This window comes from Lissotriton vulgaris, chromosome 12 (genome assembly GCF_964263255.1).
Source record: "Lissotriton vulgaris chromosome 12, aLisVul1.2, whole genome shotgun sequence".
In the NCBI taxonomy this organism is placed as follows: Eukaryota; Metazoa; Chordata; class Amphibia; order Caudata; family Salamandridae; genus Lissotriton; species Lissotriton vulgaris.
The window spans coordinates 302,545,218-302,689,396 of NC_141700.1; positions in this window are offsets into that span (position 1 = coordinate 302,545,218).

Below are 144,179 nucleotides of genomic sequence, written 5' to 3' on the forward strand. Positions count from 1 at the left end.
ATTCTTTGCCTGGACTCGCAAAAAAAAACTTGTGTCTCTCAAGAACAACATTAACCTTTTCTCCGAAATGTGTTTCAAGTTTTAGCAGGGTTATTTTAAACACATCTAAGTCTAAGTCATCTTCTTCCAATGCAGGGTCTGGAAGGGTGTCAAAAATTTTCCTTCCTTGCACTCCTAAATTATGGAGCAAGACATGTTGCTTCCGCAGGGCCGAAAATTTCTCTCCCCTTATGGCTATGAGGTATGAATCAAATGGAAAGGGGCGACCACTCGGTCCCCCCGAACGTATGGTGGAGTACCCCGATCCCCCCAGGAAGCCATTTTGGGCGGGAGGCGTGTCCCGGCTGGTATGCCCGAAGCGGTGTAGCTGGGGCGCGCCTTTTCCCGCCCAAGAGAGGGTTGTCCTAGACACCGACACCGTTAGCCACGCCCGGGAGGCGGATTGGAGGTGGGTCTACGCCCGCCCGAAGAAGGATAAAAGGAGCGACAAGCCAAGGAAGCATCCTCTTGTTCCTGTGCTCTGAAGCTGCACCTCCCCGTTGCACGTGAGCTCGAGACGGAACGAAGAGCCAATTTGGAAATTTGTAATTTTCTGTTTTCTCTTTTAGCGCTAGAAGCCTTGTCCAGGACCTTTCGGTCACCTATCGTGAGAAAAATGCCGGGCAGAAGGGTCGGAAAGAAGGTTAGCACCGAGCAAATGCTTCGTATGCTGGTGAAAGACATGGCGGAGATGAAGAAGCAGATGGCGGCCAGGGACGGTACGGGCCGGCCTAAGAAAATCATCGGGCCAGCATTGCCGGGGGTGGTCCCTTCCGGGAGAGGAAAAAGGGCCAGGAATAGGGCAACTGGAGACGAGGTACCAGTTCCCGGGGCTCCCCCGGCGAGCCCGCCCAGGCCGGTAGAGGCTCCTGTGCCGATTCCCGACGCAGGGCAGCCGATCCCTGTCGTAGTTACCCCCGTGAACGAAGGGGATATGCCACCGGAGTTGGCCGCCCAGCTGGCGGCATGGTTGGGCAGGAACAACGAGGGCTCTGTTGCTCCGGGAGATACGGCCGAAGAGGCCAAATTAATAATGAAGCAGTTGCGGCAATCTCGAGATGCTGCAAAGGCACCTTGTCCTTTTGTTCCCCCGCAGGCTCCCGTGGGTCAACCAGGATCGGGCGTTGCTTCGGCAGGGTCTACAGTTACGGCGGCAGGTCCAGGTAAGCAACCATTGCCGATGGTGGGGGAGGGATCGGTACTAAGCATGAGCGGATTTTGCGGATTGGCAATCCGCGAATTTTGCGGATTTGCGGATTCGCAATCCGCAAAATCCGCGAATTCCCGCGAATTTGCGGATTTTTTTTTTTTTGTGTTCGCCCGTGTTTCTGCCAGTTCGCGAGGGTTTTTACAATTTCGCAATTTGCGAACTTACCTGTCGGGTCGCAAGTTTTGCGAACTTGTTGTTTCTACGTGTCCAGCCTGTTTGGGACACTCTTCTTCATCACTGCCACTCTCTGTCACCACTGCCACTCTCTGACTACTCATGCCACCCTCTGGCCCACCCATGCCACCCTCTGTTTCATCACTACACCCTCTGGTTGTCCAGTGTACATTATTTTCGGCAAAGCAAAGCACACCTTCCCTGCCTCAAGTGACCTGAATTAATTTGGGGCTGATTAATGTGTCACAGAATATTTTTTTAGCTGGCACCTGCTTCCTTAGTGCGCCCTGATTAGTGATCTTTTGCACTTGCTAAGTGCTTTCATTGTTGCAAAATTAGTTACAACACCTGCCCTGCCCCAACTGACAATAATGAATTAGGGGCTGATTAATGGATTTTAACTTCCAGCCTGGCTCCTGCTTGTCTCCCTTAGCTGTAATTCAGGACCTTTGTGGCATATGTGTAACTATTCTGAGGTTCAGAGCAGGGTCACATAATAGTTTCAACTGGCAACTGAACTCTGGAGGGGCCCCTCAGGAAGCCCTACAGGAAATGGCTACTAATGATGTGCCTGAACTTTTGAACCTGGTAAGTAGTTACTTTCAGTTTTGCCAAGATCGTATTTCTGCAATTTCGCACTTATTCGCGGGGCGCGAACTCACGCTAACAGTGCGAGCAGTGCGAGCAAAATCCGCTGCTCGCGGATTTGCGGATTTTGCGGGAAATTCGCAAATCTCGCGGATTGCGGATTTCCCGAAAATCCGCAAAATCCGCGAGCGGAACGGATTTTCCGCCCACGCCTAATCGGTACCTTCGAGGAGGGAAAAAATTGTTCAGCATATCCCGATCGAGGTGAAAGAGAGGATATGGGCAGACAAATATGTGAACATGTTTTCCTTGTTGACCGATCACTACGAGATTGAGCATGTAAAAAATCAAAAAGAGTTTCTACATCCTAGTGTATGGCGAGCCAGGATGGCCAGTTTCAGAGTCGATGAATCGATAGGCAATTGGGGCAGGGCGTTTGGAATGTTCATTGCAATTATGGGGGAACGTAGGCCCGAATTGTTGGGGGAATTGGCCGTATACCAGACACGTATCATGGAATTTTATGAAACTTACGGGGGTAATCAATGGTTTTCTTATGATAATATATTTCGTAAATCCAAAGAGCACGATTCATCCCTGACGTGGGATTGTTTTGACTCCATTTCATGGCAAAAAATGGAAAAGCCAGGCGTGGGTCGTCGCCATCGTTGGGGGGTGATGTGGTTGAGTATTCCCGCCATTCGTCAGGGGCGCCCTTTCGGGCAGGTTCAAGCAATGACCGGAACTCAAAGAATAGTGGCAGCTCAGGTAAAAAAGGGATCTGCTGGGGCTTTAACAGAGGTAAATGTACCAGGCCACAGGGTTCTTGTAAGTTCAGGCACGAATGTTCGGGGTGTGGGCAGTCCTCGCACCCCGAGAATATGTGCAGAGCCAAGGCTAGTGATACGGGGAGTAGGGGAGGCGCCAAACAGGTCTGAAATAGTCCGAGGGGCGCCTCTACCTACCCCGGTTGATATCATGGCACTGATCCCTTGGCTAAACGAATACCCAGATCATATCTCCAATGGGGTGTTGCGAGATGGTTTCTCATATGGTTTCCGCATCCCGGCGGGGGATTTTCAGGGTGAAGCACAATGTAGGAACCAACTGTCGGTGCAGCAGAATGCGGCGGTGGTACAAGCAAAGATTGGTAAAGAGGTGGCCCGAGGTCGGGTTGCTGGACCATATGACAACCCGCCAGTTGCTAATTTTGTTTGTTCACCCCTGGGTGTGGTCCCCAAAAAAGATCCGGGGGAATTCAGGTTGATACATAATTTGTCAGCTCCAAGGGGTCTTTCGGTGAACGATGCAATTGACCCGGGAGTTTGTTCGGTGCGGTACGCATCTTTCGATGAGGCCGTCGCCATTTTGAATCGCCTGGGGCCCGGAGCGCTGATGGCTAAATCAGATATCGAGTCAGCATTCCGGTTGCTCCCGGTACACCCAGATGATCAGTGTCTCCTTGGTTTCATGTTTCAGGGTCGCTATTACATGGATAAATGTATGCCAATGGGTTGCTCCTTCTCCTGTGCGTATTTTGAGAGATTCAGTTGTTTTTTGCAATGGGCTTTCACAAGGACAACAGGGTTTACACATGTGATGCATTATCTTGATGATTTTCTATTCCTGGGGGCAGCCGGGGACACAGAGTGTGCACAAGCTTTGAATGAATTTTGTGATCTCATGAGACGGTTTGGCGTGCCATTGGCACCCGGTAAGACAGTGGGGCCATCTACTTCGCTCGAGTTTCTTGGAAAAGAGCTCGATTCCGAAGAGGGGTGCTTCCGTTTGCCTAAAGAAAAGGTGACGAAATGTAAGGCATCGCTTGAAACATGTATTAGCGAGACGAAAGTAAGGTTGCATCAGTTGCAGCGAGTTGTGGGTCAACTAAATTTTGCCCTTAGAGTAATGCCGATGGCACGCCCATTTTCCCGCTCTATTGCTCAGGCCATGGTGGGCCTTAAGGAAGGCCACCACCGCACAAGGCTCTCGACAGAGGTTCGCCAGGACATGCGCATATGGTTGGCATTCCTGGCGGATTTCAACAGTCGGGTCGTGTGGAGCAAACCCGCGGTTTCCTCTGAGGAGCTGGGGTTGTGGACGGACTCGGCAGGGAGTGTTGGATTTGGCGCCATTTTTGGTAATCATTGGTCAGCACAAACCTGGCCGGCGTGGTGGCACGAGAATGGGCTCACAGGTAACATTGGGTTTCTCGAGCTGTTCCCTATTCTGGTGGCCTTGAAAACATGGCCTGAAGGGTTTCGTGACCGCTCAGTGGTGTGAGTGTATCAATAGTCAGGCTGCCCGCTGCAGATGGATCTTGAGATTGCTGAAGGAAATTGTTCTGCTGTGTATGAGGCTAAACGTCCACTTTAGGGCAAGACATGTGCCAGGGGTGTTAAATCAGGCAGCTGATGCGCTTTCTCGTTCCCGTATGCAGGCCTTCTGGGGTTTCCTACCCTCAGCGGACCCGGTGGCGGCACCATTTCCCGAAGCTCTCTGGTCTCTCGGTGCCCCGGACTACAAGACCTCGTGGGAGAGAGTCTAGCACCCAGGACAAGGAAGGCGTATGAAGGGGCGTTCCGTTCCTACTGGTCCTTTTTGGGTTCTGCTGGGGGGGAGCTGTGGGGCCAAGAGGAGTATGTCCTGAAATTTCTGTTATCTTTACATCAGGCAGGCAAATCAGTGGCCACGGCCCAGAGGCACCGGGCCGCCATTTCTTTCATGGCACGGGCTCATGGTATCCAGGACCCCACAGCGTCCTTTGTGGTACAGAAAGCGCTGCGTGGGTGGCAACGCCTTGAGGGTCGCAGAATGGACGAAAGGCACCCGATAGGTCTGGAAAGGTTGGCCCTGTTACTGTCCGTACTCCCTGCAACATGTTCATCTCAATCGGAGACAGTACTATTTCGGGCCGCTTTTGCGTTAGCATTCAATGGGGCTATGCGGGTAAGCGAGCTGGTAGCAAGGAACAAGCAGGATACGGGGGGGCTGTGCCGAGAGCACATCCAAATTAAGGGGGAGACAATGGTAGTCTCGTTTGCCAGGTCCAAGACCGATCAGGGAGCGATCGGGGACAGTGTAGTAGTCCAGCGGATTCCTGGATCTCCCATGTGCCCGGTTGCATGCGTTGAGGAATATTTGGCGCAGAGGGCGGCATCATGGGGGGGAAGCTTGCTGAGGCACGCCAACGCCACCCCACTGACGAGGTTTCAGTTCCAACGGGTGCTAACAATGGCAATCGCAGCTGCGGGCTTGAACCCGTGCGAGTTCGGGACTCATTCCTCCCGGATAGGGGCTGCTACAGAGGCTACAGCCAGGGGTCTGAGTGTGGAAAAAGTGAAACTGTTGGGGCGTTGGTCCTCGAATTGTTATAAAAGGTTTGTGCGGTTGCACATGTTGTGAAGCTAATGTCATGCACTCACGCTTCTTGTTTTTGTTTGGTTTACAGTTTCGCGAGCTTACGAGGCGGGGCGGACTGTGCAGTCGACCCGACACCTGGGAACCAGCGGTCAAAGATCACCGGCTGAGGAAAGAGTGGTGTGGGTCGTGGGCCACTCATACGTGAGGCGTGCCGCAGACGTATTCAAAGCAGGTGACATGATTCACATGGCTGGGGAATACGGGTACAGGGTGACCTTCTACGGAAGGGGCGGGCTCTGTATTGACCAGTTTCAAAATTTTATGGAGGGTTTGTTAGGGCGGACGAGGTCACCGCCATCTATAATCATAGTGCATCTTGGGGGCAATGATTTGGTGGCCACTGGTCGACGGGTACTTCTCGAGATGATACTATCCACTGTAAGTTGGTTGGCGAGAAGGGTCCCGGGGTGCACAATTGCATGGTCCCACATGATCCCACGGAAGGTGTGGCGGGGGGCTAATTCTGTGTCTGCTTTAAATCATTCAGTGAAGAAAGTGAATAACAAACTTGGTAGATTGTTTCGTACGAATACATTGCATTCTATTCCTCATGGATGTATCAGGGGGGATCAGATGTATCTAGAAGACGGGGTCCATTTGTCCCGGGTGGGAAATGCTTTACTCATAGGAGACTTCGTAGCTTGGTTGAGGAATTTGCAGCCATGACCTTTAGGTAGGAGTTTTGTGGGGGGTCCGGATAGCCGGTCAACTATCCGGCCTGTGGCGGTAAGGTCATGATCGGTGAGCAGTAATTGGAAGATCCCTAGAGGTTTGGGCGTCACCCATTATGGATGGGAGCGCCCGGGGGGAGGCGGCCATTGGCCCCTCAAACGGGGAGGCGGTCCCCTCTAAGGATGGGGACGCCGAAAGGGAAGGCGGCCATGGGCCCCTCCCTGGGGAGGAGGGGCTACGGACCCCTCCTCGGAATTTCCCGGGGCCCGGACATCTGCGACGGCAGATGTGGTAAGTTGTGTGGGGTGGGAGGGGGGTCTACGCTACCTTTTAGTCACCTCACACGAGTCCTCGGACGACCACTAAGATGGCGTCGAGTTAACAGGGGGCCCCGCTAAGACAAGGGAAATTGGAAGTAGGCACAGAGGTACAGTCCGCTGTGCGACCGCCCCTCACAAGTGAGGGGGGAATTCTGGTATTGGGGATCTGACACCGGTTACGACCTTGCCGTTGGCCCGTAATGTTAGGATGTACAATTTCAATGTTCAGAAATGCATTTGCAGGATGTTTAGTATCGGCTAGGAGAACCTTTGTATTAGAGATGTGTTAAGGTCAGCCAAGAACATCGTAATGTGTAAATGAAATTGTACATGATATGAAACTGTTATTTTAATGTTTTAATTTTGTTTCATATTTTAATAAATACGGCCGGGAGGGTAACTCCCCCCCGCCTTCCAAAAGTTCAGAACCGTTTCCGTTTTCCCATCCTTGGGGATTGTGTCGAGAGGGGGTGGCGGGTATCTCAGCCATATAAATTGTTCCAGTCCTTCCAGTGTATATCTGGATCGCCAATGTCGTTTAAGAAAGAGGGGGGTGGGATCATGGATGATGCCGCCATGGGAAGGGAATACAGAGGAGGCACCACTACAAAAATGAAAAGGGTAGAGAAGATGACAATCACTATTGCTTTAATACAGCTAAACTTGCAACTGTTGGAAAAGCCTACCCGTACCTGCAATGGCGTCCGATGGCACCAGTGACCGTCAAAACGTGTAGATAATAAAGTACACTCAATGCAGCATAAACCCACAGTACTGGGTGACACAGCTGTAAGGCCAGGCCTTATATATAAAAGTACCGTACCGCGTAATTGAAATAGTAAAGCACCTAGGTTCAACACCACCCCTATCCTGACTAAGTAGGATGTACGCAGGGGAACACACCCTTGTTAAACCTGAAACCCTTTCCCTTAATGCTCCCTGACAATATTTGATGCTTGGAGAGGAACACAGAGAGAACAAATGTCAAATCCCCTGATACTACGACTTAAAAGAAAGGCATGCAAACAAAGAGGAAATATGTAAGGAATGTAGACCAAGACTTGTTGTCCCCCCAGTAAATTAGAAATTCCACACAGTACAGAGTAACCATGCACGGAAATAGTATACTGTCCATTCAAACCTAGTATGCTTCATGCAGGCACTGCAGCTCAAGAATTATTGTCCCACCTGTAAATTAGAATCAAACACAGTAAGGAATAAACCATGACAGGATATAGTATACTGCCCCACAGTTCCTGATATTTAGATTATTCTTGGGGGGAAGAAAAACAAAAAAACACTGGGTTGCTGGGGCGCTGGGAGGCAGAATAGGATGAATTTATCCAGGGGAATGCCTTGCAGAGGGCTAAAGGTTTGGAGGGAAGGTGTAGGAAGGAGGATACCTGACGATGGTTACCCCAGATTTTTTTGCCTTGTGTTTAGCTGGTTTTTGACTTAGTTGGCCTGGTTCCCTGCTAATCAGGGCCCCAGGCTATCTGCTCTCTCCTTAAAATGGACTCCATGCACCCTAGGTGCATAACCAAATTGGTACTGGACACCTTGTCAGCCCCTATACAGTGCACCATAGGTGCCAAGGGCATAGATGCATCCAAGGCCTACCAGGGGCTGCAGCATAGCTTTTGCCACCGCTGGCTGGTTCTTAAATTGACACAACTGGCTGATCACTCAGCTGGGGCAAGGTGCTGTAATCACCCCTTGCTTAGATATAGTATACCTATATCTAAACCTATATCTGGACACATATAAACCAACCCTGGGCGTAGTGGGCGTAGTGGGGCTTCGCGGAGCTACGTGAATTGGGTGAGAAACTACGCCCACCTCCGCACTCCGCGTAGCCCCACTACGCACCGCAGGCCTCCCTCCCGCCCTCCCTAAATACTTTAAATTAAATGTATAAAAGAATTAAAAGGCACTTACCTTGCCCGCCACTGCCCGCCGCGTCCCCGGGGCTCGCTCTCTTCATTGCTGCCGTCTTGTGTACTAATGCGCATGCGCGGGCGGCCGCGCATGCGCATTTCTCACGAGAAATGCGCATGCGGCAATGAAGAGCAATGAAGAGAGCGAGCCTCGGGGACGCGGCGGGCAGCGGCGGGCAAGGTAAGTGCCTTTTAATTCTTTTATACATTTAAATTAAAATATTTAGGGAGGGCGGGAGGGAGGCGGGTGGCGGCCAGCTACGCTCCGTCTGCGGAGCGTGCGTAGTGCCAAATTCTACGCCTGCTAAGCAAAATGCGTAGAAGCCGGCACTACGCACACTCTGTGCACGGAGCGTAGCTGCCCGCCCACCCTTAATATAAACCTATAAGTCACTCCTATGGCAGGCCTTATCAATCCTGGAGGCAGTGTGCTTGGTTTTACATGAGATGGTGCTCGAGCATGAGCTGAGCCTGTCTGCAGCTGTCGGGAACAACTCCCTTAGCTGTTCCGGGATAATGCCATACCATATACTCTTAAGTGCATTAAAATCCATCGCGGTTATGTGCTAACTTTGGTTTGGCTTTATCAAAACATGTTGTGTAAGGTGTCATACGATTTGGAATACTATCCCCTCGACAGTCCTGTCGACGGGGACAGCATCCCACCCTTCTAGAGGGAGAAGACATGTTACTTTACTGAAACGCGGTTAATTCTAACCAGAGCCTCAGCATCACAAAATGGATGCTGCTGCCACCGACACAAGTCTGACCTCCTGCTGCTGACCGGAACTTGGCAGAGGAGGCCTGGACAAAGGGTTTCCTGTCGCAGGGAGGTGCTACACCACCCCAGACAGGAGATAGTGTATTGGGGCAGGGAGGGCTGAAAGAAACTAGACAGTGCCTGGGGCGCACAAGGCTTCCCCTTGCATAATCCGGTCAAACCGGTTCTGGGGCACACCAGCCCCAGTCCCAGCGCGACCCTGGACAAAGGGAAAGGGGTGTAACCACCCTCTTCCCGGGTCCCACCCATAGGAGGGACCTAGCAGGTAATCCAGCCCCCTAGATTGGTATAAGAATGGGAGCAGTGCCAATGCACTCAGATTATCCTGACTGAAACGTATGAAATGAATCTCTGGAACCTTCGACATCCTACTCGACGTAGAAGACTGAAGAATCTCCCTTGTGGTCAAGGAGTAACCACCCTGTGCAAACAGGCACCATCCAGCACCTCAACGTTTGCTGTGTTGCAGTTCCCACCAGAACTCGAGCAACAGAGATCAACAAGACCCAGCGTGCCTGCCTTCTAACAGCCAGATCCACAGTCCCTGCAGAGCTGAGACCCGTGGAGGTGACCTGAAGCGTGGGGCTGGCCATCTTGGAAAGACAACGAGGCACTGACCGTTCAGCTCCCGAGGCACCCTTGAAGCTGTGCATTGGGGTTTGAGAAGCCCCAGCCCTGAGCCTCTCTTGCACCGAAGCTCACCCCTCTACACTCACCGAGTGCTGCGTAGGGCCCTTCTGCATCTTTTGGCTCAACGCGTTGGTCCGGTCGCTTGCCCGTTGGCTAGCGGCCCCAGTACCGACGAACCTTTGAATCTAACTTGTGAGTCTGGTTGCTCCACACTTGCCCTCGCTCCCCTGAAAAGGAGCACTTGCTCTGACCCTCCTGGTCCGAGTAAGAAGCGATCTTCGAATCCTGCGTGGGTTGCGCTTGCCAAGGGTCGTATTCTCCGATCCGGAAGCCGACAATGCCGACAGTGAGAGCCTTTGTGGGACAGCTCGTGATCCACTCCTGGACATCCTCGGTGACCCAGAGTCCACGTGGCAGCGGAGAGTAATAGGACTGGGAGGCGTGGCAGTCTTTGGCAGTCTTATATGAAAACCAGCAGTCCCCACGTCACCCAAGCACAGTCTTACAAAGGACCCAAAAAGTAATGGGAGTGAGGTAGTCTAGTGGCAGTCTTACTTTGAAATGAGCAGTCCCCACAGTCTCTTTCCACACAGGAACCGTGCACCTGGTAACACTTGCCCGAACAAAGGAACCTCCACAGGATCACCGTCCAAGCAGGAAGCTATGAAGCCTCATCAAATCTGCATAAAGGCACGGACTTCACAATGGTACACGTCACAGGATGAACAGCTTTCAACTGAAAGAAAGCCTCCACAACTGGACCTGAAAGGCGAGGATCACTTCCAATCAAGCAAGCAAAGATAAAGCTCACCGGTAGCACCGAAAGGCACCAAAATGAAGTTTACACTCGAGCTCTTCAATCACAGCTGCACTGAAGCACAAACATCACCATTTAGGCGGACCGATGCAGGAAAGGCTGGACACACTGCCGGGACTCCACTGTTAGCACTCAGGACACAGGAACTTCAATAATCACCGGGCTCACCAAGGAGTCCCTCGAAGTGCCGGCAAATTCAGTAGGGACACGAGTCGTCTTCTCATCAATTACCTTTTCAATATACTTCAATTGTAACAGCAGATTCACCTCTAACTGCGCAGCAAACGGAGAGAGCACTGAAAGGGGAGGTGACAGAGAGGCCCCCTTCGCCAATATCGTCGACAGTGTTGTAAAGAAACTTCTTGACACCAGGAGAAGGTAAGATCAACCTTTATTCTGTCACCCAACTCTCCGAACTGTCAGGTGAATTCCAACATTCCAAAGCGGCCTCCAGGTGAACATACCAACATGTGGAAGTCCGGAGGGGTGGGCGGAATGTGCCACTAATGATAACTTAACAAAATACTTAGATTACAACACAAATGTTAACATATTTTTATTGAGAAACTCGTGCATTTATATATCTAACAACATATAGCTGCATGGTGTCTCTTTATTAAGGCAAGTGGCAAGTATAGTCCAAGTAATTGTAAACGTAATACAAATCCCATGATCTATTAGTTGCAATTGATATGACATTAAACAATGTTAGTGATGATATGTGATGTAAATAGAAATGTATAGTTTTCTTACAAGATGGCAACTAGTAATTATGGCAGAGTGCAGGGTGCTTTATAAGCCCACAATGCCGGGTCTCAAGGTGGAATTACTTGCCGGTGATTGTGCTTTTTACCTACTTGCCATTGATTACAGAAGCATCATGAGTGGGTATAGGCTGTGTTGTGTAGATAATGCTGCTGAAGACCCTGTGGCACTAGCCGATGCTGTTTTGGGTGCCAGTATGCGACTTCATATCATGTCTGATGGTGTCCTGTACCAATGGAGGCCAGTGTGGAACCCAAGAGACACATGCTACTCTGAAAGCTTTGGATAGTGCTGTGGGAAAAACTATCTGTGGGATTCTTAAGAACTGTTGACAGCCTATCACCAAAGAGATGTTGTGGGTGAACACAGAATTCCTCTGAGCTCTGACTCCAGATGGTGAGCGGGTGTGATCGATTACCCCTCTCTACCAGGTCATCAAGGTCCAAAAGAAAGGAGTGGAGCTAATGAAAGTGCGAGCTGCAGAAGGTGAGGCTTAATTATGTGGTCTGGTCTTCTCCACCTGTGCTACCAAGATGAAGAGGAACGATTCCCCAAATGAGGGGAAAGGGCTTTAAAAGTGGAGCATGGTTTGCTTCTAGTGTCCCCATGGAAAATGATCAACATTCTTGGCCCCAGTACCAAAGACGTGTGGACAAAACGAGACAAAGATTTCACTGAGAGCATGAAGGTTTTTAAAAATATGTATGTTGTTTTGGCAAAGAATAGGCACATCTGAACTATTTGGAAATGTGGTGTTTCTGAAGAACAAGGTCATCTCTGAAATTTGTGAAGACAACGAGCCTAAGCATTGAAGAAAGAAGATGTGGCTTCTTAAAATCTGACTATTTGTTCTAGAAATATCATCACGTTTCCAGGATAACTGTGGCCGAACTGAGGTAGCTGAATCCAACCAAAAATACAGAAACTATTAGAAGTTAGAATTTCTAAATCTAACATGCTTTGTAGATCTGAAAAGATTGCAGCAGCTAATTTATGAGATGACACAGAATGGACAGGAACTTTAGTTCTTCCCTATGCACTGGCTTGATTGTAAGCCAATGCACAGCTCAGTACAACACACTTAAATAAATAAGTAACTAAGTATCACTGGAAGCAATTAATGTATTTCCTCTCTTTATCAGATATAAAACAGCTGTCTGAGAAGAGTGCAGAACAACAGAAATGCAGGGGCAGAATAAACTGAAGAGAGCACGTGTGTTTGGAGGAGAATTACCTTTTTCTCCAATTATTATCATGTATGAACCAATAATTATGAGCGGCTGTTGTGGAATGTTTGTAAGAATCAACAAATGTTGGAGAAAGATACCTAGACTATCCAGGGGGCTGAAGTGTCTAGAAAAGTACAGAAGAGGTGAACATACATATGTCAAACTTTAGCATAATAATTTAGAAAAATACGGGGACCCCTACAAAAACAAATATACTTGCTCTTCGTAGGGAACTAAACATTTTATGGAAAAAGGAAATAGCAAGTTCCAAATTTTAATGCAAAAGATAATCAATTTTTTCAAAGGTTTGATTATGGGTTAAATGATTAAAAGTCATACAAACTAATCACTGCAGATTCATAAATTCATTGATCATTCAATTTTCTGATGTGGGTTCTACCCTTCTTTATACATTTTAAATTCATATATATATACACATTTACTGCTTATAACTAGTGCAATTGTACAGTGATGTTAACATTGATATAACTAGGTCAAGATCAATATCCCTATCAGCAATCTAATAGGGCATATAATAAAAAGGTGGCCTTCGATATTCCCAGTTACCCATTGACCCTGAGGAGGTAGTTGGGTGCGGGCGAGTAAACAGAGTTTTTAGTTCCATGAGGCGGAAAGCCGGGTGACTTTTAGGTTCTCATTTCTACCTCTGTATTTTTGATTCTATCACTCACCCCTCTGCTCGAGGACCAGTAGGCCGGTTCTCAGCTTTGGCGGCCATCTTGTGGGAATGTTGACTCGCCGGTCGGCAGGTCGGCAGACTAGTGGTGCTGACTTGGACCGGTGATGCTATATATTTGAGCAAGCAGAGTGCCCGGGTTAGACCTTCGATATTCCCAGTTACCCATTGACCCTAAGGAGGTAGTTGGGTGCGGATGAGCGAGCGCTGCATTTGCTGAGTAAACAGCGTTTTTAGTTCCATGTGTATTTTCTTATCTTATCTTAAGAGAGACTTGTATAGCGCTCTGTCACCATAGGTTTCCTGGCGCTGGGTGGTACTGAGTATTTGCTGCTGATTACGAGCTGCTTGTACATTTTAATTGTTTTTAGTTGCACTCTGTCACTTTACTGCACTGTCAGCGCCTGAGGCGGAAAGCCGGGCGTCTTTTAGATTCTCATTTCTACCTCTGTATTTTTAATTCTATCACTCACCCCTCTGCTCGAGGACCAGTAGGCCGGTTCTCAGCTTTGGCGGCCATCTTATGGGGAGGTTGGCTCGCCGGTCGGCAGGTCGGCAGACTAGTGGTGCTGACTTGGACCGGTGACGCTATATATTTTGTTGCCCCCAGCTCCGCGCAGCGGACGCGAGCAGAGGGCGCCTTCCTTCGCGCCAAAGGAGTGCCTAAGGAAAGCCCGTCTGCGCCCGTCAGTGTCCCGGAGGCGGACGGGTGCAGTCGGAGAGGCTCCAGGTCCTGGGCCAGTGGGTACCATGTTGAAATACACTGCAGCAGAGCTACTGGCTCTTAAGAAGGAGGTGAGCACCTGCTGCACGGTCTTTCCTGGGCGGCATAGGGGTAAGAGGCGATGCCCGGGTTGTGGCTGGCTTCCGGGCAATGCCTCGGCCTCCGTCTCTGTTACCATCGCTTCCCCCATCAAGCACTCATGTCTGCTCCTTAATACAAGATCTTTGGTCAGACACGTGGCAGACATCTATGAGCTTCTTGTCACTGAGGAACCTTTTTGTCTGTTCCTCACAGAGACGTGGCTGGGGGAGGCCTCGTACCCAGACATAGCCTCTGCAATCCCCCCTGACTATGTAATTTTTAGGCAGGATAGGGTGAAGGGCAGGGGTGGAGGCGTGGCAATTGTGGTGAAGAAGTCTGTTACATGCTCCATTATCCCTACTGACGTTATCCCAGGCTGCGAATCCTTGGCCTTTTCCATATCACTGTCACCACACCAATCATGCAGAGTGCTATTGATCTATAGGCCACCGGTACACATGGGCTCTTTTTATGAAGAGCTGCATGCAGTGGCTTCGACACTGTGTCTGAGGGCAGAGCACTGTATCGTGCTGGGGGATTTTAACATCCATATGAACGACGGGGCGGACGTGGATACTATTAAGATCTGTGACATCACTTCCCCCCTAGGTCTATCCCCCTTCCTGAATACACCCACTCACAGCAAAGGCCATACCCTTGACCAGGTTTTCTCCACCGTTCACATTGACGTCTCTATCCCTTCTCCTGTGCTATGGTCGGAGCATTTTTTGGTTAACTTCCATATCCTAGGCACTGATAAACCACTATATAGTACCCCTGTACGGCCTTGTCAGGCCCCACGGGCTTATCATCTGGCTTCTCCTGAAATGTTGGCTCAGGCGCTTTTACTTCGCCAATGCTCGTTGTCTGGGACTTTAGAGAGGGATTTGGCTTCGATGCAGATATGGCTTATGGATAGGTTAGTTGATCTTGCCCCCGAGATTGCCTCCCACAAATCTGCCAAACGTGCCTCTGCGCCGTGGTTCACGGAGGCCTTGGCCTTGACACGGGGGCATTGTAAGGTTGCGGAGAGGGCCTGGCGTCGCCAGTATGACATCACAACCAAGGTGGCGTATAGGGCATCCATTATAGCCTATCATCAGGATTTCTGCTTGAGAAGAAAGCTTATTTCTAAAAGAGAATTGAGGCGGCCACCAATTCCTGTAAAGAGATATTCACAATTGTAAGGGATTTCACTGCCCCTAAAATGAGTACGCCGTTATGTGCGCACTCGGAATCTTGGGTGTCCTCACTTGCCAATTTTTTTTCCAGCAATATCAAGACCATTCAGGACTCTTTCTTGTTGGCTGGGGTGGTGGTTGATCCCGCCTCCAGTGCCACGGTAGGGTTAGTCTCTAGCTATGAGCCCACGTTTTCGGAATTTCCACCTCTAGCCGTATCTACATCACTGGAGCTCTTAGCTAAACTAAAGTCTGGGTCTCCTCTTGATCCATGCCCAGCCAAATTTTTGTCTAAAATAGCGGAGGTTATAAATCCCCTTGTCAACCCCGTGCTGATCCTTTCCCTCAGCACTGGTGTGGTACAGTCAGTCTGGAAGCAAGCTATGATCATCCCGTTACTGATGCTAACTACAGGCCTATTTCCCTCTTGTCAGCCTTTGCTAAAATCGTGGAGAAGCACGTACATACATCCCTCTCTAGCTTCCTTGAAAGCCATAATCTGTTACATTCCACTCAATCTGGCTTCCGCACTAGCTTGAGCACCGAGACAGCACTGCTGGAAGTTACGGAGGCAATCAAGGAGGTACTGGATGCAGGAGGAAAGGCCATGCTGGTGATGCTCGACCTGTCGGCGGCCTTTGACAGCGTCCCCCATGAGGGTCTCCTCACCAGACTTAGTGAGATCGGTCTACGGGGACGGTGCTCAGCTGGTTTAGATCTTTTTTAGCGGGCCGCTGTCAAATGGTCTGGGCCCCCCCTTATTCTGTGGTAGTGCCACCACTGGAGGTCGGAGTTCCACAGGGCTATGTTCTGAGCCCGACTCTTTTTAATATCTTTATGACTCCTCTGGCGGCACTGGCAGAGTCTTTTGGGGCCCAGATCGTGTCGTATGCCGACGACACACGTGTGGGAAGGGGTCTGAGTTCGACGGTGAGAACATCTGAAGGTGCCATGGGGCTGTTTTTAAATGGTTCCAGCTAAACAGCCTCAAGTGTAACTCAGACAAATCTGAGGTACTCTTTTTCGGCTGTCGTTCTGATCCAAGCTGGCAGGATTGGTGGCCTGTAAATATGTTTCCTCCATCGGCGGTATCTATGATGGCCAAGAATCTTGGAGTTAAAATCGATAATGGCCTAACGCTGAAGTCCCAGATTCTTGGCTTAGCAGGAACATGTTTCGGCCTCCTTAAGATGCTCCATAAGTTCCTTCCCTTGCTCTCGTTGGCACACAGGAAAACTACGGTGCAAGCCCTCATTGGATCGAGGCTTGATTATGCCAATGTCCTGTACTTGGGCCTGCCGGAGTATCTTCTCCAACGTCTACAGGTGGTTCAGAACTCGGCGGCCTACATAGGTGAGCCAGAGCGTCTGACCTCCTGTACACTCTCCACTGGTTGCCTATCCGGAAACGGATAGTTTTCAAGGCACTTTCTTTGGCCCATAAGGCTTTTTATGCTACTGGGGCCAAATACATTCAGAAGCGGCTGGCTCTCTATCAGCCTGCCAGATCTCTGAGGTCAGAGTCGCAGGCTCTGGTTGTGGTCCCAGTTATAAGAAGAGTATGGACTGGTGGCCGGTCTTTCAAATGTCTGGCGCCTAAGCTCTGGAATTCCTTGCCGATTTCTCTTCGCAGGAATACCAAACTGTTGGCCTTTAGGAAGGACCTTGCTCAGTAGGCCCTGCCCCCTCGACGCCTGCCACCCTTTTTCCACTGTAGGTCATTAAAAGCGCCAGGACACACCTCGGAGTAGCCGAGCGCTATACAAAACACCACTTAACATTAACATTAACATAACGTTTTCCGACACCTCGGATTCAGACACCAAAAGCACACCCATGAACTTTGAAAATAGAGGGACTAGATATAACTTGCGCCCTAATCAAGGCTATCGCCAACCTTTTTCAGGGAGGCGCAACAGGTTCAGGCCGAACTGGGGACCTCCTTTCCAACCACAATATCAACAACAGTATCAACCACAACCCCAATATCAATCTCAAGGACAATATCAAACCCAGTTCCAGGGTCATCAGTTACCCAATCAGAATCAATACCTCGTGACACGCAATGCTCGATATTGGAGGAAATAGAGGATATCCCGGCCTTCAATCTGAGCACAATCAATTTAAGTGAGGCAACTAGTTCTTTGTTATCAAAAGGCCTCACATATGTACCACACTCTGGACTGAACAGATTTGAATTGTTTAATGACTTGATGTAATTTTTTTGCAAAATTTGTTTAAAATGCTTCTTTTCTAATATTGACATCAACATCACAGATGTAAATAAATCAGGGTTGGCCCCACAATCTACCTTTACACCAACAATTGATCAGGTATCCCCAGAGGTTAGGATTTTTGAAAAAGTAGTATATAAAAAGTTATTAGCTGCTACCAAATATGTGCCAAATACCCCGTTCAATATCAATATGGAAGAACATAGGACATTGATGACATTAAAAAATTCCCCTGAAATTACAATTAAAAGTTGTGATAAGGGACGAGGCATAGCTATATTAGATACTACTAACTATGAGCATGCTATCGTGCGGCATTGTGAGTGGAAATGAAATAAAGCGCGAAGCTTTCCGAACGCGACCTGAATGCTGCACGTATCTGAAAAGATAAAAATCAAAGCACCGCTTCGCCAATTAGCCCCGAAGGCCAAAGTAAGTATGTAATGCTATCTTTCAAAAAGTTCTAAAGTAATGTTTACGTCTCTGCTCACCTCATGGCATCAGATCCTACAAATGAATTCATGGAGTTACTAGAGTCTATTGTTACATGAACTAATTGGACTATTTATGGACTACAACTCACTCATAATACCGCACGATAGCATACTCACTTTAGAATATGCTTCTCTTTTGCCTCATTTTTAGTGACAAACTTGGAGGTTCCGAACATCACAATTTTATTGCCATTCTTTGATTGCGAAGTACGAGATTCACTTTTTTAATCCACAAGCGTACAATAAGAGACATGACACTTGGTAAGCTTGAATCTCTCTTATATTGGAATTTTTAAACTCAAGTTCGTTGGGGAGGTTTAAAGTGAGAATTCTTTTATTTGTTGCAGCGAGGAGGCTGACGTTCATTTTTTCAACACAGGTATGAGTTGATTTCACTTAGTGGCACCAGGTTTGTTTTCTCACGTTCTCACGTGCATGGTTTTGGACCTAATCACCTTCACATTGGTTGACACTATACTTAGAGTGGTTTTTTTTTCAAGATATGTCGGTAAGAACTGCCTATCTTAGGTAGAGCAGGCTTGGCATGCCGGTTTCTTGTTGTTTTAGTCACTGGGCACTCTGCTATCTCCGCATGTACAATCTTCTTCTCTAGTTTTTGGCAAACTCTCTTCCACTTAGGTCAAATCCTAAAGCTGTTGATTATGTACAATGCTAATACCATGACATGTTGTGATATTTTCAGTTATTCTCCATTTCTGTTGTAGTCCCCTTTGGAAGAAACTGAACTAGAATTATCTAGAATCTCATTTTGAAAGAAATATCCCTGAAGAAGGGTTTTCAACCCGAAATGCATTGGTAACTTTTTCTCTGCACTTTTGATTACATATGCAATTTTGATATGATTTGATGCTTGTTAAGAAGCAGATTAGAAAGCAAAAGAATGTCATATATGTTCACTTTCGAAGTTTACTTGTAATCACTTGTTATCTACAATATAATTATATAAGGCAGCAATAGAAATTCGAGGGGCTGCTAGGCTCGAAGATCAGCCTATCCCCAACAGTTATGATATTGGGGATTGATGGCAGACTAGGGCTGAGTGGAAGGAGAGAGGCAGAGGCCTTAATCTTCTTAGCAGCAGCCGTTCTAAGAATCTTGATATCAGCTGCTTGGAAGGATCCCTCTCCCCCCAATTTCTCGATGTGGATGGCCAGATTCCTCACTATACATAATATTGAATCCTCTCTGTATTCTCATAAAGGTAAAAAATTGCGGGAGTTTGGTCTTGAAATGTGGGCACCTGTGAAGGCATGGAGGGAGGGTATATCTACTAACGGTGCTTTTAGGTAACTTTTTTCTGTAATTTCCTTTTGTATTTAGTCTATCTTGCCAACCTTTTTTTAAAACAGCGGTATATATATGTAAATAGGTATAAACTGATCTTTTTATCTTTTTGTATGGATTAAATATTTTATATACCTTTTATAAAGGTTGGCAATAACAATATCAAATCTAAAGGCTATATTGATGTATTAACGGGATATATGAATTTTTGTGATTTTCTGTCGGTGTATTAAATTTGTATGTCTTTTTATATACTGCCAATTCTCAATAAAAAAAAAAGAAAAAAAAAGGCAGCAATAGAAATTGCTGCCTTACCTCCCTATCTCAGCTGGGAAGACCCTAGTTACTACCCTAGTGTTTTCCAAAATTGACTACGGAAATGCCCTCTTTCTTAACTCTCAGAAACTCGTGTTGTCTAAGCTGCAGTCCATACAGAACGCGGCTGCTAGAATTCTTTTAGACATCCCTCGCCGCCAGCCTACTACTCCCGCCATTCGTCAGCTTCATTGGCTAAGAGTAGAGGGCCGAATTAAATTCAAGGCCCTCTGCATCGCCTATAAGGCAGTGCATGGGGTCGGACCCAAGTTTCTGACTGAAGCATTTCAGTTGTACACCCCTAAAAGGCAGCTGAGATCTGCCAACACCTGCCTCCTACCGGTACCTCGCACAAGAACAGCAACTTGGGGAGACAGACGTTTTCTGGTTGCTACGCCCAAGCTTTGGAACCTTCTGACACTTATTATCAAAAATGCCCCCAATCTGATGAGCTTCTGTAGGCTCCTAAAGACATGGTTGTTCAACCAGTGAGCTTGTTGTTCAGTCCCTCTGGCCCCCACATGCGCCGAGACACCTTCGGGTATTTGTATGCGCAATAAAAATATAACACGGACACTTCATCATGTACAATGTCAACAACAGAAGACACAATATTGTTCAACGTGTAAATTCGGGAAGAACGCGTGTTAATACTGTTATCGACAACTGCAAGCACTTTTTCTAAATTTGCTTGATCAATTGCTCTCAGGCGCTTAGCAGCCTCAATTTGAGAAACTTTCCAAATGTCATTGTAAATTGCATATATCCAACGTTTAGATCTACCTTTAGCTGGGCCTTTTATAAAATTGTTCAAATCCACATTTTCAGTTAAATGTGACAGATGCAGTTTAACTGCAGCTAATGTGGAATGTTGTAACCAATTCTGACACAGCTTCCCCACCGAATAAGTCGCTATTCACTAAAGCAGAGCCATGAGTATTCTGTACTGCGCAGTTACGGCAATGCGAGTTTAAATGCCTATAATCCAAAACCAAACGATATGAGCCGTCCGGCTTGTTTACAGTAAAAAGGGGGCTATTCATTGGTGACACACACGTTTCAATTACACCTTGATATTCCAATTGTTCAAGGATAGCCGCGACTGAAGCTTTGGCTTCACGCCGTATGGGATATTGAGGTTGAGGCTGCGGCTGAGACCACAATGGAATTTCGTGGCTTGGAGACAATTTATCCCAGCCACACTGATTGCGATACACAGCCGGCGCAAGCGCCAGAGCCCACTCTTCTGCAAAATGCAGAGCTTCCACTCTCGATACAGTGTGCGCGAAACTGGGGAGGATCACCTCCTCCCCTCGCGGAGCTGCGAGAACAAAAGGTGGGGGCCAGTCAGCCTCCGAAAGCAAAATGTCATACCTAGACGAGAGATTTTCCCAAAATACCCCTTTTACAGTTCGCTGCATGTCACCTTCTATTAACAGGACAATTTCAAAAAGACGTTCAGGGGGAGCAACATGCGTATCAGCAGTCTCAATCACAACATAAGAGTCAGTCGCTGTCACCTTCAACAGTGAACGGAGGGCCTCTCTCACTATGGTAATCTCTGCTGCGCTGTCCAGCAAGGTCAGAGCCCACGTCAGATTCCTAAGCCGCGTTCTCACTATCTGGGGCATATCGATGCGCTGTCAGGGCGGCGACTTTCTTCGTGGCAAACTATGGTCTCTTGGGCGTAGCGCCTTCCTGCTGATCTCCACCGGCTCGTGGGCGGGGCTGACCACGTCCTTGCTGGCCACCCCCGGCCCCTGCCGCCCCCACCACCACCGGTTGACGGAGCCGATGAGTCCTGAAAGGAACGAGGAGAGCGTTGGTCAGAAGCCTGAAACCTTTCAGGTGACTTAATCATCGCGCAAATCATAAACCCGATCTGACTGCGCAGGCAACGGAGACGCAGGAGCAGAAACCTGTGTTTGTTGTTGTTGTTGCTTACCCTGATTCTGCTTTTTAGGCCAATTTTGTTTTTTGGACTTTTGTTGACCACTAGTATCCGAAGACTGACCCTGGGGCTTTTTCTCCTTATCAGGAAAAACCTTAAGCCCCTTCGCATTGCGGCCAACCGTTTTATAAGCAGCCACAATAATCCTTGCCAACCTACGGGGTCTTTCGGCCTCGGGAACCAACGCCAATGCGTTAGCAACCTGAAAGTTCACTGCATCCCCCTTGACATTCGCAAGGATCAGATCGCAAACTATATCAAAGGTGCCACACAGGCGCATACTCAATTCGATCGCCGACTCCGGTCCGTGTTCGTCCTGAACACTATTAAGGACCGCTCCCAGATTGGTCACAGACGTGGTACCATAGCACCTCGAATAGACCGCTGCAAAAGTCCTACCCCAGGTCTCACAGTCAACAAGTTCAGGTGCCAAATCTTTCGGTAAACTTAGTGTAAGAATCCTGTGCTTATCACCAGGACTCGTGTTGGGAAACACAACTTCCAGCTGGCCGAATTTCTCAGCCAGCCAGAACGGAAAATCATCCTTGTCCTGGGGCTTTTTGCCCATCACGGAATTCACCATGACAGGATTGATTTTCAAACCTGCCTGTTCTGCACGAAGCTGTGCACCCCTAGGGGCTGCGTCTTGAACATTACGGCTAGTGTATTGAACAAGCGCTCTAATCACTGCCACTGCGACTTCATGAAGTTGCCGCAGATCAGCTATGCCACAAGTGGCTCGATTAGGGTGAGGAGTGAATCCAGCCAAAGCGGGCCAAGGGGTGCCCGGGATGGACAAAGGACCCAACCTCGGAGCGGTTAAAGCGTGTGGTAGGGCGCCACCAAACCAAACTCCATGCTGCCAAGCTTCAATAGGAACCTCCAGTGCCCTGTACGGAGCATACGCAGCCGGTACAGCCGTAGCAGTGTAGGAGTGGAAAACACCAGAATTAGCGTTCACCGCCGGAAATGTCACCCACGAATAAAACAGTTCGTATGGGTAAGCATGTTCCGCACTCACCACTAGAACAACAGCCAAGCCTTCCACAGGGACATTATAAGCCCGCAAGTGGTCACGCACCGCAATGCGACTATGCTGCGGGATGTCCACGCCTTGTGCCATGATAGCACTGGAAGATGAAAAAACAACGACTACTTTGTAGCACAACTAGGTAGTAATTCAAAGAAACCGTTTTAGTAAGAATCAAGCTTGAAAAGACCTATTTCAAAAATAGGTAGGTTTGTCCAACACCACCGTTTTCCGGAAACGGGAATGAAGGGGTTAAGGTTTGAATGATATACTACTCGAGTGTCATGATATAAGGCCCCACGAGGGGCGCCATGTAGCAGGGTTTCCGTTCTTCCACAGAACTGTGCACAGAGATCTAGAACCTGGGTGAGTTAGGGTGACCCAAAACTCACCTTAGTTTCAGAAATCCCCTTACCAAGCTAGCTACAGTGTCTCATCGGTAGTAATAACTTACCAATGACTTAGACAATCCAGAACATGAACTTAGGGTACCTCAGGTATCGTGGAACACATGAACACTCTTTCGTTATATAATCATTACAAACCGAAACTTGGAGGCGAAGAACACACGTGCAAGTTTGAAATGTTTATTTTTCAATGCAAAGTTCTCAAACGCAGTATCTTATATAATATCAACATACATGTTATAAAAACAAGAGTTAGCAGCATAGTCACTAGTCCATAATAAGCGAACGGTGATAGCATATTATAATGCAAAATCTATAGAAATCTGTATCACCTATATTTCGCGCATCCTATTTAGAATATTATATTATATCTAAGAAGGTCTCATTTGGATTCTAGCAGGGCGGGCCCATACCTCTAATTCTCAGTAGGAGGAGATCACATCAACAGCTACCAGCTCTCTGCATGCGAAGCATCAAGTGTGTTGATTCATTCCCTGTAACTCTATCTTAAACCCGCGTAGAGCCCAAATGTTGGCAGCAACATTATTTGTGTTATGTCTAATGTAGTGCGAGGATCAGGCTTTCAGCAACCTTGTGTTAGGTTATTCTTAGAGGGTGCAGTTCTCAGTGTGCAGACAGTTGTACCAAACACGACTGATATCAGAGCAATAACATATTATTCTCAAATAAATCACATCTTTCGTCTAGGTTGAAAGCTACAATAACAATTGGGTGTCGTGTGCAAACTGAAGCCGAAGGAAAATATGTCGTTTAAACATTTAATAGACTCATGCTAACTTAACACAATATATAGAAACGCAGTAACCATATGACAGTTTTACGTGAGATGGTGCTTGAGAATGACTGAGCCTGTCTGCAGCTGTCGGAAACAACTCCCTTAGCTGTTCCGGGATAATGCCATACCATATACTCTAAAGTGCATTAAAATCCATTGCGGTTATGTGCTAACTTTGGTTTGGCTTTATCAAAACATGTCGTGTAAGGTGTCATACGATTTGGAATACTATCCCCTCAACAGTCCTGTCAACGGGGATAGCATCCCGCCCTTCTAGAGGGAGAAGACATGTTACTTTACTGAAACGCGGTTAATTCTAACCAGAGCCTCAGCAACACGAAATGGATGCTGCTGCCACCGACACAAGTCTGACCTCCTACTGCTGACTGAAACTTGGCAGAGGAGGCCTGGACAAAGGGTTTCCTGTCACAGGGAGGTTCTACACCACCCCAGACAGGAGATAGTGTATTGGGGCAGGGAGGGCTGAAAGAAACTAGACAGTGCCTGGGCCACACAAGGCTTCCCCTTGCATAATCCGGTCAAACCGGTTCTGGGGCACACCATCCCCAGTCCCAGTGCGACCCTGGACAATGGGAAAGGGGTGTAACCACACCCTTCCTGGGTCCCACCCATACAAGGGACCTAGCAGGTAATCCAGCCCCCTAGATTGGTATAAGAATGGGAGCAGTGCCAACGCACTCAGATTATCCTGACTCAAACTTATGAAATGAAACTCTGGACCCTTCTTCATGCTACTCGACGTAGAAGACTGAAGAATCTCCCTTGTGGTCAAGGAGTGACCACCCTGTGCAAACAGGCACCATCCAGCACCTCGACGTTTGCTTTGTTGCAGTTCCCGCCAGAACTCGAGCAACAGCGATCAACAAGACCCAGCGTGCCTTCCTTCTAACAGCCCGATCTGCAGTCCCTGCAGAGCTGAGACCCGTGGAGGCTACCTGAAGCGTGAGGCCGGCCATCTTGGAAAGACAATGAGGCGCTGACCGTGCAGCTCCCGAGGCACCCTTGAAGCTGTGCATTGGGGTTTTAGAAGCCCTAGCCCTGTGCCTCTCTTGCACTTAAGCTCACCCCTCTACACTCACCGAGTGCTGCGTGGGGCCCTTCTGCATCTTTTGGCTCAACGCGTTGGTCCGGTCGCTTGCCCGTTGGCTAGCGGCCCCAGTACCGACGAACCTTTGAATCTAACTTGTGAGTATGGTTGCTCTACACTTGCCCTCGCTCCCCTGAAAAGGAGCACCCTCTCTGACCCTCCTGGTCCGAGTAAGAAGCGTTCTTCGAATCCTGCGTGGGTTGCGCTTGCCAAGGGTTGTATGCTCCGATCCGGAAGCCGACAATGCCGACAGTGAGAGCCTTTGTGGGACAGCTTGTGATCCACTCCTGGACATCCTCGGTGACCCAGAGTCCACGTGGCAGCGGAGACAAGCTTCACGACATCGACCTGATTGTGCCTGACATTGCCTGGATCCTTCCTGGTTCCACCCTGGTCACTGCTGAGTGACCCAGACTCTGTCCCCTCTGCTTCCAGGTCATCTTCATCTTCGATCCACCCTTGGATCGCACCGAACACTTCTCTTCTGGCCGCCTGCAGCCTCTTTATCTCCAGGCTCCATAGATCTACACGACGAAAGCAGACACTACTTTTCCCTGTGCACCCGCTTCCTGTGGGTGAGGGATCTCATGAACGCCGGTGCTCCTGTACTGGTATACACCTCTTGTGTCTATGTCTAAAGTTTTGTCCTTCTAGGTCAGTCGGAAGACTCTTAAAACAGTAACTCGATAACTTTTACGCACCACTGACTTTCCATTGGTGCATGTGTGTGCTTTAAGCGCTGCACCCGAATCCCGCTGGCTTTTCCCGACTTAAGCATTCCTAGTCCCGATTGCTCCCAGCGATTCCCCAGGCCCTAGGCCTGACCACTGTTTGATTAGTGATACTTATATCACTTTTTTGATATATGGTTTGAGTGGCCACTGGGCCTCATCCATAATTGTGCAACTTTTATATGTTTAACTGTGCTTTTGTTTAAACGCTTGTGCTTCTAGACTCATAAAGAGTATATAGGATTATTCTAGTAATAAATACATATATTTTTATAATATATAACTTGTGTGGTGTCCTTTCATTTGATATTACAGGATTGTGATCGGTAAAACAGCTTGCTTAACACAACCTCTTGAGTTAAGCCTTTAAGGCTGCTTAGTCCATGCTACCCTTAGGATAGCTTGTCTATAAGGTTGACTTACAACCAGACACCATAAGGGATTGTTTGGACTGATACAAGGTTTCCCCAGAATTAGAGACATCATATATCAGGCCAACTTCTCACAGAAGGGCAACCAAGTAATGTCTAACGAGGAGTAATAGGACTGGGAGGCGTGGCAGTCGTTGGCAGTCTTATATGAAAACCAGCAGTCCCCACGTCACCCAAGCACAGTCTTACAAAGGACCCAAAAAGTAATGGGAGTGAGGCAGTCTAGTGGCAGTCTTACTTTGAAATGAGCAGTCCCCACAGTCTCTTTCCACACAGGAACCGTGCACCTGGTAACACTTGCCCGAACAAAGGAACCTCCACAGGATCACAGTCCAAGCAGGAAGCTATGAAGGTGAAAAATACTGTGGCCCTGACGTGGTCGGGGCATCGCAACTCACTCCTCCTCCATCTATTTCAAAGCTCCCTGATAGGAATTACCTTGAACGCTGATGCGCAGGCCCAGCCAGCAACACGCCACAGGAATCTCCTAGAGTAAATTACTGCCCAAAGCAGGAAACGAAGACGAAATGTACGGCGGCCCTGAAGTGGCTGGGGTGCCGTGACTCACTCTCCCTCCGTCGATTACAGGCTCCCTGACAGGATTACGAGTAACAAGGCGCAGGCCTAGCTAGCACACGACACATGAGAGCAGTGTCTCAGCACCGCGCCTGCTCTCCGCTGATCGGAATTCCCTCTGATGTTGCCGTGCTGGTAGAAGGAAGCTGACAGGGAAGTTGGGGAAGAATGGAGCGCGCCTCACCTATGACTCGAAAGGCTGCCAGGCTATCCTTTTTTTTTTATTTATTCCTCCTCAAAGCTGCATAAAGGCACGGACTTCCCAATTATACACGTCACAGGATGAACAGCTTTCAACTGAAAGAAAGCCTCCACAACTGGACCTGAAAGGCGAGGATCACTTCCAATCAAGCAAGCAAAGATAAAGCTCGCCGCTAGCACCGAAAGGCACCAAAATGAAGTTTACACTCGAGCTCTTCAATCACAGCTGCACTGAAGCACGAACATCACCATTTAGGCGGACCGATGCAGGAAAGGCTGGACACACTGCCGGGACTCCGCTGCTAGCACTCAGGACACAGGAACTTCAATAATCACCGGGCTCACCAAGCAGTCCCTCGAAGTGCCGGCGAATTCAGTAGGGACACGAGTCGTCTTCTCATCAATGACCTTTTCAATATACTTCAATTGTAACAGTAGATTCACCTCTAACTGCGCAGCAAACGGAGAGAGCACTGAAAGGGGAGGTGACAGAGAGGCCCCCTTCGCCAATATCGTCGCCAGTGTTGTAAAGAAACTTCTTGACACCAGGAGAAGGTAAGATCAACCTTTATTCTGTCACCCAACTCTCCGAACTGTCAGGTGAATTCCAACATTCCAAAGCTGCCTCCAGGTGAACATACCAACATGTGGAAGTCTGGAGGGGTGGGCGGAATGTGCCACTAATGATAACTTAACCAAAATACTTAGATTACAACAAAAAAGTTAACATATTTTTATTGAGAAACTCGTGCATTTACATATAGCTGCATGGTGTCTCTTTATTAAGGCAAGTGGCAAGTATAGTCCAAGTAATTGTAAACGTGATACAAATCCCATGATCTATTAGTTGCAATTGATATGACATTAAACAATGTTAGTGATGATATGTGATGTAAATAGAAATGTATAGTTTTCTTACAAGATGGCAACTAGTAATTATGGCAGAGTGCAGGGTGCTTTATAAGCCCACAATGCCGGGTCTCAAGGTGGAATTACTTGCCGGTGATTGTGCTTTTTACCTACTTGCCATTGATTACAGAAGCATCATGAGTGGGTACAGGCTGTGTTGTGTAGATAATGCTGCTGAAGACCCTGCGGCACTAGTAGATGCTGCTTTGGGTGCCAGTATGCGACTCCATATCATGTCTGATGGTGTCCTGTACCAATGGAGGCCAGTTTGGAACCCAAGAGACACATGCTACTCTGAAAGCTTTGGATAGTGCTGTGGGAAAAACTATCTGTGGGATTCTTAAGAACTGTTGACAGCCAATCACCAAAGAGATGTTGTGGGTGTACACAGAATTCCTCTGAGCTCTGACTCCAGATGGTGAGCGGGTATGATCGATTACCCCTCTTTACCAGGTCATCAAGGTCCAAAAGAAAGGAGTGGAGCTAATGAAAGTGCAAGCAGTAGAACATGAGGCTTAATTATGTGGTCTGGTCTTCTGCACCTGTGCTACCAAGATGAAGAGGAACGATTCCCCAAATGAGGGGAAAGGGCTTTAAAAGTGGAGCATAGTTTGCTTCTAGTGTCCCCATGGAAAATGATCAACATTCTTGGCCCCAGTACCCAAGACATGTGGACAAAACGAGACAAAGATTTCACTGAGAGCATGAAGGTTTTTAAAAATATGTATGTTGTTTTGGCAAAGAATAGGCACATCTGAACTATTTGGAACTATTTGGAAATGTGGTGTTTCTGAAGAACAAGGTCATCTCTGACATTTGTGAAGACAACGAGCCTAAGCATTGAAGAAAGAAGATGTGGCTTCTTATAATCTGACTATTTGTTCTAGAAATATCATCACGTTTCCAGGATAACTGTGGCCGAACTGAGGTAGCTGAATCCAACCAAAAATACAGAAACTATTAGAAGTTAGAATTTCTAAATCTAACATGCTTCGTAGATCTGAAAAGATTGCTGCAGCTAATTTGTGAGATGACACAGAATGGACAGGAACTTTAGTTCTTCCCTATGCACTGGCTTGACTGTAAGCCAATGCACAGCTCAGTACAACACACTTAAACAAATAAGTAACTAAGTATCACTGGAAACAATTAATGTATTTCCTCTCTTTGTCAGATATAAAACAGCTGTCTGAGAAGAGTGCAGAACAACAGAAATGCAGGGGCAGAATAAACTGAAGACAGCTCGTGTGTTTGGAGGAGAATTACCTTTTTCTCCAATTATTATCATGTATGAACCAATAATTATGAGCGGCTGTTGTGGAATGTTTGTAAGAATCAAAAAATGTTGGAGAAAGATACCTAGACTATCCAGGGGGCTGAAGTGTCTAGAAAAGTATAGAAGAGGTGAACATACATATGTCAAACTTTAGCATAATAATTTAGAAAAATACGGGGACCCCTACAAAAACAAATATACTTGCTCTTCGTAGGGAACTAAACATTTTATGGAAAAAGGAAATAGCAAGTTCCAAATTTTAATGCAAAAGATAATCAATTTTTTCAAAGGTTTGATTATGGGTTAAATGATTAAAAGTCATACAAACTAATCACTGCAGATTCATAAATTCATTGATCATTCAATTTTCTGATGTGGGTTCTACCCTTCTTTATACATTTTAAATTCATATATATACACATTTACTGCTTATAACTAGTGCAATTGTACAGTGATGTTAACATTGATATAACTAGGTCAAGATCAATATCCCTATCAGCAATCAAATAGGGCATATAATAAAAAGGTGGCCTTCGATATTCCCAGTTACCCATTGACCCTGAGGAGGTAGTTGGGTGCGGGCGAGTAAACGGAGTTTTTAGTTCCATGAGGCGGAAAGCCGGGTGACTTTTAGGTTCTCATTTCTACCTCTGTATTTTTGATTATATCACTCACCCCTCTGCTCGAGGACCAGTAGGCCGGTTCTCAGCTTTGGCGGCCATCTTGTGGGGAGGTTGGCTCGCCGGTCGGCAGGTCGGCAGACTAGTGGTGCTGACTTGGACCGGTGATGCTATATATTTGAGCAAGCAGAGTGCCCGGGTTAGACCTTCGATATTCCCAGTTACCCATTGACCCTAAGGAGGTAGTTGGGTGCGGATGAGCGAGCGCTGCATTTGCTGAGTAAACAGCGTTTTTAGTTCCATGTGTATTTTCTTATCTTATCTTAAGAGAGACTTGTATAGCGCTCTGTCACCATAAGTTTCCTGGCGCTGGGTGGTACTGAGTATTTGCTGCTGAGTACGAGCTGCTTGTACATTTTAATTGTTTTTAGTTGCACTCTGTCACTTTACTGCACTGTCAGCGCCTGAGGCGGAAAGCCGGGCGTCTTTTAGATTTTCATTTCTACCTCTGTATTTATAATTCTATCACTCACCCCTCTGCTCGAGGACCAGTAGGCCGGTTTTCAGCTTTGGCGGCCATCTTATGGGGAGGTTGGCTCGCCGGTCGGCAGGTCGGCAGACTAGTGGTGCTGACTTGGACCGGTGACGCTATATATTTTGTTGCCCCCAGCTCCACGCAGCGGACGCGAGCAGCGGGCGCCTTCCTTCGCGCCAAAGGAGTGCCTAAGGAAAGCCCGTCTGCGCCCGTCAGTGTCCCGGAGGCGGATGGGTGCAGTCGGAGAGGCTCCAGGTCCTGGGCCAGTGGGTACCATGTTGAAATACACTGCAGCAGAGCTACTGGCTCTTAAGAATGAGGTGAGCACCTGCTGCACGGTCTTTCCTGGGCGGCATAGGGGTAAGAGGCGATGCCCGGGTTGTGGCTGGCTTCCGGGCAATGCCTCGGCCTCCGTCTCTGTTACCATCGCTTCCCCCATCAAGCACTCATGTCTGCTCCTTAATACAAGATCTTTGGTCAGACACGTGGCAGACATCTATGAGCTTCTTGTCACTGAGGAACCTTTTTGTCTGTTCCTCACAGAGACGTGGCTGGGGGAGGCCTCGTACCCAGACATAGCCTCTGCAATCCCCCCTGACTATGTAATTTTTAGGCAGGATAGGGTGAAGGGCAGGGGTGGAGGCGTGGCAATTGTGGTGAAGAAGTCTGTTACATGCTCCATTATCCCTACTGACGTTATCCCAGGCTGCGAATCCTTGGCCTTTTCCATATCACTGTCACCACACCAATCATGCAGAGTGCTATTGATCTATAGGCCACCGGTACACATGGGCTCTTTTTATGAAGAGCTGCATGCAGTGGCTTCGACACTGTGTCTGAGGGCAGAGCACTGTATCGTGCTGGGGGATTTTAACATCCATATGAACGACGGGGCGGACGTGGATACTATTAAGATCTGTGACATCACTTCCCCCCTAGGTCTATCCCCCTTCCTGAATACACCCACTCACAGCAAAGGCCATACCCTTGACCAGGTTTTCTCCACCGTTCACATTGACGTCTCTATCCCTTCTCCTGTGCTATGGTCGGACCATTTTTTGGTTAACTTCCATATCCTAGGCACTGATAAACCACTATATAGTACCCCTGTTCGGCCTTGTCAGGCCCCACGGGCTTATCATCTGGCTTCTCCTGAAATGTTGGCTCAGGCGCTTTTACTTCGCCAATGCTCGTTGTCTGGGACTTTAGAGAGGGATTTGGCTTCGATGCAGATATGGCTTATGGATAGGTTAGTTGATCTTGCCCCCGAGATTGCCTCCCACAAATCTGCCAAACGTGCCTCTGCGCCGTGGTTCACGGAGGCCTTGGCCTTGACACGGGGGCATTGTAAGGTTGCGGAGAGGGCCTGGCGTCGCCAGTATGACATCACAACGAAGGTGGCGTATAGGGCCTCCATTATAGCCTATCATCAGGATTTCTGCTTGAGAAGAAAGCTTATTTCTAAAAGAGAATTGAGGCGGCCACCAATTCCTGTAAAGAGATATTCACAATTGTGAGGGATTTCACTGCCCCTAAAATGAGTACGCCGTTATGTGCGCACTCGGAATCTTGGGTGTCCTCACTTGCCAATTTTTTTTCCAGCAATATCAAGACCATTCAGGACTCTTTCTTGTTGGCTGGGGTAGTGGTTGATCCCGCCTCCAGTGCCACGGTAGGGTTAGTCTCTAGCTATGAGCCCACGTTTTCGGAATTTCCACCTCTAGCCGTATCTACATCACTGGAGCTCTTAGCTAAACTAAAGTCTGGGTCTCCTCTTGATCCATGCCCAGCCAAATTTTTGTCTAAAATAGCGGAGGTTATAAATCCCCTTGTCAACCCCGTGCTGAACCTTTCCCTCAGCACTGGTGTGGTACAGTCAGTCTGGAAGCAAGCTATGATCATCCCGTTACTGATGCTAACTACAGGCCTATTTCCCTCTTGCCAGCCTTTGCTAAAATCGTGGAGAAGCACGTACATACATCCCTCTCTAGCTTCCTTGAAAGCCATAATCTGTTACATTCCACTCAATCTGGCTTCCGCACTAGCTTGAGCACCGAGACAGCACTGCTGGAAGTTACGGAGGCAATCAAGGAGGTACTGGATGCAGGAGGAAAGGCCATGCTGGTGATGCTCGACCGGTCGGCGGCCTTTGACAGCGTCCCCCATGAGGGTCTCCTCACCAGACTTAGTGAGATCGGTCTACGGGGGACGGTGCTCAGCTGGTTTAGATCTTTTTTAGGGGGCCGCTGTCAAATGGTCTGGGCCCCCCCTTATTCTGCGGTAGTGCCACCACTGGAGGTCGGAGTTCCACAGGGCTATGTTCTGAGCCCGACTCTTTTTAATATCTTTATGACTCCTCTGGCGGCACTGGCAGAGTCTTTTGGGGCCCAGATCGTGTCGTATGCCGATGACACACGTGTGGGAAGGGGTCTGAGTTCGACGGTGAGAACATCTGAAGGTGCCATGGGGCTGTTTTTAAATGGTTCCAGCTAAACAGCCTCAAGTGTAACTCAGACAAATCTGAGGTACTCTTTTTCGGCTGTCGTTCTGATCCAAGCTGGCAGGATTGGTGGCCTGTAAATATGTTTCCTCCATCGGCGGTATCTATGATGGCCAAGAATCTTGGAGTTAAAATCGATAATGGCCTAACGCTGAAGTCCCAGATTCTTGGCTTAGCAGGAACATGTTTCGGCCTCCTAAAGATGCTCCATAAGTTCCTTCCCTTGCTCTCGTTGGCACACAGGAAAACTACGGTGCAAGCCCTCATTGGATCGAGGCTTGATTATGCCAATGTCCTGTACTTGGGCCTGCCGGAGTATCTTCTCCAACGTCTACAGGTGGTTCAGAACTCGGCGGCCTACATAGGTGAGCCAGAGCGTCTGACCTCCTGTACACTCTCCACTGGTTGCCTATCCGGAAACGGATAGTTTTCAAGGCACTTACTTTGGCCCATAAGGATTTTTATGCTACTGGGGCCAAATACATTCAGAAGCGGCTGGCTCTCTATCAGCCTGCCAGATCTCTGAGGTCAGAGTCGCAGGCTCTGGCTGTGGTCCCAGTTATAAGAAGAGTATGGACTGGTGGCCGGTCTTTCAAATGTCTGGCGCCTCAGCTCTGGAATTCCTTGCCGATTTCTCTTCGCAGGAATACCAAACTGTTGGCCTTTAGGAAGGACCTTGCTCAGTAGGCCCTGCCCCCTCGACGCCTGCCACCCTTTTTCCACTGTAGGTCATTAAAAGCGCCAGGACACACCTCGGAGTAGCCGAGCGCTATACAAAACACCACTTAACATTAACATTAACATAACGTTTTCCGACACCTCGGATTCAGACACCAAAAGCACACCCATGAACTTTGAAAATAGAGGGACTAGATATAACTTGCGCCCTAATCAAGGCTATCGCCAACCTTTTTCAGGGAGGCGCAACAGGTTCAGGCCGAACTGGGGACCTCCTTTCCAACCACAATATCAACAACAGTATCAACCACAACCCCAATATCAATCTCAAGGACAATATCAAACCCAGTTCCAGGGTCATCAGTTACCCAATCAGAATCAATACCTCGAGACACGCAATGCTCGATATTGGAGGAAATAGAGGATATCCCGGCCTTCAATCTGAGCACAATCAATTTAAGTGAGGCCACTAGTTCTTTGTTATCAAAAGGCCTCACATATGTACCACACTCTGGACTGAACAGATTTGAATTGTTTAATGACTTGATGTAATTTTTTTGCAAAATTTGTTTAAAATGCTTCTTTTCTAATATTGACATCAACATCACAGATGTAAATAAATCAGGGTTGGCCCCACAATCTACCTTTACACCAACAATTGATCAGGTATCCCCAGAGGTTAGGATTTTTGAAAAAGTAGTATATAAAAGTTATTAGCTGCTACCAAATATGTGCCAAATACCCCGTTCAATATCAATATGGAAGAACATAGGACATTGATGACATTAAAAAATTCCCCTGAAATTACAATTAAAAGTTGTGATAAGGGACGAGGCATAGCTATATTAGATACTACTAACTATGAGCATGCTATCGTGCGGCATTGTGAGTGGAAATGAAATAAAGCGCGAAGCTTTCCGAACGCGACGTGAATGCTGCACGTATCTGAAAAGATAAAAATCAAAGCACCGCTTCGCCAATTAGCCCCGAAGGCCAAAGTAAGTATGTAATGCTATCTTTCAAAAAGTTCTAAAGTAATGTTTACGCCTCTGCTCATCTCATGGCATCAGATCCTACAAATGAATTCATGGAGTTACTAGAGTCTATTGTTACATGAACTAATTGGACTATTTATGGACTACAACTCACTCATAACACCGCACGATAGCATACTCACTTTAGAATATGCTTCTCTTTTGCCTCATTTTTAGTGACAAACTTGGAGGTTCCGAACATCACAATTTTATTGCCATTCTTTGATTGCGAAGTACGAGATTCACTTTTTTAATCCACAAGCGTACAATAAGAGACATGACACTTGGTAAGCTTGAATCTCTCTTATATTGGAATTTTTAAACTCAAGTTCGTTGGGGAGGTTTAAAGTGAGAATTCTTTTATTTGTTGCAGCGAGGAGGCTGACGTTCATTTTTTCAACACAGGTATGAGTTGATTTCACTTAGTGGCACCAGGTTTGTTTTCTCACGTTCTCACGTGCATGGTTTTGGACCTAATCACCTTCACATTGGTTGACACTATACTTAGAGTGTTTTTTTTTTCAAGATATGTTGGTAAGAACTGCCTATCTTAGGTAGAGCAGGCTTGGCATGCCGGTTTCTTGTTGTTTTAGTCACTGGGCACTCTGCTATCTCCGCATGTACAATCTTCTTCTCTAGTTTTTGGCAAACTCTCTTCCACTTAGGTCAAATCCTAAAGCTGTTGATTATGTACAATGCTAATACCATGACATGTTGTGATATTTTCAGTTATTCTCCATTTCTGTTGTAGTCCCCTTTGGAAGAAACTGAACTAGAATTATCTAGAATCTCATTTTGAAAGAAATATCCCTGAAGAAGGGTTTTCAACCCGAAATGCATTGGTAACTTTTTCTCTGCACTTTTGATTACATATGCAATTTTGATATGATTTGATGCTTGTTAAGAAGCAGATTAGAAAGCAAAAGAATGTCATATATGTTCACTTTCGAAGTTTACTTGTAATCACTTGTTATCTACAATATAATTATATAAAGCAGCAATAGAAATTCGAGGGGCTGCTAGGCTCGAAGATCAGCCTATCCCCAACAGTTATGATATTGGGGATTGATGGCAGACTAGGGCTGAGTGGAAGGAGAGAGGCAGAGGCCTTAATCTTCTTAGCAGCAGCCGTTCTAAGAATCTTGATATCAGCTGCTTGGAAGGATCCCTCTCCCCCCAATTTCTCGATGTGGATGGCCAGATTCCTCACTATACATAATATTGAATCCTCTCTGTATTCTCATGAAGGTAAAAAATTGCGGGAGTTTGGTCTTGAAATGTGGGCACCTGTGAAGGCATGGAGGGAGGGTATATCTACTAACGGTGCTGTTAGGTAACTTTTTTCTCTAATTTCCTTTTGTATTTAGTCTATCTTGCCAACCTTTTTTTAAAACAGCGGTATATATATATGTAAATAGGTATAAACTGATCTTTTTATCTTTTTGTATGGATTAAATATTTTATATACCTTTTATAAAGGTTGGCAATAACAATATCAAATCTAAAGGCTATATTGATGTATTAACGGGATATATGAATTTTTGTGATTTTCTGTCGGTGTATTAAATTTGTATGTCTTTTTATATACTGCCAATTCTCAATAAAAAAAAAAAAAAAAGGCAGCAATAGAAATTGCTGCCTTACCTCCCTATCTCAGCTGGGAAGACCCTAGTTACTACCCTAGTGTTTTCCAAAATTGACTACGGAAATGCCCTCTTTCTTAACTCTCAGAAACTCGTGTTGTCTAAGCTGCAGTCCATACAGAACGCGGCTGCTAGAATTCTTTTAGACATCCCTCGCCGCCAGCCTACTACTCCCGCCATTCGTCAGCTTCATTGGCTAAGAGTAGAGGGCCGAATTAAATTCAAGGCCCTCTGCATCGCCTATAAGGCAGTGCATGGGGTCGGACCCAAGTTTCTGACTGAAGCATTTCAGTTGTACACCCCTAAAAGGCAGCTGAGATCTGCCAACACCTGCCTCCTACCGGTACCTCGCACAAGAACAGCAACTTGGGGAGACAGACGTTTTCTGGTTGCTACGCCCAAGCTTTGGAACCTTCTGACACTTATTATCAAAAATGCCCCCAATCTGATGAGCTTCTGTAGGCTCCTAAAGACATGGTTGTTCAACCAGTGAGCTTGTTGTTCAGTCCCTCTGGCCCCCACATGCGCCGAGACACCTTCGGGTATTTGTATGCGCAATAAAAATATCATAAATAAATAAATATAACTTTTTTTAAATCTCTTTGTGTAACACTGGTTTTTATCTTTGAAAAAATTGCAAGACCATTGTAATAAGCCCTTGAAACCACAGGGTCTGAAGCGGTGCATCTCACAGACCTGGGTGATCCCAGACCTTGCAATTGGAAACTTTAGCATAACCCATGCAGAGGAAACACAGCTACCTGTGACCATACGGACTTGAAGAAATAGAGAAATCTGAGCATTTATTACCAAAACTTTATCCTGACAAAGTGGTGTAAAACTATGAATTTGAGTAGCAAAGCCAAGAATGACTGAGGCTAAGCCATGGGCTATAATAAAAATGAGTGGTGTAATCAAGGATGAAAATTATCCCTTGGTTGAATGTATGTGGAAAGACACAAGCCAGTGAAACAATTTATATAACCTGACTGACATATGCAATGTGCAACAAACAAGCAGTACCAGCAATAACAGATTAACCCATCCTTATTAACTAGAACTTCATTGTTACTTCTGCCTCCAAAAAGAGATACACATGAGAAAGAGCTGGCTAGCAATGCAAACTTGTTCAAATAAGGAGTTCTATCAACCTTAGCATAGGATAATTTAATCAGCCTAAATAGGTCATTCAAATGTGATTGTCCAGCAACTGTCACATTTAGGTATGGGAGTGCAAGGCTGCCGATTGATTAGGTAATTATACCTCTTGAGCTGTTTGGATCCATTGAAAAGCTTAAGGTGACTGATGTAGGGCAAAGGGACCACTTGGCTATGGAGAAAGGGCTTTACAGGTTACACAGTAAAAGCAATAAGGCAATTCTTGACATTGAAGTGTTCTATAATCATAGGATAATGGTGTCCATCACTGACGAAAGTCTCAAAGAGTTCTCAAGGGTCAAAACAGATAACAATTCAATTTGACAGATAAGGGTGCCCATGATATAGAGTAGTATAACACATTTATTAAGCAAGTACTGACTCTCCTGAAAGCTAACTATAGACCCACCTAGGAAATGAGTGAAAAAGGGATTCTTCTTTGGGGTGGTTTGATGATGAGACCCAAATATTAACAAATGGAGAAAATGAAATTGTGAGCAGAGAGTTTAGAGCTTTGAGACATAAATACAGTATGATGACTGCTATATTTAAGAATAACGCCTAACATTTTTGGCATCAATTAAATAGTAAAATGTTGATTTCACCTCCAAATCTGGAAGCCCAAGTGACTGAAACTCTGTATATTGAGTTTATTTCACAGCTTTATCATATTAATTGGCCAATTGATATTGAACAAGTCAAGAACCATGTGTTGGATAGTCCTCTAATATTATCCCATGGTGTGGAGTTCATCTCCTAAATAATTAGCAACATGACATCATCACATGTAGGGGGACCCGATAACTTGCCCTCCATTATATTTAATGGTGATCCTCCAGAGTGGACTGCTATGCTTAGCACTTTCTTCAAACGTGTATAGGCAACAGGAGTAATCCCTGAATCATAGAGGGTGTCAGTTATAATCTGATTCATAAAAATGGCCGATGTCATGATCCACCAAATTGTAAACTGATATCCCTTCTGAATATATCCTCTGAAATCTATGCCCAAATGCTGTTGAAACATCTTGAGTCATGGGTGTTTGGGGAGGGAATAATCCTAATAGAGCAAGAGGGATTCACACAAACCTATTCTACAATTGATCACTGTTTTGCCTCTTGAGAAATGGCCAGGATGGTGATGGAAACGATTGGCAAATTGAAAAGGTTCAACATACGATATGGGAGTTATTCATTTGAACCCACTGGGAAAGGCTTCTTGGGTAAGTTCATCCCCTCAGCATTTCTTGGTGTAGAATTACTGATCCTCAACAAGCATGCGGACTGGGAATCCTTAAAGATTCTTAGTATAAAGATATCTTTGTATCTCCCAAAAACTCGATGATCCAGGCAATTGCGTGTGATTTGGCTTTTGACTCCTTGACCCTACATGCTTAATCTACATGCTCATTCACATGCATTTTATTTAGTTTTTTTTGCACTAACTGCCCATGTAGTGAATCAAACCTCTACATCCTAATGTTGCAGAATCTATTGTTGCTGTCTGCACAAAACTTAAATCCTATTCATATATTTATTGCTAATTCAGAGCTGAGAATTGACATCTGAGCAATCGATAACTGTATGTAGCTTCATTAATTGAAGAATGCTCTGAAAGATTAAGAAATTCCGCCATTCTCTTAGATAGATTCTACCTAGAGAAGAGGCACTTAGTAGCTCAAACTATTATTAGCCTCTGTGATCCAGAGACTTTGCCTTACATGTATGAGATCTCAGACAGAGGAGTATAGAATAAAATCCTCCCTGTTTGGATTGGTGTTGACGCTGTCTGGAGTATCACTGGTTTCAGAAGAGAGGTCCCTGAAAACAATGGCTACTGTTTTTGTGAGTGTAAATCGAAATAATCGGTGGTAAATCTCTTGCTAGGCTGTCTTTTATGTGTGAGAGAAAAAAAGATTCTTCATAAATATGGAATAAGAGGGCGCAGTGATGCACCAGTTGCTTTATCTTCCATTCTGATCTATTGTGATTGAATTCGGAAAATATATTAGGTTTATAGAGGCAAAACATTTTTAATATGGTCCTTTCTCTTTTTATTCGTAATTGTGGTCTTGCTTTAAATTTGTGTGCAGGTTTTTATAATTGTCTGTTATTGTATGTAACACTGATTGTTTAGTTTGTAGGCACACACTGCATGCACTTTATAGAAATGTTTTAATTTGTTTATATATAAAACATTTTAAACTTCTGTTGAATGTCATTGTTGTCTTGCTTCGACCATTTGTATTTACATAAGCATTGATTCTTGGAAGTAAAGTGTTTAATCATGAATCAATAAAACAATAGGCAAACTCTTACTCATCTGCCCATATATGCATTCGTAGTGCTTGAACAAATATAGAATATGTTCCAAATACACTCTTATCTCGATAGAGACTTGAGTTCATTCTATAAAATCAACAGGCAATGTACGTAAAGCATAAAAAGCTGACATTTCTTTGCCAGGAGATACTCATTTAGGTTAATCAAAATCAGTAGCCTTAGCTTTATCTGATGGAGATAAAAGTTGGTTAGAGAGCAGTAGTAACAGACATTGGCAAAGCCGATTGATTTCGTGTCTGTAAACCACCTACAAAAAAAGACACACAACTATACATGAAGTATACATGAACAAATAGAGACTGAACATATGTGCAAAGAACAAGCATGATATAGGCATCCAATTTCATAACGCCTAACAGAAATACAATCAATCAGGCACACAAGCAAACTGCTGCCAGTGCAAACAGATCAAAAGTTGTAAAGAAGCCTATACCGTGAGTGACATAGGATCATGTGAATAAGACAGCCAGAGGATGAAATGCTTCATTTGTCATAAGGGAGGTGTATCAAGGGATCAAGGCGATATGGAGTAGGGAAACACCATTTGATTTGCCCCACGAGTGCTATTTAATGATACATGCAAAAACAAAACCTGTGCGTATAATTATCTTTCTGTCTTATAGGTTCCTTATTTTGGCAGATTGCATCTTCACCACCTTATTACCTGAGCTAACTAACTGTTGAATAAAAACATTTTGTTATTGTTCTGAATCATGCAAAACCTTTAGAGGGCTTTACATTTTTGACATACATATCCTTTTTGATACGCCTTTAGACAGTAAATTTCAAACAGGCAAAAGGCAAGAAATCAGGCGCTCACCATGGCTCTGCAGAAAGTATGCCCACAAGACGGTCTTATCTTAGCACAGGTACCCTAAGTAGCCCTTTTTAATTCGCTCTCCTCACAACCCCATTTAACACCCTTCATATCTCTAATAGTTCAAAACTATCTAGCTCCCTATAAACCTGCCCGAGCCCCTGGTAAAATCCTGGCTGCTGAATGAATTCAGGATAAGCCTTCCACCTACCTCAAGACATCATTCTTTGCAGCACTCTGGAAATGTTACCTCTGAGCACGCATCAACACCTCAAACCCGTATTTTTGTTTTTATATACTCAACATTTTTCAGAGTTCTCACCTCTTGAATTTATAACAATTTATCAAGTTCTGGATCAGCATAATATTCACCTCCGACAGAACAATATTGTAAATGTAAATGTACAGGAATTTATATAGCGCAAATCACCAAGCGGTTTCTAAGCGCTTGCTTAGAGAACCCGTCCTGGTATTCCCCTGTGAGATAACCCCAGCAGAGTATCCGCAAGGTGAAAGCCAGGCATCCCACCGCGCGGGGCCGTTGTGGAGATTAAGCAAGCTATTGCCCAGAGTCGCAGAGTGTGAACCCGTGAATCAAGTAGGCACTGGAGCGAGAATTGTCAAGTCCATGGACATTTTAGGACTCAAGACCCCGCCGAGCCAGGAATTGAACCCTGGTCCCAGGCTGACCTCTGCTTCCAGGTCTGCCTCCTCTAACCAGTGAGCCACAGTTCTCCACAACAATAAATATCACACTATTTGGAACAAATGGTGCCGAAATAAAATTATGCAGATAATATAGCAATGCTTGTTCGTATCAAACGTTTACATTAAATTCAGTAAGACGAAGTAGTGTAATGTAAAATGATGGGGCCCCTCTGCTGATTGTGAAGAGGGGCCCCGAGTCTACCACATCTCTGAAATATCTACTGGCCTTGGGTGGAATGGGGCCCCTCTGAAGGGTTTGGGGGACCCTTAAGTGATGGGGCAGCAGGGCCCTGTGTTACAGCCCTGTTAAAATGTTATTGTACTACAGTGGTATTGGTGACAGGGTTACCTGCTACAGCACTGAACAGGACAACAGGGCCAGTTTCATTGAGTGGCGTCAGACCCCTCACTTACAGGACATCACCTCTCACCAGACTAGGCCTCCTTACATCACATTCCGCAAGGCGCTTAGTCACAAAAACTTTGGGAAAGTTATCATTGTTCTTAAATGTTGCTTTTCTGAATTGAAAGCATGCCACACTTTCCTATTTCATAAAGAACATGTTGAGGTTTATACACGTTTTGAAACAAAACAGAAATAACATGTGGTATGCTATCTTGCTTTTCCAATTTGTTACATTTGTATTGAAAGCAACATTTGTTTTAACTATTACATAGAGATATATTATTGTATATAATAAGGTGCAAATAAATGTTAACTACCGAGGATTGTTTGCAACAACGAATAGATATTTAGGACCTCATTTATGAGGCCGTGTGTCACTTTTACAACGCTGGTGCGTCACTTTTTGTGATGCACCAGTGGCATTAAAAATGCGCCTTGTAGCGCCATATTTACAAAGTGACGCATCTAGGTAGATGTGTCACTTTGTAAACCCCTGCGCCACATTATACCTGCGCCAGGTATAATGTATGCAAGGGGGGTGTATTGACACAGGGAAGGGTCGTAGAAGTGACGCAGTGAAATCTATGAGATTTCACTGCGTCACTTTTAGGACGCCGTTGCGTCAAAATCTTGCGCCTGCCTCACAGCAGGCGTAAGACTCACGCAGGCCCTTTCAGATGGGGCTTTTACCATGTGAAAGGACGCATTGCTGGAGGTGCGTCACTTTTGTGACACACTCCAGCAATGCGTCACTTTTGCGCTTACAGATACGTCAGAAATACTGACGTATCTGTAACTCCTTGCGACATGATGCGTCATACATTAAATATGAAGCATCAGGAATGTCGCAAGGAGTGCGCACTGAGAAGTGACGCATCACTGCTTTCACGCAGTGATGCATCATTTCTCATAATATGTGATCTTAATATAAGAATTTACCAGTTTGGCACATTACAGAGTCAATGGTTCTGTCCTTCATAATTAAATATTAAACATCAGATCCTTACAATACACTGTTTTATTACTTTTAATTGCAGGAGGTAGCAAACAGTACAATGACAACATTAGCGAAACCTAATTGTTTCTCTCTTCCTTTTAAAATATGAAAAAATATATATGCATTTTCATCATGAACTTTCGGAAAAACTTGTGTGCGGTCAGTGCCCCGCTTTATAGTGGGAAGTGAGGCCAAGTGCAAAATGCAGCACTCTGTCTGCTGCCCATGTCAGCAACTTTGTCCATTACAGTACTGTACATTCTTTCAAAGGTCATTTGCATTTTTAATGAGGTCGCATATCAGCTGTTAACAAGGGAGGCAATATGAAACTTCACTAAGATGTTTAAGTGCTATGTGCTCTGATGAGTTGGGCCAAAACAGCGGCTTAGCATTTATTGGACTATGGTATAGAACGAATGAAGAATTGCCAGGGAACTTCTCATTGACCTGTCAGACGTCTCAAAATTATAAGGCATATTCTAAAAACCCATAAAATAAAAATGGAGGTATGTCTTGATGTCTTGGTATTACAGAAAATCAGATACAAATTATAGACTACATCATTTGGTTGAACAAACGAAAGTAGACTTTTCATTAAGTGTAACACAAAATTAGGGAGATTCAGATCACTTTCAATATTTCCCAAATTCTGTTTATGAAAAAGGTGCTAAAACGTTTACAGTGTAAACCTCCGGAACTTCAATTTTTTCATATATTTTTGTCATACTCCATTAAGATTTATGAATAAATGTATACAATTTAGTACTCCACTGTAATGGCTAAAAATACACTCGCGATCATAGTTCGTATTGTATAGTCATGTTGTTTTTAGGTTAAATTCTCTAAGTGCATTTTCCATTATTTCTGCTATCACCTCACATGACAATACCAGCTATATGCTGCGCTTTGAGCACCTGCACACAGTCGCCTCGTCTAATAATTCACGGGTTTGGTTTCAGCCGGAAAGTGCATTGATCATTTAGAGTATCAAATATTATTCATCACTGTTTAGTAATTAGAACATGAAAACGAATGTTCATGACACATACAATTAATCCAAATCAAAATAAAAATTCCCAAAATAATCCACGTGGTAATGGAAAGGCCTGTGAATGAGACGCTAAAACGTAAGAAGGCATCATTTTACCCACACTATAACATAAATTAATGAAAGAGCACTCAGCAGTAGTTAATTTCAACATTGTCAAGTTTTGAAAGTGAAACATTACTAGATTGTCATATTATTGTTTTAAATGCATGGCTTCAATTATTATTTTCGAAATTTGTACAACAAATTGCCTTCTGTTACATTTGAAAATATGTGTAGCTTTCTTCTCACAGTCAAATTAAAACAATGTAAAACAAAAAAAAATGTAACCGTTCTTGGTTGAGTCGTGTTTGATGACATTTTGGATTTTTCCGTCTAGCTGGAATTGTTCTTACTGGCTGCCATTACTGACATATTAAGAAGATGTTTGATATAAATCTTGTTCTGGCAGCAAAAGGCTGCTGTAAACATTAGCAAAAATGACTGGGACAAGTGTCATATTACCGTTCTAACTCCAAGGAATTTCACTTGTATTTTATTGCTGGAGAGCAGAAAAATAAGGATTGAGAAAAATATGAATATTTATTGCCCATTTTTTCCTCTCTGCCATCTTAATACCGAATTCTAAATTACCTCATCACATCCTATACTGATAATTGAAAAAACACCAGTTGCATATATATATATATATATATATATATATATATATATATATATATATATATATATATATATATATATATATATATATATATATATAAAAAGATATATTTTTTTAGAAACCGCATAAGTATTTATGTTTATTTACTCCCACCTGCAGTTAAAATATGATTTGTCTTTCCATATGAGTGACTGATTCCCTGAGACCTTGGAGTCAAATCTTGAGCTCTTATCTTGAAATGGAGGTTGTCAAATACAAGATCAATAGCATTTACTATCCAGTGGGTTTGTGTTTGGGACATCCCAACTATTCCAATCATAGCAAATCATTTTAGTGTGTCTGCTATTAATTTTATTGTTACTCATTCAAAAAACAAGCACATATAATAAATGCATTGCAAAATTTTAAATATAGGCAATGCAGAAAGAAGAGGTAGCCATGATTGTTGCATTATTACTTCTAATTTCTCTAAACAGAAATAATGTTTTTATTTGCTGTCTTTTGGGGCCTAATTTAGAGTTAGATATAACTTGCCACAACCTTCAGTGTTCCTTTTTTAAATTCAAAAATAAATTCATCAATGTACGCTGCAATTCTGTTTTGAATTAGATTCCCTTAGGTTGCTTTTTTCAGGGCCAACTGGACACCCATGGTTCTGGAAGAATCCTGGTGGGCTGCAGATAAGAGGGCTAATAGCAATGAGCAGTTAACAAAAGCGTCTCTAGTGTCTAGTTTACAATGCTCATAGGGTATTGACTTTAAGTTTGATGGAGTACAACCTAAAAAGTATTGGATTCGGAAGTTTGAGTTTACAGTAGAATGCAAACGCAGGCACTTTTAGAAACACTGTTCAAATACATGGTAAGCATTTTATTTTGCCCGGAAATGATATCCCTCTGCAGTAACTGAATATAGCTGGGGACGACTCCTAAGGACTTGTGAGGATGACCTTTGGATTGACACACGAGTGAAAGAACCGCAACAAAAGAAGAAGGGCACAATAGTGTTGCATTAGTATGGTTTGTCAAATTGCATAGTTGCATGCATTTTTATTTTTAGAAATTGTACTTGTCATATGTTATTGCCCAGAATAAATTAAGGCATTTAAAGATTGTTTGACATGATCAAGAAATAATGCAATTGAAAGAAATTTCAAAATATTAACATCGGTTTCCTGAGTTTAGTGCCATGCTAAAATTAACATGCTTATTTATTTTGAAGATTGCAGGAGCATTCCTTATTGGCTATAGGAAACCTAGGACACGGTGTTGGTTCACCAATAGTAGTTAGCTTGGATCAGCAGGACATTGTACAAAAGCGCATGAGGTGTTATGTGTAACAGCACAGCCTGACAGCAATTCCATGTAATACAGAATGGCCTTAAAGTTCCACAGTAAGTTTATTAAGAGATAAAAATAATAAGAAAATAGCAAAAAAAAGAAATAGATGTGTCAATATCCTCAAAGGTCATTGTAGAAAGAACACTATCACCACAGGAAATATTTGGACACAAATGTCACAGTTGGTTGAAAGGGAAAGTCAGAAAACCTAGAAAAATACCAAAATACCAGGTTTCATTCGAGTGAATAGGCCCACGTCAGGCTCACTATTCGGGGCCTAAGGTTGCCTAAATTTAGATTCATGATAGGTAGTGAATTTAACTAGTATCTGTTAATCGAGTCAAATAATAAATATGGGTGGAGGTGGCATAGCATTGGAGTGAATCAGATGTGCAGGCAGGTTAGAGACTAGAGTTCCAGCTGCTAACATTGTTCTTCTACATTGAGATTCAGTGTGCTCTTCTCAGAGTCAGATCAAGTGGCTGCTCCAACTGAAAAGGATGAGGGGGCTTTTTCAAATATAATTCAGCTGCAATTCTTCACTACTTATTGTACCCTACTCTTTTCTCTCGGTGCATGCTGTCTCCGGACAGAAGCTCCCTACACCTTCCGCAATGCTAAAATCAAGTTCTGAAAACGTATTTTCATGTCAGAGGATGGGACACTTCCTCACGATGTTCACTGTTCACCTACATGCAGAAATAAGTCTCCTTGTACTAAGTATGCAGTATTCCTTCCTTGTCTGGTTCGGAAGTGATAGCAAGGAAAGCATGGGCCATTAAAAGTAGAAAAATAATGCATTTAATAGGAGCAAATCAATTAACATTTCTCATTCCTATTATTTCTCCTTTCAGTCTGTGTGATGCAGTTTCTGTACTGTGCAACATACATGAAGGTGATGGAAGAAATGTTTGAAATAATCTCAATCACTGGCAATCATTCTGACCACATTGAACTTCATAATAATTCATCCAGTATGCCATTCTAGCTGTCGACTTTCCATATACAGATCAATCTTGTCCTGCTCCAATAGAACCGTCAGACTCAGACTGCCAGTCCAAGTCTTCTCCAGACAGGAACACAAACAACTAAAGACTGGTTTCTGAGTTATACATCACTGAGACCTATTCAGTGAGGTATAACTAACTTTAGCCCTGTGGCACAGAGAACACAGGGACCACTTCTAGTCTGGGTATACCATTTAGAACATCTACTGCAGCAAACATCAAGGTGATGAAATAAATGTATAAGGGAATTTCAGCCACTTGTGTTTACTCTAGATTGCAATTCAGTCCATCGTTTGTTGCCATCATGCCAATAAAGACAAAGACTTGCCTTTTGAAAATCAGCCCTGTGCTGCTCCAAAAGTAACAGCCCAGCTTGAATGGTCAGGCCAGGTCCCCTCCAGATTGGAAAAAGGCAACTGATGACCAGTTTCAACCTGCTTAGACCTACTGAGTTGAGGTATAGCTTGAGTCTGTTGGAACACAGAGGAAAATATCCTCTTACCATCTGGGCATACAGGTCACACATAGGGAATCGAATGTACTAAACAATAAAGCAAAGAAAGGAGTGCATGATTCAATCTCATCCACCCAGGACACCATTTCAGTTTGTATCTTTTACCCACTATGCTACTCTAGCCCTTTCGCTGCCAAGTCTTTAACCATCCCATGCCAAGCCTTTTATTGGCTATCTGGGGCAGTTTGCGCTTAGGGCCCCATAACTTTTTGTCAACATAAGGCATCTATGGAAAATTTGCATACATTTTTTCCAACTTCCTGAGGATTCTAAAGGTACCCAGGGTTTGTGGGTTCCCCTGGACAAAACAGAGAAATTAACAAAAATACATCTACATTTCATTTTGTTTTTGAAAAATGGGAAACAAGTGCTGCAGAAGAAAGCATCTCCCCCACCCCCCTGCAAATGGTATAAACAAAGGGTTTGCAGTGCTTTCAGGAACAGGTAGACATTTGTCAGAAATCCAAACTTTCTACACAGTTTTGGCATATTAGTGAGACACAGCCTTTTTCCCAATTTTATTTGTGCTTTCAACCTCCTTCCAGGTAGTGTGAAACCAATCATGGTTCCCAGAAAGCTATACATTTCTGAAAAGTAGACAACATTCTAGATTTAGCAGGGGGTCATTTGTGTATACCCTTCAAGATTTTCCTATGAAAAGTAACAGTTCAAATAAAAAATATTCAAATTGAGTTGGAAAAAACTGCCATTGGTGCCTACGTTTTCACCTGTAAATTCTTTCAAACTATGACAGATTTATAAAAACAATAAACCGTTATGTCTGCTGGACCTTTCTGGTTGTGGGGATACATAGGGCTTGTAGATTCATCAAGAATCTGAGCCAATAACTGAGCAGCACCTTCCATTGGTTTTATTTGTCTACTGGGTATACAGCAATTCATTTTGTAAAATATAAAGAGTGAAAAAAAGGTATCAAGGGAACCTATGCATTTCCTAAATGAGATTAAGATATTACGTTTAAAGCCAGTGGGTATTTGCACATCTCTGAAAATGTGGGTAGCCATGTTACCATGTGAATTAGAGGGTAATTACTTCTTTTTTACACACTGTGTTATGCTTGGAAGGCAGAAATTCATAGAAATGCCATTGGCAATAACACTTATTCTACTATTCTGTTTACCCTAAGTCTTCCAATAAAATCAGTACCTCTCTTGTGTGGGTAGGCCTAGTGCCTGTGACAAGAAACGGCCCAAAACGCAACGTGGACACATCAATTTTTTCACTGAAACTGACCCTGTTTTGCAATGTGCCTAGCTGTGGATTTTGTACACTAGCTCAGCTAGCAGATAGGGAAACCTAGCAAACCTGTACATTTTTGAAAATTAGACACCCAGGGAATCTAGGATGGGGTGGCATCTGTGGCATTCATCAGGTTCTGTTACCTAGAATCCAGCCGCGGCCGGCAGTGGGAGTACCTGCAGGGCGGTGACGTGGGGAGGGGCAGGGTGGGGGGTAGTAAAGTATGGATTACCGAGCTTCCCAGGTAAGTAAACATTTAAATAAATAAAACAAATTAAGTTGAGTGCACTGTATCCCCAAATGCGATGCAGTGCGCTCAACGAAATTTGTTTTATTTATTTAATGTTTACTTACCTGTAAAACTCCGTAATCCATACATTACCACCCCCCACCCTGCCCCTCCCCACGTCACTGCCCCGCAGGTACTCCCACTGCCAGCCGTGGCTGCTAGAATCCCTTGCAAACCTCAAACATTGTCTAAAAAAACACATTTCTCTCACATTTCTGTGATGGAAAGTTCTAAAATCTGTAGGGAGTGACAAAGATCCAACCACCCAGAATTTCCCCAAGTATCCTGATAAAAATGGCACCTCACTTGTGCGGGTAGGCCTAGTGACCATAACAGGAAAGGGTCCAAACCACAACATGACATCATATTTTTACTGTCAAAACTGACTCTTTTTTTTTTTTGCAAAGTGGTAGCTATGGATTTTGGACCCTATCTCAGACGACACCAAGGGAAAACTAGAAAACCTGCATATATTTTTGTAAACTAGACACCTGGGGTGAACCTGCATGGCGCTCACTAGGTTTTATTTACAGTGAATTCCTTGCAAACCTTTTATGAAAAGTCAAGAAATGTTCAGGGAGCCACACACTTCCTTCCACCGAGGATTCCCCCAAGTCTCCCAATAAAATTGGTACCATAATTGCGTGGGTAGGCCTGGTGCCCTCAAAAGGAAAAGTCTCAAAATGCAATGGGGACACATCACATTTTCCCACTCAAAACTGACCCTTTTTTTAATAGTGGGTAGCTGTGGGTTTTTAGAGCTAGCTCAGTCATCACATAGGGAAAGCTAGTAAACCTGTACATTCCCCCAAGTACCCTGATAAAAATGGTACCTCACTTGTGTGGGTACGCCTGGTGCGGGTACGCCTAGTGCCTGTGACAGGAAAGGTCCCAAAACACAACATGGACACATCACATTCTTACACTCTTACACTCAAAACTGACTCCTTTTTTTGCAAGTTCGTAGCTGTGGATTTTTGGCCCTAGCTCAGCCGACACCTAAGGAAGGGTAGAAAACCTGCACATTTTTTTTTAACGAGACTCCTGGGGCAATCCAGGTGACTTGTGTTGCTCTCACTAGGTTTTTCTTTACCCAGAATCCTTAACAAACCTCTAACTTTGAATAAAATAATTTTGTGTTGGAAAGTTCTAGGATCTGTAGGGAGCCCCACAATTCCTTCCTCTCAGCACTTCCCCATGCCTCCCTAGAAAAAGGGTACCTCACATGTGTGAGTAGGCATTATGCCCATGACAGGGAAGAGAGCAAACCCAACATGGACTAATCACATTTTTCCACTTAAAACAAAGGCTTTATTTGATTTACTGTTGAATGACGCTTTATGTAATTGGGTAGCTCTGGATTTTAGGCCCTAGCTCAGCCAGCACTTAGAGTAATTTAACAAAACTGCATATTTTTTTAATCTGGATATCTGAGAGAAAAACAAGATGGGGTGACTTGTGTGGCTCTTACTGAGTTTTGCACCAATAATCCCTTGCAAAACCTCAAACTTTGACTAAAAAACACATTTTCCTCAAATTTCTTTGTTGGAAAGTTCTGGAATCTGTGGGGAGCTACAAACTTCCTTCCACCTAGCATTCCCCCAAGTCATGTGATAAAAATGGTATCTCACTTGTGTTGGCAGTTATAGTGGCTATGACAGTAAAAGACCCAAACCGCAACATGGACACATTTCATTATTAAACTTAAAACGGACTCTTTTTTTGCCAAGTTAGTAGCTGTGGATTTTGTACCCTAACTCAGATGATACCTAAGGAAACCTAGTACAACTGTATTATTCACCCACAGTCACAAAGATCTTGGTTTAATCCATCAATCTTTTGCTCACAACGCCACCCCAGTTTGGACCCAGCCATATACAAATCAGTCTTGACCCTGTTCCTCATGGGAACAGTCCAGCCTGAACTGACAAGCCAGGCCCGCCCTGGACCAGAAAGAAGCATCTTGGGACCAGTTGAAAGGCATCAACTCTCATCAGTCAGGCTAGTTTGAATCCAGTACAACAGTGAGCACGAGACCCACATCTGGGCATACCCTTCCCACTTATGCAACAAAAGGAACAAATGTTGGACGGAATGCTAACAGTGCAAACATTCACCTCCAGTCACAAACATCTGAGTTTAATCCATTGTTCTTTTGTTCACCATACTACCCCAGTTCAGACCCAGCCACATGCAAATCAGTCTTGACCTTGTACCCTCACGAGAACAGTCCAGCCTAAACTGCCAAGCCAGGTCCTCCATGGACTGGGTACAAGCACAATATTTACAACTCGATATTTTATGAAATCACCACATAATAGAATGTAATATACATTAAGATACAGAAAGAAACTCATCAATGATTCTCTAAACTCTATTTCAGACCCTTTCGGATCAGGTGTTCACAAGTTATTTACTTTTGCACTGTTGCATGTGGGTTTCGGCCCATTTAGTCCACGAGGATTTTTCCCTTTTGTCTACCCTTTTTTCAACCTTTACTGTGGGTGAGTCTCAGTGCATGTGTGTGCTTTGTAAGATAAGTCTTCTGCAGAGCAGCTATTGTGAGGAGCACTATAATACATTGAGTTATTGATGGGGGGTTGATAGACCTACTCAAGCAACACTCACTGATAGTAAGGTCCAGAACCTTGTGCTGCTAGACAGAATCCAAATTTCAACAAGGGGCTAATGTTCCTGAAAAGGATAGAGAGGGAGGCACTGTCTTTTAAAAGGTGGAGAGTGCCTGGGTCAGTGTACTGAATGGGGACAGTCAGTGGGACTGTTTATGGTGCCCTCACACATCCCCCAGGGGATGTCAGGCTTCAACATAGCAAACAAAACAGGTGATGGACCGAATGTGGATCAATGTCACACATTCATCCCAGTCCAAAGATCTGGGCCCAAATCCATTGTTTTTTTGCACTCCACACCACCCTGGGTTAGACAATGGCGATATGCAAATCAGCTCTCCGGGCTGATGAGAGGTGTTACCTCGAAACCGGTCCGGTCCTCGGATGCTTGATTCCGTTCTGGGAAGGACATGGCTTTTGTAGTTCGGACTGGACTGTTCCCATGGGGCACAGGGTCAGAGCTGATTTGCATATCGCCATTGTCTAACCCAGGGTGGTGTGGAGTGCAAAAAAACGATGGATTTGGGCCCAGATCTTTGGACTGGGGTGAGTGTGTGACATTGATCCACATTCGGTCCATCACCTGTTGTGTTTGCATATTCCGCCCTAAGTGCGCTGGGGATGCCCAGACGTTGGTCCCAGGCACTCCACACCACTGGAGTCAAGCTAGCCGGGCTGATGAGAGGTGTTACCTCGAAACCGGTCCGGTCCTCGGATGCTTGATTCCGTTCTGGGAAGGACATGGCTTTTGTAGTTTGGACTGGACTGTTCCCATGGGGCACAGGGTCAGAGCTGATTTGCATATCGCCATTGTCTAACCCAGGGTGGTGTGGAGTGCAAAAAAACAATGGATTTGGGCCCAGATCTTTGGACTGGGGTGAGTGTGTGACATTGATCCACATTCGGTCCATCACCTGTTGTGTTTGCATATTCCGCCCTAAGTGCGCTGGGGATGCCCAGACGTGGGTCCCAGGCACTCCACACCACTGGAGTCAAGCTAGCCGGGCTGATGAGAGGTGTTACCTCGAAACCGGTCCGGTCCTCGGATGCTTGATTCCGTTTTGGGAAGGACATGGCTTTTGTAGTTCGGACTGGACTGTTCCCATGGAGCACAGGGCCAGAGCTGATTTGTATATCGCCATTGTCTAACCCAGGGTGGTGTGGAGTGCAAAAAAACGATGGATTTGGGCCCAGATCTTTGGACTGGGGTGAGTGTGTGACATTGATCCACATTCGGTCCATCACCTGTTGTGTTTGCATATTCCGCCCTAAGTGCGCTGGGGATGCCCAGACGTGGGTCCCAGGCACTCCACACCACTGGAGTCAAGCTAGCCGTGCTGATGAGAGGTGTTACCTTGAAACCGGTCCGGTCCTCGGATGCTTGATTCCGTTCTGGGAAGGACATGGCTTTTGTAGTTCGGACTGGACTGTTCCCATGGGGCACAGGGTCAGAGCTGATTTGCATATCACCATTGTCTAACCCAGGGTGGTGTGGAGTGCAAAAAAACGATGGATTTGGGCCCAGATCTTTGGACTGGGGTGAGTGTGTGACATTGATCCACATTCGGTCCATCACCTGTTGTGTTTGCATATTCCGCCCTAAGTGCGCTGGGGATGCCCAGACGTGGGTCCCAGGCACTCCACACCACTGGAGTCAAGCTAGCCGGGCTGATGAGAGGTGTTACCTCGATACCGGTCCGGTCCTCGGATGCTTGATTCCGTTCTGGGAAGGACATGGCTTTTGTAGTTCAGACTGGACTGTTCCCATGGGGCACAGGGTCAGAGCTGATTTGCATATCGCCATTGTCTAACCCAGGGTGGTGTGGAGTGCAAAAAAACGATGGATTTGGGCCCAGATCTTTGGACTGGGGTGAGTGTGTGACATTGATCCACATTCGGTCCATCACCTGTTGTGTTTGCATATTCCGCCCTAAGTGCGCTGGGGATGCCCAGACGTGGGTCCCAGGCACTCCACACCACTGGAGTCAAGCTAGCCGGGCTGATGAGGTGTTACCTCGAAACCGGTCCGGTCCTCGGATGCTTGATTCTGTTCTGGGAAGGACATGGCTTTTGTAGTTCGGACTGGACTGTTCCCATGGGGCACAGGGTCAGAGCTGATTTGCATATCGCCATTGTCTAACCCAGGGTGGTGTGGAGTGCAAAAAAACGATGGATTTGGGCCCAGATCTTTGGACTGGGGTGAGTGTGTGACATTGATCCACATTCGGTCCATCACCTGTTGTGTTTGCATATTCCGCCCTAAGTGCGCTGGGGATGCCCAGACGTGGGTCCCAGGCACTCCACACCACTGGAGTCAAGCTAGCCGGGCTGATGAGAGGTGTTACCTCGAAACTGGTCCGGTCCTCGGATGCTTGATTCCGTTCTGGGAAGGACATGGCTTTTGTAGTTCGGACTGGACTGTTCCCATGGGGCACAGGGTCAGAGCTGATTTGCATATCGCCATTGTCTAACCCAGGGTGGTGTGGAGTGCAAAAAAACGATGGATTTGGGCCCAGATCTTTGGACTGGGGTGAGTGTGTGACATTGATCCACATTCGGTCCATCACCTGTTGTATTTGCATATTCCGCCCTAAGTGTGCTGGGGATGCCCAGACGTGGGTCCCAGGCACTCCACACCACTGGAGTCAAGCTATCCGGGCTGATGAGAGGTGTTACCTCGAAACGGTCCGGTCCTCGGATGCTTGATTCCGTTCTGGGAAGGACATGGCTTTTGTAGTCCGGACTGGACTGTTCCCATGGGGCACAGGATCAGAGCTGATTTGCATATCACCATTGTCTAACCCAGGGTGGTGTGGAGTGCAAAAAAACGATGGATTTGGGCCCAGATCTTTGGACTGGGGTGAGTGTGTGACATTGATCCACATTCGGTCCATCACCTGTTGTGTTTGCAGGCTTCAACATAGGACGGTGCTCCTCGTCGGGCCGACGCTGCAATGCCTTGAAGGGTCACTTTGGGGGAGATCTTTTAGGAGGCTGCAGTACGATGAATGTGAGTGAGGTGGCACGTGACGTGAAGTGGTGTGGTGTGAACCGAAGGATTAAAACTGGTAGGGAGATCCTGCACTATACTACAATGAAGGGATTACCCTTCCAGGGATAAAAAACTATGGCAGGTGGGTGTTACCTTAGGGTTTGAAAGGAACCCTTGTAGTCAGATTGTGGAGACTGGATAGGGAAAGTCTCCTAATGTCTCAAGGGAGGGACTTAACTGCGGTCACTCCTTCAAAAAAGAGTTGACAAGTTTTACACCTAAACTGGTCATAGGGATCCGTGGCACTTCCTCTGGACCTAAAAAATATATAAGGTGGACAAACTACCCCACACTGTTTTGGTGCCCCTGGGTGCTAACTACTGTGTGTGCGTTGTTCCAGGTCTGACCTGTAGGGAGGGAAAAACAAGGTGAAAGGCCAGGGCCCAGTCAATAATTAAGGCTGACTATGCCAGAACATGTTTCGGATCTATGAGGTGGATTGGGCCTGCTCTTGGCTTACCTTCGGGCTTAGAGGAAATTCTAAGAAAAAGTCCAGGAGAAAGTAGAGTGAGTGGGGCAAGGCTGCAGGCTGTGTCTGAGTAGGAGTTGTTGTCCCATTAGAAAAGGTCTCGATAAAGCCATTGATGATGGTGGGAACAGTTCATAGTGGAAAAAGCTGGATTTTTAGGCCAAGGAGGTTCATCTATGGGAAGCCTATCGCCATTGAGCCTTGAGAAGAATTTTACTTTCAGACTTAAAAAACATTTTGGAACTTGAAAAACTCCAGCGGGACGAAGCTTCAATCTATAACCTAAAGATGGGCCCCACAAATCTAGATACCATAGCTCAGAAGTGCAGCTAACAGGATTTGCTGCTGCAGAGAAGAACGTAGCTGGAGTTACCATCAATTCAGGCTGATCAGTGATACACCTTGGGTGGATCAGCTGGCAGGTAGATCCTGGTCTTCTGTCAGTTCTTCTGACACTTTTTGATTACAATTTGTCAAAGTCCCAGGTGTTAGGGTTTGTGAGGAGAAGCACCTCTAATAACATTTCCAAGGGTCCAGGAACTAGGGGCACCATTTGGGGGTGACGTCTCACTCCAGAAGAGGTCATGTTGCCTGGTTCAAGGCTCTGGAGCTTGGAATGTAGTTGTAGCTCACACTGGAGGCCAGTCAACTAGCCCTTGGAGTCACTCTGGCAGGCCTGGGTACAAGAAGATGGCCCTCACTCCTTCAAGCAGCAATGCAGGCCAGAAGTAGCAGGGTAGTCCTCTGAAGAACAAGGCAGGCCTCAAGCAGCAGGGCAGTCCTCTGAAGAACAAGGCAGGCCTGAAAGAGCAGACCAATCCTCTGGAGTACAAGGAAGTCCTTCTGAATTCTTCCACAGGTCCATAAGTGTATTGGAAAGGGGTTTATGGGGTCCAATGTTTACATCCGGTGCCAGCATTTGAAGTGGGGATGATATCCTGGCTACCCCCATATCTGGTTCTGGAAAGTTCTTCACTAGCCCTGGCAAGGCTCCTTGTAGTCTAGGGTGACAAAGATTGCTGTCAGGTTTCTATGTGTGTTTTTTAGGCAGTCCTTTGAAATGGAAGTTGGGCAGTAAACAGCTCCACCCCAACCATCCTGGCAGGATAGCTCATCCTGCCAATCCGTAATCCCCCTTTGTCGCACTGTCTGGGAGAAATGCACAAAGGACAACAACTAAACTTTTAACAGTCATGTTGTCCAGGACACAGGCATGAAGCACCAAATGGTTAGAATAAGAAAATGTCTACTTTCTAAAAGTGGAATTTTACGAATTCTGACTTAAACTCCACTTTACCATTAAGGAGGGTTTTACATTAGAATGTTTTTAAGGCCAAACTTAACATCCCTCTATGCTCCCAATGAAAAGTTAGCACTTACTAAAAGTAATAAGGTAACCCTATGTTATCCACTGGGAGAGAGAGGCCTTACACTAGTACAAAGCAAATTTCGGATTTTTTCAGAACCGTGACAAGTAGAACTTAATAACTTGTGTTCTAATTTTTTTAAATAATGCGCCCTGCCCCATGGGCCATTCAGGGCCTACCTTAGGGGCAACTTATATGTATTACAAAGGAAGCTTATTTTGCCAGGTTGAATTGCCATTTTTAAAAGTGCACTACAGGCTGCACTGGCTGGCCTGAGAGACAATTTTAAGTGCTACTTAACTGGGTGGTACATTGAGTAGTGTGTATTAACTGGTTGCATTTAACTTACAGGCCCTGGGTACCAGTAGTACCATGTACTAGGAATGTATAAGTAAATTAAATATGCAAATTAGTTGTAAGTCAATTGTTTCATGTTTTGAAGGAGAGAGTTTATTCACTTTAGCACTGGTTAGCAGTGGTAAAGGGCACAGCGTCCTAATGCCAACAAAAATGAAATTCAGAAAGAAGGAAAGGTGAAGGCAAAATAGTTGTGGATGAGCCTGCAGAGAGGGCCAATTCCAATATGAAACCCCTTCAGAAATAAAACAGGAGAGAGATCAATCAATACATTGAGGGGCTTTCCTGCTTAGGCAATAGATAATGGACAGTGGACTTCTACTGCAGTGGCACTTGCCAGTTCTGTGTCCTTCAGAACCTGGTTGATTTTCTACATCAACACTCTCCTGAACCACTGAACTGACCAATGGAGAACCCTTCTACTCATCTATGGAACGCATATGTGAAGCACCTAACCTTAATGTGCTCACAGATGCATCCCAATTGGATGATAGTTCCTAGGCCTGGAATTCCACAGAGTTATCAATAAACTCTGCCAAATTCTGCTGAGTTCCATGAGCTCTTCCACCCCTAATTAAGTTCCCTTGGATGCTGAGAGTAGTTAGGTGCCAAGTACCCCCTCCTGTAGCCATCCGTATACCCCCACCGTGGGACTACTAAGATCTCGTTGGAGGCTCCACCCTCTTTCTCAACCATTCTGCAAGTGCACCGCCTGGTGCATTACTGGTTGGGGGAAGAAGTTTCCTTGGCTGCTGGGGGTCCTTGGGGGGCAAGAACTCCTATTGTTGCCACCAGTAGGTCCCCCACAGTGGGATTGCTGAGACCTCATTTGAGACCCTACCCCCTTTCTAAACCACTCTGCAAACGCACCTCCTTGTGCACTACTGGTTGGGAGATGAAGTCTCCTTGGTTGCTGATGGTCCTTGAGGTGCAAGAACTCCTATTGTTGCCACCAGTAAGTCTCCCACAGTAGGAATGCTGAGTCCTCATTGGAGGCCCCACCACCTATCTCAACCACCCTGCAGACCCTCCTCCTGCTGTACTATTGGTTGGGGGATGAATTCCCCTTGGCTGCTAAAGGTCGTTAACCCCTTTTGTTACAACAAGTAAGTCCCCCACAGTGAAATTGCTGAGACCTCATTGAAGACCTTGACCCCTTTCTCAAATACTCTGCAAATGCACATCCTGGCACACTACTGGTTGAGTGATAAAGTGCCTTTGGATGTCGAGGGTCCCTGGGGATAAGAACCCCTGTTGTTGTCACCAGTAATTCCCCCACAGTGTGACAAACTGAGACCTCACAGGAAGCCCCACCCCCTTTTTCAACTCCTCTGCAAACACACCTCCTGGCACACTACTGGTTGCGGAATGAAGTCCCATTGCTTGCTGAGGGTCATTGGGGGCCAACAACCCCTATTGTTGCCCGCCAGTAAATCTGCCACAGCGGGATTGCTGAGAGACAGTCGGCGTCCTACCCCCTTTCTCAACCACTATGCAAACGTGCCTCCTGGGCAATACTGTTTGAAGTGATGACTCCCACCCTCAGGGGTTGCAAGCTCGCCCTCTCAGCTAAACTCCCAACTAAAGAAAACTAGAGCATGTTCAGAAACCTGCCCCTGGGGCCTCCTTCCTCCTAAGGCCACATTGGTCACTCCTGTAGAGTTCCCACAATGGGTGGTACTTGGGACAGACAGATCCTCCTTGCATGTATCCTATCTGGGGATACTCATAGCAGCTGGGTTGGAAACGAGGTGCCCTGGGCCAAGGCTCATCAGAACCTCCCCCCGCTTCTCAGATGGAACATGGGAACCCTTTCCCACACCTTACTCTGGAACTTGTCTGTGACACTCTGGACCTCCCCATCACTCTGCTGAGGGGTCATGAACCACCTGTCTTGGAGTCAGTCCAGGTATCTTCTAACCCAACAGTCCACCTCCTGGGCAAGCTCCACAGGTGAAGCGATCTTGTTGTCAATTAGATGTTAGTGCAACCAACTCTATAGAGGTAGCACTAAGCAAGTGCTCCTTACAAATCATGCCATGTAGCCCATTGAAACCACTCCCCTTAATGCCCCTCATCCAACCATTCAGTGCCTTACTGGAGTAATCAAGGAAATCCACCCAAGCTTGATTAGGCAATTCCTGACTCTCCTTAAATCTCATGCGATACTTCTTAGGGGGAACCACAAACTTCATGAGAAAAATGGCTCTCATGGTAGCATACTTCATCTGTTTCCTACCTTTAGTGTGAGCAGAGTATCCCTCCCTACAATAGACATGTGTTTCCAGACACTTGCCTCCAATCCTCCTCTGTGGCCCTGTGCATCTTCAAAGTTATCTCATGGGGTGAAAATAATGTATCTATGTCATCACCCACCACACAGCTAGGCTCCAGGTCTTGGGAAATATGGACCCATAATTCTTCACTAGACACTGTATTGCTGACTCCATTGCTGCTGGACTCTGAGGCTTTTTTTAGCTTTTTTGTCCAGCTCTTTAAGACTCCCTTAGTGAGCCAATACCAGCTTCCTCTCAGCTGAGGACCTTTCATTATCAACTTTCTCCTTCTCGAGGGACAACCTTTTCTCCCTGAGGGGACTTTCAATCTCAGTCTTTCCCTCTTCCATTTTGAGTTTGGCCAGCTGCAGCCTAAACTCTCTTTTAGCCTTTCTTTCCTCCATTTCCTCAGGGAAAAGGAAGAGGAGACACTGCTCCTTGCCATGACACAGGATCTCACCCTTGTAGGCAAGTTGTCATCCTCTCCCTCAGGGTGTTGCAGCTCCGAACCTGTTGACAGGAGCCCTTCCTTCCCCTCTTTCACTATGCCCACCTCTTCCTTCTCAAGACCATCCACTTCCTGGTCTTCTGGGTAAGTTTGTATCCTTCTAACTTCCTCAAACGCACAAAGGTCTACCAGGAGGTGCACTTTATGGCCTCACTTCCTACTTTCCTCCTTCTCCTCACAGAGGAATTGCAGCTCCACTTTGATTAGGTCATCGACATTGAGAAACTCCATCTTCATAGTGAGGCAAACTTACATTTGGAAAAAGAAGAAAATAGCCAAATCAAAACTAAGAAGAATTACAAAACAAATTATGTTAGGTTTGTTTGGGGATTTTAGTTTTACACAGAATCACTGAGGGGCACTGCACAAACACTACTGAGCACCAATGTAAGAAATGTGGCTATTTATTAGGAGGTGAAAACCGTACTCAAGCAACACACACAATTCGTATTAGGGTAAACCAGCAAAATTCATTAAATTAACTTTTTCTTTACTCTCTGGCAGCTTGGCACAAAAGCAGGAAGGCTTAAATTAGACTTCTGAAAGTGGATCACTCACCCCAACCCATTGCACAGCTAAATATTGCCATCATGGCAATCAATTATTTAGCACCTACTTTTATCACCATATTCCTTCTCTTCATTCTTTTACAACTGTTTTCCACTTTTTTTCAGCAATATTAGCCATCCACACAAGGAATGAGAAATGCCACATTTTCAGGTTTCTAGTGCTCAAACTGTGTCCATCCGGACCTTTTGAAAGAACACGACTTTTGCAAAATTCATTGGAAGCAGCGTTTATTGAATAAAAAAGCCCAATGCATTTCGGGCGATGTACGCCCTTCGTCAGGGTTCACTGGAAATAAACAATAAAATAATCACCATCTGTTATTAAAATCATATCATCACTTTGTGTATTCTTATTCAGCTATACTCAGTAACAAAAACGTGTCGCCAACAAGCATTTATGTGTGATAATGCACATTCATTTTACAACGTAATAAATCGAAAGTTTCCCCTATAACACACCAATGTCTGTTTCAGAAAACTTTGTGCTAAAACATACGTTTCACAATTCACTCTTCGTACCCCGCTCCCTCTCATTACCATTGCATCCCGGGTTGTTTGCAAAACATTGTTTCTCTAGAAACTCTATTATCCACCATTAACTCCTCCACTCTACTTGACCCTCAACAGCAATATGTTACGTGCTTTACTGTCTACGTGCTTAATACCTGCTTTAACGGTTAATGCAGCTGTTTAATTCTTCAAACCATTAACTCTGTTTTTTTACATAAACAACTCCCTGGTACCAGTTATTAACATACCTGCTTCGAAATATATCTGATCTTACATCTCCACAATCATTCCGCAAAACGGGGTGGCCCGACTTCCCTCCTCCCACTTTTAACGAGTTTCCTTTACCTCCTCATTGGCTAACCCGATGATTGACTCACCATAGGTGTAACGTTACCTTTCTCAGTAATTACGTATGTTCAAATTTACTACATTTCCCACAAACCACCTGCTTATGACGATAATTGAAAAACTACTGCAGAATCACAATCCCTTGATTAAACAACGATGGTGTTTCATTACATATACACTCCTGATGTTTTATAGTCCATCTCCTGAATCATTAAAACGTATACTTTCAAAATGTACCTCGATGTTTCACCGTCCGTGTGGATTAGTCCGTTATTCTTTGGCGTGTTTTCTTTCTCCTTATTATTTGTCCACGGGTGCAATCCCAATTTTTGGCCTATAGTTATGGATATCAAAGTGTCAGAGTGGGATGCACACCTTGCTTGTCCATAATTTTTTCAAAAATGTATTCAAAACATTATCCCTGAATTTGTGCATATGGGAAGGTACTTTGCCCAAAAGTCCCAAATGTGTAAACAACTTCTGAAAGTGGGGCGATCACTCACCCCAACCCATTGCACAGCGAAATGTTGCCATCATTGCAATCACTTATTTAGCAACTACTTTTATCACCATATTCCTTCTCTTCCATCTTTTATAACTGTTTTCCACTTTTTTCAGCAATATTAGCCATCCACACATGGAATGAGAAATGCTAGATTTTCAGGTTTCTAGTGCCATCCGGACCTTCTGAAAGAATACGACTTTTGCAAAATTAATTGGAAGCAGCGTTTATTGAATAAAAAGCCCAATGCATTTCTGGCGATGTACGCCCTTCGTCAGGGGGTCACTGGAAATAAACAGCAAAACAATCACCATCTGTTATTAAAATCATGTCATCACTTTGTGTATTCTTATTCAGCTATACTCAGGAACCAAAGCGTGTCACCCACAAGCAATTATGTGTGATAATGCACATTCATTTTACAACGTAATAAATCGAAAGTTTCCCCTATAACACGCCAATGTCTGTTTCAGAAAACTTTGTGCTAAAACATACGTTTCACAATTCACTCTTCTTACCCCGCTTCCTCTCATTACCATTGCATCCCGGGTTGTTTGCAAAACATTATTTCTCTAGAACCCCTATTATCCACCTTTAACTCCTTAGAGGCACTGATAATGATTTATACAGCACTTAAACAGTAAAAACATGAAAACACAATACAAGAAAAACCCCATAACAATTTAGAAGAATATAGACGGTTTAATTAAATAAAATGACACAAAAAAAATATTAAATTCAATAATAAATAAATAATAAATCTTTTAACATTTTAGTAAAAAATATTGGCTAAAAGATTAAAACAGCAACCATGAAGCAAAGTCAAAAGTTAAGGCTGACCGCGCTGTAGTGTCATTCACATTCACGAGGTTGATTGGACTCGATCTCATCTTACCTTCAAATGTAGGAGAAGTTCTCAGAAGAAGTCCAGGAGAAGGCTAAGTTCAGTGGGGTAAGACCGCAGTCTATGTTAGAGGAGGAGTTGTTATTGCTGGGTAGTGCTGGACGAGGTCAGGCACTGATCTGGGTCACCGGAACACATCTGCACAAGAGTGTTCATATGTGTATAGGCTGTATGTGTGAGACTACCACATGAGCAGCACAGTATCCGTAGCTGATAATTAGCTCGTCACATTACACTTGGGCTGGGTAAATCCAAGCCTAATCCCAATGAACAAATGAGGAAGCCCAGACATGTAGAGCCAACACAGGAGGTGCTTGCCTTTGACATTTTGGTGTGAAGGGATGTGGCTATAAGGATTGAGACAGGAGTGTAAGGATGATATTACATCCCAGAATTGGCCATGGGTGCCTAGCGTCTAGAACTTTCCACCCCTGCTTAAAAAACCTTGCACAAGGGAGGAAGAGAGAAGAAGGTCCTGGACCTGGGTAGTGACAAAAACAGAAAATGGCTGGCTGGAAAGAGGAAACACCTGATGCCCTACAGTATGGACTAAGGACTATGTCACCATCTGTCCCCCAGGACTAGATGGGACTCTGCCTGCCCCCTGAGGGGCAATTGTGGGATGCCTGAACTCCATTACCACCACAAGTGCGCTGCTAGACTGATAGGAGGCGATGGATCAGGGGAGTGCAGGCAGTAGGATGTTCTACTGGCTGATGGTGGAGAGTTGCCCCCGCCAGCAGGAGAGGAGCCAGGAAAAGGCTCCAATGTGGCTAAAGACATCCATCTATTCATCCATATGGCTGTGTGCAACTCCTGCTCTCCATACCTATGACCAGGGGTGAGAGGGGTACACACTGCAGAAGCACACCCTGCTCAAACAGAACGAGCAGGGAGAATTCAGGTGGCGGCTCCCATACTGACACACTAACAGTGTTGACTAGGTGGAAAATGGTGACTGTAGCTGGAAGAGGGCTCCTCAATGCTCCCAATACCCTGGGACAGACACCAGACGCCTTGAGGTTACGGGCACCGGTTTGAAAATAAATACTATGGGAAAAAAGCCCATGGGACAAGGGTGCAGTCAATGAAGCAGCGGGAGGACCTCCCATAAAATATTCAAGTCTCCCAGCCTGGAGTCCAACTTAATGGCATTTTTTGGCTTGTGGTGGCCCCAGGTTTAAGAGGGGCACCACCAACAAGTTGTAGCATATGTTTGATGACTGCAGGGAGAGCAGCAGCACCACATTTGTTGTTACAAACTTACCATAAGTTTTGGGATAAGTGGAATAAATGACCAATAGGAGAGGTTTTCATTAATTCCAAAACACTCTTAGCTTGGGCTTTTGATTTTCAGCTTGTGAGTGTGGTTGGTCCTCTGGCTACATTATGTGGCATAGAGAATGTAAACATTATGTGGCATATAAAAATGTAAAGGAAATACCCTGACATTCGGGAATGTAGTTTTGAATTACAATGCTTTATTTAACCACATCGATGCTGATGACGGAACCGCTCCATCATCAGCCGCGTTGGCGCTGTGCTGATGACGGAGCGGTTCCGGATAACTGACATAATATAGAATGACAAAATATAGACTTACCAAAATATAGTCACCAAAATATAGAATGACAAAATATCGAATTCCTATCTACAAACAGGTAAGTACAAAAATATCGAATCCAAAATATAGTCTGTAAAAAATATAGTCAGTCAAAATATCAATTTTTTTTAAATGTTTTAAAAGTAAATTCAAATTAATGAAATAATAAATATAATTAACTAAAACATACTTAAAAATACTCAAATAACCTTAACATTAAGATACAATTAATGTGAGTTATTAATAAAAAATTTACAATATTTTACCGTAGGATAGCAGGAGGGTAACATTTAATATTACCACTCCAGTGAGTGCAACAGTAGGGAAAGCGTTGGATAGCGTAGGGGTAAAAGATACTATTCCCACTCCAATGAGTGCAACAGTAGGGAAAGCCTTGGATAGCGAAGGGGTAAGAAAATACTATTCCCACTCCAGAGTGCAACAGTAGGGAAAGCATTGAATAGCGTAGGGGTAAAAATTACTATTCCCACTCCAGAGAGTGCAACAGTAGGGAAAGCGTTGGATAGCGTAGGGGTAAAAAATACTATTCCCACTCCAGTGAGTGCAACAGTAGGGAAAGCGTTGGATAGCGTAAGGGTAAAAATTACTATTCCCACTGCAGAGAGTGCAACAGTAGGGAAAGCGTTGGATAGCGGGAGGGTAAAAAATACTATTCCCACTCCAGTTATTACCAATTAAAAAAAACAATAAATTCAAAATGAATACCAATAAATAAATAAAAATATTTAATTAATTACAATTAAATTACTTCCCACCCTATTCCCCTATAAACCCACAACCCGCTACAGAATTAAATTACGCAAAAATTAAATAACATAAAATTCATTACTTAAAATACATTAAACATACATTACAAAAATTAATATATACTTTTCACACATATACTAACATACAAAACACTTTAAAAAAATTGATATTATTAAAAAAATCGATATATTTAATGCCTATATTGTATACTTCGATATTTTGACTTCTATATTTTAAAAATCGATATTACTTACCTTAAATTCGATATTTTTAACCACTATATTGTGTCCATTCGATATTTTGTCCATTCTATATTTTTACTTCAATATTATGTCCATTCTATATTTTGGAATCGATATTATGACTGTTTACCAGCGGTTCCGTCATGGCCCGCCCGACGCGCTTGCGCGGCGCTGATTTCGCGCCTGCGCGGCACGTTCGATTGAGCGGGCGGGCCATGACGGAACCGCTCCGTCATGAGCACAGCTCACCCGAGACTGGTGACGGAGCGGTTCCGTCACCAGCGTGTGAGTGCAGTGCGGCCCCCCGCCCCTTAGCGCTGCGGTGGAATAGCTGCCACAGCGAAGGAGTTAAAATACTTGACAATCATAAATAATGAACATTACAATGTTTACCATAATAATTAATGCATTTAAAGATGGATATTGATGTTATTGGTTATAATGGTTACATTTAACATATAATTACTGTTTATTTAATGTCATGATACCATGACAAAGCCACTAAGCCTGCCATATATATACAAATGGGGCTCCAAAGGCTCTACGCATTGGAATAGTGTATCCTATACATGTAACGTAGGATTTAGGTCGACTAGGTCTCTATCGAATATATTAGACTTAATTGTGAGTGCCAGCTAGCTCAGAGGTCACTAGAAACGTTCTCAAATAAACAAGAAGAGATATGTTTCTTACAACTGTATAAACATGACAACTTTGTTTCCCCAAGATAAAACGTATCTTCAGAGTCGTGGAAACAATAGATAGATATTTCACTCAGTCATATGGCTGAGATACCCGCCACCCCCTCTCAACACAATCCCCAAGGATGGGAAGACGGAAACGGTTCTGAACTTTTGGAAGGCGGGAGGGAGTTACCCTCCCGGCCGTATTTATTAAAATATGAAACAAAATTAAAACATTAAATTAACAGTTTCATATCATGTACAATTTCATTTACACATTACGATGTTCTTTGGCTGACCTTAACACATCTCTAATACAAAGGTTCTCCTAGCCGATACTAAACATCCTGCAAATGCATTTCTCAAAATTGAAATTGTACATCCTAACATTACGGGCCAACGGCAAGGTCGTAACCGGTGTCAGATCCCCCATACCAGAACTCCCCCCTCACTTGTGAGGGGCGGACGCACAGAGGGCTTTACCTCTGTGCCTGCTTCCAATTTCCCTTGTCTTAGCGGGGGCCCTCTGTTAACTCGACGCCATCTTAGTGGTCGTCCGAGGACTCGTGTGAGGTGTCTAGAAGGTAGCGTAGACCCCCCTCCAACCCCACACAACTTACCACATCTGCCGTCGCAGATGTCCTGGCCCCGGGAAATTCCCAGGAGGGGCCCGTAGCCCCTCCTCCCCAGGGAGGGGCCCATGGCCGCCTTCCCTTTCGGTGTCCCCATCCTTAGAGGGGACCGCCTCCCCATTTGAGGGGCCAATGGCCGCCTCCCCCCGGGCGCTCCCATCCGTAATGGGTGACGCCCCCACCTCTAGGGATCTTCCAATTACTGCTCACCGATCATGACCTTACCGCCACAGGCCGGATAGTTGACCGGCTATCCGGACCCCCCACAAAACTCCTACCTAAAGGTCATGGCTGCACAAACTCTTTAACCAAGCTATAAAGTCTCCTATGAGTAAAACATTCCCCTCCCGGGACAAGTGGACCCCATCTTCCAGATACATATGGTCCCCCCTGATACATCCATGAGGAATAGAATGCAATGTACCTGTACGGAACAACCTACCAAGTTTGTTATTCACTTTCTTCACCGAATGATTTATAGCAGACACTGAATGAGCCCCCCGCCACACCTTCCGTGGAATCATATGTGACCATGCAATCGTGCACCCCGGAACCCTTCTCGCCAACCAACTTACTGTGGATAGTAGCAACTCGAGAAGTACTCGTCGACTAACGGTCACCAAATCATTGCCCCCAAGATGCACTATGATTACAGATGGCGGTGACCTTGTCCGCCCTAACAAACCCTCCATAAAAGTTTGAAACTGGTCAATACAGAGCCCGCCCCTTCCGTAGAAGGTCACCCTGTACCCGTATTCCCCAGCCATGTGACTCATATCACCTGCTTTGAATACGTCTGTGGCACGCCTCACGTATGAGTGGCCCACGACCCACACCACTCTTTCCTCAGCCGGTGATCTGTGACCGCTGGTTCCCAGGTGTCGGGTCGACTGCACAGTCCGCCCCGCCTCGTAAGCTCGCGAAACTGTAAACCAAACAAAAACAAGAAGCGTGAGTGCATGACATTAGCTTCACAACATGTGCAACCGCACATACCTTTTATAACAATTCGAGGACCAACGCCCCAACTGTTTCACTTTTTCAACACTCAGACCCCTGGCTGTAGCCTCTGTAGCAGCCCCTATCCGGAAGGAATGAGTCCCGAACTCGCACGGGTTCAAGCCCGCAGCTGCGATTGCCATTGTTAGCACCCGCTGGAACTGAAACCTCGTCAGTGGGGTGGCGCCTGCGTGCCTCAGCAAGCTTCCCCCCCATGATGCCGCCCTCTGCGCCAAATACTCCTCAACGCATGCTACCGGGCACATGGGAGATCCCGGAATCCGCTGCACTACTACGCTGTCCCGATCGCTCTCTGATCGGTCTTGGACCTGGCAAATGAGACTACCATTGTCTCCCCCTTAATTTGAACGTGCTCTCGGCACAGACCTCCCCCCGTATCCTGCTTGTTCCTTGCTACCAGTTCGCTTACCCGCATGGCCCCATGGAATGCTAATGCAAAAGCGGCCCGGAATAGCACAGTCTCTGATTGAGATGAACATGTCGCAGGGAGTACGGACAGTAACCGGGCTAATATCTCCAGACCTATCGGGTGCCTCTCATCAACTCTGCTACCCTCAAGGCGTTGCCACCCACGCAGCGCCTTCTGTACCAGAAAAGACGCAGTGGGGTCCTGGATGCCATGAGCCCGTGCCATAAAAGAAATGGCGGCCCGGTGTCTATTGGCCGTAGCCACTGATTTGCCTGCCTGGTGTAATGATAACAAAAATTTCAGGACATACTCTTCTTGGCCCCAAAGCTCCCCCCTAGCTGAACCCAAAAAGGACCAATAGGAACGGAACGCCCCTTCATAGGCCTTCCTTGTCCTCGGTGCTAGACTCTCTCCCACGAGGTCTTGTAGTCCGGGGCACCGAGAGACCAGAGAGTTTCGGGAAATGGTGCCGCCACCGGGTCCGCTGAGGGCAGAAAACCCCAGAAGGCCTGCATACGGGAACGAGAAAGCGCATCAGCTGCCTGGTTTAACACCCCTGGCACATGTCTCGCCCTAAAGTGGACGTTCAGTCTCATACACAGCAGGACAATTTCTTTCAGTAATCTCAAGATCCATTTGCAGCGGGCTGCCTGACTATTGATACACTCAACCACGGTAATATTATCAGACCAGAATACCACAGAGCGATCACAAAATCCCTCAGGCCATGTCTTTAAGGCCACCAGAATAGGGAACAGTTCGAGAAACCCAATGTTACCCGTGAGTCCATTCTCGTGCCACCATGCCGGCCAGGTTTGTGCTGACCAATGATTACCAAAGATGGCGCCAAAACCCACACTCCCTGCCGAGTCAGTCCACAACCCCAGCTCCTCGGAAGAAACCGCTGGTTTGTTCCACACGATCCGACCATTGAAATCCGCCAGGAATGCCAACCATATGCGCATGTCCTGGCGAACCTCTGCCGAGAGCCTTGTGCGGTGGTGCCCTTCCTTAAGGCCGACCATGGCTTGAGCAATAGAGCGGGAAAAGGGGCGAGCCATCGGTATTACTCTAAGGGCAAAATTCAGCTGACCCACAGCCTGCTGCAACTGATGCAGATTTACCTTCACCTCGCTAATGCATGTTTCAAGCGATGCCTTAAATTTCGTTACCTTTTCCTTAGGCAAACGGAAGCACCCCTCTTCGGAATCGAGCTCTATTCCAAGAAACTCGAGCGAAGTAGCCGGGCCCACCGTTTTTTCTGGGGCCAATGGCACGCCAAAACGATTCATGAGATCACAAAATTCATTCAAAGCCTGTGCACATTCTCTGTCTCCGGCTGCCCCCAGGAATAGAAAATCGTCAAGATAATGCATCACATGTGTAAACCCCGTTGTTCTTGTGAACGCCCATTGCAAAAAACTACTAAATTTCTCAAAATACGCACTAGAGATGGAGCAACCCATTGGCATACATTTATCCATGTAATAGCGACCCTGAAACATGAAACCAAGGAGACGCTGATCATCTGGGTGTACCAGGAGCAACCGGAACGCCGATTCAATGTCCGATTTGGCCATCAGCGCTCCGGGCCCCAGGCGATTCAACATGGCGACGGCCTCGTCAAAGGATGAGTACCGCACCGAACAAACTTCCGGGTCTATCGCATCGTTCACCAAAAGACCCCTTGGAGCTGACAAATTATGAATCAACCTGAATTCCCCTGGGTCCTTTTTTGGGGACCACTCCCAGAGGCGAAGAAACAAAGTTAGCAACCGGAGGCATGTCATATGGTCCGGCAACCCGACCTCGGGTCACCTCTTTCCCAATCTTTGCTTGTACCACCGCCGTATTCTGCAGAACCGACAGTTGGTTCCTACATTGTGCTTTACCCTGAAAACCCCCCGCCGGGATGCGGAAACCATACGAAAAACCATCTCGCAACACCCCAGCGGAGATATGATCCGGATATTCATTGAGCCAAGGAATCATTGCCATGATGTCAACCGGGGTAGGGAGAGGCGCCCCTCGGACTATTTCAGACCTGTTTGGCGCCCCCTCTATTTCCCGTATCACCAGTCTTGGCTCTGCACATGGTCTCGGGGTGCGAGGACTGCCCACCCCCTGCACATTCATGCCTAAACTTGCAAGACCCTTGCGGCCTAGTACATTTGCCTCTGTTAAAGCTCCAGCATGCCCCTTTTTTACCTGAGTTACCATTATTCCTAGTGTGCTGATCATTGCTTGACCCCGCCCGAAAGGGCGCTCCGGACGAATGGCGGGAAAACTCGACCACGTTTCCCCCCAAAGATGGCGACTTCGCCGTGCCTGATTTCTCTATTTTCTGCCAGGAAATGGAGTCGAAACAATCCCACGTCAGGGATGTGTCGTACTCCTTGGACTTACGAAATATGTTATCGTAACAAAACCATTGATTACCACTATATGTCTCATAAAATTCCATGATACGTGTCTGATACACGGCTAATTCCACCAATAATTCGGGCCTTCGTTCCCCCATAATTGCAGTGAACATTCCAAACGCTCTGCCCCAATTGCCTATTGTTTCATCAACTCTGAAACCGGCCATCTTGGCGCGCCATACACTAGGATGCAGAAACTCTTTTTGGTTCTTTACATGCTCAATCTCATAGTGATCGGTCAGCAAGGAAAACATGTTCACATATTTATCAGCCCATATCCTTTCTTTTACCTCAATTGGGATATGCTGAACAACTTTCTCCCTCCTTGAAGGTACCGATCCCTCCCCTGCCATTGGTAATGGCTGCTTACCTGAACCGGTAACTGTGACCGTAGTCCCTGCCGAACCAACGCCCGATACTGGTTGTTCCACGGGAGCCTGCGGGGAAACAACAGGACACAGTGCCTTCGCAGCGTCTTTTTTCGATTGCCGTAACTGCTTCATTATCGCTCTGGCTTCATCAGCCGTGGCCCCCTCGTTCTCTTTGCCCAACCATGCCGCCAACTGGGCAGCCAGCTCAGGAGGCATATCCTCCCCGTTCACCGGAGTGATTACCACAGGGATTGGTTGCCCCGCGTTCGGGACAGGAGTCGGGGCCTCGATTGGGGTGACCGGGTGCGCTGGGGGCGCTTCGGGAACCGGGGCCTCCCCCCCCGACACTCCCCTCTTGGCCCTTCTACCTTTCCCGTTAGGAACTACTCCCGGCAATGCTGGTCCGATGACTCTCTTAGGTCCCCCCGCACCATTCATTGCCGCCATTTGCTTCTTCATATCAGCCATGTCTTTCATCAGCATACGAAGCATCTGATCGGTCCCGACCCTCTTTCCGACCTTCTTGCTAGGCATCGTCACCGTATGCTCCACGAGGTCCTAGGCCAGGAAACTCCGAACTCACTGAAAGAGTAAACACAAAATTAATTACTCAAAATTGGCTCTTCGTTCCGTCTCGAGCTCACGTGCAATGGGGAGGTGCAGCTTCAGAGCACAGGAACAAGAGGATGCTTCGTTGGCTTGTCGCTCCTTTTATCCTTCTTCGGGCGGGCATGGACCCACCTCCAATCCGCCTCCGGGGCGTGGCTAGCGTTGTCGGTGTCTAGGACAACCCTCTCTTGGGCGGGAAAAGGCTCGCCCCAGCTACGCCGCTTCGGGCATACCAGCCGGGACTCGCCTCCCGCCCAAAAATGGCTTCCCGGGGGGATCGGGGTACTCCACCATACGTTCGGGGGGACCGAGTGGTCGCCCCTTTCCAATCGTGCATGCTTCGTTTCATTGGAGGTGCAGAGAAATAGAGAGACGGGCGTTTTAAATAAGAGTATTTATTGAACAGACTTCTTTCTTATGTAGAAGAAATGAACTGCTACAATTGTATTACTGGCTGTAAAGTATAATGCGTACAGCAAGAAGAGTATTATAAAATAATACTGTAAAAGCCTGGTATGGGTTCTAAGCATTAAAATACATACATAAAAAATAAAGACTAAAAGTACTCAACTGGTGCTTCTAAAATACGCCTACCCTAATGTACCTAACCTAAGTCTAGTACAAGGGAAGAAGTAAGAGTGGTGTAGCACAGGTTTAGTTTCTTTGCCAAGAATCTATCTAAGATTTCTCTTAGGATCTAATCATCTCCGTACCTTGGTTTAGAATGAAGGAGGTCTGGTATCTCTGTCTCGGGACTCGATTTCCCAACACCCCGAAAGGGGAGCTTGGAAACACTGGAGCTGGATTCTCAGCAGGAGAAAGGCAGCCTCTCTGTCAGCGTGTCAGCTAGAGGGTAGGCTTCCTTCGGCACTTGCTGTAGCGAGCTGCATCAGGCAAGTAGATAGTCGAACTGCTCCAAACCACTGTGTGTTTGCTAAGGCAAGTGTGGGCATATTTATACCTTGAAGGTGCCTGGTTTGACGTAAAGTCGGACATAATAATGTCACCAATGAACCCCAAGCAAATGGTAGTTCTTTGAAAACGCCATGATTTCTAGAACAAATCAATGTTCAAGAAAGGGGCAGTCCCTGACTGCTGAAACCGAGTTTTCCAAGAAATCGTTATGACTTTTTGGAACTAGTGGAAGTAGCCATGCCTGTATTTGGACTGGATGGGTTGTGTCTAAATATGGTTATGATTGTTATGCCTATATAAGGGCAAGGTGAATTATACCTATATAAGAGCATGAATCAGTAAATTACACTAGGGTCCTAAAACGCTATACAGCACTACATTATATATTGATGCAGTTACCCCTTGCAAAATGCCTTGATTGAGTTCTGATGCCCCTCCCCTCTGTCAGCATTGATAATAAATAACATCTATGTATGTGTTTTATGTCATGGACTTATCATGGTATTTTACAGGTGTATTTCTTTTATCAAAGTTATTTCCCATAAACCAGGATACAATGGGTTTAATGTATGCAGTATGGTAAAATCACATTGACGAAACCTCTTTACTAGGATGAGTGTTTTTTCTCTTTGTTAGACAGGGCTGTATTCTTGCTTCTACCCTGTATTCCATGTACATTAAAGGGGTGGTGGGCTATCTGAATACGGATGGGTGTGGCTGACCAAAAGTGGGTGGCCGAAAGGCGCCTGCCTTATTCTTTGCAACTGATACCCTATTGCTTTCAAAGTCCCCCCAGGAGATACAACAGCTGCTAAATAACGTCAATGCTTTTTGTGTTGAGAGGGGGCCTGGAGCTGAATAGCTTGAAGACAAAATGTATGATGTTCAGCCCTGCGAAACAAAAAATAAATCATACTGGAAATATATGATATCCTTCAGGATCCTGTTCGCGCTATATAAAACTTTATAAATAAATATATGTGTGCAAGAATTCAATCAATCAGGTGTTAAACTTTGATTACCTAGGAGTAAGTTTAATGCCAAGGCTAAATTGGAATCTTCAGCTTTTAGAGATAAAAACATCTGTTTGAGAAAAAAAGGCATACGACCAATGGGGAAGATGGGCAATGGTTGAATGTAGGATTGATGGGGAGTGGACAACATTGATGAGTGTATATGGGTCAACCGAGGATGACCCGGAGATTTTTCAATACCTAGATGTGGAATTAGCCACTTAGGCTCCGAGAATTATAATGGCAGGAGATTTGAATATTAATGGCGCTGATGGGCTAGGTTTAGGCTCATTTGGCAAATATTGTGGCAGAAAAAAACGGATGTGTCGTGCTCTACAAGAATTAGCGACTAATAATGGCTTATATGATGTTTGGGGGAAAACAATGCCAGGGAATAAGGGATATACATACTACTCTGCCCCACATAAAATATGCGTGAGATTGGATTATTTCTTTGTTTCAAATGAAATATTAATAGAATCCAGGATAGATAGACTCCCGCGAATTTTAAGCGATCACAACCCCCTAACTCTCACAGTGAGAACATCAATAAATACCAAACAGCAAAGGCAATGGACTTTTGAAAGGGCACTATTATTGGAAGAAAAATACGTGGAGCACATGAAGATATGGATTAAAGAATTTTTTGAGAATAATAGAGATAGCACTTCTGTGGGGGTGGTTTGGGATGCATTCAAGTCGGGGTGCGGGGAGAGACTCTGAGTTTTAGTTCGTATAAGAGAAAACAGGAACAAAGGAAAAATGTGGAAATAGCCGAGGCAGTACTTAAGGCTGCGGAGGACTTAGAGGAATGTATCTTGAGTGGAACCCCTGTCGAAAATGCGTATTTGAAACTATTAAAAGTGAAGGGTGAAGCTGAAGGGGATATTGCTAGAACGGCTGCAAAACTTTATACTAGTAAAAGAGAAAAATGTCACGAGTTTAGCGAAACAGTGGGAAGAACTTTAGCAGTCCGCACAAGACAACAAGAAGCACTAGGCACTGTAAGGGAGATTAAGGATTCTTCTGGCAGGATACATACAGAGACTGAGAAAATAAGGGAAGTTTTCAGATCTTTCTATGAAGACTTATATGAGGAGCCGATAAGGACTGATTCCGAGAAAATCAGGGACTATTTACAGGATATTCCGGTGGCTAGATTCACGGGAGAGGAAGCAGATAGTTTAGAAGAGATTTTCTTGGAGGAAGAAATAAAAAATGCGATATCAAATCTCCCATCTGGAAAAGCAGCAGGCCCGGACACGATCCCAATAGAGTTTTATAAAATATTTTGGGAGGATCTAAAAATAGACATGCTCAAGACAATGCAGAAGGCACAAGATGGCGATTCAATACCTAAGACATGGGGAGGTGCCGAAATAGTTGTAATATTAAAAAAGGGGAAACCAGCAGTAGAGCCTGGATCATATAGGCCTATCACGCTAATGAATACGGATACAAAAATATTTTCTAAGGCATTGGCGACAAGATACACTAAGATAATAGACAGGGTGGTGAGCAAAAATCAGCATGGCTTCATACCGGGGAGGGGTACCACCCACCATACACGTAAAGTAATTACACTGTTTGACGACGCAGCAGTCTCAGGGGATCCGATAGCAATTATGTTATTAGATGCAGAAAAGGCATTTGATCGGGTCTCCTGGGACTACCTGTGGTATACACTGGAAAGAGCAGGAGTTAAAAAGGGGTTTATTAAAGCAGTTCAAGCGCTATACGTAAATCCTGTGGCCTCGGTGAGGGTGAATGCGGGGGTTACTACCCATTTTGGGATAAGGAGAGGTACAAGACAGGGTTGCCCCTGTTCCCCATTGCTATTTGCAATGTACTTGGACCCATTAATCCGGAAAATAGAAATGAGCCCTTTAATAAAACCACTACCTACGCGGATTGGCTATTGTAAAATATTGGCATATGCCGATGATGTTGCAGTTATTACACCAAATCCAACGGAGGCTATTCCCCAAGTAGAAACGGAAGCCCTGAGGTTTGGAATAATCTCGGGCTACAAACTTAACACTGCCAAGACCCAGATTATCAAGAATCGGCACACCCCCTGTATAGATGGCCGAGTAACTAGGTCTGGAACATATCTGGGGGTGAGTATATCGGCTGAGTTAGATAAATTAGTGGAAACGAACATAACCCCTTTAATAAACAAAGTACGAAAGGATTTAGATAGAGTAGATAATCTACATTTAACAATTCTGGGGCGGACCAATGTGATAAAAATGCTGGTGCTACCAAAGTTTCTTTATTTTTTTAGAGCAATCCCTTTATTATTTGAGAACAATTCATTTAAGAAGATAGAAAATATGATTCATAGGTTTATATGGGCAAAGGGAAAAACCAGGAGAGCACTTAGGTTCATGACGTTACCAAGGGAGAAGGGAGGGTGGGCATTGCCAGATCTAAGGTTTTATTACTGGGCAGCAGCTCTTCAAAATATGGTGGGTCTGGCGGGCGGGGGAGAAGACGAAGGAGGGAATGAGTTAGGCTCACTAGCAATATATGGTTTGCTATTAGGACCAGAAGTACAAAATGTTTTCTTGAAGTATACTGAACCCAGCTATTATAAAAGGGCACGGTTCAAGACACTCATCGCTGCATATACTGTATGGAAAGCTTTCATAAGAATATTTGGGTTAGGGCGGTATAATGCATATACGAGATTGAAAGGAAATCCGAATCTATCTGAGGAAATCACTTCTGGGACTATATTGGGAGAATGGGAAAGAAAAGGGCTTAAAAAGGTGGGAGACATCATGGGGTAGCAGGGAGTCTACCAGTTTGCTGAATTATAAACTAAGTTTGCATTAGATAGAAGACAATTCTTTAAGTATTTACAAATTAGGAGCTTTCTATATAATAAGAAAGGTGGTCCATCAGGGTTTAACAAAAGTGCAATTATGGAAGTGATACAAGCAGGGGAGGATTGTACCATTAAGAGATTTTATGCAGAATTGCTGGCCTCAAAAGAGGATGATATAGAGAAATGGGCAACTAAGTGGAAACATAGCCTGGAAATTAGTGAGGAAAGTTTTGGCATATCCTTAGAAATGGGATATACATTGTTATGTTCAGCGCCTCTACAGGCACAACATTACAAAACATTATATCACTTATATCATACGCCTGCTAAAATAGCTCAATGGGGGGGTACAACTGGAATTAACTGCTTTAGATGCGGGGACTCTGAAGCAGATTTAATACATATATTTGCAACATGCCCTCACCTGCAACCACTGCTAAAAGATATTGAGGATTTTCTAAATCAAGGTTTAGCAATAGATGCGACTCTCACTCCGTCAATTATTCTTTTGGGGGTAAAAGAAGAAGGGGATGAACAGCAACAGAGCAACATCAGGGTAGGTGAGAGATGGGAATATTTCTTATTTTTGGCTATGACAGTATTAAGACTCACTATTGCATCGTCATGGTTAGATCCTAAAACTCCGACATACCACCAATGGCTGGCTAAACTACTCTCAATATATAACTTGGAGATAGAGATCTATGCAAGAAAGGGGAAAAAGGGTAGGAAAACTGGTAGGCAGATCTGGGGCCCTATTACTCGGTGGAAGGAAGAGAGAATGGAATGAAAGATATGATTTAAGTATTTATTGATTTAGAAGGATTCGGATAGAAAATGTTAATATTGTTTGATTTGTATGGAAACTAAAAAACATTGTATTTTTTCTTTTTTTATCTTCTGTTAACATGTCTAGATATTTGAACTGCAAAAGCTATTGTCGTGCCCTGTATGTATGTAAAAACGTGGGAAAAATCTGTCAATAAAAAAAATTAAATATAAAAAAAATAAAAAAAGGAATCTTCAGCTTGAAAAAACAAACATATTACTAACACATCACACACAGAGTACATCAAAAAGTCATAGGCAGACAATATCCAAAAGGGTTGCTCTGGCCCTAGAGCTACACAATATAAAGGCTTTTTGGGACAGCTAAGCATGGCTCAGAAATTTGAGGGAGTGCGAACACTGAAACTCTGCTAATGGCCAAAAACAAGTTCATCAGATCTCTTTTGGGACTCTCAGTGAGTACTCTGATGACTCCGGTGTGTTTGGATCTCATACAAAGAGGGAAGTCCCAGAAAATAGAGTATGGACTTTTGATCTACTGGTACCGATTGTGGACTTCGTTAACCCTGGAATCAAACTGAGTGGTTTTCAGAGAGCTCATGTCTACTGCATGTGTGCATAACATCCTGTGGATAAGTTCTGTAAAAGCACACCTGGGGAAATTGGGTTTAGAGAAATGTTGGATTTCCCCAGTAGAAATGTGTTCAAGCAGGCGTAAAACAATTATACTATGAATATGTGGCTGTACAAAGTGTAACCAATTGCAGAGGAACCTTGACTATGGAGTTTTTAGATGTAAAACCATTCCCACAGTATGAGCTTACAATAGATGAAATGATGCGACCCCCTAAGACGCAAATTGTTTATGCAGTTCGATACAAGGCCCTTCCAAAAAAAATGGTTCTGTAGCAAGTGGTCTGTAGCTGTTTCTGGGGGTAATCTCAGCCCTGCCTGAGTAGAGGTGCCGGAATCCTTCACTGATATGTTGTACTTCTGCTTGGCCTATAGTTATCAAAGAGCAAAGTGGATAGATCCTCTATTTAGGAAAATCAGGTACCAGCCGGTATCTGAAGGCATTACGGATCATCAGCGCAGGCACAATTAGACTGGTGGTCTATTCTATCGCCAAATTCTTCATGGCAACTTGGATTTGCTGTTGCAATTTCATCCAAGTTAGCGATCAGTCATCTCAATTCTGTACATTATGAAGGTAGTTTGTGTACTGATATTTTGTACCCTCTAATGGGCCAAAATAAAGTGAGATCTTATTGGATACAGTCTTTTTATACTGCGTTTTATACTGCGTTTCTGCACAGTGTCTGGTATATGTTGGCATAATTGTGATCACTTTATTTTGAGATCTCAAGCTGGACAAATGTCAAATATAGCTATCGCGCTTTATTGGTTTTTGCACATTTCAAACAAGAGAGCTGCTATTTTGGAACGCATTAGTCATGGCATTAGAATGACATCAAACTAGCCCTATATTGTTTGTCTCAATTAAATCTTTCCTTATAAGGAGTACTCATTATAACTTACTTGTTAAACAGCATTGTCACTGCCTTATGTTATCTGGTGATTTTAACTTACGACCGTGCGGAGACCCGGCATTGACCTGTATGGGAGAATTGGGCTGTGCAAAGATGGGGGGCCTACATTTTGAGCACTCACTGCAGGGAGACGCACTTAATAATTTACTCAATGAACTAGACTTGATTTCAGCCATGTCCATGGTAGATGATTCTAGAAAACAGCTTGTTCCCTCTTTTAAAGGCCATAATGGGGGCTCTTTTATAGACCATGTTCTTATTTCTGCTGGCCTACAATCCTCTCTTTTGGAGTTTAAAATTAGAAGCAAATCTTTAGCGACCCCAATCCTATATGTGTATGCCTCGGTGGAGATTTACTAAATCACATGGGGAAGAAGGTAGCGCCCGGCGTGTTGAAACTCACGGACGGTAGGCGCCAACTTATGTGGTCCCAGGAGAATCCCGTAGCCTTTTATTACAACATTCGGGAATCTTGTGCTATTGATTTAGCAGTATGTGTGATTCTTCTCCTGGGAATGTACTCAAGGCCTTTGAGGCCTTTGCCACCAACGAGGGAACCCTGTTGTCTATCCGCTCACAAAAACCATCGCCTAGAGACCCTAAGTGGTTTGATAGTCTATGTTCGAGCGCGGCGAGAGAGCTAAAGGCAGGTCTGAGGTCCATCCTCAGAGATCAATCTCGGTTCAGGCTCCTCCGTCTTAATTACAAAAGGGCCTTGGCAACTAGGAAATCCGAAATAAAGGATGCCACATGGAAGGAGCTCCTTGACCCAGATACTTTAGGTAATAGCTCGAAATTTTGGGGAATAATTAACAAACCCCTATTCTAGAGGGAAGGGGTGGACGTCATCAGCATGAATATCACAGAAGATGACTGGGTACACCATTTTGGGTCCATATTTAAGTGCACCACGACCAAGTTATACTCCAAGTTGGGAGGAAGTAATGAAACCCTGCCTTCGTTCACGTTGTGTGAGGTCGAGAAAGGCATCTCTGGCCTGACCTGTAACAAGGCTCCAGGCCCGGATGGCATGCCCCCACACCTTTTTAAATCAAACCAGTCCCTTTGGTGGAAGGTTGCCCAGAGTCAAGGGGTACCTCTACGATAGTCCCAGTCTTCAAGAAGGGAGACCGTAATAGCACTAGTTGCTATAGACCAATCTCCCTTATTGATTCTGTTGTCAAGGTAGTGGGGGGAGTAGTACTGAACAGACTGTCCTCCTGGGCTGAAGAAAACAGAGTTATCTCTGATATTCAGTACGGGTTTTGCCCAGGGCACTCTACCTTGACACAATGCCTCAACCTGTATATGATTCTCGGGAAGAATACCGTTGCCCGTAAGGTTGCCATCTACATGGCGTTCATGGACCTTTCCTCCGCATTTGACTGTGTCAATCGGGGGAAACTGTGGCAGTCCATGGGCGCCATGGGGGTGGGAGTCACTCTGGTTAACTTCCTGAGGGATCTACACAGGTACACTAGGGCGAACATCAGATTCTCCCAGGATCTCGGAGTATCAAGGGATTTTACTGTTGATCGGGGAGTGAGGCAAGGATGCATCCTAGCGCCCTTCCTTTTTAATCTATATATCAACGAGCTTGACAAGTCTCTGACTGAAACAGGGGTGGATTTGCCATATGTAGGGCGTCGGGACCTTCCCGTCCTGCTTTATGCGAACGACGCGGTCCTTCTGGCTAGAACCGCAAGAGGCCTGCAATCTCTATTGAATGCCTTCCGCAGCTTTATGGCTGACCGCGATCTAGCCATAACAACTCTAAGTCCTACATATTACAGGTTAGGACCCGCCCAAAGCAAAATTATCCTTTTATGGTAAATAACAAAAAAGTGCCCATAACCACAACATCTCCTACTTGGGAGTCCTATTTGATGACCATCTAAATTGGGGTGCTCTAGTTGAGAGGAAAAGAGGAAAGATCATACGGGTGAATGCTGCTATCTTCAGTTTTGCGAGCAAAATGGGCAAACGCCCAATTGCAGCAATGCTGAAGTTATATCAGGCAAAAAGCATTGCAATTGGCAGTTATGGCAGTGAGCTATGGGGTTATGTAGCAGCCAAGGGCATCCTGGTGGCGGAGAACAACTTTCTAAAACAGCTATTGGGAGTACTCAAAGGAACTTCAAATGTAATCACTCATGAAGAAACCGGGCTCCCATTTATTGGTGACACTTTAGCTATGGCCCTTTGGTCTTTTGGCTTAAGTGCTGGTTAAACAAAGATCTTACCCTTAATCACCAGCTGCTTAACCCCTTTTATGCTCATGACGAGCTCAGCTCGTCATGAGGCATGGTTGAGCTGTGCTCATGATGAGCTGAGCTCGTCATGAACAATGGGAAAAATTCATAGTCAGCATAGGAGGGGAATACCATCAGCAGCGATAATGTTAAAGAGGCCCTGTCCTTGGATCATATGCTTAACATCCCCTGGCTAAAATATTTTAAAACCTGCTTTAACAATCAGGGGCGCCCACACCTTTGTTTAAGTCATGACACGATCACCGTTGGGGATGTGGCTTATGTTAAAAAGACATTTTCTCTATGGCAAAAATTTAATAGAGATGGGGCAGAATTGGTAAATCCCACGTACGTAAATGTATGTTACTTAAAACTGTTCCATCGCTGGAACCATATCTCACATGGCCCCTCTCTCCCTATGAGCGGTACTTACTAACTAGGTTCAAGTATGATTCTTACCACCTCCTACTTGCTGCTCCAAAGGGAAGCCATAGAAGCCAGGTGCTGTCTCCCTGTGGCTGCGATGCCTCATCTCCACAGGATCTGACGCACTTTATGTTTTTTTGCCTCTACTATGATGTCCCCCGGAGGTTCTTTTTAAAACCTTTATTAAAAAAGATGAATTTTACCCAGGTCTGCCCAGCCCTTTGCTTTTTGCAAATGCTGAGACCAGAAAGTACCAGAAAGTTTGCGGTTGGATTTTTAAAATCTGCATTGAGACTGAGAAAAAGCTTTCCGAATTAATGGATCCCCGTATTGTGGCTATTGTGTCAATTAATTTTTACTTTAGAGCTTGTACATACTACATGGACGAAAGTTTTTAACATGCTTGTGTTAATATTCGTATGAATTATTTATAATATTTGTCTATGATTAATGTACATGTTTTTAAACACCACCCCTTTTATTGTTGTCATATCGCTATTATGGTTTTCTATTTGTAAAACCGAATAAAGTATTTTGAATTGAATTGAACTTACTGTCTAAGGTTGTTTGTGATTTGCATGTTGCTACTTTCCACTTTGTCTTCATGCCCCAAGTGATTGACCGTGTTTATGCACTTGCACTTTTAAAACAAGCATTTGCAATGCAATAGGTCTCGTATTAGTAAAAGTCTGAGCTTTTGGCATTGCAAATAATAATGCAACACCAATAGCTGTAATTTTCAGTAATGCAAGACCTATTGCATTGCAAGGCAGATGGTAGTCAGCACCTTAACAACAAACACTATTCACTGCAGCAGCCGGGCAGTGGAGATTAGGTTTGGTAAACATCGTTTACCACGAAGTTATTACAACGCGGTACCTTTACCACGCATCCCTTATAACGCAAGTCGTTACCACGACTTGCGCTGGAGGACGCTAAAGGATTACAAATAGTTAATTTACTATGCCAACACCTTCCCTAGGGTCCACGGGGACTGGTGTTAGAATAGTAAATTATACTATTCGAAATCCGCACCCCCAACGCAAGTCGTGGTAACGACTTGCGTTGTAAGGGATGCGTGGTAAAGGGATGCGTTGTGACGGTACGCGTTGTACCGTCATACATCCTTAGGTTTCTTTGCAGTGCACAGGAAAACTGTTTTTTGTTTGTCAAAGCTGTGGAAAGTTATCTATAATGTCCATAAAGCACACTATTTTCTATAGAAAACTCAGGATGGACATTTCTTTTGTGCTTCTAAAGCCTGGAGCAGCTGGTGAGATCGCTCGGTGGGTTAAGCACCAGCTGCAAGGATCTGTGTGTAACATACAGGTCACTCACATGCTCAGTCTGTAGCAGAGCCGACTCAGCCCATTATCTTCACATGGTCGATGCAATGAGGAGCATTCAGCTGGTTAGTAAAAACTCTTACTGGTCAAGGGTTCGGCCAGCTTGTGATCCGCGATAGGAACACACAAGTGTAGATATGAGCTTGAAATTAGAGTGCCTCTACTGTTTAATCAAATCAGTACCCACTTAAAAATGTAAAGCCCTGCTCAGAATTTCCACATTTATAACATTAAAGATTAGCAGATCTAATGAAGAGTGCAGCAATGACATCAGAGCTTCCTGTTACAAAGTGCCAGTACTGTTCAATCAAAAGTATAAGAACCCTGCTGCGAAGTGCCACCACTGGTCCATTAAAATGAGAGCAGTCTTGTTGAAAAGTCAAGCATTGGCACATTAAACCAGAGGTGCAGCTAGCAGCACTGTCTTAAGGACTTAGTAATGGGGAATTACTGACAGGACCAAAGATGCAGCTGCAGCACTGCCTAGAGGACTTAGAATGAGGAGATAGCAGCAGAACTAGAGAAGCAGCTGCTGCAGTGAGCTTTGTGCATCCAGCAGTTTTTAGGCAGCAAATAAAATGTCAAGATAAAGATAGTAATTAATGTTCCTGTTGGAGGGAGATGGAGTTTTGTATAGTGGCATTTTGACTCATTATAAAGTAGCACAGAGGCTAATATGCCTGCTGCAAAGAACGTGTACCATGCAGATCTCAGAACGGTATTTTCTGTGGATAGCTCAGTGGGTTACTGATTTTGTCACATTGATCCTTGTTTCAACAGTTCATAAATTACACTCCTAATATAGAACAGTTACTTATAAACTGGCATCAAAGAGCTGCATGTAAACGGCATATTACAGGATACGACATTATGTTTTTTTCACCAGTATTTCATTTTCAATGTTGCTAAAAATGATTAATTTGGGTACCTAAGCATTCTTAATAGTAAAGTTAACCCCAACCAGCGATTTAAAACAAATGAAGTGTATGGGAGAGAGGGGCTATGGAGAGATGAAAGTCTCTGTTGGAGGGTGGTATTGTGCAAATCCGTAAAGGAGGCCACTAGTTTGGGGTCGGAGGAGGGAGAAGAGGCACCCAAAATGATTATCGCATCAACAACGACAGCACTAAAGTTAGCCCTGCTTATGTCACCGTGTGACACGCTCAAAGAGCCCTGGCATTTTCACCCCCATGGGAATTCTGGTGCTTTTAGTTTTGTTTTTATGGTTTGTCATTATATGAAGGGGCTGAAAAATCCCAGCGTGGCAAGAGCCAGTGGCCGGAAACTAAATCTGGTAGGAGAAGGAGACATCACGCTTGAAATGTGGTACTCTGCCTTTATGGTGAAGGTACATATCTGGAGGAACAGATTTGCCTGCACTGTGGTGCGGATATAAAGGTGCGCTTATTCTTGAATAGTTGTCATGCACTGATTGAATCCTCTCTAATTAGCACAAGTGCCAGTCATTGTAGGAGTCTGGCGGAAGCCTCCGCCTCTTTCTACAGCCCGCGGCAACATCTTGCTGTAGGTTAAGGCTCACTTACTGGCTATCGTCCTCCTGCTGGGCATGGCAGGTAGTAATAGTTTGGATTCCAGGTTTGCCTTCTCTGCGCAACAAAGTGCCCAGCGGTTGCTTCAAAAGTAATACATTGCACAATTTCCAGGAAGGAACAGCTGTTGTCAATCACAGCTCTGGAGGCCGACGAAGACCCGTCCATGTTTTTTGTCGCAGCTCCGACTCTGAATGATGCAGAGTTTCCTTAACAACAGAACTCAATGTGTTCAATTGGACTCCTTCGTCTCCGAAACCACAGTAGTGGACAAGGGGGTGCCGCAGGGCTCAAGTTTTAGCCCCATCTTATTCAACATCTATGTGGCCCTGCTTGCAGCCATCATAAGATCCTGTGGTTTTGAGACAATCTCGTATGCGGAAGACACGCAGGTGATAGTCCCCATCGAGAAGGACCCAGAAAAGTCTAGACTCAAATTTAGGTCCTGTATGCTACAAATCACCACCTGGATGAACAAAAACTTTTTGCAGTTAAATTCCAACAAAATTGAGATCCTTCTGTTTGGAAAGGCCACAGAGATTTGGTCTCCAGACTGGTGGCCACAGGAATTAGGCGAGGCTCCTAACCCTGTCTTCCCATGGATCCCTATGCAGGACAGCCAGACCTTAAAACAGGCCCTACTAGTCAGCAGACTAGATTATGTCAATGTGCTTTTAGTAGGAATCAGGGATGACCTTGCAGCAAGACTACAGGTAGTGCAAAACACAGCGGCACGGTTAGTCCTGAATAAACCTAGACGTCCCCCTCCCGCCCTCTGTTACAAAAATTGCGCTGGCTTCCTGTGGGAAAGAGAGCCACGTTTAAACTACTGGTGATGGTGTTTAGAGCGCAACAAGGGATCGGTCCGCTCTATCTAAGGAGGAAAATAACAGCCTGCAACCCGGCTCAGGCACTAAGATCTAGCAAGCGGAATTTGCTTCTCTCCTGTAAAATCAAGAAAGTCAAATCGGGAGGACGTGCATTTTCATATCTTGCCCCTCTCCATTGGAATCGTCTGCCGGATGAGCTATTGGCCTGCCACAGTGTGCAACAATTTAGGAAGCTCCTAAAGACTTGGCTCTTCTAACTGCTGTAAGCCCTGTCCTAGCACTCAGCACTGTGTTTACCAAATGCGCCGAGAGATCCCTTTTGGGATGATTTGTGCGCAATACAAGTCTTAAATAATAATAATAATAATGCAGCAGCCACCTTCCTAGGATGTAGCTTTCAGCACAGACGTTCCCAGTGCATTGCATGGGGGCAGCAGGATCAACCGGCATAAATAGGGGGATCTGGAGAGCAAATCCATTGCCTGCAGTTCACACAGGTTGAGTCCACCAGCGCAAGTAGATGCAGATTCTGCTCCAACTGCCACGGAGCGCAGGACCAGCCAACATCAGGAGCGCCCCACACTGCTCAATTGGTACTTTAAGCAGGAGGCCTCTCCCTGTACATATGCAGTTGGTGGCTACAGCTCTCCTCCAAGTGCCCTCAACAGTAACAGACCACACCCTCCAGCAGCTCCCACGAGGCACGCCAAGCCACCTGTTAACACCACCAAGGCACGCTGCCTTACCTAATCGCCGCGCAGCTCTCCGGTCAATACCGCTTCACAGGGATAGCAGCGGAGTGAGGCCAGGTGGTGGGCAGTCCAATCCCAGACTGATGCAGGGCCTAGCACGTCAGCTGGATTCACTGGTGTGTTCTGCCGCCATTGTGAATTGGCAGCCATTTGCACTGAAACCATAGCAGCCACTCACGCAAACCCCTCTGCAAGGCTCAGATGCTGCGGTGGGCGCAGATGCCGTATAATCCATCCACTGCACGCTGCCTTGGTGCCTTGCTCCACGCACCTCCCTGATGCTCTTAGTACTTGGGGAAAAAAAGAAAGGTGCGGCTACAATAGTTAAGGCTTGGCGCTAAACAAAAAAAAAACACATTGTTTGTTTTAAAAGTTATAGTGAGTGAGCCGCGAAACATAGTTAAAGCTTGGCGCTTCAGAAACCCTGTTGGGCCCACTCAGCCTTTCATTCTTCTGAGGTCGATAGATTTAGCACCTTTGGATAATAATAAACATCTGTTATTGAGCGCCAAGATACCTTTGTGTTGAAGTGTGCTTTACAAACACACCAGTTATTGTGTGTGTGTGTTACTATAGTCATTCTAAACAATATGTTATTTGCCATTTTTATTTTCACTGCCATGGCCTAAATAAACTGGCTGATAATACATGTTAGATGGAACAATTGTGTTAATAAGCCTACATTCCCACAGTTATCACCCAAGTTAAAGAGTCAGTTTCCATGTTACTACAATATTATGACCTAATGGACCCATATTTAAAAGACTTGTTTCTGGCATGTTATCTTTTTACATGTACTAAACTCCTTGTGGTCTCGTTCTGGTTCAACACTTTCGATCATAGCTTCATCAGTTGCAAGAGTAATGTACAATGCGATAACATTGCTGATGGTCATCGGGGTCAGCCCCATGTGAGTCAAGTCCAGTCCCACTCTCAACAAGAATCATAAACATTATATCACAAACCGAGCATCAGCATATGCCTATGATGGTTCTGATAGGGTTAAATGCAATTCAAACATACTTTCTAAAATTAAGTTCTCTGCTTTGAATTAAATTATGCCATGACTTAAATGTAATCCTACTGCAAGTAGCACAATGTGATAGTTTTTTTTAAAAATAGAAAACTCCTGGAGTCATACGTAAATTGCACCGTTCTTATTAAATATTACAAAGCTAATAGCTTTGTGATGGCTCGAGACGTTTCTATGCGCTGCGCAGGCTGTGGCGCACATAAAATAGGTAATCTGTCTCACGGTAGGCTTCAAAGAGGGACGCCGCCCTAAGTAATAAAAGGCTCAGACGCTAAATTCTATCATAATCCCATTAGACATATAGTTTCAGTGCTACCGAATCCGTTTAGGGCTCTTTGATCAAGTGAGTACAGTACTTTCAAATATGATAGATTCTGTCACCAAGTCCCTTTGACGCACACAATTGCTTTTCCATCCCGGTAGATGCCTGCGCACTTTTCTTCAGTGCTTAAACCTAAAATCCTACTTTCATTATCCTCTGATTTCACGCAGGAATAACCAAGGATGTGTTACTGCAATTCTCATTACTGAAGGCGCCAGTCTTGTTTTTAAAACTGATCATTTTATTACGATGTTGATACACTCGTAATGCAGATTTTAACTTCACGCTCGTGACATACTTCCCAAAGTTAACATGTAATTCTCTGCCATAATGTATTGAGGGGACTATCGATACATTTAGATCTTCATTGTGAGTGGTCACTTCATTATTCATACATTTGACGCACTATTTCATGCCGTTTTGCATTGGTTCCGAAAACACCTAAAACAGGAGTGAAAGGGAATATTCAGGAAATATTCACATACGATTATTACTGATAGAAAAGACTGTCTCTTTGCACTTTTACTAATGGGGAGTTGGATGTTTCAGCAGCGATTCACAAACGCATGCAAGAATATTTAAAACAAGCATTTGCGAGAGTTTGAGCTATTGGCATTCAATCAACCAATCAGGGAATTATAAGCGTGCTACTAACCTGTGAGGGTCTCAAGGCGCTGAGGGGGATGGAGGGTGGGTGGAATGCAGTTCCGTTCAACTAAAGATGTAAAATGTAAATGTAAATGTGTGTGTCTTGTAAAGCGCACTGCTACCCAGAGGCGTCCTGGCGCTATAGACCGCTGGGGAACCCGTCCTGGCTTTCCCTGTGAGATGTTCCCTCCTGGGTATCTCCAAGGTGAAACCAGGCATCCCGGCGAATGTGGGGGGCCGTTGTGGAGATGAGGCAAGCTAATGCCCAGAGTTGCTGAGTGTGATCCCTGGTTAGAGTAGGCACCGAGGCGAGAATTATCGAGTCCGCTGACCCTGGTTCACGACCCTGCCGCGTCAGGGATTGACCCTGGTCCCGGGCCGTCCTCTGATTCCGGGTCTGCCACCTCTAACCAGTGAGCCACACCACTCCAAAGAGCCAGGTCTTGAAAGTTTCCTTGAAGGTGCTCTGGGAGGGGGCCGTCTAATGTCTGTTGGTAGCTCGTTCCAGGTCTTGGCTGCAATGCCAGAGAACGATCTTCAGCCTACCCTGGCTCTGTGGATGGCCAGGGTTACAGCCAGAGCAAGGTTGGATGATCACAGGTTTCTTTTGGGTACGTGAAAATGTACCCTGTCGTTGAGGTATTTTGGTCCGGTGTTGCGTAGACATTTGTAGGCGTGGGTGAGGGGGTTCATAGTCATACATTGTTAAAGCAAGCCCACCAGTCATCTTTACCTAAATGCTCCCTCCACCGCCTCATATCTCAAACCATTGGCTCATGCAGCTAACCTCAACCTGCCAGACTGAAGGACTCTGGCAGAGCCTTGTCCTAACCAGACTAAGCCATGGAATGGCTTTCTGAAACAGACAGCGCCAGCAAAAGATGATGACCCAAACAGGCGATCCAACAGACAACCATAATCACATCTCAGACAATAACACTTATCTGCAAACTTGTATTAAAGTTTGAGGATGATGGAAGAGGGTATGGCCAGACGTTGCCTAAATATGAAGACACAGGAGGTCCACGAAAGTATTCAAAAAAAGGCCAAGGAGAAGTAACTCCCACCTTTAACTTGTTAGGGCCTGAGCCTGGTGAGGTAGCCTGTCTGCTTTCTTTCACTGTTCTACCAAGGTTTTAGGAACTGTAAGCCTCCTATCAACAGTAGCCAGTGATGGATGATCAGTGCTGGCTGCAAAACAGCCAAGTGGCCCCTAAATGCATCATTTGGCGCCCCATACAAGTAACAGTAAAATGAAAATGACAAACCTCGTAATCCAAAGTGGCAATGGCTAAAAGGCCAGGACTGGTTGAAGTTGTTTTACATGATTTAGAGCTATGGTGCATCTAGGTGGAACAATGGAGGAGGGAAGGAGTGCTTCAGTTGCGTTTCATTCCCTTACTGCTGGAGACTGAAGGAAGGTAGGGGGTTCGGCTAGTAATGCATGCAACTGAGTGGCAGGGCTTGTGCAGCCATCCAAAATGAGGTACTCATGCATGGCCTTGGTTGGAGGCAGTGCTACAGACACCCAAAGGCAGCAGATGCTTGGGGTGTCTGGAGGGTGACAAAGCAGCAGGGACCTTAATATGGATGCTACTGGAACTTGAAGGGAGGGTGGGACGCAGGCATTTGAACGGAATAAGTGTTACAAGTGTCTAACAAGGGGAATACTTCTGGGGACAAAGAAAGGGAGAGTTGCCAAAGGCAGGAAAAAGGGAATGTGCACAATCTGTAAGAGGTGCTGCAGGAGCTTGAATGAATGGAAAACTAGAATCCAGAAATTATGGAGTGTTCCACTGAGGGTATGATGCTAGCATTTGACATGAGGAGGCACTGCATGTACCAAGAAAGTTTGGAGGCAGTGATTAAGGAGGCTGTATAAATGGAGTATGCAGGAGTCTAGGAGAAAGTGGACACTGGTTGTGTAAGGACAAAGATCTGCAGCTCTTCTCTTAATATGTTCCATTCCACCATTGTTTCCCAAGAAATGTCCCTGTATTTCTGATTTTGTAGCTTGGGTCCAAAACCCAACCCTGGCTCCTACATGAAGTAAATCTAGTGGTCCCTGTGGACACTGCTAGTGCCTCTTCTAGATTTGGGAGACTGTAAACTGGTCTTCCCAACTCTTTAGCAATAAGGGGTAGCCATTGTCACTTCGCCTCCACCCATGCTGCCAGTTTCTGGTTACTGACATTGTCTAGGGTAGTATGGCTGCAGGCCAGGGAAGATGGATGCTTACCGTCCAGTTTGTGAAATTGAGAGAATGCCCCGCTCAGTAATTCCTGAACGCTTGCAGTTGCATAGTGGCTATTTCCTCAATGCTAGCACAGAAACATTAAAGCTGTCCACATTGCCTTGCTACCAGTTCTGCTGCTGTTGAGTCTTTGGAATTGCTCTTGCAGGTTGGTGCACCAAGAAATAGTGATCTGTATTAATTTTGCTACGAGGTCCCAGCATGCTGAAAGCACTGTAACTATGCAAATCATTATTTTAATATTCTATTACACACAGTGTAAGATAGGTTGCCGCAAAATGTGTGAAGAGATTTTTTGCCCGGTTGTACAAAGCCATTTAGCACTGTTGACCATGGCACGAAACACCCTACTTATAAGATGGAAAGCAATTAACAAGAAATTAAGCAAAAGTGCAAGCGAGTCTTCCTGGGAACCTATACACGCTATCCCCTCCAACAAGCTTTTTTTTTATGTGGAGACCCCCAACAAACCCAATCCTCAGCACCCATCAATCAACATTTTTGTATAGTTTTGTATAGCGCGAACTCGACCCGTAGGTATCGGAGCGCTTTACATGAGCACCATTTTTGTTACACTAGGACACATTCATTTTTGGTAGGCACAGGGCGATTAAGTGATTTGGTCAGAATCACAGGATGTTGAACTATCACTAAGACCCCCAGCTCCAAAGTTGGCAGCTCTGGCCTCTACGCCACATTTCTGCTGTGATGAGAAAGCAGACCTATCACCACACACCTGGCTTGCATGCTAAAAGAAGCGTCACTGGGCCACAATTGCTGGCCATGCACATGGACAGTGGTTCCCTTACTTGTTTTTTGTCCCCGAGGGTCCACATCTAAAGTTACCAGAGTTTAAAAATGGAAATCGGGGACAACGTATGTCTCTTGGCATCATCTACCTTTTTGTTTAAATCAGGAGGTACAGCTTTGAGGCACAATGTCAACTGTCCTGAGTTTTAACACACCCGACATTTAGGGTCTCCTTTTAAAATGACCACAATTACGTGCACTAATTTCGTACTCGGTAAAATTACACCGGGTAAATGCTGGCTCAGTGCGTGCTGTATTTACTAGAGGAGGTATTACTTCATCAGATTGTGTTCAGCTCCACTGAATGTTAGAGAGTACAGTAATAATGTGAGTTCTCTGCCCGCCCGAGGGGCAAAAGCATGATGGGCACATTTTCTCCACAGGCTGCATTTAAACAGGTTAAAGCTGTCGAAAAATTTTCACGGAAAAACATGCAGGTGGCGTAATAATTGCAAAACTTAGAATGACAAATCATATTTACCATGGTCGTGCAATCAGTCCATAAATCACATTTTCTGTGAAGCCTTTCTTTAATTTGCTCAGTGTTTCTAACAGCAGCTCTGATTTCTTTTTTCATGTGGACGATATGCTGAAGGACTGTGAATAGAGAACGCTACTCAAGCACGAAAATCACTCCCACTGGGCCAGCATTTTAAAAACGAGGTCAATACGTTCGGTGTTGTCAACACCATCTCCTGCATGGAAAAGGTTTAACAACTCTAAAATTGCAAGACAGAAGGATAGGTGGGGGGTGGGGGGGGGGAGGAGGGGGCGGAGCATACAAAAACGCTTGCCTTTATTTAATATAACAAAAAATAGCTTTTTGCCCAATGCGGCCGTGATGTCAGGAGCAGGAAACAACCTTTACAACGCAACTTTTACAACGCACTACCATTACAACGAAACTTTTACAACGCAACATCCATTACAACGCATGCATTTACAACGCAACCATTACAACGCATGACACTACAACGCACACCACTACAACGCATGCCATTACAACGCAGTCATTACAACGTATACCATTACAACGCATAGCATTACAACACATAGTACCCTTACACTATCCAACACTTACCCTACTGTTTCACCCCATGGAGTTAGAATAGTAATTTTTACCCCCACACTATCCAACACTTACCCTACTGTTGCACCCCCTGGAGTTAGAATAGTAATTGTAACCCCTACACTATCCAACACTAACCCTACTGTTGCACCCCCTGGAGTTATAATAATAATTTTTACCCCTACACTATCCAACACTTACCCTACTGTTGCACCCCCTGGAGTTAGAATAGTAATTGTAACCCCTACACTATCCAACACTAACCCTACTGTTGCACCCCCTGGAGTTATAATAATAATTTTTACCCCTACACTATCCAATACTTACCTTATATGCAATGTAATGTTATGCGTTGTAATGGTATGCATTGTAAATGTAGTATGCGTTGTAGTGGAATGCGTTGTAAAGGTAGTTTCAAAGTATTCGTTGTAATGGTATGCGTTGTAATGGATGTTGCGGTGTAAAAAATGCGTTGTAAAGGTAGGCGTTGTAAAAGAATGCGTTGTAACGTCATACATCCGTCAGGAGCCACATTGGCCAGCTCGCATCCATTGAAAAGATGCCGGTCTCAGGGAGACCAATCAGTACATGGATTCACCCAAACAATAAAGGCGTGCTTGTGCCCCGGGGGGACCATATTGTGAATGCTGACACAGGACGCTCTAGTTGGTCAGCGATTGTTAGGTGCAGCTCTTCTCCTCTCAATTACAACAAAGCAGGTGAGGCTGCTAAAGTGCACAGAAGACAAGGGACGGGGCATACTCTCATCCCCAGTTGCCCAGTGTGCGCGCCTTTGATGCATGCTGCCTGCACACAAAGCCCACTACTTTCACTGGAACGATGGATTTAACCCAGATCTTTTGACTGGGGGAGAATGTTTGCATTGTCAGGATTCCATCCATCATTTGTTTGCTGTAACACGTTTCGCCCTAGGTGGGATGGGTTTGCCCAGACGTGGGTCGCTTGCTCACTGTGCCACTGGATTCAAGCTAACCTGGCTAAAGTAGGGTGACCTACCCTGAAACCGGTCCCAGGATGCTTGTTTCCAGTCCAGGGAGGACCTGCCCTGGCAGTTCGGTCTAGACTGTTCCCATGGGGCACAGGGTCAAGACTGATTTGCATATGGCTGGGTCCAAACTGGGGAGGCGTAGTGGGCAAAAGAACGATGGATTTAACCCAGATCTTTTGACTGGGGGAGAATGTTTGCATTGTCAGGATTCCATCCATCATTTGTTTGCTGTAACACGTTTCGCCCTAGGTGGGATGGGTATGCCCAGACGTGGGTCGCTTGCTCACTGTGCCACTGGATTCAAGCTAACCTGGCTAAAGTAGGGTGACCTACCCTGAAACCGGTCCCATGATGCTTGTTTCCAGTCCAGGGAGGACCTGCCCTGGCAGTTCGGTCTAGACTGTTCCCATGGGGCACAGGGTCAAGACTGATTTGCATATGGCTGGGTCCAAACTGGGGAGGCGTAGTGGGCAAAAGAACGATGGATTTAAGCCATCTCTTTTGACGGGGGAGAATGTTTGTATTGTCAGCATTCCGTCCATCATTTGTTTGCTGTAACACTTTACCCCCTAAGTGGGATGGATATGCTCAGTGGTGGGTCCCTTGCTCACTGTGCCACTGGATTCAAGCTAGCCTGGATGAAGACGGGTGACCTACCCTGAAACCAGTCCCAAGATGCTTGTTTCCAGTCCACGGAGGAACTGGCCTGGCCATTCGGTCTGAACTGTTCCCATGGGACACAGGGTCAAGACTGATTTGCATATGACTGGGTCCAAACTGGGGTGGCATAGTGGGCAAAAGAACAATGGATTTAACCCAGATCTTTTGACTGGGGGAAAATGTGTACCTTGTCACAGGAGTAATAGGCATAAATGTAAACACTCACATTGCAGGAAAACAGTTCCATAACCTTCTGTCAGCTATAAAAAATACAACAAGCCCAATCTCCTTATTCCTAATCCCAAAACCAAATCAAAATCGTACAAAAAAGCCCAAATGACGGTTGACAACAAAAATAGCTAAAAGCTTAAAATATATACCAAATGAAGCAGGAGGCATGGCGCAAGACATACCCATAATCCAACAGTGGAATTAAGAGGCAGTGGAAGGGAGGAAAACTATATTTAAATGTATTCAGCTAGGGTGCCGAAACTATACACCGGCAAACAGAAACAAAGCAGGAAACCAAGAAAAAATGAGTCCCGCAAAGAACAGATAAAGAACTGTAGTGTGAGGAGACATTACTTAATCCCTGCTGCATGGCAGGAAAGGAAGAGAAAAAGGAGGGACAAAGAGGCAGGAATGGCCATTGGCAAGAAAAGATTTTTGAAGGACACTGACATAGACAAATGAAAAACAAAAGCAAGCAATGGGTGGAGTTGGAACTCCACAAAGCAATTACCACAGGTCACTAAGCGACAGCACAAGCGCAGCCAAGGCCCGATCTAAAAAAGTAATTCTGTAGTGTAGCTTAGTAATACAATTTTCATTTGTGTGCATGCAACTACGAACTCCACATTCTAAAACTACATTCACTGCAATACACTCCATTCGTTACTTCCTATCTCTACGGACAAAAGGGTTCTGTCATTGTTAATTTACAAGACACTACATGTAGTACTAATTTACAAATCCCTTTGGGACTCGATGCCCCAAGTGTCCTTGCTCTAACATAAGCCACAGCAAGATATACAATGCAGGGCTGAATGCTATCATGTTGGTTCACATTCATGAGAAAGACGATTCCGGTGTGGAGAAATATTCTGCAGTAGAGTGACATTCACAGGATCTTTATTGCCTATTAGGCTCATGTTCAGTGCTCGTGTTTCAGAGGAACACAGTAGACGGCATGATAGATGGAGCCCAGTCCACAATTAGCTTGGCATATTTTGAAGAAGTACTATTAAAAATAATTTCCTCCGTTCAAAGACTGCAAGTTATAAATGTGGCCATCACCCACTATATACAAAAATATACATATACCATCGTTTTGGTACATTATTAGGGGTGGAAAGGCAACATTTCTCTAGTCTTTCTTTCACTTTTTAAACACACTTGCCTTGCATGGCAGAAAGAAAAATCTTATCTGCTCCCCACTCTCTCTAACTTCTTCACCTCTGTTTCAGGAGTGAGGGGAGGGGGTGAAAAGTTACTGGAGGTGGGATAAAGTGACAATATTGAAAGGACTTTGGTGCTTAAAAAACAGGAGACACATTATTTTCCTTCACTGCCCTCAAGTCTTATTTTATACTGTGGGTCTGTTGCCATTTATTTGGGTGAAACAGGCTATGATTTCATATGCCACGCAGCGTGGAGGTGGTATGTGCTTTTCTGACAATTACCTCTGCAAGTATCTGACAACCTGGAGCAATTAACTCCAATTTATGAGCAGTTCCTTTGACCTGGGTTCCAGCAGCACCATTACCTTTCCACATTGTTGTATTCCTGTCTTCTTGAATGTAAGTTGTGGTTGATTTGCAACCCTTAAGCTTTATGGAGAAAGGACAGACCTTCCACATCAATCACCAACAGCACATCACACTATATAGTCATGACACAGAAATATACTTGGACCACTGTTTACTACATCTCAGGATTACAGGAGACATATACATCTCTGTGCTCGTTGATTTCTGAAAGTTTTGTACTACAGATAGAAATCGTCGCACAGGGTATGCAGCTATGCTTTGCAACTTCAGTGAATGAATGTAACTCAATTTGTATCCTGCATAGTAGCCCTTCCAGGTTTGACAGCTGCTGCTTCCATCTCAGCGATTGTGGGCCCTGTCATCACTTTAGAGTTCTTTTTGGGGTTGACTTCTTATATTATGTGTTGGCTGTTGAGTGAAGCATCTGTATCATTCAGTCTAGATATAGTGTCTCTTGTTCAGTTTGATCTCAGTTTGTTATACCTGAAGGGCACATTTTGCTCAGAATCTTTGCCAGCATAGATGAATCAGGTGGGAAGTTGGGGCATCATTTATTCTTGCTACGTAGTCTAGTAACTTTATGAAGCTCTGAATTTCGTTTTGCAGGTTGGCACAGTTCACATTAAAAAAGATTTATTTTTTTCACAGATTTCTCTAGATCATACATGCCCACTTGATATATTATTTTCCTACCAAGAGCTGCACCCATATTCAACTGCCAAATTGCTTATACGGTTGTAGGGAAATACATCATGACCCATCTTGCAAGCATTGTCACTTATTAGTGCTATCTCTGCTTCTGCTGTAACTCAGACCATGAGTAGTTTCAATGATTTGGGGGAAATAAACATGACACCAAGGAACATAAGGATTGGCACCCTATCCAATAATTTTTTTATTGATCTCAATATTGTTAACTCTACAATGGTTTCATTTTATAATTGAGGATTGCCTGTAGCATGTTTGGTATATTGGCTAGCAGAAGTGACTATTCAGAGCATGAGAATGTTGGCACTTTTAGTCCATGCAACTAGTGGATGTTTTACAGATTGTCTGTCAGATAATTCAAATAGATTGTGAAATGAAAATGTGCCAAAAGCCAACCTAATTTCACTTCCACATCTGTTGGGGTGGAAGGAATTCACAGTTTCACTCCATGTAATTCAGTTGAATTACATAAAAATTCTGCGAGATTCTGCAGAGCTCTGCCAGTGGGCAGAAATATGCATGTCAAACAGCCGCTGCTGCAATTCAGCACCAGTAGCATGAGTGGGCTGAAAAACCTGCACAAATGGCACCATGCAGTGCACAAGAGCGTGCGGCCATTGGAATTGATTTTGCTGCTGCTCAATTAGAAATTCCACTCCAAGAGGCAGCAAATCTACTTGAGAAGCAGCCCTCTCACCACAACTGCTTGCGACTGCTGTGACCATCCACGGTCCCAAGGGATGCCAAATCTCACTCGCCCTTGCATTACTGGAGTCTCGCATGAAAAAATTCAGGTGGTTGCTGGAATTTGTCCAGAACTCCGCATTATAAGAGTAATGTGGAGTTGCCAAATTATACTTATTCCACGGGTGGAATGAAACATTCTTCCCACCCCTACACAACTTTTGTTGCAGCCCAGTTGGTGTAATTTAAATTGAGTTTGATCAGTCTCTGAAGCTTGTGAAGATTTTCTTTTTGCTCATGACACAAAGTGCTCAAAAGTAAGCCTAGGCAAAGCACTACGCCACGCTCGCGTAGTTTGTGAAGTTTGCGGTACTTCACGAATTGCACATAGCACAGTACAAACACGCGTAGTGCAGTGGTCATTTTTTGCTTGCTCGCAGTCCTCAACGTCAAGTTGGCGACCGCGGGCAAGCAAAATGACATCCTGGCAAGACTTTTTCCTAGTTGGCGATCAACAACATCAAGTTGCCGATCGCAAGCAAGGAAAATAAACCTCCCGGTGATCTTCTCAACGTGGGGAGGTTAGGTTTCTCATTGCAAGTGGTCACGTATGCTCGCCACTGCTCACGATGAGAAACTACCAGTCTGCATTGAGAAAGCTGCCACTCAAGTAAAAATCTACTCAAGCGGCAGTAAAAGACAGCTCTCACTGTGCAAGATGCCGTTTTCAATGATTGCACAGTGCGGACAGGCATCCGGCATTGTACAATCATTGTGAACAGCGCGCTCTGCAGTTCATGTAGCGCCACGCGAAGCTCGCGAAGTGCACTTTGCGTAGCTATGCGTAGCGCTTTTTCGAAAACTATGCCCAGGGTTACTCAGAAGCTTGAGTACGATCAATACTCTTATACTCATGGGATCATCACTGTTCTAGTGTTTTCCAGTATTTGACCATGAGTTGATTCTCAGGTAGAGAGCTTGATGACAACAGATGTGGCTATTTGTATAAACAGTCTTTTCTGAACCAGGGAGTAGATATACTAAAAGTTTAAATAACACAATGCAGCAAGGCAAGTTGCGGCATTGCATTATTGAGAGAGAGAAAGCTGAACAGCACCATATTTACAAAGATATGGCACTGTTCAGCTCTCCCCCTGTGCTTTTGCACTTTTGGCTGCCTGGTACCAATGCAGGCACCATTGTGCCAAGACACAAGGGTGCCTGCATGATATGGAGCAATGCAACACTGCAGTGTTCTTTACAAAGTCATGTAAAGTGATGCACATCAGCCCTTGTGTGGCTTTGTAAATCTCGACTAGCATTTTGCATCATACCTTCATCAAAAAAGTGGTGCAGCCACGATGCAAACTTTTAGTAAATCTGTGCCCATGGAGCAGATTTACTAAAAGTTTACACAACGCAGTGCAGCACAGTACATCAAGGCATGTTGCTGCGCTGTATTGCGTGAATAGAAGAGAGCTGAACAATGCCATATTTACAAAGTATTGTCCCATTCGGTTCTCTCCCTTGTGGTGGTGGCACACTTGTAGCTGCCTTGCCCCAACACAGGCACCTTTGCACCACAATGCAAGGGTGCCTGCGTTATAGCCAGGATTGTTTTTGTGCTTTAAGGGATACATTCATCCACAAAAATAATCCTTAGAGGAACATTCCTCTTTCTGCGTGTGTTGCAGAATGGAGTACGAATAGCAGGAGGAAGTAAGGAGGAGGAATTAAGATTTTTCTTCTTGTCTCACCTCTCTTCAGAGGTGCACCATTTTGGTGCAAACCTAGGTTTACTACCATTAGTAAATATGGGTTTTCATCCAAATATATGTGTGGATTCTTGAAATGCCAATGTTCCAACCACATAAAGCCTACCTGATGCAGTATAATGAAACACAACACAAGACATTGCATATCATTACTTTATTTACAAAGCCATGCAGGGCGACATCATCAAATGTCTTTATTCGGTTTTTCAGACAGAAAAGACTATAAAAGCACATTAACCAATAATAAAAATTACACAATAAAAACATGATATACAATCATAAAATACCCAGTTAATAAAAAGTGTATTAATAATAACAATCACAGATAGGCAGGTATAAAAATTACAGCAGTACCTAAACAGATTAACATTCCCTACTGTTTCTAAGTCTTAGGGCAGATTTTAGAAAACCAGTCACAAATAAAGTGCTTTCAGGGTTTAGCAGTTGCAAGTAGTAAAGGGCAGGTCTAACCTGGGTAAAATTCATTTTTTTAAGAGTGGCTTGAGATAGAACCTCTGGGGTGTATCATAAAAAAAGGCAGATGAATAAAAAGTGCACCAGATCCTGCGGAGACTCATTGTCACAGCCGCAGGGTGGCAGCACTTTGCCTCTATGAGAGCCCCTTGGAACGGCTAACATGAGATGGTAATAGTTCAGGCGAAACCTGATCAACAAGTGCCGCTCAAAACTCGACATCGACCAGGACAGATAAGGCTCCAATGAGGTGGTAGTTTTCAGCATAGCATGGTTTCGGACGCTGAGTTTGTTTAATTCCACCTCTTCTAGATTCATTCGGCGTGAAAGAGAAAAGGTTTTCCTTACATCCTCTACATCAGCAGATCTAATCAAATCAGGATTTGAAAAAAGTTCTGGGCGCCCCACGACTGAAAAGCAGTCTTTTAAATATTTCAGCAATGAGATTTTGAGCATGTTATCGAAAGAAAGTTCTTCCCTCAGGAGTAGAGGGTTTAATGGCAGGTCTTTATTTAGCCAAAATTTTAGCCAGAAAATTAGTGGACGTAGTGCTAAAGTATCACTGATGAAGGGTGTTCCAGTTTCGTCATGCACTACTAAGTTGGAGGTCCCAATTGGGACCCCCAGCAATTGCTTCAGAAAGATGTTCTCTGCCACCACAATACCATTAGCTGTCGCGTACCCCCAGAGTTCACTTCCATAGCTTCCTATTGCCACACTCTTTGCCTGGCAATAGGACGTTTGCCCATTTTCCTGGCAAAATTGAATATAGCAGCATTAGCCCTGGTTATCTCGCCCCTTTTCTTTTGGATTAACGGTCCCCATTTTAACCGGTCATCGAACAGAACTCCCAGATAAGAGAATGTTCTGGTTGTAGGGACCCTCTCCTGGTTGACCCTGAATGAATAAGGCTTAATATTATGCTGCCCTACCTGCATTATATAAGATTTAGGGTTGTTAATAGATAAATCACGGGTATCCATAAAATTATAAAAAGCATTTAATAGTGTTTGAAGGCCTCCAGGAGTCCTGGCCAGAAGGACAGCATCGTCCGCACATAGTAAAACGGGCAGCCCCTTACGTCCAACGTGGGGGTAATCAGCGCCGGTGTTTATTAAAAACTCTTCTAGGTTGTTAATATATAAATTGAAGAGAAAGGGGGCTAAAATACAGCCCTGCCTAACGCCCCTTTGGACGCTAAAAGCCTTGGACACTCTTAAATCCTGCGGGAACCTTACGTTGGCATTAGTATCCTGATGCAGGTCCCTAAGAAGGTTGACCACCCCCATGGCGCCCATGGCCTCCCAAAGTTTCCCCCGTTTGACATAGTCAAATGTGAAGGAGAGGTCCATGAATGCCATGTGAATGGAACCCCGCCTAGCCAAGGTATACTTCCCCAGAACCATGTACAGATTGAGGCACTGCGCAATTGTAGAGTGCCCAAGCCGGAACCCGTATTGAATTTGAGAGATGACCCCGTGATCATTGGCCCAGGCTGTCAGTCTATTTAAAATTACACCACCCACTACTTTGACCACAGAGTCAATGAGGGAAATTGGCCTGTAACAGGTGGTGCTGTTACGGTCACCTTTCTTAAATACTGGCACTATTGTGAAAGTGCCCCAGGACCGTGGACAGTCATGTTCGGCAGCTGCGTTAAGAACAACAGTGAGAACCAGCGCCCAAAGAGATTCATTTGATTTAAATAAATCCGGCGGCACACCATCTGAGCCTGGTGCTTTATTACCGGATAACCCCAGGATACCTTTCTTGACCTCCCTAATTGTAAAAAGTGGGGGACTTACACTTTGTTCCCCTCTAACCACTTCTGTCTGAGAAGTGTTATTGTTAAAAATAGAACTAAAATGAGATACCCACTCGTCTTCAGTGATGTTAGTGCCAATTGAATTGGACCCCCCCGCATCGAACAGAGGTATGTTGATGACACCCCAGAATCATTCACTGTTTGCAGGGGTATTTGGGTCTAACAGATCTTGCCAGATTTTATTCTTTATTTCTGCCTTACGCTTAGCCAGGGCCTTTTTGTAAGACAGCCTTAGTGACCTGATTAATGTGGGATCTCTAGGAGTGGACTTCAAGGTCACTTTTAACTCTCGGCCTACTTTTGAGCACGAGTGGTCAAACCACTTGCGGTCCCTACACCGAGGGTCCGAAGAAGGTACAGATAGCATTTCACCTACTTTTAAAACAATCCTGTCAAATGCTAATAGAATATCTGGTGGGATAGACGCAGGGGATACACATAGAGATAACTCGGAGGCACAAGTTTTAGTAATTTTATCGTCAATCACCTCCGAGTTCACCTTGGACCATTTTAAACGTCGCCTACCATCTGAGCATTTCAGGACCCTGCAGGTTTGGACTTTGTCACGTGAATTTAAAAGGTTGCCGGCCAGTGAGATACAAACAGGGTTGTGATCACTATAAAAAGATTCCCGGATTTTAAAGCCAGATATAATTGATTCGAGACCATTGGATAGGAGAATATGGTCAATATAAAATTCCCCGAGTACCCCTTGAATGTAGAACAGGCTGATAGCTGCATACGTCAACCAGGGACATTGCAGAAATGAGATCGAATTCATTTAGTAGCTGATTCAGCGTATCACCACGAGCAGAATGTTCAAAATGAAGACCTCCTATTCTGTGGCAGCCTAGTTCACCCATTACGGTATTCATAGGGTCCCCGCATAGATGCACATTGAAGTCCCCCATGATAAGGATCTGATGAGAGAAGTTTTCACATTGGTGCCTAATGAAATTGCCCAATTCAGCGATCCTACATTCCCCTCTTGAGTTTACAGAATTTTAAAAATTAGTCAGTGGTGCGCGCCGCGGAGTTGTGGTCCCGGGGCGGTGGCGCGGAGTATGGCGTTACTGACTCTGGCCGGAGGCGGCGTGGAAAATGTCGTGGTTGACTCTTGCCGGTGGCGGCGTCCTCCTCCGGCAGCAATGGCAATTTCAGGTAGGTTTACACGGCTCCCTCCCTCCGCCGGGCTCTGCGCAGATTATATGCACCTCCTGGCGCTGGGCCTGCCGGGAGTTGTGGACCCGGGGCGGCGGCGCGGAGTATGGCATTACTGACTCTGGCCGGTGGTGGCGTCCTCCTCCTCCGGCAGCAATGGCAATTTCAGGTAGGTTTACGTGGCAGGGCGACATAAATCAGCCCTTGTGTGGCGTTATAATCTTATTTGATTATATATATATGATAAACATTTTAGATAAAAACATATACATAAAAGCCACGTTAAAACCTTATTAAACATAATACAGTACAGTTAATTTCAAGAAACAATTTGTGAGCATTTAAGGACCTTATAATATTTTTGAACTAGTCATCTATGCACACATTATTTTATTCCAGTGTAAGGCACCTTTTAAATTCCTAGTAAACCGCCAACATCACCACCCGATCCGATAATTGCTGTAAATATAAAAAGGCAGGGTAAAACTGAATAAAACTCCTTGCTTTTAAAAGTGGTAATAAATACCTTCTAGGTAAGAATGAATAATATTTACAGAATAAATCCAGGTGTATCAAGGTCTGGGGTGAACTGTCATCACAAGGGAAGCTTGAAAGAGCATAAGGATCGAACTGGCCCGGAGGGAAACAGATTATTGAGCGCATAGAATCCAGATGAAATTTAGTAAGCAAAGATCTGTCGCTTGGATGTTTGACTGCTGTGAGAGAAGGTTCAACACCAGAAATGGATTTCAGCAGTAAATAGGATCTGTTGGAGTTTTCAATCCAGTGCCCAGACTTCCCTGTCTTCTTTTACCTTATTTAACATGTGTTCCTTAAAGCGACCACGGTCAGCCTTTTTAACTAGATATGGCTGGTTAAAACGAACCATGCAGTTTAAAGAATGGGCAAAGGATTTTATACAGTTAATCCACAGTATTATATGGCCATACGTGCATTCCATGCAATCCTCAATCATACTCCTGTTGAACCCCAGTCTCCCCTCTACCCAAACAGATATCCAGAGTAACAATGGAGCCAGTTTAACCTGATCTTCCACATAATTCAAACCCAGTTCCTAACGGGTTGGAAACGAGGAGCTGTTTGGGCCCAGCCCCAGAAGTTTTCTACAGAATCAGTCCTCTTCAAGCTGAATCATCCTACACCTACGGTACCCCCAAATTGCTGCACCATATGTCAGGACTGGGAGACATTTCATTCTGTAGATCTGCAGAAGGGCAAGATGGGTTTATGACCCACTGACAGTAAAAATCTAAAAAAGGCACAGGCTGGTGTGAACTTGAAGCAGCGACTGGAAATCCAAAGAAGCCAGTTGTTCTGATAGTCAAATGATACCCCCAAGTAGGGAAAGGGGGACACCCTAGTAATGTTTTATCCTTTGATATCAGTAGGTCATGTTCTAGCTTTCTTCCTCCCGCAGGCCATATAATGTGTCTTTGCGATGTTTGTATCTAGGTCCAGATCATCCATGAACTCTACAAACTTATCACCCAGAAGTTTTAACACATTTGCCGTTCGGACCATCAGTACGCATCGTCGGCATATAAAAGGATAGGCATGCTGACAGACTTTACCCTAGGCAGGTCAACTCCATTTTCACTCAAGTAGTTATTCAGGTTATTAACATGTAATAAAAACAATATTGGAGCCAGCACACATCCCTGCCTAGCCCCCGTCGGAGACTAAAAGATTCAGTTGTCTCCTCCTCTTTGTCATCTCTAATGCAGGCATTAATGTCCGCGTGTAAAGCTCTAAAAAAAGTAATCAACTGGGCTGGCAGTCCCATTTCCCCAAGGATATCCCAAAGCTTGGACCTAATCGCCCAGTCAAAGGCACAACTGAGGACCATAATGGCAAGAAAAGTAGACCCCAGCTTCTCCACTACATGCTTCTCAATGATAAGGTTAAGGTTCAGGCACTGTTCCAGTGTGCCCATCCCTTCTCCGAATCGATATTGGACAAGGCAAATAATATATTTTGCCCGGGCCCAAGCTTCGACTCGTTGAAAGACAATACGCCCAACCTCTTTTACCATTGAACATTACAGGGAGATTGGTCTGTAGCATGTAGGGTCCTGCCTGTTCTCCTTCTTGAACACTTGGACTATGGTAGCAGATTTCTAAGTCAGCTGTAGGCCTAGCTGGCTCACGGTATTAACACATTGGTGAGAACTGTAGACCAGAGATGTGGTTCAACCTTACATAGATTCATGGGCATCCCATCTGGCCCAGGTGTTTGTTGGATGGGCTACCAACGATAGCCTCATAGACCTCCTCATACTCAAACTGGATCTCTAGTGGGTCCAATTTATCAGCATCATCCAGAAGAATGGGTAGTTCTTTGACAAGAGCGTGTACATTATGGTAATGGGCAACTCAAAGCGTTGGAGAGATAGAAAAGCCTATATCATCTTGCACAGCCACATTGGGCTGCCTTCTATTAACCACCACCCAAAAACCCTTAGAATCTCTAGAGGAGCATGGGCTACATGATAATAGCAATATTGAGGCTGACTACAAGTTTAATCACTGAAGGCATTGGGAGGTTGCACCACTTTACCCTCAAAGCCTCATTATCATACTTTAACCCGTCCATCCTGGGTCAGGATTTTCAGCAGTACCAACTAAGTTTCTATTGGGTTGTGGTCACTAAATTAGCTGATATAACGATCCAGAGACCTTGAGCAAAAGATATAATCGATGATGGTCTCTTTACCTCAACCCACAAAAGTGGGGAGAGTTCCCTAGACAAACTAGGGCCCACAGGCTTTACATTCATTAAACCAGCTTACCCAAGAGCCTCCAATAGTTTACGTACACTCAGGTCAGACCTGTGACCCCCAGTCACTAGGTCCGCTAACACAAAAGGATTACCATCTATGGATTTTTGCCCTAGCTTAGCATTAAAATCCCCATCTATTATAATATTAAAAAATTGGAATTGGGCATATGATCTGGTCTCTAAGCATGACACTACTTCAAAAAGCACCTCTGTCTGAAACCCAGGATTGCTGGTAGAATTGTAGAAGTTCACTAGAATCTTTTTTAAATCTTTAGATATGGGCACCCAAAGAATCCTCTATGTTTAAGGGGAATTGGAAATACGCTCTTATTGGCTGAAAATCAGAACAGGATAATTAGTCCCCTTGTGGCTTATGTCCCCGGGAGGGAATTGCTACCACAAAAAAGATGTCAGACCCATCCAGGCCAACCGGATCAACAGCCCAAGTCTCCTGAAGCAAAATAACATCAAAATAAGAAATACAATTCTGTCATTAATGGTTCCACCTGCTTATCCCTAATCCCTACTATATTACAGCTTAAAATTCTTAAAGAGTGCCCTGGAACACTTAGGGCTGTAGGCTGAGCAGTAGACTCATCAGGAAGATTACTAAAATAAGCGATGTCTAGGCAGGGGGTGCTAACACTAGATGCACAATGAGAAATACCCTGTAGTCAATCAATTTGGTCCAAAGCACAGAGGGGATTGAATCTGTTACTCACAGAAATTGCTATTTGGTCAGAAAAACAGCATGTTGCCTAGAAGTATGAACATTCAAACTAGTCCTTAAAGGGGGGATGGGGCTGTAAGGTACGGTAGAAAAAGAAAAGTGGAAGACTATTAATCCGTGTTTCCTTATTGTGCAAAGAGCCAGAACTAGATAGCAGATGCTTGGCCAGCATGGGTGACCTACAGTTAGTCACAGCACAATTACCCCTAGTGATTTAGGCAAAGGACCAATTCACCCTACCCTTCTCACAAACAAAACATCATCAAGAGTCCTTACAGTCAAAATGTGCATTATTTGCCAGCCAATGGCATACTTTGTTTTTGAGTTGTCCTGTAGTTTCTATAGTGTTTGTGATAATACTTGGGACCCCTGACAAGATAGCTACAGAAGGAGAACAGTCCGGGGGTAAATTTAGGCAACGGAAGCCTGCAACCAGCTTAGTCTTCCTGCCCACGAGTTCCCCAGGCACTGGCTGGTCCAAACAAGACCTTCGGGACATATCCTCTTCTGATAAATTCCTGACTGCAGATGAAACTAAGGTAGCCGAGGGCTGAGAAAGCAGCTGGGACAGCTTAGGTGGATTAGGGACAAAAATGCTCCTTCGATCTGAGACTTAACGAAGTAACTTGCCCATAAGTATTAGGCAGATGAGGCCCCATAGTCCTTCCTCCCAAAGAAGAAATTGAGTTTAAAGGCATCTTTAAGTGGGTCAACCCCAACAGGCAGTTTGATTATAGCTAACTCCAGGGCAGATAATCCTTCCATAAAGGGGGCTATACTGAGCAGGATTGTGTTCTTAAATTTGTTAGTAAATCTGGGCCCAGATATTTAAGGAAATTAGATAGTCTTGTTTCAGGGGGAAGTGATAGCATTTTCCTTTAGTAGAGATGCTGATAGCCATCTTGCAGCATTTAAGTAGTTAGTCTGGTGAGTGAGTGGCTTTCCCTCACAAGCCTATTTAGGCATAAACAAAGTGAAACAATGTAGCTGGGCTACCAGAACAACATGCAATTTGCCAATGTCATATGGTTGATCGATTACAAAGTTTAGAGATCATTAGTTAGTGGTAATGAACTCTTTAGAGGAAGGATTGCTTGAAGAACAAATCAAATCATTCATTTGGGAATACAATACAACAGGTAAGTAAATGTCATGTATCCTGCGTTTGGCAGAGTGGTTTACTTTAAGAAGCTTTGAGGTGTAAAATCTTCAGCAAGAGAAAGATGTTAGGTGAGGAGCTGAGGAATCCCATGTGATGTCATATATTCTGTTTTTTGATGTCAGCTTGGGATTGAGGCCTATACACCTATTTCATCCACCATGTGCTCTATGTAAAAAGGCTAAGAATTTTTTACTGCAAAGTATTTTTTGCTATAATATTGGCCTGATAATTGGAAGGTTATTTAAATTATGGATTGAAGGTTCATGGTTTTATTTTTAGTACACTATAAATTGCCTCGATGCACAAAGTGTATTTCGAGAATCGCTCGACATGTCCTTAGACCAATCCAAAGTGTCTGTCATGTCTCACAGTGCGTACTGTCTCATATCCGGACATTATACAGATGTCTGGGTGTACTTAGAAAGCTAAAGATTTATATTTAGTGTCTAATTTCAAAATAACGGCTTTGAGAGGCTGACATCACAATCTGCCAGGGTGATTGATAAGGGGCACTGGCACTTGGTGAAATTGTTTCCTACACTGTTGCACACTTGCATTAAAGCATTTATTTTCTATTTTGATCTCAGATGACAAGTGTTGTTTAAACTAAGGGTATGGGAAATTTGCGGTATTTGGTTTCGCATAATTGTGCAAAATAATGTGAAATTAGATGAAATTATGTTTAATTACATTAAATGCAAATCTCTCGTTTCACTCCATATTTTAGCATACAAGGCATTTTTTTTTCTTAATTGTAGGAACGAAGATGCGTTTGCACAAATTCACCACAAACAACAGGCACTTGTGTTCTGATGTTCGTTTGCAGTAACTTTTTTCCACAAATTGCGCGTACGCTGTAAATGTTTATAGTGAAATGCAGGTCATTACACAAAGTCATTTTGGGAAGTTCTCATACCAAGCCTAATGCAAAATAAGAAAATTACATCAGTGCAATATGCAATATACATTTTGCCCAGAGCAACTTTAAGCTTGAATGGATGTAAAACAGTGGACAACATCAGGACGAGGGATTGGGTGGGCAGGGGTCCTTGAATCCGATGCAGGGACCGGACCTCAAAGTGTTTAAACGGCAGGTCCTCACGCTCAGTGGAGCCGGCACAGTCCGTAAAAAAGGAGTTTTGCTGCCGTCCTGTGACGAATGCTGTTTACCCCCGGCCCCTCCAGTGAATGCATCGATAATTGATCCTAAGCATCAGCCGGAAGATCCAACTCCCTGAGAGGCTTCCTTTTTAACGGACTGTGCCGGCTCCACTGAGCGCGAGGACCAGCCGTTTAAACACTTTGAGGTCCGGTCCCTGCATGGGATTCAAGGACCCCTGCCCACCCCATCCCTCGTCCTGATGAAGACCCGCTTTATAAGGGGAACTGTCCCTACTATCCCAAGAGTCGAAACGTAGACCATACCTACCACGATATCAGCTTCTGTCCATAAGCAGGATTAATTCAGCTACCATAGAAGACTGTTTTTCTTTAACCTTCTTTGACTTGTTAAATCAGCTTACTGTGGCCCCTGGAGGGGGAGCCACTTGAAATAATTTGTGATTGTATATAGAATGAAATGCAATTCTATCTGATTTCTGACCAATGAAGTTTTCCTGCACTGTTCACTGATTTCCTTCACAACACCAGCACTTCCCCACCCCCTTTTCCCTTTTGTGCGCGTGGGCACAACTGTGTTACAACAATTTAATGACTGTTTTAGATTCACACTGTATTAACCAATTGTAGGATTCGGTATGTTGTGAATAAAAACAACCATACTGTTGAAATTCAATCCTTGTACGTTGATTAATTTAAATTTGAACTTTCCATGATTCTATTTCCTTCCCCAGTCTGGGACCCCTCTATCTTTAACGCTCAATTACCCAGGTCCCTGTGACTTTTTTGGGTCAACCCTTTCATATATACCTGCGTTGGTGCAAGGCACCCATTTGTGCCACAGCACAGTGAAAGAGGACAAGATGTGCTGTATATCATAGATATGGTGCATTCCTGCCCTTTTCTTTTGACAAAGGGTATTGCAGAAAGAAGCCTTGCGGTGCTGCCCTGCTTCAAAATGCTGTAAATCAGTCCCTCAGTCCATTAGGTGCACTCCTTCCTGCCAAATCCACCAGAACTTATGTCGGTCTAAGTTGTATTCAACCTCCAAGACAGATTATCCTATCCTAATTCTGCCAAGCACACAGCTAACCTACACTTATACCTACAAGACAAAATTTGCCTTAAGACATATAAGAAGTCTCCCTTTTTCAGACCGCCTTTCTTTAAGGCAATTTGCTGACTAATTGTTTCTCTCGAAAGACAAAGATCTTTTCAAATTGGACTAGGACTCCTGTATATTTGAATTACGCTTTGCCCTGAAGAAGTCCCTTTATGATAGAACGAAATGTGTTGGCTGTATTTCTCTGTCTATTATATGAAACGGCTATTAAAAGAAAGAACTCTACGGATATATAAGTCAAGACATTGCCTTATTTTTTGAGTTTCTCTCTCTGTGATATATTATTTATTGTCTTTATGGACATACAATGAAATGAGACTCTAGGAAAGTAACTTGTGATTCTGACTATAGCCTTATAGCCCGCCGTAGCAAGCTATACCGGCTATTAAAGGCCCGCTGAATCGTTAAAGGCCCGAGCCGAAGGCGAGGGACTTTAACTAGACAGCGGGACTTTAATTGCCGGTATAGCCCTGCTACGAAGGGCTATAAGGCTATTAGAACATTCTGCCACTAGAGGGCAGTATGTTCTAACAAATTAAACAAAGGGTTCTCGAAGCTCGAGGGGATATAAATCCCCTCAAGCTTGAGAAGCCTTTGTAGAACATTGGAATGTTGCTCTGCGGGCCTTTACCGGCCCGTAGAAGCAGGGAGCACTCCATTGTCTGCAATGGAGCTCCCAACATTCCAATGTTCTAATAACTATTAAATTAGGATAGTGCTCATTCTACTATTATTTGTGAGAGTTTCAATATTAGGGTGTTTTTTGCGGTTGACCCTTGGATATGGCACATCTCGATTAGGAACTCTACGCTGTGCCGCATCACATATCACAACTGATTTCTTCTTGTATTTGCACTCTTTCTGGGCATTTACTTCTGATTGAATTTGGTGCAAAAAAACTTATTATATTGGAAATCAGGAATTGGGTTTTCATACCTCAGTCGTGAATACATCAGAATGTGTGATTGTGGAAGGATTATTTAGTAGGACTATATCAAGATGTATAGCAAAACAGAATGTTCTCGTGAATATCATTTTTACCATGCTGAAAGTAGTCCTAGTTCTTCGAAGATGTCGTTGAATATTTTCAGGCAATGTTTATTTCAGGTAACCCTGGTGCAGATCATTGTGATGATCTTTGAGTTACGAGTGAAGATTAGGGGAGTCATTTAGAGTTTGGCGGTCGCAGGTCAATTTCCAAAAAGTTGTTGAGTGTCCTGTCCTCTCTTTTTAGAGGTACAGGGCGGCTAAACATTTTTGTCAGATGTCCCATATTTGCTAAACTCTAGATAATGCCTCTAGATCTTGGGTATTCCAAACATTTCTCTAGGGGCCGCACAGTATGGTCTATGAAGTGACTGAGGGCCGCACTGATGCTAGCAAGGTGTAGGCTTTGTTAACTGCAGGTAACATGTAAATAAATGCTTTTTTAACATCATTGTGAATGTTAGTGCTCAGTAAAGCAAACACCAGCCTAGCGCTGTTTTTGACCAGGGACCACATGTAAAGGTCAGGAGGGCTGCAAGTGTCCTCCAGGCCATACTTTGAGTATCACTAATCTAGATCTATTGTGCAGTCATTTATTAAGTGGCAAAAAATCATACACATATAATCCTGAACTCGTGGGTATTTTGTTAGAAGTTGAAATGTGGTTGCATTTTGAATGTGCTCCCAATACATCTTAAAATTCAAGCCTTCGTGATGAGTGGCTAAAGGACAATTAATATTTACAAAGTGGAAGGTCCGTTTTGCCGAGAAAAAACCCAACAAAATGTCTAAATTTAGTGCCAACAATGAACACCACAGACCCCACCAGTAGGTCTGTTGAACAATAAATTGTGTGATCGCAATCTAAATTTGCCAATGAGTTGTGGTCTCTAGACACTCCACGGTTGGTAGGAACATGCTGCCATGTCTAAAGAAATATATTTGGAAGACAAAATATGTTTGAATTTGTACAAATAACTTTTTGGATTTAAATTCCTAATTGAATCTATAATAACACTGATTCGTTTCTGCTCAGGTATACAGTAGCCTGGTTTTGTCATATTAACATTTCCCAAAATGTTTTAAAAAATTAAATACAACTAAACTGGAAAAAGAATAGAATAGTCAGACCCCTGCTCAAATTCGACTTCTAATTAGGAAAGTGAAATTGTATAGGAGGCTTCTCATGCTGCACAGAAGGTCAGGCTTTGCAAAGTGACATCCTAGAAAAAGAGACTGACAGTCAGTGCAAAATATCCACACTTAAAGTAATGCATGTTCCAATTTGATCAAAAGATGGAGTTGCTCTAAGTCGTATAATGCTTCTGATAGTGATAGACATTTTCGGTAGAGCTTACCCTTGCGTTTTCTTTATTTAACATTTGCTAGTTAAGGGCTTCATTTCAAAACTTTACAATTCCTGTTTTAGTTTAAATTTGAATTCATTGCTGTTTCAGCTTTTGAAAGTACCCATTTGTATGTATAGTACCAAAACTAAAGCTAGTTGTTTTTCTTAGAAAGGTGCATATTTCCGATGTGTTTTGACTAAGGCGTAACATAACATACACTACTTGAATGATAACATATATCTTCTAAAAATGGTAAAGCCGTCAATGCTGCAGGTTTCTATATTTAACTACAATTCAATCTAGCAGAAACATATTTGGAAACACTAAACGCCGATTTGCACTCTCAATTTTCACTGACATCAAATTGTTGAAAGACTAATGATTCGTGAACGTAGTATTTGTTTGTCCTTCTCTGTGAAAGTTGAATTTGATTCTAAAGCACTTGATAATGAATAACACACGTCGCATTCTGAAAAAAGGATTACAGTATAGCAAACTCGACATGTCATGACACACCAAACAATTTTCAGATCAATCACAGGCGATTAATCTTGACATGCTTACTATTTGGTGTATTTCTACTTGCTATGTATTTTGCATTACTATCATGGTAATTTTGAGGAATTTTTAGGTATATTTTAAAACTTCTAGGGGCATATTACCAAGCAATAGCAATAATTATCGCTATGCATGGTTAGCGGGTAAAATTATATCGCCACGCACCGATGATTTTTACCGCTGAGATACCTGGCGGCATATTACCAAGGGCCTTATCGCCCCTTTAGCGGGAATTTTCCCTGCTAAAGTGGCGATAATTTTATCGCCCTATTGCCTAGCTGTTGCTAACACCAGTTAGCGACAGCTTTAAGGAGGTAGCGATCAACTTGGGGCCCATTTTGCATGTCAGTGATAATTATCGCTAATGACATGCAAAGTGGGCGTGCCAAGATGTTAGCGACTGGAAACAGTCGCTAACATCGCTATCTCCTATTAACTACTTTTGGAAATATTTGCGCTAAGCGCGAATATCTCCAAAAGCTAACGCCTGCCAAAAGCAGTTCTTAGCCATGTTATCCAATGGAAAGTGGATAACATGGCTAAGAGCATTGTCACGATAATGCATGAATATCGCTGATTTTTCAGCGATATTCATGCATTTCGCAGGATTTTTACCGCTTTTGAGATATGCCTTGATAATATCAAGGTATCTCAGCGGTAAAAATTGTCGGTGCGCGGCGATACAATTTTACCCGCTAACCATGCATTGCGATAATTATCGCTATTGCTTGGTAAAATGCCCCCTGGATATTATTGAGGAACCGGAATTGATTTCCGGTTATGTAAAGCATATAATCGAATTTTTAGAATTAGCATGATGTATCTAGATTACTTACTGCAAAGTACGCAAACACTAGCATACACCCGAATTGCAGTAACGTAGGGTTTTAATATACACTGCTTTGCACGTTTTACCCTTGCTTGACTTGACCGACGCCATTTTGTGGCCTCGCTCAAAGCCCTACATTAGCAGACCTTATTCAATTATTACACCGAAGTCGTTCCCCTGAGAAATAGCCCAACTGTTGCAATACTGCTGTCTCAGCTCGTTAGGCCTGTCAAGGTTATAGGTAGCAGGAGGAGGCCCGATAGGCACATTCCGGGAGGGGTGCGGGGCGGACTCTCTCGGAGTTAGCAGAAGGGAGTCACCAGTACGGCCTTGCTAATCTAGGATGAGCTAAACCAAGAGCGCTTTGTCTTCCATATATGGTCTTTCCCTCTGCACCAACCTGTACCAACTTGTATTTTTCCATCTTGGGTAACGGTTTCGAGAATGTAACTGTATATATGTGATGTTCTGATAATGTGCCAGCAGTCTTTTTGGCGGACCTCGTGGGGTTAGGTCGCAAGGAGCTCCTCTGGCAGAGTTTTGTTTGTTATAATAAACGATTGGACCTTCTGTACTGCCAACCAACTGATTATTGGTAATGGGAATGGGATTGGTTGTAAATATAACTCTAATTGGGATGTGGTAAATATTTTCCGGTACTTCAGTTGGCGACTCCGCCAGGACTCCGCGTTGGGGTTGTCCCTCTGTAATCAGAATAGAAGCGGGACATTGAAAGGGGTGATCTTGATCGGGGGGGTTGAAGAATAGACCAAAAAGAATTCGGGGTCTGCTCCGCTCTCCCGATCGCGAGAACCCCAGCTGCTAGTGGCCCCACGCTGGAGTCCTTCGGGTGTTACCCGAGAACCAGCCACGTTGGACTTAGCAGGAGTTGTCAGTGAAGAACGTACAATCTGACCTGCGTGCACCAGTTGAGTGTCTTGTCTCGTTTTGTGTTGGATAACGTTTTTGCAATTTTGGACTTGGAACTTGGCATTTGGTGACCTGTGGTCACGGAGAATCTTTGGAAATAGGGGGTCTGACGGGGCAACATTGAAATTGCACATACAGATGCCTCTGATTTTGGTCTGTGAGGGATAACTAGAGATAGAGACTAGACGCCTTTGTGGGAATTGCGGTTTTCACTCGGCCGGACTGCTCTCGGGAAAGCCGGCAGTTGAGATTGGGTAGCACCTGGACAGATCTGGAGCGGCGCTTGAGAAAGCGGGCTTAGCCAACATAGTTAGGGAGGTGAACCATGAATACTGTCGGATGGCCTGTAGGTCGGTCTGTGGTTTAGACACCTGTGTAGCTATCTCTAGGCAGTCTAAGGACAAGACTGTTAAAAGAAGATGTTTTTAGCTTTGAAAAATTGGAAAGGGTTCTCCACGGGTGGGAGTCGATGGGCTCCACCTCTTGTTTGCAAATATCTGTGTTTCCATTTGTCTATGTCAAATTGAAGGTTTGTTGTCAAATTGAAAGTTTTGTTTTTCAATGAAACAATGACTTTGAATGAAAACATGGCCATGTGTATGAGAGTGATATGATTAATGATTGTTGATTCTTCTGTGTTATGAACAATAATCCTCAATTCCTTTTCAGCTCGAATTAGGTAGAAAAGGGCAATGCCGTGTTTTAGTAAATTATGCTTTGGCTGCGTTCACCGAGGGAGCACGAGGTTGGACGAAAGCCAGCCAGCCCCTCCGGAAGGAACACCCAGCCATGATATGTATTGCAAGCATGGGATAGGTCCCCTTCTTTTCAATACCTTATGGCACAAGTACACCAAAGATAATGTGGAACTACAGTGGCCAAAAACTGGATCTTTTGACGAGAAAAAGATTCAGTATTTACAAGAGCGTCTCTTTGCTAAACGCAGTAGACAGGCTATGTTTGACACCCTTAACAAATGGCAGAAAGAGGCGAAGAGGAGACTCATTCGGTCCGAGAAACTTCTAAAATTACAGCAAGGGCAAACTGTAACTCAGAAAGCCATTGCACATGACAAGAATAAGACAGAGAAAAATATTGAGTACGCGGATAGACAGTTTAGGTTGCAGGTGGATAAGAGTTGTGTAACACGAATTGAGACCGAAGATGAGATAGAGGATCTGTTAGATAAAAAACCTTCCCCACCGTATGCTCCACAGCGCATATACCCTGCGGTACCCTTTCAAGTGTTTGCTGCGCCCCAAGCCTCCGCACCGGAGGAACGTGGGTCTCTCACCCTTCAGGGGAATGTCGGTGCCCCATCTACCTCAACGAGAGACCTGGCTACCCTCGTCCCTGACCCCAGGCATACCCTGGAATCACCTCATGCATTATTAAGTGTCCCGAGCCCCGTATGGACCTCCCAATGAGCCAGCACAGTGCCCGGAGAATCGGGACAGACACCAAAAGGGTGACCGGGAGGTTTGGACGGTAAACGACTATTCACTAGATCATCTGTGGAGTATGGCGAACAAGAAGCATTAGCAGATCAGGCCGCCCGATGGATGCGGAATGATGTATAAACTGTAGCCGACATATGGAGTACTCTAAAAGATCTAGAGCCGGTGATGCAGCAACACGCGTTGTACCAAATGTCCAATTTCCTCATAGGAGCTTGGGAAGTCAGCTTCCAAGATGGAAGAGCCCCTCAGATACTATATACCATCCGAGATTGGAACCATGAATTCAACATGGATCTATAGGAGGTATATAAGAACGTAGACACATTGGTTAAATATCGAGGCAGGATGTTTTTAAAAAGTCCCATCTGGACTTCTTAACATCCCATGCGAGAGGTACATCCTATTTACCATCCCGAAATTCCCGAAGAGCGCGATAATGACCAGCAAGTAATACGGGCTCGAGTGGAAGCCTGGTTCCAGGAGCAATGGGTATACACTTCGTGGAAAAGAAGCGAAGTTCTTGCTCTGAAATCCCAACTACCTGACCCCCGTAAGAATCCCACCGCCTACTATAAGGAACTGACCGAGGCTGCGGCCTCTGCTGTAATGACCCTGGCAGATGTTGAATTATTCTTTGGGTTACTAGTTCCCGTTGATATATGGCGGCAGGTACACGACACTGATCATGCTGAACTAGGGGGAACCTGGGAAGACTTGAGAGGTTGGGACCGAGATCATAAACCAGGGGATAAGCCTAGGAATGAAATAACTCCTCTGCCGTCGAAAATAATAGCATATATGCACACCTTGATACCTCCGCGAAAAGTTGACTGGGATAAACTGACAGCTTGTAGACAGAAAAAGGATGAATGTGTATCCGACTTCTTCACTAGATTCGAAGGAGTCTTCATTGACTTTAGTGGGCAAGATTTGGCCACTGAGGGTGGAACTAGGTTGTTTGTGAACAGGTTTGTAACAAACTTGGCCCCGAAAATTTCTGCGCGGTTACAGGTTGCAGAAAGTACCTGGACTACCTCCACCCCTTCCGTGATTTTGAGGATGGTTCAGTACTACGAACATAGAGAAAACGAAAGTAAGGATAAAATAGAGAAAAAGGCCAAAGACCTCAAAACTCGGGTGCTGCTTCAGCAAGTTGTCCAAGGGCAAGGTGGGGGAGAGGGGCCAGAGGGCCCGTGTCCAGAGGGGCGGGCCCAGGCCGAGGCACGGGCGGGGCTCCGACGGTAGGGATAAACCAATGTTCATATTGTAAAGAGGAAGGACATTGTAAAGCGCAGTGTCCGTTGTTGCTTGCCCAGAACGGTGCAGTCCGAGGGCGGGGACGAGGACGAGGAGGCCCCGATCGGAGTGATATGCGCAGAAAGGAAGGATGAGGCAAGTCTGAACTAAATCATTTCGATGGTCACCAAGGCAAGCAATATTATCATGATAATTACGCATTGGAGGATCAGGATGCGTATGTCAACGCATAGGACAGCCAGGGACATAGTAGGGGCCAAGTGTCGATCCTGGTCAATCAACAGGGACCTTATGTAAAAGGGGAATTGATGGGGACTTCTGAGAATTTCCTAATTGACACAGGAGCAATGAATAGTTCAGTTGCTCGATCATTGGTAACAGCGGCGGCTCTGTCCGGGCAAAATAATGTTTCAATGGGATTCTCGGGAGTCCCGGTTGTCAGTCCCATGTCAAAACTCCTCCCCATTACGATCGGTCCCGCCACTGTTGAAACACCTTTTCTGCTTACTTCGCCTTGTGGGGAGAATTTTCTGGGCTTGGATATGCTGAAAAAGTTGATATGCCAAAATACATTGCTCCGCTGATGGAGTTTATTTAACGATACAACCCCACGCTGACTGCATGAAACAATGTTTTGCTAAAAACTGACCTCTTCCCCCTGAGTTTGATGGCATTCCTGCGGCCTTATGGGCGACCGGGGATGCGGACGTGGGTAAGTTGGATATCCCCCCGGTTTATATTACGTTGAAAAATGGCGCGAAATTACCACCCATCCCGCAATATAAAATTGCACCAGCTGGTGAACGGGCTCTGCTGTCCATTATTCAAGATCTCATTGACAAAGGGGTGGTGGAAGAAACTGCTGCTAATATTTGTAATAGCCCGATTCTCCCGATTTTGAAAAAGAATTCTGATTCTGGTACACAGGAACATGGTGATGCCTACCGTTTCGTGATTGATCTTAGAACCGTTAATAAGATTGTTGTACCACAGTATCCTGTGGTGACGGACATCACTACTATCCTCACGATGATTTCACCAACTGCCAAGTATTTTTTGGTCATATACCTGAAGAATGCTTTCTTCAGTATCCCTATCCATCCCGATAGCAGACAGATCTTCGGATTCTCGTTATCTGGCCTAAGCTTGCACTTCTGTCGCGCACCTCAAGGCTATACTGAAAGTCCGAGCATCTATAGCCAAGCACTTAAGGCTCTGTTGGATGACCTGGCCTTGCCAAAAGGCAACGTACTGGTGCAATATGTGGATGACCTGTTAATCGCTTCGGACACAGAATAAGGCTGCAAGGCTGCCACTGTTAAACTATTACACCATTTGGCAGCAAAAGGGAATAGGGTGTCCTTGTCTAAGTTCCAATACTGTCGACAGGAGGTAACCTACCTAGGTCATCTACTGTTGAAGGAGGGTAGGCGACTAACCCCTGAACGTATTACTACCATCTCTAATATGTCTGTTCCTTGCACGCAGCGCGAAGTTCGTGCTTTTCTTGGCATCACTTCTTACTGTCGCCAATGGATACCTAATTTTTCGCTACTTGCTAAACCTTTGTTGCATCTGACTACCAAGGACGTGCATGAACCCCTCCCCTGGACGGATAAATGTCAGCACTCTTTTGACTCTTTAAAAACTGCTTTATGTTCTGCTCCTGTCTTGGGCACTCCTGACTACCGTAAACCTTTTGTACTATACGTGCATGAGGTCGACGGTTGCTCACTCTCAGTGTTAACGCAGGAATTTGGTGGTAAGCAAAGACCTTGCGCTTATTTGTCAGCCACATTGGATAATGTTGCCAGAGCTCTTCCTAGCTGTCTGAGGGCCACAGCAGCTGTTGCGGTGGCCATCCGGCAGTCGGAAGGAGTCGTTCTAAATTCCAATCTGACACTGTTTGAACGGAGCCGCATGCTGTGGACACATTGCTAAATAAAACAAAAACACAGCATCTCAGAAGTGCACGCCTCACTGGGTATGAATTGACATTGTTTGCCCCGCACATCACGATCACACGATGTGCAACACTAAATCCAGCTACACTGCTACCACTCCCCTCGAGTGAAACTACCAATGATACACATGATTGCATTTACCGTACCGAGGAAGAAACAAAAGGGAGAATTGACCTTACCGACATTCCTCTATCTGACCCTCAGGGGGAGTTATATGTGGATGGGTCCTGTTATAAAATTAGCAGATGGAACAACAACAGCTGCATATGCAATTACGACTTTGAAGACAGTAGTCAAAACATTTCGAGTACCCCACTGATCAGCCCAAGCTGCTGTACTAGTGGCTTTACTACGAGCCTGTGAATTGAGTGAAGGACTCGAAGTTAACATCTATACAGACAGCCAATACGCCTTCGGCGTGGCCCATAGTTTTGGGCGGCTGTGGAGGGAGCGGGGTTTCCTTACTTCCCATGGCCAGAAAATACAGAACGGCCCCCTGGTATTACGGTTGTTGGATGCCCTCACTCTGCCCAAGAATTTAGCCATCATCAAATGCAGTGCACACAAGGCAATAGTGGACGAAGTGGGAGAAGGGAATGCTTTCGCAGATCAGGTGGCCAAACAGACAGCTCAATCCCCAATGTCAGCTATGTTTGTGAGGTCCTCCGCAAGGTGGGTGGAGGAATCTGAATTGTTTGATAATACTATGGAAAGTGTGAGAGAATTACAGAAGGAAGCCACCCCAGCAGAATTAGAGAAATGGGAAAAGGAAGTAGGGAGACTGGACAAGAACAATTGTTGGTTTGAACTGACAGAAAAACAAAGGTGGTTACTACCCAATGCATTAGTACAGGCCGTTGTAACTATGGCTCACGGTCCTGCCCATGTAGGAGCAAAGGGTATTTGTGGACTCCTGGAACCAGTATGGAATAACCCTAATATACAAAGTATAGCTGTCCGTTTAGTCCAATACTGCATGGTCTGTTTGCAACACAATCCGGGGAAGGGAGAAAATGTCCTGAGTGGGACCTCTGCACCTCCAATGTTACCTTTTGAAGTACTCCAGATGGATTACATCCACATGGAGCGTGTTAATAATATGAAATACGTTTTGGTAGTAGTCTGTGCCTTTAGCAAATGGGTTGAGGCCTACCCTACCAAGGAGAATACTGCTCTGACCACAGCAAAGGCCCTTCTCAAGGAGTTTGTGCCTCAATACGGTTTGCCCCGTTTGATCTGGTCAGACAATGGGGGACACTTCCATGGGGCCCTTGTTAAGCATATTTGTGATGGCCTACAAATAAAGCAAAAATTCCACGCAGCCCGACATCCACAATCAGCAGGGCTCGTGGAAAAATACAACAGGATTTTAAAGCTCAAGATGGCTAAGATTCAGGAAAGCACAGGGTTGAAATGGCCTCATACCTTGCCCTTGGCCCTCATGTCACTGCGGGTTACCCCACATTCTCGCTCCGGCCTTTCTCCTTACGAGATAACATTCAACCGGCCCGCTAATATATCGGGGGTGCCCATACCACGATCCTTTTCTGATATAGAATATCCTATGCTGATTGACTATCTGTATGCCTTGACTAAAGATCTTCGTTCTATTCATCAGCAGGTAGTATCTGTACTGCAGCCTCTGCCAGAGGGCCACTGACATCGACTAAAGCCGGCCAGATGGGTACTGGTCAAGAAGTTTGAACGAGACTCCAGCATGGCTCCGAGGTGGTCTGAGCCACGCCAAATCCTACTAGCAACCCGGACGGCTGTCAAAGTGGATGGGAGAAAGCATTGGATACATGTCTTCCATCTGAAAAAGCTGCCGCTTCCACTTCCATATGATCAGCGACGCCCAGGGGGAATTCTGACACAGGAAGCTGAGAGAGCTACTGCATTCGTACCCTTCTCCGACGCCTGCGTGACCGAACAAAGGCAAGAGGAGGGAGTGACGAGATCGGGTGAACCTGTCTCTGCTGAATCTGCAATTGCTTTAAATCCTGTTTTGAGTACCCCGGCAAGCGAATGTTCTAATGAGAAAGAGATACCTACAGTGCTATTTTCTGATCAGGAAGTGCCGGGTCATGTGCAATACAACCTGTGGCCGAGAAAATATCACGCTGCCTCAGATCCCACCACTAGGAGATAAGGAAAGACTCGATTGAATAGATAGGGTTTGCTAGTTTGCAGGTCTGAGGTACTGAGCGAGACACTGGACTGAACCCGTTGAGAGCTGGAACTTTGATCACTGTGCTCTGTTCAGAAAGAAAGACTGACTCCTGTGAACGGCCAGGTTGTACAACGGGATCATTTAGATCACAATTCTTTGTTTTCTTGAGATGAACGATAGGAGTCTACCTGTGAGACTCTGACGGACACAGGGAGAAGAAACCTCTGGCAGAACGGACTGCTAGGCCCGAGTTTATTTTTGGACTTTTAGATAGGAATGTACCCCTTTGGTCGTATTATACTTGAAGAAGAACTTCCCATTGCACCTCGATACATGCCGTTCTATGAACCAATGTTTTCAACATGGACCATGAGGGTCAAGGTAGCCTTTGTGTTGGTTATAACTATTATAATAGCTATTTTCATCGGCGTATATGTATATCTAGAGCATAAATACCCTTTGCAAACTCTTTCACCCTCTACTGTTGCACCGCCTGAGCATGTTATGTTCACCTTAGCACCCCACAAAGACCGACATTGCCAGACCTATGCGAAAAATGTATTTGTAGAAATGCTTCATCAAAAACACAGTGCTACCAACACCACTGACTGCTGGGTTTGTGAGCTTCTGCCTTTTGTTGTGCACAATCATGATCTGTTCCTCTCGCTACCCCTGTCCTATTTAGGGAGTTGTGAAGCATGGTTCAAAATGTTTTCCGCCATGTACAATCATTATATAGAAAATAACAGACAGTATACAGAGAAAGATTATATTATGATTTTAGCATGTATCGAAGCGCATCAGGGATTTGACCCACAAGGTAATGGGTGACGGGGATCATTAGACCCTCAGGCTTGTATGAACATGTATACTAGGGTTAAGAATAGTACCTGGTTGCAGGATGAACTCTATGATTTTAACCATTTTAATGCTTCCCAATATTTCCAGCTTTTTGTTGATCGAAATGTTACAAGCGAACGCATTGTACCCATTCCTATTTAAAATACTTCCTCCGATTTCTGTGTACAGGGGATGGGGCATGTACAGGTTGGTGACAGTGTTTGCAATTATACCTATCGTATGAAGATACATAGCAGTCCACCATTGTTAACGCCACCCAATGTTTATTTCGTATGTGGGGAAAATGCTTACACTTGGTTACCCCGTGGTTGGGCTGGGCACTGCAATCTGTCATTCCTGTACCCACCTGTATACATAGCACCGTCCGACTACCATTGAACACACCAGCTACACTCAGCGAGAGCAGTACCCAATAGGATACGTAGACAGCTCATAGCAACAGAAGTCGATCAGACTGACACCTCCCTGCAGCAGTTCACGGATTTTAGCAAAGGTTTGGTCCCATTCTGGGGACCTATATTCAATAGCAGAGAAAGAAGAAGGTTGTCCAGAATAGTAGAAAATGTCATTAACATCACTACTGATATCTTGGCCAATATTACGGTTGAGCTTCAGGCGACCAGGCTCGTTGCGCTCCAAAACCGTATGGTTTTGGACGTTATCTTGGCTGATCGAGGCAGAGCATGCCGAGTGATTGGCAGCCCCTGCTGTGTATATATTCCAGACTCCGCCCCCACTGTTCATTTGGCCATTCAAAAGCTGCATCGCATAGCGGCCGAAATGCATACCGAAAATGGATCCTGGTCACTGTCCAACTGGTTCTGGGGGCTCCTGACAACTTGGGGATGAAAGGTGTTGTTAATATTGGGTGGGGCGGTCGGTGTCATTTTCACCTGTTGCGTCCTAATACAATGTGCCCCGGCTTGTTGCTCCTATTGTGCTTCCAGAGTAGCGACCATGTGCGTCCCTGCTCCAGTTTCCACTAAGATTCAGATGCTCCAACAGGAGATTCGTGAATTAATGGCCATTGATGAGGAGGTTTTCCAAGATTTGAGTCACCTTTTTCTTTAGCTACATCACGCTAAAAGGAGGGTTTGAGGAACCGGAATTGACTTCCGGTTATGTAAAGCATATAATCGATTATTTAGAATTAGCATGATGTATCTAGTTTACTTACCGCAAAGTACGCAAACACTAGCATACACCCGATTTGCAGTAACGTAGGGTTTTAATATACACTGCTTTGCACGTTTTACACTTGCTTGACTTGACCGACGCCATTTTGTGGCCTCGCTCAAAGCCCTACATTAGCAGACCTTATTCAATTATTACACCGAAGTCGTTCCCCTGAGAAATAGCCCAACTGTTGCAATGCTGCTGTCTCAGCTCGTTAGACCTGTCAAGGTTATAGGTAGCAGGAGGAGGCCCGACAGGCACATTCCGAGAGGGGTGCGGGGCAGACTCTCTCGGAGTTAGCAGAAGGGAGTCACCCGTACGACCTTGCTAATCTAGGATGAGCTAAACCAAGAGTGCTTTGTCTCCCATATATGGTCTTTCCCTCTGCACCAACCTGTACCAACTTGTATTTTTCCATCTTGGGTAACGGTTTCGAGAATGTAACTGTATATATGTGATGTTCTGATAATGTGCCAGCAGTCTTCTTGGCGGACCTCGTGGGGTTAGGTCGCAAGGAGCTCCTCTGGCAGAGTTTTGTTTGTTATGATAAACGACTGGACCTTCTGCACTGACAACGGACTGATTATTGGTAGTGGGAATGGGATTGGTTGTGAATATAACTCTAATTGGGAGGTGGTAAATATTTTCCGGTACTTCATTATCAAAGTTTATCTCAAAAAGGGTAAAAATCCTTCAAAATGCATAAATATCACTGAAAAATCAGCGATATTCATGCATTATCGTGACAATGCTCTTAGCCATGTTATCCACATTCCATTGAATAGTATGGCTAAGAACTGCTTTTGGCAGGCGTTAGCTTTTGGAGACATTCGCGGTTATAGTGAATATTTCCAAAAGTAGATAAGAGGAGATAGCGATGATAGCGACTGTTTACAGTCGCTAACACCTTGGCACGCCCACCTTGCATGTCATTAGCGATAATTATCGCTGAGATGCAAAGTGGGCCCCAAGATGATCGCTATCTCCTTGAAGCTGTCACTGACTGGTGTTAGCGACAGCTAGGTAATAGGGCGATAAAATTATCGCCACTTTAGCGGGAAAAATTCCCGCTAAAGCGGCGATAAGGCCCATGGTAATATACCCCCATATTTTACTTTTCTTTTATTTAATGGAGATGGCCCCGTCCCCTTTTTCTGTTCTATGTTATGTACTTTCTTATTTTGTTGTCCTTTTTCTGTTGTTCTTAATGTATAATTTTACTTTTTTAGATTACCATACTGTTTTAAGGCCTGACTTTAAGATAACTTTAGCTGTTTTTCTAGGCTCATTTAATCAAAAATGCATAACGAAAAATAAATAAATAGAGGGGTTTGGTGTCTGCCCTTTTCATCTATTGGTCCTTTCTGCTGTGATTTGCAATTTTGCTTCCTCCCACCACAGCATACAGAATGGGACAGTGGGTGAGCCCACTCCAGCCACTGGCTCTCTTGCACTAAGTGGTGGCATTATCGCAGGCACAAATCCCCTAAAAACAAAGGTGTATTGCGGTGATAGGGCTGGAGGGACAATACTTTTCTCTGGAAATGGTTTACTTTCGATGCTTATGCATTTACTCGTTTTAGAGTTTGTTATTTATCCTTGTGTGCTTTAACTACATTTCAAATTAAAGCAATTCAAAGTCAGTAGAACCTTTTCCTGTAGCCAAAGAAGGACATGTTTTCCTGTGATGTGTGTTAAAACCAAAAACAGTCTGTTAATGTTTTATATACAACCCCACTGTTCTTTTGCACCTACATGCAATTCTTATTTAAAAGAAGGATTTGCAATGCTATTGGCTTTGTAAGTGACAATGATTTATATATATGTGTTTTGGTTTGGAGTTGATGCATGTGGTTTGGAGTGGAATTATATGCGTTGTATTGGAACCATAAGTTATGGAATTGTGTGGTAAGGTATTTATTTAGTGGAATTATGTGACATGGCGAATAGATGGGGTGAAAGCTGCATAGAATAGATAGAAAGGAAGATAGAGAGGGATAGGTAGTTTGTGCAGGAGGTGGTGAATGAACTGTAGAAAAAGGAGCAGAAAGAGTACGTTAGTTAGCGAGAAAAAAGGGAAGAGAAGGACACACAGTGAAAGGTAAAGGAGCACTGCTTAATCTTACAAAAGCAAGCACCACACACTAGAGTGAAGTGACAAGCACCAGAAACTGTGTCATTAGGGTTTAGGGTTGGAGAGACAGGGTTCTGCTTGGTTAGAAAGCAGGGACTGGATGGGCATTAAAGGTGCAGCTTTGAGGGAAGATGGATGGATTATATGGGAGATGGAGTTGTGAATTTGCTTGTTACTTTTATTACGAATTAAGGCATTTATTCCTCCTGAGAAACAGTAATGTCTGCAGGTTTTGGGTTATTGTTGACTATGAATGCATGCAGCATGTTTAATGCGATGCCGAGGGAGCCCCCTGCATGTGAGGGGAGACGGTATTGCTGCTTTCAAGCCTCACTTCTGAAGTTGTGTAGAAAAGTGTTTGTTTATATTAGCAGCTGTGCATTGCTTCTCACTGTGCTCTGTGGATGACTCATGCTTCCAAAAGTTAGGAGAGAAAGACAGAGTCCGTGGGCTGTGAGGCGCACTAACCAAAGCTAGCCCACACGTTTTTGTGTATTTAGGAGTCTATTTGCAGGTTGTTCGTTGCTGTAGGTTAAGGCCGCTGGTTCTGTTCATCACTTCACACCTTTTTTTTGTTTACCTGACTTTCGGAGAGGCTTTAGAGGCAGGCATGGCTTATCAAGTCACCCATGGTCTGTTGCATTGCTGAAGTATTTCTTCTGTGAGAGCATTAATTTTTAAATGCATGGTGACAAGAGGAGCAGAAAAAAAATCATTTCGTTTCTGTAGTTAGGCGACAGCAGTATTTTGTGAGCTGCTTGAGGTGGTGCAGGGTGTGAGATTTTTGAAGAGCATGCTAGAGAAGTTGGTTTCAGCACCCTGTCTGATGCCCCTTAGATAAGAGCAGCCCCAGAGAAGAAATGCGTGATGGGCCTGCACCTACAGACAGGGATACAACTTACACCCTGATGTGGTACACCTCATGGAAACCTTCAAAGGACAGACTCCATTCACGCTCCAACGGGAATATTTATGGTCACTCCGGGGTGGATTGGCACTAGCAAAGTCTCACCAATTGCTCACTGTAGCACAGAGCAGGTGAGGCACCCTGGAAAATGAATGACTCTTGAGGAGCCATATCTGCATACCCAGAATCCTCTGCAACCAATTCTGCTTTATGCTAATTTGAAAAACTGCATTTTTAAAGAGTGTAAGTTAAGGTACAGGTATTAGGCTTTCTTGGTCGTATTTTTTTAAAGATGTACATAGTGGACCAATGGTCCCTCCAACATTACAGTGGTTTTAGTTTTATTTCTAAAGGTTCTTTCCTGTTATTACGCTATCAGTAATGTCATAAATCTTTCCCTTCCTGTTTTTTTTTACACGTTGGGGGATATACTGAAGAATGTGCGATAATCATCACAAAAATAAGTTAACGCGAATTTTCATATAGCCATCGATTGCAGGAAAATAACTCCATATTTACGTTGTATTCACAACACAGCAGTAACATGCAATAGTTTCCCGATAATGCATCAAATGTCCACGATAAAATAACCAGGACAATGATAAAAATCTAAACCCGAATGTGAAAAAAGTTGCGATGGGCCCAAATGTGATTCAGCGATAAGCAGCGCCACGCCTGCAAGTCCCGCAAGTCAGGTGGGAAAAATCACTATAAGCGGCAACAAAAAACACAAACAAAACACAAACAACTGGGAAGCACCATGGAGGAATCCGGAGTACAGAGGACAACGAGAACCCCACAAGCCCCACGGAGGACCAGCCTGGGACCATCATTGGGTAGACGGTGGCAGGAGTTGGGGGTCCGGACACTGCACAACATGACCTGAGACAACAGCAACAGACACCGGGGGGACGGGGATAGATGGGCACAATGGCACACATGCACAATTAAGTATAGTACATCTGCGGACAAACCATGCCCAAGAGTCACAACTCAGACCAAAAGCCCAATTTACCCAAGTCTGCAACATCTCAGCACTGTATAAGCACAGTAGTGAAAGGCACACCGCCTGAAAGGGATAAGGGCCAGCCAAATCAGAGCTGAAGGGGCAACTCACCCACAAAGCAGCACATACACATAAGAATCAGAGCACCTCAACATTGACAACAATGTGGTACAAACTGCAACACTTTCACAACAGAACAGAGGACACAATTGCTGCCGCTTGTGTGCAGTAAATGGCCATTCGCATTTTTGCACAGCAGGAAACTGTGAGATGACAATGTACAAGTACAACCTCACATCCGGTATGGTGTAGCAATGTCAACTGTCTCGCATCAAATAGGCGTCACCTTACAAACCGTCACAATGTACATTGTCATGCAGTCTGTTAGTAACCCTGTACAATGCGTGAACATACATGTGAACACAATGTCAATCTGCATCTCCCCTTCACATTGCAGTGGGAAAATCAATACCTCCTGCAGAGTAGAATCTAAAACATAGCCCTGATGATGAAGAGGACTTTTCCAACATCGACACTGATGCCCTCCAACAGCTCATGGACAGCTCCGGTACCCCACCTCCAGGAGCAGAGCAGCCCAGATGCATTGAGGAGACCCCACCCCCTGCACAGACCACACAGCAGGAAGCGCCCACCACTAAGGCTGTCTCCCGGACCCCTATGATCAACACGTGGCATTCCAATGCCGTTTGTTAGGGTGCCAGGTGAAGATGGCTGATCAGCTGCGGTGGGGTTTGACCTCATTGCAGCCAAACTAGATGCCATATGTGGGTGTCTAAGTCCCATCAGAGACCACTTACAGTCCCTAACCGACACCCACTGTCCGCTCCATTCTCTTCAACAATCCATGGCTGACATCACTGGAGTCATGACTCTGGGCCAAGAACAACTGTCTATTCAGAATGGCCCCAGCGATGTCAGCTGGGAGTTGGGACACATAAGGAGAATGATGGAGAGCTTGGAGCGGATGCAGGCGGAAAGAATGTTTGCCCTGTCTGCACACCAGCGAGATGTAGCTGTGATGTTCCATGCCCTGCAGATCCTCTTCATGGCATTGCTACCACAAGGCCTGGCTAAATGCTGCTGCTACCACTCCATCCACATCTCCACCCCTGAAGTGTCAGTGCCACACAGTGCAGGAGACATTCCACCTCTGGCCCCTGATGTGTCACTGCCACACAGTGATGCAGACAAAACACCACCACCCACATGTGAGGCTACTGATGAATCTGGCTTTTAGGTGAGAATGAAGTGGTAGCATTAATCTCCGCCATATGTCCAGTCTCAGCTTGGTTCTGCCCTCTGCATCATGCCCTTGAATAACACCTTCCACTGTCCCTGATACACTCAGTGACACTCACCTTGCATCTCGACATGGACTGCCATATTTTGTCTGGTTACCAATGACACAGCAATCACACTCCGGACTGAAGTCTTCCACTTCCGATGAACGTGTCAATCCCTAAAGGACTCTGGCTGACCCTCCACGGGACAACAATGTAAAGTGGGGTTTGCATGGTCCAGCTTCAACACACTACTGAATGTGAATAGAACATTCTAATTCACACAGATGTGTCAAGGCTATGATCAATCAAGCATGTAAGTATGGATGAATGTGGGGACAGTGATTCCGCAAAAAGGTACTTCCTGGGTAATGCTATCAATGTGCATGTTTTTACTCTGTGACCCAGATAGGCAGTGAGACACACATTGTCATTCAAATCAACACTAATCACAGTCAAATACAAGTGAACGTGCATAGACTTTATTGGCATATGCATTTCAGTACGGGCAAGATAAGTGCCACAAAATGCAGACCAATGCAGCAGTATGTCAGAATGAGGAATGTTGCCAAGCGCCGCAGTCCACTCAGGGGGAGTGCCTCACCTTTCACAGGTATGTGTTAACGCACGTTGTTGTCCGCACATGTATTCGGAGTCCAGGCGAAAGCAGCCATGTCCACTGTTGTCATGGGATATGTGACCAGATCTCCAAGATGCAACAAGGTGGTGGGACATGTGCAATGGGTTCCAATCAGTTGTGTCTGCAGGTACGTTGTTACTCATCCATGAAAGCAATTGCAGCTTCGTAGGCCATCATTTCCAACATGAGGTCGTTGTCGACTTCATCAAACAGGACGGCGAGTCGATCCATTAGCAGGTCCGGACAGATGTGCTGTGTCCACTCACATTCACCAATTAACACAACAGCCCAATAGGGAAGCGGTTCAATGTGATCACTGCACATGTCGATTTGTGCAATCTCCCAGGTCCAGCTGCCAGCATGTATGCCAAGTATCAAGGCATTCCATAAAAGGGTACCACAGTGACACTCCTGGTCATGTGCCAACAGGGGGCGCACACACATGTCAAAATCCAGTTCAGCTACAGTTCTGTTGGATAGGCAGACATCCATGAACCACTCAAATATGTACGATCGACAGTGCAACAAAGGCTGAATGCAGGTGACATTGGCAAGGAGGAAGCTTAGCCGGTAACTGATCCTCAGCACTACCAATGGCAGTGCCCCCTGTCAATGCAGCATACGTGCATGGTACAGTTCCACATGACAGGGCTGTGCATGTGTCCGGGATGTTCTGCCATTGCGTCAGTGGCTCTGGTTGAAGCAGCACTGTTCTGACCAGCGCCAGTTCTGTGGATGAAATTCCACAGCTCGGATAAATGAGTTGTTTTAGTATGCAACGGTTGTACGCCTGGGATGGTTTGGGAGTAAGTATGAAGGCCATTCCATGCAAGATAACTTCGAGCAAGGACTTCTGTCTGTGGAGTGTGTATACGTTGGTCTTTCGTCAGGCTGTGCATAGTGTGGGAGTCATCATCAGCTGCTATAGTATCTGACAGGGGGTGCCGGGCACATGCAAATCCGAGGTCAGAGGTGCAGATGTGCTCCCGCCTGATAGTTCAGACAAAGGAGCTTTCATCCCTAAATGCTAGTTTGTCATCTGCTTGCTTTCAGGAAATGTGAAACGGCTTGTTGGGGATGGGGTGGGATGTGTGCAACTTTGGGATTCATGTTTGACATGTCTTGCATGTGGCAAATGTGCTGCATCACTGTGTGTTACATTGTCTCACAGCTGCTCCTCCCTCCTTCCAAGCCTATTTACTTGTGTGCGCTTCGCAGCTGCATCACTTGCACTCCTACGGCACACAATTGTCCTGCCTGTCTGCGCATGTCCAAAAGCCTGACAACAACACAGTGATGTTGGCCGTTGAAGGTGGTTGGCCATATGTGTGTAGGCTTACGGTAAGGATAGGGTGGACAAGGATGTAGAGTTCATGCCTGGCTGAGCGCACGCCACGAGTAGGGCCGGGCATTTGGCTCATGCTGCAGCAATACAGATACACACACCACTTGGCATGTATGAGCCAAGACCCTGAGCGGTCTTGCAGTCCCTCATTTCTACCGTTCACGTGAGCCCACCCTCCGGGTGCATACTACATTGCAACACTGTCTATTGCGGGCTGGGTGGCGCTGACACTACAACGGAGACACAGGCATCAGTTACTTGCCTTGTCCAGGCCAGAACTGAACCATGACCATAGCCCCAGGCAATTTCTTCACACCCCTACGCTGGACTGGCGTACGCTGGCCCAGCCCACTCCGCTTACGCTTACAGGGGGTGGACAGCAAAGCTATGTGTCCAATGTCTTAGCCACTGCCTAAGGTGACATGGTTGCGTCAGAGGTCTACAGCACATTGTAATGTGGTAGGGCTCGGGTCCTCACGCATACATGATGACCACACAGACACACTTAGATAGATAGTGGAATGGGATATGGACACGTGCGGCTGGCCCCTTTTTATTGCAGGGGCACATGTCCAGCGATGCCTGTGCTGGATGGTTGTGAGGTGAGTGTAAGCCAGCCCTCAGGGAGTGGTTGGTGCTGGCAACAACTAGAACATTGATCATTGGATCACACACACAGATTCAATCACAAAGGGTGCATGACTTGAGCTGCACTGAGGTAGGTGCACCAGAGATGAGCGTGCTCATGTTAAGAAATTGTTTTTGATTGTGTCCCTTAGGGATAGTACTGCTGCAAAGATTAGTTAAGAAGAGACAATACGGTCCAGGAATCCTGAGACTGGATATGAATTCCAATTATGTTTTTACATGGAGGAAAGCTGGCTCAAGGCTCTGGACCTCTCCAGCCTCTAACAAACAAAGTTAAGCAAAAATTGTGAGCGTTTATTCCTCCTTTCTGATAATTTTATTCAATCCCCTCAAAGGGCAGATTTTCCTAATTTGTTAAAGATACCACAGTGCCAATTGGTTTGTGTGAACGGAGTTCTTTTTATTGGTGTTATCATAAGGTTTCATCCATTTTTTGCTCATTTTTCATTTATCCATTATGCAATTAGTTCTTACAACAAAGGACAGAACAGCTGACACGTGTTTTGCCCTGTTTGGCGAGTCGAGCTAGGGCTTTCTCAAGGCTGTTGATTAGAAAGAAGAGCAAATATAAGTGTTGGATCACCACGCAAGAAGACCGCAAATTCAAATAAAAAAAAGGAATTGGTAAAAACTGAACCCTAATACCAAAACCAGTGCTGTTTAAAAACGATAAAAAAATTCGAGTTTTTCAGTGTTCCGTGGAAAAGTATAAAGGGTCGTGAAGTTAAGAGCTTAAGTTCAATTTTAAGACCTTATAACCAAGTAAAGTAAGAAGTCTTTTGTAGGAACTCCAGGATGAGATGTGACTAAAAATAGGTACTCGCAATGCTTCCAAATCCAAGACAAAAGAAGAAAAAAGAGGAAAGAAGAAGAAAAAAGAGGAAAGAAGACGGGATAGAGTGCTGGCAAGCATTTAATTCGCTTTTTTGTATTTAAATAGTTATGAAGAAAAAGAAGAGAATACTAAGTGCACTCTTGGTTTAAGTATGAAGTATTCGAATGCATAGTAATTATCTCAACATGCAATGACATGCTATCTCTTGTGCTTAGAACAATAAGGGTCAAAAGTTACCTAATTTATAGTCTTTTTTCTTTTTTACCAGGCAGCAAAATATCATATACATTCATAATCACGTGGTGATGTATGCATCATCAATAGTCTTATTGAGATCTACCAACAAAAACACATTGTATCAGTCTGTTTGGATACCATTTTCGAGCAACAATACTGTTTTTTATAATTAAAGTCTAAAGAACCCTCTATATTTGTATAGTTATCAAATGTCATTTAAGGAACAAATACATTCTCCTACACAGGTTGCGCAAACATTTTCAGAATCATTTCCAGTGTTATAGTACCTCTGTGCTACTATTCAAAGATTTGGCCCAGTTAACTTGCATGTGATCAACTCTACTAACATGATTATCCAGGAATGGCAATATTGCTTTAAGACACCCTATGCATTTAACTCCTAAGGATGGCCTGGAGTTATAAGGCGATAGCCTAATGCCTAATATCAATCTTATTGTGCAAACCTTTTGAATCCGCTAAAAGCCATAAATGGGCAAGGGAGGAGGGGAAACAGAGCTGTACCCCTTTCAAAATACCATACAACAAACCTATGCCGAACAAATTATACAGCATTGATCTTGTGTGGCAAGGATCCAAAAGCCTCCTGAAACAATTCATTGGCTCACTTACCCCCAACAGAAGGGGAATAGAAATAACATTCACCATCTCTACAACTGAAATAGAATTTTTAGATCTTACCATTCATATCGAAAACAACAAACTGCAAACAAAAGTACACAGAAAACCGAGGAATACTAATTCAATAGTTCATGCCTCAAGTAGTCATCCCAAACATACTGTTAATAACATTCCAACAGGAGAATATCGTCGAACACAATTGAACTGTAGCTCTACCAAAGACTACATGGTCAACTCAAATTAGATAACTAACCGCCTGAAAACTCGTGGCTACAACACATAAGCCCTTAACACAACTCAAAAAAGATATGCAGATATCCAATGCTTGCAACAGGGCTGATCCGGCAAGTATGCATACTGCAAAATAGGTCGGTATAGAATACCGCTGAGCATCAGCGTACAACTTTACCTATGAGCGGGAGTACGCTACACAAACATCACGTCAGGAATCCAGACTGATGTACGTGTGGTACGCGGAAGGTTCATCCACGTTTCCTTGGCAACGGAAACCCGATCCAAGGATCGATCTCAGGAACTGGGCTCCTCCTGCTTCCCTACCCAGTGCAAACGTGGGAAGCAGAAAACAGAATACAAAAGGCAGTCCGATTCGAGCTCTCTGTGTCATCGCACCACGGGCCGAATTTGGACACACTGGGGCCGCAGATTAACTCCTGAGACTCTAAAAAGACCGAGATTGTTCCGCCAACAAGGACTAAATAAGTAGATACAGGCACTTCATTTAATTGTATCCCTTGCCCTCCCAGACCTCCTTGTTAATCGAGATCTATCTCTAATGACACCAATTTTTCCAGCAGAACTCGGAATCCTCCGAAGTACACACCCTGGAAAACAATGCTACGGACGTAGCAGGGCATCGTTAGAGCCCGGTTAGCAAATTGGAAAAAGCCAGCTTTCTTCCCTCAGAGTGAGGTAAGATAGAACCCTTTATTGTCAGAATTTCAACACCTACAACCTCGTAAATATCCCCTGTAACCATGTCCTTTCCTCCCTCGATCACATAATGAAGAACCCGGCCGGGTCCTCACAAGAGTCCCTTCTGTTTCCCTTCACCACTCTGGGTCACGCCACTTACACTTTAGCTGCGCCAACTGACATCAGGTAATTGCCTTCTAGTAAAAGCTTTTTCTAGGTTCTCACATATGTGCCACTAATATGGGCCTAATGCTATTCTTATTCTTCATAGATGTCCCCTTATATACAGTCCTGAGAAGACCCCCCATACATAGTGGGTCGAAACATCGTCAACAGCCTTACAGATCAGACCAACCTACAGCCAGTGTAACTTCACATCTAGGCTGTCATTAAATGTATAAATTGAATGGTCGATTTCTATTTTTATAAAAAACACATATTGCATATTGTACATAGTCACAAATTGCTTTTGTTTTCATGCTTCACTTGGGGACACCACGCACGTAATGTATGGCTTTTTGAATTTTTAAAAAAGTGTTGTGTACTATTGAACTGTGAATTAAATCTTCAAGAATCAAACTGTGTAGAGTGTTCCTTCTGCCCTCTGATATTAATAGGGTCTTTTCAAAACTTATTGCCATTGTGCTTATCAATTATCAAAACTTAGTTTTTTATTAGCCACAAGAACCACTGTTTTTTTGTATAAACCTTATACCCTAGTTCCTAGTGAGTAGGGTTCCCCTGTCCCAAGCTGTAACACCAGTAAAAGGCAGGTGTTAAATCCCTCCTGTTAACGCTCCTTATTGCCTGTTTTTGGATCGCATCGCTGGTCATTGAAAATGTCACCAAGTGGTGTTTTTGTGTGTTTTTGCACAGGAATGCCTACTCTGCATATTATTAGGGTTAGTTGTTGCTCTCATCCGTGGCGATGTTTTTTTGCGGCAGCTAATGCTGGAAAACTGGCGATGTTGGCAGTTTGCACCAGCTTCAGAATAGACCGATAAATCTATTGCCACTTTTGTGGTGCTAATTTGCTGATAAATCGGCGATAGGTTCTTGAGAATATGTCCCTTTGTGTGGTGGTGATGAGGTCAGTGAAGGTGATTTTTGGGAAAATCTCTGCTAGATAGTGAGCTTTTAACCAGTGTGTGAAATTTTTTATGATAAATTAAGTAAAACCATACATTTGGTAATGTAAGTAAAACAAAACTAAAGTCATGGGGGCATATTCTCAAGCCCCTATTGCCACCACAGCAACGCTTTCAGTGACATTGTTGTGGTGATAGGGGCTTAGCCCTATTCGCAAGGCAGCGTTAAGCCACATTCAGTGGCTTAACGCAGCTTAACGATGCCTGTGGGAGCCAGCATTGCTTTTGGAAAAGGGGAGCTGCTGACATGCAGCTCTCCTTGTCCAAAAGCAATTCTGCTTTTCTTCTTGGAAGTGAGAGCAGGTTTCCTGCTCTCTTCCATGAAGCAAAAGAGTGTTTGCAATGACAGGACAGGAGCTGTGCTCCTGCCATGTCATTGCAAACTGCAATGTCCCGGGGGTATGCAACCTGGAACAGTGCAGGAGCCAGACCTGGGGGTGAGTGTCCCCAGGGCCATCTAGGTATCTAGCAAGGGGGCTGTGCGCCCCCTCCATCTTATTGAAAGCTCCAGAAAGGTGGTTGTCCCAGTGGGTCTGCAACGGACACCTGAATTTAAATAATTAGTTCCCCGGGGAGGTGGTGGTCACTGGGGCAGTGTGGGGAGAATCAAGCCCCCCACACTATAATTTTAAAACAAGCCCCGGGGAGGTGGCGGTCCCTGGGGCTGCGCGGGGCTGCATGCCTCCCGTATTTAATAATTATGGATGCAGGAGGTGGCGGTCCCTGGGGCTGCGGGTGCCGCTTGCCCAACACATTATTAATAAAGCCCCACTGAGGTGGCGGTTCCCGAGGCTGCTGGGGCCTGTGTGGTCCCTGCATATATTATATGCATTCCCCCGGGACTCGGCACACCAAGGGCTCATTAAAACAAAGCACATCTGGGACCCCCTGACTAGGCCTAGGGGCACAGGGTGTTTCTACCCTGCCCCTTTTTATTTTTTTCCACCTTTTTTCTTGTGACTCGGTTCAACCGAGTCACAGGATGGTTGCCAACACTTCCTAGTTTGAAGTGTTGGCAGACAATCAGAATCAAGCTCGTGCTCTGGATGGTTGGCTGATCCACTGTGGTCACCAGAGATCAATATTTTTTTATTTTATGAATTTCTTAGGAACTACTGAACGGATTCACACCATTTAAAGCAAAGAGTGCACTCTGGACTAAGAGCTACATCTCTGTCAAATTTGGTGTAATTCTGTTCAGCAGTTTGGGCTGTAGCAGCAACAAAAATTTCCCTTAGAGATTAACATTGAGAAAATGTGTTTTGGGATGCCCTTTTTTCTCAGCCCCCGCTTGATGAATCACCCTGAAACTTTTAATATAGGAGCTGACCAGAGCGTCCCATCAGTTTTTAAAATTTCACGAAGATTCGTCAAACGTCGCTATTGGCAAATCAAAAAATGCTTTTCCAAAGGAAACTAGGTCCTAACTATAACTACCTACTGGCAACCGCCAGTAGGTTATATATATATATAGGCAAGGATTTTTCATACTCACATATATATATACATGTGGTGGCCCAAATGAAAAAATTGACCCACGCAAGCAATAGAACAAGGAAAAAATATTCGAATCAAGAAAGAAAATATAATCAATTGATTTTAAAACTGCAGAAGGAGGATCTAATAATTCAAAATTCGGATAAGGGCCGAAACATCGTCCTATGGCCATCATCGAATTATCTAAAGGAAGCATACAGTCAATTAAATGATGTCCAATGTTATAAAAAAACGTACTCCATTGAAATACAAGGCAATACAGGACACATTGTTCAAAAGGCTGTAGACATGGAAAGGTTTGGGTCTCCTGAGTTGGGACGAATATAAATTCATCAAAAAAGAACATCTATTGGTACCTTATATTTATTTCATACCTAAGGTCCATAAGAGTTTAACAACCCCACCGGAAAGACCCATTATGGCAGCGTGTGAAGGGCCGCTGGAAAATCTTTCCAAATATAATGATTATTTCCGACAGGCACACATGAAGAACTTGGAGTCCTATGTTCAGGATACCAGAGATTTCCTCAGTAAAATTAAGGACATATCATGGAGTACTGATTTATTGTTGGCAACATTGGACGTAGCACTCTCTATGCACGTATAAGGCATAGAGATGGGCTATTGAAGAAACCAACAGCGGACCCCACCGAACTCAAAAACTACCGCCCAATCTCGCTCCTCCCGTTTCCAGCCAAAGTCATCGAGAAGACCGTGAACAAGCAACTGGCCGCCTTCCTCGAGACGAATGGATCCCTCGACCTCTCACAGTCTGGCTTCCGGGCCAACCACAGCACCGAGACCGCCCTCATCGCAGCCACCGATGACATCCAAGCCTTGCTTGACAACAGAGAAACAGCGGCCCTCATCCTCCTAGACCTCTCCGCGGCATTCGACACTGTCTGCCACCGCACCCTAGTGCAGCGCCTCAGCAACGTCGGAATCCAGGAGAAGGCACTGGAGTGGATTATCTCCTTTCTCGCTGGAAGGACACAGAGAGTCCGCCTACCCCCGTTCAGATCAGAAGCCACCGAAGTCATCTGCGGCGTTCCTCAAGGCTCCTCACTCAGCCCCACCCTCTTCAATGTCTACATGAGCCCCCTTGCGGCCATCGCACGCCAACACAACCTCAACATCATCTCCTACGCCGACGACATCCAGCTGATCCTCTCCCTTACCAACGACCCCGCCACCGCCAGAGCCAACCTACACGAAGGGATGAAAGACGTAGCTGAGTGGATGATGACCAGCCGCCTGAAACTGAACTCAGACAAGACGGAAGTCTTCATCCTGGGCTCCTCGCCCTCCGCCTGGGATGACTCCTGGTGGCCCCCCGCCCTGGGCACCGCACCCAAACCGACAGACCATGCACGCAACCTGGGCTTCATCCTGGACTCCTCCCTCTCCATGACCAGACAAGTCAACGCCGTCTCCTCATCTGGTTTCAACATCCTGCGCATGCTACGTAAGATCTTCCGGTGGATCCCCACCGAGAACAGGAAGACGGTCACCCAGGCCCTCGTCACCAGCCGCCTGGACTACAGCAATGCCCTCTACTCCGGAACAACTGCCAAGCTCCAGAAGAGACTCCAGCGAATCCAGAACGCCTCAGCGAGACTCATCCTCGACATCCCCAGACACAGCCACATCACCGGACACTTGAGAGACCTGCACTGGCTCCCGGTCAACAAGAGAATCACCTTCCGGCTCCTCACCCACGCACACAAAGCCCTACACAACCAAGGCCCGAGTTACCTGAACAGCCGCCTCAACTTCTACGCTCCCACACGCCAGCTCCGATCGACCAGCCACGCCCTCGCCGCCGTCCCCCGCATCCGAAGAGCCACAACAGGAGGAAGGTCCTTCTCCTACCTGGCGGCAAAGACCTGGAACTCCCTCCCGACCCACCTCCACCTGACCCAAGACCACTTCGCCTTCAGGAAGCAGCTCAAGACCTGGCTGTTCGAGCAGTAGCGGACCCCCCCTCCCAAAGCGCCTTGAGACCCTCTGGGTGAGTAGTGTGCTATATAAATGCGATGATTGATTGATTGATTGGCTACGGGCTGCAGAATATTTTCTTAGCACTAGACCGATGGAATATGCTCAACATACTACAATGTTACTTGATATGTTGTCTTTTTGCTTAGAAAATAACCACTTCCTTTTTAATGGGCAGTTTTATCAACAGGTGCAGGGTGTAGCCATGGGGGCCAGTTTCTCCCCCAGTTATGCCTGTTTGTTTATGGGCTGGTGGGAGGAACTGGTCCTCAGGCGCAAGTATGAACACATCTGCAATAGCAATATAGTCTCCTGGATGCGATTTATTGATGACCTTTTTATTGTATGGCGTGGTACTGAGGAGAGTGTGTTGAAGTTTATGGAGGAAATCAACCAGAATGATCTTAACTTAAACTTTACTTTTAACATCAGTAAGCACTCCGTGACATTGTTAAATGTACAAGTTTTAATACTAAATAATATCTTAACAACTACCCTTTTTAGAAAACCGACAGCGGGCAATACGCTACTTCACGCAACAAGTGCACACCCCCCACATTTGATAAGGAGTATACCTTATGGGGAGATGCTTCGTATCCGACGCATATTTAGTGATCCTTTAGATACAAAGGAGAAGCAAATGGAGAGTCTCGCCAGGTTTTTAGATAGAGGATACAGCTACAGAGTAGTAGAGGCCGCTATGAAGAAATCGCAATTGAAGTCAAGAGAGGAACTCCTTAAATACAAAGCTAAGACCAAACAGAGAGTTGAGAATGATAAGGCTGATCCGGTCCGACTGATTTTGACATACTCCAAACAAGAAAAGGAATTGAGGAGCATTATTAGGCATAACTGGCACTTCATTCAGGATGATCCTGTGATTGGTGACCTAATGCCCTCAAATCCTGCTATAACTTTTCGTAGATCTATAAGCATGGGTAACATGTTGGCAAGAAACAGCCAGGAGAGTTTTAAGAAAGATACCTGGCTGTCCTCTAGAAAGGGTTTTTATAAATGTTTAACCTGTAGGGCTTGTCAGTTTGGAACCAACACCAAAACCTATAGAACAGCATTTTCCGGAACTACCAGAGAAATTAAAAAACATCTAACATGTAAAACGGAATATTGCATTCATGTCCTGGAATGCAAATGTCATTTAAAGTATATAGGTAGTACCAAGCTGGCAGTACACAAGCATATTTTACAACACTTAGGGGCTATCACAAATAAAGATCAGAACTATCCTGTTGCAAGACATTTTCAGGCTGTACACAACAGCAACCCCCAATATCTCAGATACTATGCAATAGATTCTATACCATTGACAAAGAGAGGAGGCGATAGAGAGGCTCGTCTAAGTCGAACAGAGACAAGCTATTTATTAGAGTTCGACTCTAAGTGGCTGGGAGGGTTAAATGTGACAGATTATCTTCATACATTTTTGTGATGGATTTTAAGCCTTAGTATTGCTCCCTTTCTTTCATCTACATTTGTACACTTATTATTCCTTCAGTATAAAATGTTATGTATAGATCAGCTGAACATCTGAAACTGAATGAGAAACTGCTCTTAGCTGAAAGCTGGACTAGCATAATGTGAACCCTCTATATTTAAATGCCTTGTATGTAATGCTTTTTATGATTGGTCTTAAGACATTTTGGGTAGTTTTTATCTATGTGTCTTTTTATCAATTATTTTAGACCTGTCACGAGGTGTTGTTTATTTATAATGGTTTTACAGATGTTTTTCAACTTTACACACTCATTAACAACATCATAATTGTCTAGTTGTATATACATTTAAACGTATGAACTGCTTTTTATCCTGAATCTTCAAAGATGATCTCATTGTTTGCACTTTATTGACACTAGTCACTTTAATCTATAGCTCTGAGGCACAGGTCACTTTAATCTATAGTACTGTAGCACCATGGCACTTTCTTCATTTAGTGTATTAAGAATTGAATGATTCCCTATTAGCATGGTTGCTCTACATAGACGGTATTAGACCCATGAGGAAGATATATGAGTTTGTATACCACATCAATATGCAATTATGATTGTGTAGGTAACCCTCAAGAATTATTCTGTATTATATTGTTGTGTTACAGTTAAAATTATAGAAAGATTGTTGCTGGAGAGATAGTAGCAAAGTGACTGTAAAGATTGTGTTTTTTTCTATATATTTGATTTCTTTACACATATGTTTAACTTTTTTTAACGTTTAGGTGAGCACGTAGGAGTGAGTATTTATACATTGCATCTTATTAGTCTGACAGTAATGAGATAATATTCTATGGCATTTATGCAGAAAAGTTTGTCTTGAATTGAATTTATCTTTAGGAACTTGTAATCATGTTGAATTGTTTATTGTGTAAGCATTTAAGCTGCTATTTTACAAAATGTTAATTCTTTATTGAAAAGTATTGCAAGAAATGTTTTTTATATGTATTTATACATGAAAGTATTTCTTTTATGTCTTCTGCCATCTTGATGCATTGGCACTTTAAATTGGGGCTTGTCAGTACGCATGGTCAGGTGATCAAGGCCGCTTGGGCGGCCGAAATGTGTCTTGACTTGGTTTAATAAAATAAAATAATGCTGGCACGAAAAGTTGGCCTGCACCCGTGATTCGCGTCTAAGCGGGTGTTACTTTTGAGTTTTATTCACACCCAAAACACCTCCGTCATGACGCATTTCTGCAGTTGCCTGCCTTGATCACATGACCATATATATATATGTATATTCAATGAAAAAACAATAGGTTTCAGGGACGTTATAGTTAGTTGGACATTTCCCTCGTTCAAAACCAGAGAAATTCGGCCATTATAGTTAGTTGAGCTAACTATAACTCGCGCCCCCGCAATGCATTGCTGATGAGGTCACATATTACATCACTATTGAAATGGTCAGTGACATCACTAATGACATCATCCAGTGACTGAGTGTTTCTATAGAGTTTAAATATGTGTTATATATATATATGCCAAGGTATATTGAAGAATGTGTGGGTATATGGGTGTCTGAATGAATGATTTAATAGATGCATGACTGACTGTATAAGTGAGTGATTAAACGTATCTTACTAATACATGGGTGTCTGACTAATCTGTATGAATGCCTGTATTAGTCTATCAGTTGGTGTGTAAGTGGCTACTTGAGTTGGTGATTAGCTATATGAGTATCTATATATGGCTTCTTGACTTGTTGTCTGAGTAGGTAAATGGGTGTCTCAGAATCTGTATGGGTGTGTGGTGTGTGTGGGACTCCCTGTATGGATGTGTGAGTGGGTGATTCACTGGGTGTATAGGTTCAAGAGTGTATCTGTGAGGGGCTACATGGGTGGGTGAGTGTGCCTATAGCTGTATTGGTGAGTGAATGGATCTCAGTGGTACATGTGTGAGTAACTACATATGTGAAAGGTAGAATATGTGAGTGTTCGAGTATATAATGGATGAGTGTGTGCTTGTGTCAGTGATTGCAGAAGAGAGTAAGGATGTGTTAGTATCTGTATGAATAAGTGAGGTGATGTGTGTATAACTGTGTAGATGAGTAAATAGGAATTTGATTGATTCTTTGCATTACTGACTAGCTGTGTGAATAACTCTACGGATGAGTGGTGGTGTGTGAGTGTCTGTATTGATGTATGAGTTCATATGATAGTAGCTGTATTGATGTGTTACTGCATTTATGAGTGACTGTATGGGTGAGGGTGTAGCTGTGTGTGTAGAGCTATGAAACAATGAGTGGGTATGTAGTAACTGGTATTGGTGTGTCTATGCTTTCCAAAATGGCAGTTTATAGTTTAGAGTGGGTGACTAAACATTATATTAAGCTGTGAGGAGGTGCAACAGATTTTCATGTGGACGAGGTCATCAGTGATGTCATTTGAGATGTCATCAGTGATGTCACTGGCCAGGTCATGAGTGGTGTAACATGTGACGTCATCAGCAGTGCATTGCAGGAGCGCGAGTTATAGTTAATTCAACTAACTATAATGGTCAAATTTCTCTGGTTTTGTACGAGTGAAATGTCCAACTAACTATAAGGTGTGTGCATGCATAGTGTCACTTATTTAAAGTGACATACTGTGCAATTCAATTTTTTATACAATCTATATGATTGTTTTTCCCCACTGCTCAAGGATGAATCTTTGCACACTACATTGTTTATGGTCTACAAGTAAAAAAGCTGAGAACAGTAAAAAAAAAAGGGTAAATTAAATGCTTTAATAAAATGTAAGTTTTAATTACAGCATAAGAAATGTCTACTCTTTTGTTTCTAATATGAACAAATGCATTGCAAACATTTATTGTTTATTGTGTACATTTGCAAAATGTAATCCTAACTTAAAGGTATGTTTTTTTCTTTTTAAACAGAAGAATGACACAATCTTTTGGAGTATTGCACTTTACTATTATTCCTTACAGTGTTTTGAACAAACTTACATTCTCAACGTACACACTCAGAGAGATAGTGATACAGCTACTGAGACATCTAGGCACACAACAATACAGTCACTCATATACCCAGTCACACATCAGTACATGTACTCACACACCCACTCACTCACTGATACAATCACTGAAATACCCATTTACATACCTATGCAGCTACTCATCCATACCGCCATTCATGTACCTACTCTCTCACTCATACAATCACTGATACACCTACTCACTCACCCATTCAGCTATTCACATATGCACTCACGTACCCATGTAGCCACTCAAACATCCACTCACTGAGCCATATGGTTCTTGACATACTGACCACTTACTCACGTACCCATACACCTACTACTCACACACACTCACTCACCCATATAGCCATTCACACACCCACCCACTCACTCAACCATGTAATCAATGATGTGTCACACCCAGTCACTCATCCATACAACCACTCTCATATCCACTCACTCACTCAGCCACACAGCTATTGATACATATACTCACTCATACATACAGCCACTCACATACCCACTCACTCACCCATACAGTAACTGATATACCCATACACTCACCCATACAGCTTCTAACATATGCACTCACTCACCCATACCACTACTTATAACAACCCCATTCTCTCCCTCATAGAGCTATAGAGTCACTCATATACCCACTCACAGACCCATACAGCCCCTAACAGAGCCACTCACTCCCCCATACAGCCACTCATACACCCACTCATTCATCCATATAGCCACTCACATACACAGTCACATACTCAGACACTCGCCTACCCACTCACAGACCCACTCATACTCTCACACACCCATACCCTTACTCTCACAGCTACTCACTCACCCATACACTCATTCACACAGCCAGTAGCTCATCCATACAGCCTCTCACACACCCACTCACTTACCAATACAGCCACTCACACACTCGCATAACCAGTCACTCACCCTCCCAGCCACTGAGACAGGAACTCACTCTGTCATACACTCAATCAATCAATCAATAAAACGAGCTTTACTCGATGTTAGGCATATACAATCATAAAAGCATGCAATTTAAAAACACCTCATCACGCTTCCAAGAAATACATAGGTATGCATGAAAAAATACAGGTACATTAAACAATTCATTTTACTTTAACTGTTTTGGATGTATCATATTAAAGATAGTAAAAACATTTGGGATCTATACTAAGAAATAATCCATCCTAAATTCAACATCTCCCATATAATACTCTCAGAAATATAAGCATTTAAAATGTTCCTTATATCTAAATAATCTGGATGCCCAATATCATGCAAGAAGTTTTTTTACATATTTTAACCAAGTGATCTTGCTGGCAGGATCTAGTTTTGTTGCATAGGTTAGGATTTTCTTATTTAGACCTGTGCTGGAAGAGGTCTAAATTATGTGCCAGAGCGGTACTGGTTGTACCTTAATTAAATCTGAAATGTATGACACTCCTAGCTTGCTGGGACAATTAAAAACTGAGGTGCTAGCAGGGACTGGCAAGAAAAATCTTAAAAAGGCATTTTCAACATATTGAATTGTTGCATTCATACACTCAATTTTTCATCTAAACACCTGCAATTTATCTTTTTTTAAACCAAGAAAGGTAGTTCTAACAAGAACTTCTGTTTTTTTGTTTTTTTGACTTTTCATTATTTTTGGCAGCTTTTTCACCAATAATAGAAACTGGAAAAAAATAACTTTTAAAACAAAATACTCAAAACTAGAGTAACAAATCTAATCATAAACAAAAATCTAATAAATAACACTTGTGGTTTCTAGCTCCTTCTAGAACTGCAGCAACAGACTGTACTTCAACAGTCAAAACCTTTTGACAACCGGTACCAAATGTCCCCATTTTCCTTCAGTTCTGGCACTCTTTTTAGGAGTTGTTGGTAGACCTCAGAAGGAAGGGTGTCCCTGGGAACAATTTGGGAACAATTGGTGTTGCAGATGAAGTAGATTTTTCAGATCCACAACACTGAATCTTTGCCCTTGCCAAGGTCCTTGAATATATTGGTTTTGAGTGCTTAAGCATGCTTGCGGTGCATGAATATTCTTTAGAGGTTCCTCTGGAGAGAAACTTATCAGTGGTATTACAATTTTGGGAAACATAATTAAAACAGTCTTGTAACTTAAATATATCTATTAAAAAGTTGTTGTGTTATATTACTAAAGTACTGTACTCAAACAATAATTGTATAAGGTGTATATATGTTTTTGAATGTTCCTAAAAATAACCAAATTTCATGAATTTCCATGGTATTGGAATGTAAGCATCACAACTTTTTGCAAAGGATTCAAGAAGATTTAAAAAAATAGAAAAACGGATTTGGCCACATCTGTTCCTTGCAAGAAAGAATGTATCTGTAAATTACAAATGATCTTAACTTCTTGGAATTAGAAAATGTAAAGAAATTGTGTTTTCTCAGCAATTCCACATAACAAAATTATCTAAAATCCTTGGTGGACATGAATACATCATTGATCTATCGGAGCACAATAATAGTGACTATGATGAGTGGGTTCTTTCCTGTCCTCTCCTGGTGAGAGCAGAGTTCATGGTTCTCCCTTTAAATTACTGCAAGAATACAATTGCGCAAAATCACCTGGAGACATTGTCCATTTGGCCCCACACCACCTTTCTTAGTAGTATGCAAAGGTCT